The following is a 144,179-nucleotide window of genomic DNA, read 5'->3' on the forward strand; positions in this document are numbered from 1 at the left end:
ATGTGAGGTATTCTGCATATCAGAGATTTGTGTTATAGTAGCAAAATTATGGCTATGAAAGAGCAACAAAAGTAAATTTTTTGGTTGAAGGTCACCACAAGTGTCTGTAGCCTTAGGAAGGTTGAGAATCACTGCTCTAATCCATCCCATTTACCCTTTGCTTTCTCTCTCAAATTTATGGATTCTTTTTCTATGCTGTTATCGATGACAGACAGAGTCAGACAGACAGACAGACACATGGACAAATAAATAGATAGATAGATTTCTAAATATATAAATATAATCTGCTCAGCATAACATTATTTGTATGTATATGATTTCAGAGCTCACCCCTTGTACTTGATAACCAATATATGGACTTCCTGGGGAAGAATATTTTCTCTCACTTCCAGCATTCCTTCATTGCCTGTAATTCTTTATCTAGGGTTGAGACCATGAGATATTCCCCTCCTATGTCAATATGTCTCATTGGTATCTAAAAAGTTCATGCAGTATATTTTAACCATAAACATTACCTAACACTTAAACATAATCCACTAACTCTTCTCAGATCCAACCTCTGCCTTCCAGTCCCACCCAATTTTGTGTACTTTTGATTTTCTTCCCATTAAAGCCAATAGATGCTGTCTAAATGTTCTTGCATGGCTTGCTAATACAGTATTATCAACTTATCAGGGACTACACTCTTAGAGCAACCTACCCCTTCGTCTGATAGCCAGTGCAGGAACTATTGCCAATAACCCCTAAATTAGAGGTGGACCTTCATGCCCATCTCTGCTTTTTATTCTGGAATTTGGTCTAGCTTAGACTTGCACAGATACTGTCTATGCCATCACAACCTCTGTGAATTCACATGTGCAACTGCTCTGCTGTGTCCAGAGACTCAGTTCCTTATAGTCATTCATCAATTCTAGCTTTTTCAGTCCCTACTTTTATGTGATTGCCGAGCCTTGGGAGGAGTGGGTAGATTTCTGCAGAGTTTTACTTTTTGTACCTTGGCCAGTTATGGTTCTCAGAAGCATCTCTGATAACGACTGAGGGAAGGATGAATGTGAGTATAATGCTAAATAATCAGGAGTTGGTTTAATACTGTGTCTATTTAGCAGTGTAATTGTAGTAGGTTCTCCCCTGGAACATATAACTTGTCTACACATTTGTTCCTGATCCAATATTGGTGACAGGTATCCACAAATCCTCTACATAACAAGATTGCATCAAATAGACAAAGATACAAATGGCCCTTCTATATGAGATATTAGACCTGTAAAATCCTTAATGTTCATAGCTTTTTAATACCAATAAATCCCACCTAGGTCCAGCTGGTCCTTGGGAAGCTCCATGTTGCCTCGACCTCTAACCTCGATCCTCTAACCTTCTTCCAACCACTCAGGCCTCTCTAATTCCCTACCCCCCAGTCACTGGCTTTTCTTTATTTTACTAATAAAAATAGGAGGGTTCAGTTGAAGTCACATGACTAGCCAGCCCTTTTGGGGAAAGTGGAATTAACATTAAAATACAAACACCTTCAGGACAATCTAGAGTCTTTATTTTTTTTCCTCTCTTACAACTTTATTTTTTTTTTAAAAAAAGAGGGATACATATACAGACTTTTAAAGGCATTTTGGCATAACACTATATGAATATATTTTTTGTCAGTACTTAATTCTTTTAGAGGTTTGATAGCATGCATTGAAATCCCACTAGTTACCATAAGCATAAAGTACATGTAGAACAGAATATAACATGGAAACACTTTTCTTGGTGAGTATAGATTAAGCATAATGATCTATGAATATCAAAAATTACCACAAGGTTATATTCTTAGCTCTTGGATTATTAATGATTTAAGGTCCAGGTGTACCACACTCTGAGAGGGTGCTATACATTAATTTTTTTTCCAAAGAAGGACTGAGGCTTTCATTTTTTTGGCCTTTGTTTTTCTTGAGCTTCATATGGCCTCTGAGTTGTTTCTGCAGTTTTCAGAGCTTCTGGGGTTAGTATCCAATATCAGTGACTGCATATTATGTCTGTTCTTTTGTGACTGGGTTACCTCACTCAGGATGATATTCTCTAGATGCATCCATTTCTTAGGAATTTCATAAAGTCATTGTTTCTAATAGCTGAGTAGTACTTCATTGTGTAAATATACCACAATTTTTGTATCCATTTATCTACTGAAGGACATCTGGGTTCTTTCCAGCTTCTGGCTATTATAAATAGAGCTGCTATGAACATTATGGTGCATGTGCCCTTATTGTATGTTGGAGCATCTCTGGGGTATATGTCCAGAAGTGGAATAACTGGGTCTTCAGGTAGGACTATGTCCAATTTTCTAAGGAAGTGCCAGACTGATTTCCAGAGTGGCTGTACCAGTTTATAAACCCACCAACAATGGAGAAGTGTTCCTCTTTCTCTACCTCCTCAGCAGTATCTGCTGTCATCTGAGTTTTTGATTTTAGCCATTTTGACTGGTGTGAGGTGGAATCTCAGGTTTGTTTTGATTTGCATTTCCCTGATGACTAGGGATGTCGAGCAATTCCTTAGATGCTTCTCAGCCTTTCGATATTCCTCAAATGAGAATTTTTTGTTTAGCTCTGTACCCCATTTTATAATAGGGTTGTTCGATTCTCTGGTATCTAACTTCTTGAGTTATTTGTATACCTTGTATATTAGGCCTATATCAGATGTGGGGTTGGTAAATATCTTTTCCCAATCTGTTGGCTGCCATTTTGTTTGCTTGACAGTGCCCTTAGCCTTACAGAAACTTTACAATCTCATTAAGTCCCATTTCTTGATCTTTGATCTTAGAGCACAAGTGTTCTGTTCAGGAAAATTTCTCCTGTGCCTATGTGTTCTAAGGTTTTCCCTACTTTGTCTTCTAATAGTTTCAGTGTACCTAGTTTATTGTGGAGATCTTTGATCCAATTGTACTTGAGCTTTGTACAAGGAGATAAGAAAAGGTCTAATTTCATTCTTTTGCATACTGAGTGCCGGTTGAACCAACACCATTTTTTGAAGAGTTTCCATTGAATGTTTACAGCTCCTTTGTCAAAAATCAAGTGACTATATGTGTGAGGGCTCATTTCTGGATCTTCTATTCTATTCCATTGATCCACGTGCCTATCTCTGTACCAGTACCATGTGGTTTTTAGCACAATTGCCTTGTAATATAGCTTGAGGTCAGGGATAGTGATTCCCGCTGATGATTTCTTGTTGTTGAGGATGGATTTCGCTAATCTAGGTATTCTGTTATTCCAGATGAAATTGCACATTGCTCTTTCACACTCTATGAAGAACTGTGTTGGAATTTTGATGGGGATTGCATTGAATCTGTAGATTGCTTTTGGTAAGGTGGCCATTTTTACAATGTGGATCCTTCCAATCCATGAGCATGGGAGATCTTTCCATTTTCTGAGATCTTCCTCAATTTCCTTCTTTAGAGATTTGAAGTTCTTGTCATACAGGTCCTTCACTTGCATAGTTAGAGTCACACCAAGGTATTTCATATTGTTTGTGACTATTGTGAAGGGTATCTTCTCCCTAATTTCTTTCTCCACATGTTTGTCCTTTGAGTAGAGGAAGGCTACTGATTTGTTTCAGTTAATCTTATATCCAGCTTCTTTGCTGAACTTGTTTATCAGCTGTAGAATTTCTCTGGTGGCATATTTTAGGTGACTTATGTACACTATCATGTCATCTTCAAACAGTGATGTTTTTACTTCTTCCTTTCCAATTTGTATCCCTTTGATTTCCTTTTGCTGTCTAATTGCTCCAGCCAGAACTTCCAATACTATGTTGAATAGGTTGGGAGAGAGTGGGCAGCCTTGTTGAGTCCCTGATTTTAGTGGGATTGCTTCAAGTTTCTCACCGTTAATTTTGATGTTGGCTCTTGGTTTGCTGTATATTGCTTTTATTATGTTTAGGTTTGGGTCTTGGATTCCTGGTCTTTCCAAAACTTTTAACATGAAGGGGTATTGAATCTTGTCCAATGCTTTTTCAGCCTTTAATAAGATGATTATGTTGTTTTTTTTTCTTTGAATTTATTTATATAGTGGACTATGTTGATGGATTTCTGTATACTGAACCATCTCTGCACCTGCTGATAATGCTTGTTTCTATGACTCCTGATCTCTCTCCTAGGTTTTCTTTCTCCGGTTTTTTCTTCTTTTGTGATATCTTTTTGTTTCTATTTCACTTTTTAGAACTCAGATGGTTTTGTTCAATTCCTTCACCTGTTTGGTTGTGTTTTCCTGTAGTGCTTTAAGTGATTTTTTTGTTTATTCTTTAAGGGCATCTTCTTGTTTACCTGTGTTCTCCTGGTTTTCCTGTATTTCTTTAAGGGAGTTATTCAGATTCTTTTTGAAGCTTTTCATCATCAACATAAGGTGTGATTTTAAGTCCAAATTTTGTTTTTCTGGTGTGTTGCAATATTCACTACTTGCTGTGTTGGGAAAACTGGGTTCTGATGTTGCCAGGTTGTATTGGTTTCTGTTGATTAGGTTTTTGCACTTGCGTCTTGCCATCTTGTTATCTGTGATGCTAGTTGACCTTGTTGTCTCTGACTGGAGCTTGTTTCTCCTATGAGCCTGTGGGCCTGTTGGCTCAGGAGAGATATTGCTCCTGGGTGTTCATCTCTCTGTGAGCAGACTGTGAGTTTCAATGGCAGTAGGCCTGCTGTGGCTCTGGGCACAGATGGAGGCCTGAACAATCTGTTACCAATCAGCACTGTGATATCTGTACTCAGAGACTTCCCAGAGGTCTCTTCCTGGATAGTACATAGAAAGAATTTGGGGACTCACCCTTGGGCTAAGGAGGGAGAATGCTCCTGAGGCTCCTGGGTACTCAGCAATCTGGGGGCAGGCTGTGAGTCCTGATTTCAGGCTTTTAATGCAATGATTTGCATTTATGGACAAGTAAAGAGCACTTCCATCACTTAGAACATTATTCTTATGAGGAAGGAATTACATTTAAAATTTTATGTTGATTTAATATGGAAAACATAATGGGCTCACCCATTCAATGTTGCCAACATTAACTTTTATATTCAAGTATAGAAAATGAAGCTATTGTAGTCACATGTACAACTTTGAAATGAGTGATCATATCCTCTCAATTACTTTATCTCAACCCTAGGACATGTCCTAGGGATAGAAAATGTGAAGCAGAAGCAGCAATGATCCATTTACACACTGCTTTATTTAAGTTTCACCCAAATTGTACCCTTCCCTAGAATCCTGTAGTAGCTCTCATATTTTTCCTTTGATAAAGCACCCTGTGATTCTTCCAGTGTCTGACTCTCATTACAATTGGTTAGTAAACCTAATATCTTGAGACTTCACCATTTTTATGCATAGTTTGAGACTAAAACACCATTCATCAATGTTTTCCATTGGTGAAGGGAACAGAATGTTCTTCAACCTCCAAGGACACAAAGTGCATGGTTTCTTAGATAAAAGGTCACAATAGTTTTCTATTATATTCTAAATTACTGGAGGTCAACTTTAGCTCAGTCATACTGTGGCAATGCTGTTCACAGTAGTTAAATAAGAGATACTCATAAAAATGTCAGAGATCTTGTGCAACCTAAACAATTTAATCAGAGTTAAATGGCAGTGTGTTGGCAGAAAATGCCAATACTTCAGTGACAACAATTTGGGAACTGAAATTAGGAGGAGTCATGAGAAAAAAAATTACTTTTGCATTCTAAAACTTCAGCATGAAACCAACTTGATATAATGATTGTCTAACCCCAATTTCCAGTCTCAAAACTTCATCCTTCTGCTAATATTCAAAATTTTCTCAAACCTCTTCATCCATAGTACTTGTGCCAAATGCATTTAAATCACCAATGTGGTGTTCAGAAATTCTCCTTAGAGTATAGAAACTGAAAATCTATCTTCAAAGATCAGGAAATACACATGGATCAAATAAGACAAAAGATGAGCTAGTATGTAATTATGCACAGAATTCTTTGTACTAAATACACTCTTCAATTTTTTTTTTTGTTTTTTGCTTTTTGTAGAATAAAGATTTGGATCAGAGGGAAGTGAGTATAGCCTGAAGGAAGTGACTGAGCTGAGAAAGAACATTGATAAGATGTGAGTGGTAGATGGACTTGACTTTTTTTACTTTAAATTTTTTCAGCAGGAAATTTCTTAAGCAGCCTTTGTTCCCCTAGTAAACTAAAGTAAATAATTACATTTACTTGTAGGCTCCAGTGGCCATGTTCCTCTTACTCCTAACAATTTCATTAAGTCATATGGTAATATAACACAAGAGATATATCTTCATTTATTCATTTATCTTGATTTTATTCATATTTGTGTGTGCATTTATGCAGCTGTACACAGTATCGCACGTAGAGGTGGCAGAACAACTTAGCAAACTCAGTTATTTTCCTCTGCTATGTGGGTCCTAGGGATCCATCTCAGATCATATGGCTTGTTGGTAAGTGCCTTTAACAGCTCTGAAGAGATCATATTTTCACAAACCCATTTCATCTGACTCAGTATAACACTGTGAAATACATAAAGATTATTATGATTGCCATTACCATTTTACAAATGGTGTGTCTTGGTATCAAATTGTCAAGTAATTCTACCAATGCTTTAGGATTAGGAACTGGAAAACTAAGGCTGACTGGGTCATGTGTTCATAAAACTAGTATTCCTTGGTAGATTGTGTAGCTGTTTGGAATTTTGTTAGTTTGTTTCTTTTTGTTTCTAAATTTTTCACATCTTTGGTTTACTGATTGAAGTTTCATTATAGTCACTTCTTCAAAGTCCATTTTTATGAAAGGAATTTATTCATTCATTCTACAATAAGATAGTATTCAAAACTTGGGAGCAAGATAAACATGCCCTTTTTTTTTTTTCATTGCCATTCAATAGCAAAGACCACTCAATGGTCACATACAAACTTAAAACTTGTTCAACTTCCTTTTTGGTTTTCTTATTGATCAGAACCTCCAGACTTAGTAAAGCTAAAAACAAAAGTATAGATAGTTGTGTAATGAAACACAGATTGGTTTTGCTTTTGGAATGGCTGGTACTAAAGATTACACTTCGTGGTTTTTGTCAAATCTTACCAATTTCAACCATCCTTTGAAAATGTCTCAAAGTAGCTCCTTAAACAAATAGTGTTTCAGCATCTTAGGTGAAACTGTTTGGGCATCTTACTGAAGACAAAGGGGTTTTGTCTTATAGCTAGGTGTATGCTGAATGAGTCTTACCTTTATGTGATATCTTAATACTTGTGTCTGGCAGATCTTTAGCAGTTACCTTTCTTTAGAAGTTGTTGCTGCTCAGCTTATTTTTCTTCTGCATAGTCACATATTTCACATTGAGCAAAGCACCACATCTGTATCTATTATTTCTGATTCTTCTGCTTTCTTCAGCTTCAATAATATTACTCTAATACAGATAAATCATGTTCATCGTTAACCTCCAGTATACTGACATCCTCTTAACTGCTTTCATTGTCTGTCAGTTCTTTTTCTCATTTTTTTTAATTATTCTAAAACACGCATCACTGTTTTTTTTTTAATAACCTTGAACCATTGTTTAGGAGATAAAGTTCAAATTCAATACTCAATGTTCTACGACACCTGGCCTCTGCCTATTATCCAGCCTCATCTTTCTGCCATATGTTTTTCATACCTTAGCTGTCATAATACTAAAGGAACACTAAGGTATGTTTCTTAGGTTGTGATGATCAGAGTTGATCCCTGCCAGCCCCAAGCTAGGCCCCATCAACCTACTCAAGAGACCACTTAAAGAAACAAGTAAAAGGAGAAATCAGAGCAAGAGGATATATTCAATATGGCCACATTAGATAAACAATCACACTAACAAACAAATAAATCAAAATGTCCAGAGATCTCTACCCCCTAGTCTGTCTTTTGGATCTTGATATGGCATTTAGATTTAAATAGAAGGCAAAAAGTATGCATGACTAAGTATTCTAGGCCAAGGTATGGTCTCATTTTCTAGGTTCCAGTCTCTGATGCAAGGTGGTCTGACAAGTTATCAAAACTGTGTAAAATCTCATTTCTTTTGGTTGGTACCAGGTTTCAGTCTTTTCCTTCTTCCACCATGAAACTCCTAAGTTCTGATTTCTTGGAATCTATTGTTTCAATACTTTAATAGTAAAAGGGAGACATACAAGGTTCTCTTAAAATATCCTCATTTCTGTCAGAACAGTCACAGTTATTTCAAGTATCCAAAGATGTTCTCTCAGAGATACCTTTATACTTACTCTTCCCCTATTTATAACATATTTATTTCTAAGTTTAAAGAACTTCTTATTACCTTTAGCAAAAGCTATAAATATTTTGTCTTCTTCACAAAGTATGCACGCCTTGAAGACTGCTTATGTCTTTTTATATAAGAGCACTGAAACCTCTAGACATTGAATAAATGTGAGAAAGCATATAAAATGATATTATTGCATCTAATGCATAGAAAAAGTAAAATGATTGTGCAAGCATCTCAAAACTACTAATTCTAATGCCAACTTATGCATGTATTAGTGTGGTATATATAAATCCTGGCATACTGCTGCTTTATTATCAACTATGGAGAGTTAATTTTATCTTTAAATGCTAAAAATACTATGTATATGAAGATTTGAATCTTATCAATAGTGGAAAAATAGCAAAATTCTAGCAAATGTTCTTCTTAAGAATTCTGTAGCTAACTAGATTTTTTATGTCACTAAGTGAAATTTCTATAGCCAAGAATGGGCTATATCTAATTGAGTTGTTGGGCAATGGGTTGCCATGGAGACCCATAAAAGCTATTAGTTTTTCTCCATAAACTGATGGCAAGGTCCTATTACTGAAGAAAACTTCACAACTCTTTGAACATGGAGTTGTTTGAAAGTTGAGCTGTTATCTACCTATATAGAGTTTCAATCCCCTACTGACTAGTGTTTATTGCACTGGGAGGTATTCTGCATCATTCTAAAGGAAAAAGGTAAGCACCAACTCATCTAAACTCTTTGATTTCCAGCAGCGATATGGAATTGTGGCTTGTGGGAGTAACTCACTGCTCTCTAAGTGTTTATGGCCAATTGCATGGGAACACATGAAGGCATACAGCAATGACATCCGGAAATACTCAGATCTTGCTCGGCTATCATCACAGAAGCTTTCTCTTGTGACATATAGAAACCAATACAGAGAACCACAGGTTATTAAATAGGATGTCACCATTAGGTCCCTCCCCCCAGGGCTCAAGGAACTCTTTGAAAGATGAAGCAGAAAGATTGTATGAGCCAGTGAGAATGAAGATAGCAAAGAAACACTGTCTTCCTGACACAACAGGACAAATACACATATGAACTCACAAAGACTGTGGTAGCATGCACAGGAACTGGACAGGTTCAAGCCAGATGGGGTCCTAGCAGTGAGTGGGTTAAGTGAACACAAGTCTCATTCTCAATTAAGCTATCTCCAATTGATACCCACTCTCACAAACTACACTTAACAGCAAACCCCATTCCAGTAGTAAATGGCCAACGAAAAACTAACTCAATGGTATTTTTGGAGATTATTTTTGTCTCATATTGCTTTGTTTAAACTTTTTAATGTTTTTGGTCTTTTGATTATATAGTATGGCTTCTGAATTTTTGTTTTTAATATGCTTTGCTTTTGTGTTTTGATTTTTTTCCTTTTTAGTTTTTCTCTTTCTGTTTTCTAAAGAAAAAAAGATATGAAGTTGAACAGTTGGGGAGGTGGAAAGAATCTGGGAGGAGATGAAGGGGGAAATCATGATCAGAATATGTTTTATACATTTTCAATTAAAAAATGAATTCCAGAACATTTCAATTTATTTCTTCTAATTGTAAGATTTTACCCTTATGATCTTTTTGTCAGGTCACAAAATTAAACTAATGAATCTTCCAATAATAATTATAGCTTTGGATAAAAAGAAATTGAGAAGAAGCATATTTGAAAGGAAAATAAAACATGGTGGACAAGGCCCTTATACTTTGCCTTTCCATCTGTTTCTACTGCTGCCACCTAGTGTTTTGTTTATTTGGGGATTAACTTCAATTACAAGTCTGAATGCCACTATAGGAAGGAAATTGGAGATTCTTATTTGTACTGTTCAGTGCTCTTCCTTTTTGATCACGTTGAAGATCTTTGTAGTTTGTTAACACTTTCTGCCCATCTGCCACTCCTGAAGATCTTTACTGACAGCAAGGATCCTGTGACGAAAATTCTCTAAGTTAAATAATCACAGAATATGAGTACCAGAAAGGTTACTAAAATACACAGAACAAACCACAGCAGGTAAATGGATGGATATGGAAAGAATCATTTTGACTGAGGTAATCCAGGACAAGAAACATGAGTTCTCTGGTTTATAACTGTTAGCTTTGAATTTTCAGATAAATGTGCTTCATTCGGACTATCCATAGAGGTCAGATTAGTAAAAAGATCAGTAAGGAAGGATGGAAGTGACCTTCAAGAAGGGAAAAGAGACGATGAACGTATAAGCCTTTAAAAGGGGACAGTGAATTGGGAAGGGTTGAATGGGAAGATAGTGTAGACTAGGGAACATCTGAGCGATAATAACACTAAAGACCTATAAAATATCTCATGTGGAAACCTACTACTGTAGAAGCTTTCTAAAATATATACACATATAAAAATAATCTCTATTGAATTAGCCTCTAACCTCAACTGATTTTCCATGTAATAGGGCAACAATGTCTCTATTATAGGCTATCCAGAAAAGAAAGACAGACAGATAGACAGAAAGAAAAAAAGAAAGAAAGAAAGAAAGAAAGATAGAGAGAAAGAAAGAAAGGAAAAAGAAAGAAAGAAAGGCCCAGAGTTCAAAATGGGTTATCTCTTTTAGAAAACTGGTTACCTCTTTTAAAGTCGTTATCTAAGGAGATCTTACCGACCTCCCCAAATATTATAGGCTATTTGTCAATGTATTTGTTTACCCTCTAGAACTTGATGGTAAGACCATTTTTGCCAAAGGCATCACATATTTAAGTCAAAGAACATGAAGAAATAAAGCTGGGACAAACCTTAAAGCTTCTCCCATACTGGCCAGCTTTCAGACTGCTGGAAGTTGTTAATGAATGCTACCAGCAAAAAAAGGTAATCTTCACTTTTACCAAATGTGAACTCTATAAGCTGCAGTAATGAGCGTCCTTGTAAGATATGGTCACTTGAGCAAAAATGGCACTAATGTTATAGGAGTGGCCAATCACTTTCTATTTGAATTTAATGCCTGTTCCACAAAAAGGAATTCATGGCTGGCACTATTAGGGGAGCCAAGAACCTGAATCTAGGTAGGAAATAGGCTCTATTTAACATAGTGTTAAAGCAACTCCTAAATATTTAATATTACATCCACAGGTAAATATATATCTCAGCATGATCTGAGAAACATTCTTATACAGTAGATGGTGACTAAGGAAGAGAACAATGACCAGTTCATTGTTCAGAAAATAAGAGACTACAGAATGCTCAGCTACAAAAGGGACATCTATATCATATACTCTTTCCCATGTCTTGTGGAACATTGTGGAAAAGGGGGACACAAAGAATCTAAGAGCCTGAGGTATTGGATGACCAAAAAAACATTGATTTTTTGATGCATTAAAACAGCTGCACATAAGAACTCAGAATTGTGACATTATGCGCAATACCTGTAAAAGCCCAAGCCAGACATAATTTTAGTAAAGAAAGGGATAGTGTACATAAGTTCCCTCTCCTAGTGGTGGAACTATGAGGGTAAGGGGAGGAAGGAGGGAGAAAGGGAGAGGAGGGAGGGAGGGAGAGGAGGGAGGGAGGGAGGGAAAGAAGGATGGAGGGAGAGAGGGAGGGAGGGAGAGAAGGAGGGAGGGAAGTATGGAGGGAGGAAGAGGATGGAAGGAAGGATAGAGGGAGGGAGAGAAGGAGGAAGGGAAGGATAGAGGGAGGGAGAGAAGGAGGGAGGGAAGGATGGAGGGAGGGAGAGAAGGAGGGAGGGAAGGATAGAGGGAGGGAGAGAAGGAGGGAGGGATGTATGGAGGGAGGGAGAAAAGGAGGGATGGAGGGAAAGAGAATTTTCTGGCTCACAGTAAGTTGATCACATTTCAGTGGAATGCCACACATCCAAGGGTATGTTGACAGTACAAATAGGACTGATTTTTCTTTTTAAAGAGGACAAAAAATATTGGGTCCCCAGAGGAGCATTAGCTGCTAGTTTGTTAGTTTGTTTGTTTCCGGAAGTCTCGTGACTACCGCTGAAATGGCAGGACGAAAGCCTTCTCCACACATGTGCACTTCCTCTGCTTCCCTTTTTTGGTGTTCTTTGTGCAGAGCTCTCTGTGAGTCTTGCAAAAAGACTGGGTTCTGTAGCTACTCAAGCTCATGGGGAACAAGGAAAAATTACCAAGAGTGCTGGCTGTGGGGCTGTTGGTGGGGTTCAGTTGTAGAAGATCTTGATGGTGCTAGCTTGTGTTGCTCAGCCATGCTTAGTTCCAACGGGTAATAAGAATATATTCTAGGCTTCTGTGCATAATTCTGGAGCCAGATCTATGGTTCTAACAGGTTGCCATCAAGCACTGTGACAGTAGCCTTTCCATCTGCCATACCTGGGCAATGAAAAGATTCTGTGCAGAATAGACAGTCTATATTTCCAGTAAAGTAAACAATCTCTATTCCCTATATATATGTTCTTTCAAGGGAAAGATGTACATGGAATACTCTGGGAGAATAATACCCACACATATGCTGACTTCTAAAAACATTTTTATCTACACTGTCTTATCATGTATGTCTTCTGTGAACTGTTGATCACACTTTAAAGTTTTCCAGAATCCTGTTAGTACAGCATTTGTGTTTTTAAAATTAATTTTCCCCTAAGAACAACAGAGTAGAATTAATCTTGGCACATTTGCCTTTTAGTGAACCCAAAGGTCAACATGCTACTTTATGAACCAAATTCACATGCTTAGTCATCTGGATCCACAAAATCCTCTCCTAAGTCATAAAGATGGCACCCAAACTTGGGTTTCAGCAATGCAACTAAAGCCCAACACCAGTACTGAGGCTTGTACTAAAACAGAACTGTACATAACCCAGGCTGTTTATGATCCCATCCTCACCTGCATCAAGAATTACATGATCTTTAGTCCATCAGCCATGTGGAAACATACCCATATTGCATGGCAGCCCCCATTTATCATATGCCCATACCATGAGGACACTGGCCATGAGAGTTTCTTGAATGACACTACATTTAAATGACTGGGCATGCATATTTTATCATTCAGCACAGGAAGCATTAAAAACACCCCTCCATGTTATGTCTGCAATAACAGTTGGTGAAGAAACAAAACTCTCCAATCAGCTGAGTTGCTGGCAATATCTGAAAGGAGGAGTAGTTAGACTCCATTATGAATGATGACTCAGGAAACTAATTCTGACCTGTAAGAGGTTAGAGTGTCTCTAGGGACAATCTTGATGTCTTTCCCCAGGTGGTAGAAAATGGTATGCCTCCCTGTTGTAGTGACAGCTGATGTTCCCTGTGATGAATTATAAAAGCATGCAACCACTCCTCCCTTTGCTTCTCTTGGTCCCTGTTTAGGTAGTAAACTTTCTGTGTGACTTTTTCTCAGAGAGATGTGAGCAAATGTGGATTCACCCAAGATAGTGCACCATCAGACTAAAGAAGGAATGCCATCCAAGTCTAGCTCAGTCTTCAGTGTTTTATTGAGGTTACTTACCAGAAGCATAGGTGACTCAAACACAGATGCACGACTGAAAAGCCCAGCCCAAGCATAAGTGATGGCTAATGAAAGCTGCAGCCACAGAGCTCCTTGCACAACTTGCAGGCAGCTCACCTGATTGGAGAGTCGTGTATCCTGACCAATTGTTATTGCTGTCATAACCTTTTCGACCTGTGCTGTTAATCAAGAGTCAGAAGCAACTTGAGCTTTATTTCACTTACTTCCTGATTCTAATAAACATCCTTCCTCTCTCCAGGAAGGTTTCAATTAAGAGGAAAGACCTACACAACAAAGAACACACCAGTTGCATAGAGAGTCTTTTCTTTCCACATTGCATATATTTCCCTTTTTTGTCAAGTTAATTTTCCATAGTAAAGTCTCTGGAACAATGTTTAATAGAGACAGTGAAATCCTAATTAGGGATTCTCCGCTTATAAGAGTAAAACATCCAACTGTTCACAAATACGTATGATGTTAGTTATGTTTTTTTTTTTTTTTTTTTTTCAAGTTATCAGCTTCTAACAGTTGTTTGCTGCAAGCTTTTATTGTACACAACAATGCATTCGGGCAAATGCTTTTCTTGAATCTAATGACACAAACATGGCATAAACGTGTCGTTTTCATTTCATTGTATTAATATTATTGATTTTGAGATTTATGCCACCTGCTTTGATGAAAACAGAGGAAATTTGTCAGGCCGATAGATCTCCATAACCAGCAGGTCTGCGTCTTGTCTTTGACAAGCGGTTCTAATCTGGACAGAATTGTCATTGGTCCTGTGTGCAGTTGTTTCCTGGCCATTAGCCAGAAGTACATCTGCTAGATGCACTTTTCCCCTTCCTTAGCATAACAACCTAATGAGCACAGCAGCCTGAAAGCTATGTGTGAACAAATACTTCATTGGTTCTCAAACTTGTGTATCAGAACACTATATTCACTAGGATGGAGAGGTTAGTGGATACAATGTGGAGATCTGTGTTTGGACCAACTGGACTAGCCACCTTACCTCTCCTTGTTTCAGCTAAGTTATTTGAAATACCAATTTACTTTCTTAGTAAAAAGCCTTCTGATTCCCCAGACAAAGCCACTCAGAGAAAACTCTCTCTTGGGAAACCTCTCACACAGTAGCTTGCTTGCTTTCTCTCTGCAATTAATCCTTCTTTTAAAAGCCTCTACTCTATGGTAACACTCCTTTTAAAACTGCTGTCAAAAATTAATTTCTCAAGTTCACAAGACAAAGGATTTTGAGTTATTCACTCAGAGGCAGTTTTGATGAGCATGGACATCTGGCACTTTAGCCAGGGTTTCAGACACCGGAGATGAGAAAGTCTCTATTGTTCTCAAAGACAGCCCCCATCAAACTGAGGACAAGTCTTACTTGTGCTTTTTATATTACTAGATTTGGTTTGGGTTTGTCAGTACTTTGGTTGATTTTTTTAAAAATATCTGTATTTATAAAGAATATTATTTTGTGGTTTTCTTATATTTTATCAGACTCAGTTGTCACTGTAATACAAGCTTCACAGAATTTGTTGGATCTTTAAAAATTTCTGCAACAACTTACCAAAGATTAGTATTCATTTTTCTTTAAATATTCGTTGACTTACCAGTGATAACATATTAAATTGAGATTTTGTTTTTGAGGAAAAACTAAAGTGCTAATTTAATCATTTTACTTGTATAGTTGTATCTAGTATCTCTATTTTTAGTTTTGACAGCTTGTGACTTCCTATGAACATGTCTTTCACGAGTGTTATCTAATCTAACTCCATGCCGATCATTTTAGACATTTTTCTCTCCCCTACATTCAATGTCTAGCATCTATTCACTCAGATATATTAGGAAGCAAAGCTGAAGTGATATCAAAAGGGTAAGTGACTGGTATTGGTGTCCTTATAAGAGACATCAGTCTTGGTGTCTGTTTCTCTCCAACTACACATACACACACACCCCCAAGACAAGATTTAGAAGAAAGCAATCTAGTCAACATTTTGATCTTTGACATGTAGTCTGTGGACAGTGAGAAATCTGATTTCAATTGTTCAGGCTACTTAGTCTGTTCATAGTGTTTAACAATTTTGATTTCTTGTGAGGTAGGTTATGGTATTTATTTTATATTCTTGATTTTAATGACTTCATTTTTCTCATTTTCCACAATGATGTAGTGTACATTTGCCTGATATTGCTGATATTTCCAGAAACTTTATTTCAATGTATTCGTAACAGTTTTCTAAGTTCATTTCATTTTAGCTGTCTCATTACTGTCCCTTTCCTTGTCTTGCTTTAAGCTCTCTGTCCTCCTCTTCTTTTCCTTTTTCTCCTTCCATATTTACAGTTTTAGAGATCTTAACGCCTACTTTGGCTTATTTCACTGTACCCCTATCATCTTTGTTTGCCGTCTGCACCTCTTGTCATCTCTTTCTTTGAATTAAAAACTATCCCATATATACTGCATAGAACTGGATTTTTAAATATTTAGGCTTTATTATATAAACAATTTGTTTGCAGGTGTGTGTTAGTCCCATCTCTGCCTCGTGCCCTTGGATGTCAGAGTGGAAATCAGATCCCAGAAGTAGGGACTGGATCCCAGAACTGGAATTACAAATGGCTGCCATCCCATCATGTGGGGTCTGGGAACCAAATGTGTCACCTCTGGAAGAGTAACAAGTGTTTTTAACTGCCCTTGTTTTTCAAAGAATTTATTAAAATTTGTTTTTGGTCCATTCACATTTGATGTTATTATTTATATGAATTGGTTTCCCTTTGCCATATTTGTTTTCAGTTTTATAACTTGTATTTATTTTGTTGGGAGGAGACTGACTTTTTAAATAATTAGCATCCCTGGGCAGTGACACCCCCTTCCAAACCCAGAGGTTAGACATTTGATACTGTTAGTTGCTTGTTTACGTATTTTGTAACTAGCTAGATAACTTTATGGAAAAAAATTCTTTCCTGATTGTTAAGATACTCAGTTTCCTCTTGAATGGAGTTCAGTCTGTGGTATGTCCACAGTCACTACAGCAAATCAGTCCTCTGGCAGAGGTCTCTTCTACCTCTAGTTATACTTTAAGATTGATTCATTACAGTAATAAATCACACAGGAATTGAATAAAAATTTCCCTCTTCCCTGACCTTCCTTGTCCCTGCTTACAAATATATTCATCATTTTCCATAATCTCTTTTTTTAAAACATTGTATATAGATCAGTCCTTGACCACGCTGCCTAACTACTGTCATAGACACAAGGTTCCACTGTCCTTAAGATGGCTTTTAGACTTGATGGCAATACTTAATGCCTCTAGTATTGCCTTTTTTTGAAAGGTTTTTTTTTTTTTTTTTTTTTTTTTTTTTTTTTTTTTAACTCAAAGTTTCTCTCTGGTTTCTCCTCAACCCTAGGCAAAATCTGTGAGTCAAGGCTCTGGAATGTCAAACTTCTGGGTAAAAGACTCCCCCACCCCCACTTTGTGGGAGCTGAGCATTTAGTCTGGGTAAAGCAGTAGCTGAGGTTTCCATCATGGTGTGTAAATATTTCATGAGCTGGGGCAAAGGTTATCTGGGCTGGCATCTGAGGCAGCAGCAGGAAGACAGAATTTCAGTTTATGCATTGAGCAGTGTCCAAGGCCCAGGGTTATTGATATATTCTCCAACTAGGAAGAAAATGTGTGTGTTGGAGGGGAGCTTAAATAACAGGTTTCCACTTATCTTAATGAATTTTCATAGTTTTCTCATAGTTTTTGTTTATTACTGTTTGCCCTTTGGACTGTTTCCAGCATTTCTTCGTGATTTCAAAAGTATTTTCCACAAGAAGAAAGTCATTGGAGTTCTTGTTGCAATGCCATTAATTTCCAATTACTTTTATATTACTGCTTTTGATAAACTTTCCCTTACAAACATTCCTCACAAACACTACAGTAGGGAGGATTTGCCTTCACATACATTACTTTAACCTAGATATTGTGCTTACCAAGCTTCTGAGAATGAGGAGCCTTCAGTAGTAGTTTACTTTACAGATTAAGATACAAAAAGAACAAGCAAGACAGTCCAAATAATAGAACAAGGAGCCCCATAGAAGTTAGTGTTCAATTTCAACTTTGTACAGATAGCAACAACCAGAACCAATGAAAACAAGAAAGAGACTTGGCCAAAGAGACCTAGATAATGACTAAACAAGATCACAGCCTTTGTTAAGATCCAAGCAGAAATCTTAATGTTTATTTCCAATGAAAATTTTAACAATTTCACTTTTCTATGCATATTCATCTGTAAATGGAGCTAGTGATAATGACTTCCTAATAAAGACTGACACGTCAGGAAGCTTATAAGTAATAGAATGATTCTGACATTAAAATGCTTACCACAAATTCATGTAAATACCCAATTCCCATCCATTTCACAGCAAAAATAGAAAAATACACCTCAGGAGCTTCTCTGTTATCTCCAGGTATTTGGATCTGAAGCTGTTCTCTGGGAAGAAACTACATGCAAACACTGAAAATTTTTCACACTTTGGTATCCCTCCAAACCTGTTGGCCTCTTTTCTGTGATGAATCTTAGACCTTACAGTATTTTTTTCTTCCTGTCTTCCTGCTTACCTCTCCTAAGGTCAGGGGCACTAAGGATTAGAATTTCTCCAAGAAATTCCATGCAGGGGATGAGGAAAGGCCACCAAAGGGAGCCTAGGTAACAGGAGGAAAATTTGTTACCCAGGCAAATATACACATTCAAATATACTAGCTTCCACTTGCCTATATCACTAGGGGCAAGGCAGAGGATTTCTTTTTGCCAAGTTCTGGTAAAAACCATCTGTTTCCACCAATTTTTATCTCCTAATTATTGAGAGAAATGTGAACAACAATCTTTGAAGTTGGCAGACAACGTGGGCATTTCCATCTAAAGACATACTATGAAGCATACAGGGCCTACAGGATTCAGAATGTTTTCTAACTACAGCACTAAGGACAGAAGATAGAAGTTGTATTCTATCAATGCAGGCATTGATAGGTTTAAAAGAGAAACTGGCACTATGAAATAAGATATAACCAAACACAACTCAAGCAGTCCTGGAGATTTAAAAAAAAACCATTGCAAATCTGGCCTGGTGGTGCATATCTTTAATACCATCATTATGAAAGTAGAGGCTGGAAGATCTCTATCACTTTCAGGCCAGCCTGGTCTACACAGATAGTTCTAGGACAACAGGGGATATGTAGAGAAACTCATCTCTAAACAACAACAACAAATACATAACCATTGCAAAACCTCATTACTTGAGTCCTTGGCATAAATATCTGAAAATTTACCAGTCATTCATATGTATTCAGAACTGTTGTGTGACTCATGGGTTCAGGTTACTTTATCTTCAGATCTAATCAAACTCCTACCAGTTGCCACCAGTGGCCACTCTTAAGTAGAAAATAAAGTCATTACAGTGATTCCAGAATATAATATATAAAAAGCAAACTAGGGTTGATCATAGTAGCAAAAAACTTTAATCACAGTATTTAGGAGGCAAAGGCAGGCAGAGAGTTCAAGGTCAGCCTGGTCTACCCACACCTGGGCACAAAGAAACCTTGTTTCAAAAACCAAACAAAAAATCTTATTTGTCTTGGACAGTTTGGATTCTGGGACAAATTTTTAAATGAGGTTATGAAGAGAGAGGAGGGAAATAAACATAAGACAAATTGGGAGTAGCTCAAGGAGAAAAATGTTAAGCCCAGGAAGTAGATGAGTAAGTCATAAAACCTTTTTTGTGGGTGGGTATGTTTTAAGAACTTTTATCTGAAAATCACATGACCTATTAGATGAAAAAGAAGTTTCAAGTTTGTACTGGAAAAAAGTGCATACAGTATGGAAGGTAACAAGAACTGTTATTTAGTCTAACATACTGTAAAGCACACTTGAACATATGACTAATTTCTCTACAAGTTCTTAAACTAACTTACGCATTGAGTTCTGCACATATTTGTATTATTACAGACTAAAACTTCATTGATTTTTATTTTTTAACTTCATTGACTTTTACACACTAAACTTAGTATCCTTAAAATAAATGGATTAGTTAAATTGTAAATGTTTTTCATGATCATTACTTCCTTAGTGGTAAATTCCTCATGGTAGAGAATTAAAAAATTAAAAAAAATATTAGGACGGTTAAGAACCACTGCTCTAAGGAGTTTTATGGTTGCGAAATATCACGACTGGAGGATCTAACAGTATTAAAGGTTCACAGCATTGGGAAGGTTGAGAACCACTGCTCTAAAGAAAAAAGGTTTATTTACAAAGATTAATTCAGCTGTTATTTGGCTGACATTATCATAGCTTGACAACTCATTCATTAATTTTTTAAGCTATATTGTTTTCTCACTTTTTCTTCCAGAACTGACTCTTTACTAAAATATGAGTGTGCACTACTACTGATTACAACTTATCTTTGAGAATCCAAAGCCTTATCACATTTCCTTTACTGTTCTTCCTCTTACTGAGTACATGCTATTGGCCACAACTTATTTGAAGTTAGTATCCATACACACCGTGGCTTCAAAATAAGTCAGTCTTATGTACCCAGCTTTTCTCATTTTACATGGAACAGAACCGTTATCCTGAACCTGAGTTGATTATCTCTCCTTTTCTCTTAGCCCTGTCAGATATTTTGTAGCATAATAAAGTGACACTGTGCCAGGGACACTCCCTCTAGTTACCAAGGGAAGGAGAAGAGACCACCACACAGTAGTATGTCATGACTGAAGATCACTTCAGGCACATTAGGTCTCATCAACTCCATGAACACTGTGGATACAACAGCATCAGAAATGATCAGTAACAATCCAATGACTCACTTTACAGATGACATTAGACCTATAACCACAATGTCTTTAAAGTAGACAGAAGCCCAAAGACCCAGCTCAGTGAACACTCAAAATATGATCCATATGTTCACTTTGGCAGCACATGTACTAAAACTGGGACTAAAAGCAAACAAAATTTTCTCCTTAGGTGATACATATATGCATGAATTAGGATCCTTTGTTTCATAGCAGTTAGAAAGGAAGCCAACAGGACCAAAGAACACTAGAAGTATAAGTATCCTGGATGAATCAAGCTTTTTTGTTGTTTTTGTTTTTTGTGTTTTGTGTGTGGTTTTTTTTTTTTTTTTTTTTTGTTTTTCTTTTCTTTTCTTTTTTTTTTTTTTTTTTTTTTTTTGGTGTAGACGGGGCTTTTCTGTGCATCTCTGACCCTGCCTCACCTGGGGATCCATCCCATATGCAGCCACTAAACCCATGCACTATTGCTGATGCCAAGTAGTGCTTACTAGCAGGAATATGATATGGATGCCTCCTCAGTAGTTCTGCCAGAGCCTTACTGATACAGATAAGGATGCTTGCAGCTAACCATCAGACTGAACATGGAGACCCCAGTGAAGGAGCTAGAGAAAGGACTAAAGAAGCTGACACGGCCTATAACCCCATGGGAAGAACAAAATGATCGACTATCCAAACCCAACACAGCTTCCAGGGACTAAAACACCAATGAATGACTTGGCATGGAGAGATCCATGGCCCCAGGTGCATATGCAGCAGAGAATAGCATTGTCTGACATCAGTGGGAGGAGAAGCCATTGGTCCAGTGAAGGTGAGTTTTCACAGTGTAGGGTAAGGCCAAGGTACTGTGGTGGGAGAGGAAGCACCTTCATGGAAGCAAGGGCAGGGGAAGTGGGGGGAGGGGTTGTCAGAAAGAGGATAACATCTAAAATGTAAATGCAGAGAATATCCAATTTAAAAAAAAAACACTCTGTAGATCATACTGGCCTCGAACTCAGAGATACTCCTGCCTCTGCTGCCTCACCAGTGCTGGGTTTAAAGGCTTGTGTGAATCAAAGGCCTGCTTGCCCTGATGAATCAAGGCTTTTTGATTTACTTACTAGCTACATGTCTCTAGGCAAATTACTTGATTTTACTGAAACTAATTTTTCTCATTTGGAAAAAAAAATGAGTCAACAAATAGTCTTTGTGGTGATTAAGACTATAGTTGAGAAATAACTTTCATAGCTCTAAAGCTCTTTTAAAAGTTACAGTGCTTAAAACACAGAAGGTACAGATAAACAATCCTAGGGAGGTACATTCCAATACAAGCTACAAACTCCAGCTGGTAATATATAGGAAGAACATCATCACACAGCCTTAGAGCAAGAATGTGATTCAGTCCCTGACAATTTTGAGTTGAACAAATAGAAATATGTGATAAAATATTTAGTAACTAGAACTGTCAAGGATAAGATATATTATGAGGTCAGAGTAGAACAAATAAGTTATCCTTTTTGTATACAAGGGTGGCTCTTGTTTATAAATTAAAACTTAACATATGGAAACAACCCAGAACTATCAGCACTTCATTATTGAGATTTTAAACGAACAATACCCAAGGGTAACAAAATCTCCTGTTAAAATGTCTAACACGCAATTTGGGAGGCATATTTTACTGAAACTGACATTTTGTAAAACAAAACAAAACAAGCTAGAAACACCTTATGACAAGTTTTCTCTCCACAAAGTACTTGACAGAGTACACAGAATTCCTAGTACAAATAACCTGCTACCATACACATTTTAGTAAGAATTTAAACAGGACAAAAATGAGCCACAAAACACCACTAAGAATGAACAAAATACTTACTAATATTAGTAGTTTTGTTGAATGATTTGAAATGTTTTTATTTCTTAAAATATTTGTGAGAAAATTTATGAAATTGGAAATTCTAAGGGCACTGAGTAGGTATTAATTAGAATTTTACACATTAACGGAAGCATAATAGCATGACAGGTTTGAAGGTCCTTAATATATGTTGAAAGATTAGTATGCTAACACTTTAGCTAAAATTAGCTACTAGATGTTTATATTCTGCAGGTGAAAAGTAACTTTATTAGGTCAAGTACTACAGATGGCAAAGGAAAGGTAACTAAATTTACAAAAGTCACTCCAAAATTTTGGGGAAAAAATAACACCATAAGATACTTATTTTATTTAATGTTATATTTGGTCTACCAGCATTATGCACCATAAAAATGCTTTCAGTACTTATATAAAAATCTTGAGACAGGAAATGAGTTTCAATATAGCACCAAAAATCCCATTGAAAAATTAACTCACAAGCTCAGTGTATTAGTTTCAATTTATTTTGTCCATTTTTTGGAAAGTAGCTTTAAGGAGTAAGTGGTAAATAATATATAGAGACAGAAAAGGGCATTCTTCCCCTTAACCTTCTCAGTGAAGCAAACAATCTTCTGAATACTTCAATAAAGTTTTGTCATAAAAATTCTTTAATTTTTCTGTTTAAGAAATCTAATGGGTAAAAACAATACAGAAGCCTTCTAACAAAGAATTTTTAATGTAACATTCACATAGTAAAAGAGGTTTATTTTAAAGCAGTCAAACAGCTAAACAAAAATAACACAAATATACCCTGACCTCAATCTGGGTATTGTGAAAATTGGGTTGTCAGTCAATTGATCCAATGCCAGAAGAGAGGTGAACTATTCTAAGAATCTTCTCAATTCTAACAACACAAAACAGACAAGCTGCATATAAAAGATGAAGACCAGTCTTTTGGAAGCATATTTATCTTAAACTCAGTAGAATTCTTGACATTGGGAGAAAACTTGTGGGTATAGATTTAATGCCAAGGATGAGTGTTCCTGGTAAAACATTCAGACCCCAGCTCACTTCATTTCTCTTCCTACTAGATTTACATCAAGTTAAAGCACCATTTATAATAAATTCATAGTCAACAGGCAATTTAACCTCAAATTAAACACTGGGTACCCATAGCTCAGCTGTTAAAATTTAACAGTGAGTGTATTAGAAATCTAACCACCTCTAGAAGCTCTGCAGAATAAAGAGCTCATGAGTGCTTGGGGCTGCTATTTAAGGCACCAAGCAGCCCACATTTTAAAGTGTTACCACCATAATGATTACCTAAAGGTGGTCTAAAGAATATCAGAAAGAATAGGAAACATCTTTTCTTCTTTCATAGGAAGCAACTCAGTTTTTATGAACTAAAAATAATAATAAAATATCTTATGACAACAAGACCCACGGATTACACGATACAATCTCTAAACCTGGATAGTTAGGTTAACTTCGTAGTTCTTATAATTCTTTTGTCTTGTTAATTTATCTCTAGTATGAATTAAGGCATAAACAGCGAGAGTGCAACTGATTCCAAACAACTTGGAATTTTATTGTAAACATCCCATAAAGAATGGCAACAAATTTAGTCCAGTATTTTTTGTCTTTGAAAGTAATTACTTATAATGACCAACAACTGCCAAACAAAACATCTTTTATAAACCAAGCCAGTTTTGTTTACTTCCCCACTGAATTTTAGTTTAATGGACAGTCTGCCTATACACAACAGTACATCAACTATTAACTGAATTTTTTTCATTTTAAAATTTATGGACACTAAGAACAAACATAAAGTACAGTTTTGTTAATACTGTGTAAAGGATTACAAAAAACATGGATGATAAGTTACAGAACATAGAAATAAATTACTGATTGCCATCACCACGGTATTGTCTAAAAATTAACATTTGTAGTACTGTTTAATATATAGTTGGTGACATATGCAAAGACACATTTTTCCAGCTGGGTTTCTAGATAAGTCAATATGGGAATTTTAAAAGTAAGATAAGTTATGAATGGTGACCTCAATATGTATCAATAATTTTATTTTTTTTAGAAAATAGTTACCATGCTTTTATATGTCTAAGTTCCAAATTCTAGATTTAATTAAGATAGGTATAAGAATAAGAAATGGGCATACATATAAATAAACACACCTTAACTCTAAACTGTAGGGCATCTCTATTTTTTCTCTCAGAAATGAATGTGAAATTTCCAGTCTGACTGAAGTATACTATGTTAAGCACAGTCTTCATTGTGAAAGAGAAGTAGATAGATATAAGAGCAAGCCCGGAAGACAACTAAAGAAATACTCAAGGATCATACCACCATAGTAAGGAATAAATATCAAGAAACCTGAGTGCTCTCTATGTTCCATAAAATACAGCACCATAAAAACGTTTCACTTTAATTGGATTTCAACCCAAACTTTGTAAATGTGGTAAATTAACACTTGGGTGTTAAGAGATGTTAAGGGAAAAAAAAAAACAGAATGCAAATATTTCACCATGAATTTTAAAAACAAGCCTTAAAAATGATATTAGAATATATTCAGTAACATTCATAAAGCTTTGCATTCCACCAAGGTGTTGGTGAATGTGGTTAGCATTTAAAAGAAAGGACTTTAAATATCAAAAGTCCTATTCCCTTCCCCAGAACTATTAATTTCAGATTTTCAAATGTTATTGTAATTGCTTAAAAGGCTAAACATCAAAATGTAGTGAAAATCACATTTTAAGAATCCTTTTTTAAGGGCATGGAAATGCAGCTTTAAAGAAGTAGGAGTTGGCAAATGTGCATAACATGATTCCATATATACTAAGGTGTGTATCATTACCACGAACTTACACATTTTGAAAACTGCTCCATAAAGTTTTATTAAAAAGTTAGAAGTGACATTCACATCTTTCTTTTAATCACTGTATTGTCTGATGACAATCTACATGATTAAAATAAAAACAAAAGATAAATCATCCTAATTTATAATATCTGAAAGCCAATTTAGGTATAGGACTAAAGTGTGTAGAAGCAAAGTTAGGAATTTTACTCGGTTCCTTTGTCTCTGCGTGGAACAAAGCACCGTAGGGATAATTTCTAGAATAAACCTGATTTCTGGGGAGGGAAAGAGAAAAATACAAACAAATGAAAGACCAAATTAAATTAAAAGAGGGGCACAATTACATGACAAAACCAGAATTGTCATCTAGAAGACATAAATTTGGATGATTTAGGCATTAATAAATTGTTAATAAATGCACAGGCTGAGCTGTAAAGAGGCAAATAATTGGTAGACAGTGTCCTCCATAGAAAATAGTCTCTCTTTTTAATGTCTGGGATAAGGTAAGTCAAACTGGAAAAAAGCTACATACATACAAGTACACAAAGACTTTTACAAAAGCAAATTTAGTCATTAGGCTAGTGGGTATTTTCATGTTGTGGAGAGCATCCTATTGCTAGATTAGATACATACAGCAAGCCAGAGAAAAAACACACCATTCAATTTCATAAACATATACACATGCTAAGGTCATAAAGCTTAGAATCTGAACATTAGCATTCATGAGAATTATTATAGCTTACTGACTATTCAAATATAGCATAGGATTAAACTTATACATGTGTATGCTCTCATGGGCCTAAATAGAACAGTGGTTGTCATTTGCAGAAATCTTAACTCATTCCCTACTTTCTTGGTTATGGCTGCACCCAGATCTTATTTAGGTTTAAAAGATATCTAGAAAACTGAAATAATAGAGTATTCAATATGATACAAATTATGACACATTTGTAGGAAGTGGTATTAAAAAACCTAAAATATAAATTGGGGAAAGGAGAAGTCCAGATTATAAAAGTAAAAATATTATTTCCCAGACTTTTATTCTCACACTTATGAAAATAATTTGCATGCAAACAGAAAAGTATCTGTTTGATTTATAATAAATGATAACTATGCTCACCTAACATACCCTGGTGACTAACTCTTTAAATTCTAATTACTGAAATCAACATTACAGCAAAATGCTGTTCACTAGTATTTCACAGTATTTCACTACATATAAAATATGCTTAAAAATGTCTTTAGCCTTATTCTAATCATGTAAGCCTAGAAAATCTTGACATTTGGGGAATAAATGTGAATTTTTTTAATTTTCAAAATAAATTATAAATAAAGCTCCAGACTGCTAATATCACACAAATGACAATTCTTCTACATTTCAAGAGGTCAGCTCTTTGTAGAAGAATGTCAACAAAAAGTTCACACTAAAATGGTACACATGATACACATTTGGGTATATTCAGGAATTTAAGCAACTATAGTATGTTGATTGTTGTAGGACAAAATGTTACTGACTCCAGGAAAACACAGGCACAATTTAGTCTAAACGCCCAAGAGATGAATAACTGAAATATATTTTAGTAAAAAAAAAAAAAATCAAATGTGGACTCTCAAATGGGAATAATGTTTTGAATTTATACTATGGCTAAAATGGCAGTTGAGTTTATAACCAGAAAGAGTTTTGGTATAGTGAAGAAAAACAACAAAAATATCAGCTTGGTCTGCTTTCTAGCAACAGACATTAGTGCCATTAACAGTTCATTATATTTTCTTAAAGCCTGAACATCATTTCTACTGCAAGTGAAAATTGCTTAAGGGTATTAGTTTAAGAATAAAATCCCCAACCCCACCAAAAGCAAAGTTATGTGTGTACTCCTTCCTCTGCACTTAACAGATTTTCAGATGCATGAAATGATTAAAAAGCATGAGACAAACACATCAGCTTAAGAAATATCCTGGAATACCAGGCATACATTAACAAAAAGTTTTATCACACAAGTCTGATCTAAGTGTAACAAAATTGCTGTTACAAAAGCAGAGCTCAATTATTATCCCCACCCCCCCTTCAAGAATTTATGTAACAAAGTAGCACATCTGCTATCTCAAATTTGAGGAATAAAATTGATCTTGGAACTGAAGCTCGCTTGTGGAACCACGTGCACTCTATTGCTGTAAACAAGACCATACATGATTTTAAAGTTTTTTTTTCAACTATAAAATAACAATTCAAAATATCTGTTTGCAGTGCAATGAGGCTCTTTTCTGGAAGTCTAGAACAGAAGAACCCTTTGGAATGAGAACAGAAGAACCTATTAAAGTTGCTTCCAAGTATTAGCTAGCCAAAATATTCCAGCTCAAGTTAAGTACTTTGATACTATTTAAGATTCAAATGAAAACCAGTAACTCACAGCTGTTAAATAGTAAGTGGAAGCAGAGATATATATGCAGTAGAACAAGTCTACATACACAAATATGTTGTATAAAAGCCTAGAGCATATGACACTTAGGAAATCTTGTTAATTACAACTATTAATTTGAGAGCCAATATAATTATTGAAATTTCTCATCTTATAACTTAGGAGTATCTTTCCCTACCACACTTGTTCTATTTCTCCTTAGTAATGAGTAACAGCATCTATTTTCCTTAGCATTTCCAGTAGTTGTAGTTAATAGAGGTAGCTGAGCTACTGTTCAAAGAAGTTATTCTTTGTGGATGAGGATTTTTTTTTTTCAAATGTTTAAGTTACGTTTAAGCTACACAAGTTCTATTAATGCAATAAAATATAACAGGAAAAGAAAAATGGATGCAAGAAACTTTTGCATTTGGCACCTTGTCTAGATTGATACCTCAAGTATTGTCTTTTAATAAAGTTAATGCACACATCAGGACACACCACAATGATTTGCTACATATTTACAAGGCACCAACCCTTTCTCACCTTAAATGTGAATTAAGCAAATCAATGAAAAGCATATCAAGATACCCCCCACCCCACCCCAAAACTGCAGTATAAATATATACTTCAGTTCAGTACAGTTCGTGAAAGTTTGGCCTGGGAAGAGGAAAATAATCCAGATCGTTCTTACAATATAGAAACTGTAAACATTTAATAGCTGCCTTTAGGATTGGTGTATTGTGCAAAAGTTATTATTACTGGGTATAGGAATCAAAATGGCAAAAACAAACTATATAAAACTCTGTAAGAAGGTGCTATACTTCTGTGATACAAAAGCAAAGAGGGATATCTTATTGAGATAAAAATGTCATGCTACTCTTAAGAAGCAGATGCTTCTTTAATGTAGTAAATCTGTAGTGTGTCTGTGGTGTGTATATGTGTGTATGTGTGTGTGTATGTATATATATATATATATATATATATATATATATGTATGTGCGAGCGCATGTTCATGCATGTGTATGTGCACACACGTATATGTGTGGGCAGAATTTGTTTTAATTTAAGGCCTAATGAGTAAGGCTTGTTTGAACAAATGAAGTGTGGAGATTAAAGTCTTGAAACAAATGTGTACTGGCATAATGGAGAAGCACCAATGTGAAAGGAAGCAGAAGTCCCCACACAACTTGCTTTGTAGATTTTCTAATAAATTCCCTGCAGTAGAAGGCCATTGATTTTATTTTCAAAAATTATTTTAAAATCTTTAACTGTTAATAATTCCATCCCATGAGATGGCTAACCCTGGCTTTTTCGGTCATTTTGCGTACTCTGCCTGATCTAGATGTACCAAGATTCAGAGGATCTTCAGTGGACACAAAGTTGTCATTATCTGAATCATCATTATATAAAACAGTTCTCCTGCCTTGGTTTCTTGTTTTAATCCGTGGAAGTCTACTGAAACGTCCTGAAAACATCGTATCAAATTCATCATCAGCAACTCGTGCTCGTTTGGCTCGGCTGGCTCCTCTAGAGGCACCTCTTCCTCCTCTCCCTCTTCCTCTCCCTCTACCCCCACCTCCACCTCTTCCTCGACCCCCTCGTCCCCTGCCACCTCTTCCTCTGCCCCCTCTACTCCATCTACCCCATCTTCCCCATCTGCCTCTTCCTCCTGTGCCTCTCGTCTTCCAGTTTCTTTTTCCATTGGCATGCTGTTTTCTGAGTTTTCTTTTAGGTCTGGTTTGTATAAATTTGCTATAGTCATGGTCTCCGTCTACATAATCTTGATCTGTTCTGGAAGTGGACTCAGAGTCAGAGTCAGAGCCAGAGGTACTTTCTGAACTCAAACTGGATCCTAACTCTCCACTCTCAGAGGAGGATGAATGTGCTTTTTCTTCTGTTTCTTTCATTTCTTTTTCTTCTCCTCCCATGCTTTCATCTTCTTCTGAAGCACTGAGTTTTCTTTTGGCTCCTGTCCGGGGCTCTCTGCCATCAACACTTGTAAGAGGCCCATCAAGGGAGTGATCTAAAGCAAAATGAATGATTTTTAAAAATTAGGTCTTGACATTGTAAGGCAGTCCTTGAGATTATAAAATCAAAATCATTGGGCAGATTCATTGAAGGTATTAGAAACGACACTTAGATCAACTTAAAATGAAAGATTTTAAAGTTTGATTCCTCTTTCACTGCTTCTTTTGGAGTTAAACAAACAAACAAAAAAGATACAAAAGGATTGTGGGGTTATCTGGGCAGAAATTTTTGCACTAAACTTAAGAATTACAAGGAAACATAAATTACATGTTTCATTCATTAATCCCTTTAACAAGTACTTGCCAATAGCTAGTATGTAGCAGGTATTAGAAGGAGGCTGGATCATGATGATGAATGAGAAAGTACATGCTGTCATAATTCAAGCTACTGAGGACAAAGTCACTAAACAAATGCAACTTTAAGTAGAGATGAGTGTTAATGAGGGCTGTGTCTAGGGGGTGCTATTTAGATAGGTTGAAGCATTTAAAGAAGGAACTAATGAAGTGACTAGAGAAACACAACACCTGATTTACATTTAAAAAATGTTCCAGCTGTTAGAGAAAACAGATTGTAGAAAGTAGTTAAATAGAAATGGAGGTCAGCTAAAAGAACTCTGAGGTTAGTAGTCTACCAGGCATGATGAAGTGCCAAGGAGTGATGTCTATAGGAGTGATGTGTATAATCTATTTGAACATCTCATCCCAGAAGGTGAACCAGAACAAACCTTTTATTTCAAATGCAGACACAATGGGACCTATTAAAATGGTTGACATCAAATGCTAAGAACGTGTATGTCCTAGATTTTATAGACTAGAAAACTCTGTAATGGGTAGAAGTATTTGCTAAGTTGGGAAACACTGAAGATTCAACACTTTGGGTAGTGCACTGAGAAAAAGTCAAGTTTTCTAGTTTTAGGTACCAGTAGAAATCTAAAACAAACAAACATTAAAGAAATCACCAGTTAAGAGGGGAGTCAGGAAACATTTATCTATGCACTGTTTAAGCTTAATAAAAATTATCAATATACTTTGCAGGTGGAGAAACACTGCATAACACACACACACATACACACACACACATACACACACACACACACACACACACACACTGTATCACCCCAAAGTGGTAGGGCCAGAGACAGAGAAATATAAAGTTAGACATATGGCCTTAAGGGACACAACTTAAATGTGGTATTCTGTAAGCCTGGGGAAAATAAAGGTCTTTTTAGAGGGTAATCTCTGTTTACTTTAATTCCCTAGACATGGGGACTCCAGAACTGTGGGAAACTGAAGTCTTGTTTAAACTGCTCACTCTGGCAATGGCTGCCAAAAGTGACTAATACACTCTACCTGGCTACAGACTAAGTCGGTATCACAAAAGGATAAGATAGCAGGCGATAAGGTATTTCAGCAGAGTTATAGAGGGACTACAGAGATGGTCAAGAGAGCCTGCTGCTTTTGCGGAGCTCAGTTCCCAACACCCACATGGGTAGCTCAAAAATGCCTATATGTCCAGCTCCAGGGAATCTGATGCTGTCTTATGGACTGTGTAGGCACCTCATTAGCATACACAAACTCACAAACAGACACAAAGACTTATGTATATAATCAAAAGTAAAAAAAAAAATTAAAAATCATAGAATTAACAAGACTTTACAACTCTGTGTATGTGAGAGATAAACGGAGAGTTAAAAATTCCTGAGTGCTAACTTACAAGGTGGTATACTGCCTCCAACTTCAGTATTCTAGACATTAAGTCAAGAAGATAAAAAAAATCTGAGGTAAGCTCAGACTACACTGTGACATCATAACTTTAAAAATTAGAGATAGATGTTGATTGAAAATGATGAGTTTGAGACACAAAGATAATGAAGATAGATGAAATGTACTTTTAAGAACCATCTGGAAATGGAGGAATGAAGATGCTTGGATTGATCCATCAGGAAGAATGCTTTAAGGTGGGAATGATAGCCTACACTTAACTCCAGCACCCAGGAGGCAGAGGCAGTTAGGTCTCTGAGTTTGTGGCTAACCAGGTCTACAGAATGAGTTCTAGACTAAGATCTACAAAGTGAGACTCTCTGCCTTATAAAATATGATGACTGGCTTAGTCAACAGATTATCATTAGAGTTCTTTATTTGCAGGAGCCAAAAATATTAAGCGAGCTAAACAGTAGAAAACTCTGAAAATAAAGCATGGAACAAGCAAATCAAGGCAAAAGAACTCTATGTAGATATCAGTAGAGGCTACAAACCAGTAAATAGATTATAGGAGGCAGTAAACAGTGTCCAGTATCTTAAATATTAAAAAAGGAACACTGGTTGGGAAGTCTATATTACTGGTGATATGGGTTGAAGAGCTTTTTGAAGTATGGCTGGGGCAAGAATCCTGTATAAAAGAGGCAGAAAATATAGGCTACTCTTCTGTAAAATTCTCCTATAAAGTATCTATGGCATAAGTATATACAATGCAATAGAGTCAGAAAAAAAACAAAATTAACAAATGGGAAACATAAAAGCACATTTTAATGTGCTAAGTTTTAATTGTCAGTCTTTGAAAAGCTCACATCAACTATAACATGCTTAAATATTTTTCACATAACCAGCAATATATTTATAAAGTCTATTATTTGGTGGCTATAAAACATTGCATATTAAAATTACTGTATATATGTGTGTGTGTGTGTGTGTGTGTGTTGTGTGTGTGTGTGTCAGTCAAAATAAAAATCTAGTAAAGTACTTGTAAAAGCAAATTAAGTATTATTATAAACTTCAAATAGTTGAACATAGAACTTCCTTTGAACATGCTCAGGGTTCATCCAGGACACTGGATAATAGCTTCTGGATAATATTAAACTTCATATGATAATAAATTAAGTCAATGTTTTTTGTAAGCACTAATTTTTTTCTTCAAATAAAAAGATACTGGAATAGCTAACAAGAATAAGACCTTTAAAAATATAACTTTTAAAGTCTTCTTCATCTTTTATTGAGTTGTTTTAATATAAGAAAAATCTTAGATGTGTTGAAAGTCTTATTCTTATGCACTTGGAAGACAAATTCTTCATTTTTTTATCCTATTCATTCTATTTTACATTTTCTTTAAAGTAGTTATTAGACATCTGTTCCTAATTGTAGATCTAAACCTCCATTTGACTTAACTTCGACCATACTGCAATTCTTACCAAGTGCTAGGACACACTAATTGTACTACTCTAAAATACCAGCTTGTGACTCATTATCCATTGTAAAAAAATAGAGAATATATTACCTCTCTCAATCAATTTCCTACCTTGTTTAGCTGGTAAAACTCTATTACGAATTGATTTGGCTTTCCCTGGGTCATGGCTATTTCCACTTCTACTATATCCACTGAAACTTGATGGAGAAAAAGGCCCATCCCCTTCATCATCAAGTAGATACACTGAAACACCTTCAGCAGCATCTGAAACTTACATTTTAAGAGATTGTAGAGTTAAGAAAATTTTAATTGTTTTTCAGGAAAGTTAATAGGGCTGCTGTATTATAAAATTCAAAATTGCTTTCAACTGGCAGGACACCTATACTCGAAAGTTTTGGAAACTATGATAGGAGGACAGTGAGCTTAATATCTATCTACCTTGGCTATTTAGTGAGACGTTTACACTCCCAAAGTAAAATTGAATATTTGAAGACAAAAGAACAAATAGTTTATCATCACTAAGCTTTCAAAAACAAACTGTCGAAATCAAAACAAGGAAATACTTCTATTACCTGTTTAACCTTCAAGTCTTATGTTGACAACAATATTGTACAGTTCATCTGAGTTCTTATAAATACAGTTACAGACTTTCAAAGGGACATCTAAATTCATCTAGTCAGGGGTTAGAGATGTCTCAGCATTTAAGAACATTGGCTGCTTTTCTAGAGATTCCAACTTGGATTCCCAACACCAAGATGGCATATTTCAATTATCTGTAATTCTGGTTCTAGGGCACTTGACACCGCTTCTGGACTCTGCTGGTACCATGCGCACTCATGGTATACAAAATACAAGTAGGCAAAGCACTCATAAACACAAAATAAATATTTAGAAATGATTTTCCAAATCACCTAGTCAAACAAAGAAACCATATCACTTGACATAATGTCTTACTGAAAGGCCATATAAATAGTAAGTCAAACACGATTTAAAATGCATTTTTAATCCAAATTGATTGCTCTCTGCACTCCCTATGATCGTAGCATGTCTATATCCTTGAATTAGCATCAAACTATAGAAGACAAAAATAAAGATATATTTACCAGGAGAAGAAAAAGGAGAGCTAGTCCTGGCATAAGTCACTGAGGTATTCTGGTCATTTTTAGGCTGTAACTTCATTTGCTTCTGTTTCCCTTTTGGACTGAAAAAAAAAAAGAGACCATATTTTTGTTAGTAATTCAGTATAATATATAATTACACAAAATTCTTAAGGTGACCAAGAAAATGAAACTATCTAAAATCAAGTCTAAAAATGTCTAAAATTGGTGATCTGGCAAACTAAAAGGATAAAATGATGAAACTAAAATGATAAAATAATGATAACTAAAATGATGAAAAAATAAACATTTAAAGGCATAGGAGAACCCACATAAACAATAGCTTAGGTTAGAAACTCCGTGTTTATAGAAGAACAAGAGTTCTTGAATCCCTTGAAACTTCCAGAACTTTCACAACTACAGTGACAGGCACAGCAGGCTTTACCTTGGCGCTCTGCTGCTAGATGAGCTGCTGCTGCTTCTCAGACGCTTTCTGTACCGGGCTTTTCTCCTCTTCTGACTCTGGACTGCAGACTTATATTCAGAGATGATATTTTTAATGTGATTTTCAAATAAGGCAGACAACCTCAGCGTCATGCTATAGATCTGGAAACATAGAAAGTATAGCCTTGCTTTAGCAATTACTTTAGTTTTAAGAAGAGTTATGAGCTTATCTGGACCCATATGAACATCAAGTATCTATTTAACATTCTTAAGGAATTAAGATGTCATTTTCATTAAAAAATAATAAAAGCTGTAAAAGATATTTAGTTCTGTGAAAGACATGAACAGATCCTCACAAAATGTTCTGTAAAACAATTTATAATATATACCATACAGCTTTAAAGATACAGCTATCCCATGGTTAATAATTTTACTACTAGCCATCTGTTATAAGGAACTGTCAAAGGACTGACTATACACACATTTAAAAAATGCTCAAGGATATTAAAGACATTACCAACAGTCATTATTTGTATAGAGTGAAAAAATTATTTTTTTAAAACTCTAATTTTCTAGCATCAGGATACTAGAAAAAAGAGAAAACAAAACCCCAATAAACTATGAAATAATCAAATAATGTAAAAGATCAAATATCTTAGTTTAAACAATCATAATATGGACCAGAGTATCTACCAACACTCAGCTGAGAAACTTTTTCCTGAAGTAAATAAATAGCACACTTAATGTTGAGACACCCAATAGATCAATATGCAGAAAGAAAAGAGCATAAAGGTGCTCAGCCATAATAAGATTTCCAAGGCTCACGAATTTCCAAGAAGAGAGGGTAGAAAGATTTTAAGAGTCAGAGTTGGTGGATGACTTCAAAAAAATAGTGTTTTGTTGACAGCAGGACAGATGCTCATAGGGTCTCAGAAAATGTGAAAGCATGTCCAAGACCTACACAAATTCCACATAGACAAAATCCCAGCATAGAGACAGGAAGGTTGATATGCAATTCTACTAGTTGCTGAGGAGCTACAGCATGTAATGGCTTATAAGAGTGGGAAAGCCAGATTTTTTCCTTTGGTTTTGTTTGGAATGATGTTCTTGTAGGCTGACTGCATAAAAGAACAGGCCCCCATCAAAAGACTATCTGGGCAATAAATTGACTTGATGAGGAATGATTTGTTTTTAAAAGATATCTCAAAGTTGGGTGGGAAGGAATGGGAAGTTTGACAGGATACTATGTAAACATGTTCAAAATATGGTGTATGAAACTTCCAAATAACTAGTAAAATTTACTTTAAGTCATAACACATATACAACAAGCCTTGAAATTCAAAACCTGATATTGTAAAAGTCAACAAACATTAGGTATTAGTAAAGATAGTCCTATAATTAAGGACATTAAATATTAACTATAAATAAAAATGTGATAGTTTGAGATTTTTAAAAAATCTGTATTTTTAAAGTTTCTACAAAACTACCTTAATCTAAAAACTATGATGAAAGGAGAAAAAGCAAATAAATACTACAATGAAAGGAAGAAAACCAAAAATCATGCCTAGAGAAATTAGTGAAAATTTACTATATATAAAGAACTTGAAGCAGATAAATATACACCTACCATATAACTTTAATTTGACAGCTAAGTGGATACTAGTGAATCCAAAAGAAAATATTACTATAGATATTTCTTCTCAGGATATTTTCAGTTTTGATAATACATAGGGAAATATTTTATGTAAGTATGGAAAAGAATGAACTTCCCAATAGGGTTCACTAGTTGTGATTGTAATGGGAATACCCGCGTTGAGAGCTAATTGAAAGAATTTATATAAATTGTTAACTACCTTCCTTTTTATCAATTCTTTTACAGGGGAATTGAGTATTTAAATCATTAACTTTTTTTGTCTTTTCTCTGAAAAAATGTAATTATCATTAAAAACCAAAGGAGAGTTTGATGAGAAAGAAAAAGGTGCTTAATTTCAGAATGAGTACTCTAATAGCATATTTACATACTCCTTGAATAAAATCCAGAATTCAGAAAAGATTCTGAAAATCAAATTCAGTAACTGTCAAATAGCAGAAGATACTTGTTTACAAATCTTAAAATCTGTAGAAGGAAAACTGCCTGATAATACATAACTGCCAATTTAATATTAGTTTCATACCCTTGACTTCTTATTAGAAGTATACGCTTTGGAGTTGCTGAATATTTGGCGAACGTCTTTATAAAATTCCAGAGGACTATCATAATTTCCTGATTCCAAAGTTTCCTTCACAGTGCTGAAGTCCATAGGTGTGTCTATAACATCTTGATAATCCTACAAATGATAATGCGTTACATTTAAATACTCGGATTGCAAAACAAGTCTAAATAAAATAGCACAGAAAATGACGCTACCCACTGATGTAAGTTATTCTGACACAAATGCTGCCTTTATTTCAGCCAATCGATTCTCACTCCCAAACCTATTCCTTTGTATGCTTCTGAAAATGAGTTTAAAGAGTTAGAACAGACAAACTCATTGGCTTGAAGTGACTGATGATATCCTGCCACTTATCTAATGACTGATAATTAGATTACTTAGGTATACATAACTCCACTCCACAGATTGATTATAGATTTCTGAGATTCTGAGTTATGACATTTCACATATGCTGATATTAGTTGAAGTCAGAGCTAATTGGTCATACTTGTGCCCCATACCCTCTTCTTGATCTCTATATGCAGCAGAAGCTGGATTTAAATGTATGGTTCTTCCACCTTAGCCTCCCAAATACTAGGGTTATACTTATGCACTATTACATTTGGCTTCTTTTTAAATTATTATTATTATTATTATTACTATATCTAAAGTCTTCAGTCTCACTGATTCAGAATGTAGTTTGATTTTAATTAGGAGAAAAAAAATCAATTTTACCTTAAATCCCTCAAGTCTAGAGCTATTATATAGGATACTATCTAAAGCAGACATTACCACTCCAATTGCATGATTTGGAATAAAATACACAGTACATATTCAGTCACTCATGCCATTTAGAATTATTTAGAAGTAAAACCATCCTATTTTCTCTGGGAAGAAAGCGAAGTGCCAAAAGTGGCAGAGAAAAGTTATAATGAAGAGAAAAAGTTTTCCCAAGTATAAAAAAAAACCCACAATTTTTAAAAATAGATTTCCATAAGTTTTAAAAACACCAAAATATATTTCAATAGGTTTTCATAGGGAATAATGTTGGAACGTAAGTAATAAAACAAAAAAAATTCAAAAAATTCAGGTGACTATTTAAGGACATCCCAGTGAGAATTATCATCTGTGATGCAAAAATAGCAGAGCACACTGCATGTTCTCTGCTTTGACTCTGGGTTTGTAGCTATATCTACAAGTAGCAACTATGACTTCATGAAGAACAATAGTGAAAACATGTTGATTCAAAAAATAAACAAACAAAAGAATAAAAATAACCAAAAACTTTAAAGAGGCCTGAGCAAACTGAACAATTTAGAAAATTTTAAATGTAATATCACAAAAAAAAAAAAACCAATCTAAGCCTACCTCAGAAAGAGATGGATCTTGTCTATCTGGAAGAACTGATTCTGAGGATTCTCCTTCTTGTTGTTGAGCCTATGAGGGTAAATAACACAGACTCTTTCAATATCACCATGACACAAAACAATACTTATAATGAAACTATGACTCAAGACACAAATAACAACAAATGAAAATTATATTTTACTTAAAAGATTTCTATATTCATCATATTCTGATTTGAAAAACCCAACAAATCAAATTTCACCGAATGTAACATTGTTATTCCTTTTCCTTTCCAAAGCATACACATATATATTACCAAGTATCTAGAGTATTTGGAGATGTCACATATGGGGCTGAGCAGCGCATGCTTTTAATCCTAGCATTTGAAAAGACAGGCAGGACATGACTACAAGGTTAGCTTAGGTATACAATAAGTCTCATACCCGCCTTGTATACAGTGAGGAGACCCTTACTTAAAAGTAAAATGTTGTTCTATATTCTAAATTGTTATTAATATTATCTTTGTTAAAAAGTAATATTGGTATATGGATTAATCTAAGTAGCCATACTGATGATAAATGCACTATGAATAAAACAGGTTTTGTGTATGTGTGTGTGTGTGTGTGTACACACACACGTATTTTCTAAGTATCTATAGTATATAATGGTGTATAGTAGAATATACTAAACAAATAAAGCATGAAGAAACAGAAACGGGTTTTTTGTTTGTTCTGTTTCAGACAGGGTCTCACTAGGCCGTTCTGGCTGGCCTGGATTTCTGTGATGATCAGACTACCCTCTAACTCCCAGTTATCTGCCTGCCTCTGGGATTAAAGGCATGTGTCGCCACATCTAGATGACTTGATTTTCTTTTAGAAACTATATAATTTTCATGCTAAGTCCATGATAACTACTTTTTTTATTATGACTAGAAAAGTGATGTTCATGAACAGATACTAATGGATATCAATGGGAAATTGTCCTATGGGCAAGTATCGAAACAACGGTATGCTTACTGGGTACGAATGAGGATCCGCTGGCTGTCGAAAGGGTTCTGAGTCTTCCCGTTCATAAAGGAGGCTCAGTAGCTTCTTGCATTGCTGCTTCCAAGAGTCAGGGTTACACTTGAAAGCCTGTCGTCTGCCTCGACATTTGGCCTACAGATTTAAGATAATTACATCTTTCCTTAAGTATTCTTTGATCTTCTCATAAAAGCCTAATGTTATCAAAGTTAAGCTGCAATAAGCTGAGCGAGCATATCTGCCATTCTAATGGCAATCACTTGTATAAAACAGAACAACCACCACTTTTATGTTTATTTCTTAGTTTCAGTCATCATTCTGTCTGGCCAAAAATAAATCAAAGCTAATGCGAACAATTCTGCTACTCTAAAATTTCATTTTAAGAAAACCTAAACTGCAAATAAATTACAGACATGCAACTGCTTCCCCACTCCCCTCTCACATAATCAGAACTTGACGTAAAATGTTGTTGGCCTGTGGCCTATATCTGGGAGCCTTATCAGGTTCTTGAATTGTAAAGACTGTTTATTTAAAGAGTATAAACAACATAGTCTGTGCTGCCTGCTTTCCTTGTGGGAATCTGGAACCAAGGTATGGGTCAGTCAGAAGGCACCTACATAACCAGTCTTTACTAAAAGTCTTGGTTATTTAGTCACAATGACATACATGTTTTCTCTTTTCATTGCTGGGGAAGCAGTGTGCTGTATGACCCCTCATCGGAGAGAGAAACTTAGGGTTTCATCCAGACTCTCCCTGTCCTTTCTCCTGTGACTCGGCTGTATACTGTACTGCTGTAATAAACCTAAATCACTTTAGGATCTCTGACTCAGGACACCTAGAAATGTTTCGTTTTCATCCAGTCACATTTACTCACCCTCCTTCCAGATGAAGTGCCAGGACCATCGGAATCTAAGTCAACTATTTCTGTGTCCTAAATTAAAGCAGGAAAACAAGAGATGCTATGTTACACTGGAAGTGTTACAAAGTAGATGCATGCACACGAGGAACTGGCAAAGATAATGACAGCTAACTTTTCATCACCAGATCCAGCTGTTGGCAATATGCTGTGCACAGGTTAGAAAATACACTGGAAGAAGAACTGAAAAGGCTTTCTTCTTATACTAAAATTAGTTCCCTGCAGGAAATACAAATTTGTACTAATTCTGTTAAGCTTGGCTCTGAGAAGTAGGCATGATAACACAGCATAGAGACCCTGGAACTAATGAAGGGTAAAACAACTATACAATGGAGAGGGGAAATCAAGTTGTTAAAATTTTGCCTTAACTTTTTGTTCCAAGCAAAACAGTAGTACTAGTTTGTAGAGAAATTCTTACCACATCAAACCCTAAATTAAAATACATTTAAGGTAAAGGTTATAAAAGTAGAAGGAAAAACAAAAAAAAAAAGTTTGGGTTTTTAAAAGGTTAATATTTAACTCATACCACATTGTCATTATTTATATAAATGACATTTAGGTTATTAAAATAGATTATTTTCTAGTCAGATGAGTTTTCACCATGAAAAAATAACCAAAAAAATAAAATAAAATGCTGGGTGCTTTTTATTTAAAGGGCTAAAAATTACTGTTGATTTTTGATCACTTAAATGCACTGAGTCTCAAAGGATGAGGCTACTTGTCTCACACTATACCCTATAGATAGCACCACTACACTTTGGTGTATAACATTGGAATCCAGGTCAAATGAACTTAATATAAAAGATTCCAGTGTTCAGCCCCTTTCCAAAAGCTTTCACTATTTATAACCAATTACAGTTTTTACACTAACACTATGCCTCAAAGACCAGGAAAGAAAAACAATCATAATTATCAAACTTTGATTCTTACCTCCTCCGGATCGCTGCTGCTGTTTGGATCTTCTGCTTTGATTTTATTATAAGTATCCAAAATATCAGTACAGCTTTGATCCCTAAGAAACAAGATAAGTAAGGCAAATTACACCCCATGACTTAAGAAATAGGATGTTAGTCTCTATAGAAGATGGCATTCCTTCTTACCCAATAAACCGGAGTAGGACATCAGTCACAATCTTGGCTGCTTTAACTATAGGACTATCTGGCTCATTGAAAGTCCTAGCATTATGCTCAATATAGCGTACCTCCCACATTAATGCTGATATTCTCCTGTGAAATAAAAAAAAAATTGTTAGCATTGGCTGATATATTTGAATTGTATTCTAAGAATATGAATTATTAGACTATATGGTACTTTATCATGGTTTATCTAAGGTATTTCAATATATTTATATGACACACATATATTATGTGACTTATGGAGGCTTAGAACATCAGCATGGCTCAGTGGATAACCTGAGGACCAAGCTGGATGCTCAGGATCACATAGTAGAAGGAGAGAAGCAACACCTGACAGTTTTCCTTTGGCCTCTGCATGTGTGCAATGCTACAAATATGGCTCTTCTGCTGATTCCCCTCCAACATTCACACACACAAATAAATAAAACAAAAACAATACAAAGTGCATTGATAAATCAAAATCGCATTTAGCTTATGGAAAGGGAGCAGAGAAAATAAGAAAAAACTATATTGTGAAAAATAACACATTTTCATCTAGCTATGTTTAAAATATATTATCAAATGAAATTAATACCTATTTTACCAAATATGTGCATTTCTCAAGTACCAGAGGCAGATTAACTAACTCACGCAATACTGCAGTTACTATAAAGTGAACATGGCTTAACAAAGAACAAAGAACTCCTAAGCTAAAATAAAGAACAACATAACTTGGTCTATTTATATATCTAGCAATTAATCCTAATTATGTATTACTAATTCCCCAAGGACGATTTTAAGGATTCAGCATATTCACTGGAACATCTTGATCATGAGGCTAACATACTCCTGATCTGCCGTTAGTAAACTCAATTTCATGTAGTTTTGCCTTCACACAATTATGCTATGTATACTTTTCACTCTTTTTTCCATATAGTTTTGGTTTGCACATGTGACAATAGAAGGGACTTTAGAGTGATGTTTTTGCATGACTAGATCAGACATCAAAAAGCAGATCTTAAAAGACACAAGAACCACAAAACTATGATTTCTGCAATGAATTATATACATAAAAAACAAACCTGTAAAAGCGATTTTCAAGTCTTTGTTTGATGGTATTGAGGTCAGTTGGATAAGCAACTACAGTACAGTACAAGGGGTAGGCACTGAGATCCACTGGAACAGCAAAAGGGCTGGCAAAATCTACAAAAGTCACCAAAATTTTAAAAACCTAGTTAATAAAGAGACCAACATTTCCTGTTAATATTCATATATAAACAAGACAGAAGGGCATATGCCTATTTTTTTAAGAAAATAATGCTTCCAATAATAAATATGTCACATTTTCTTTGTATATAGTATCTTTGAAGCACATATGAAGGACTGGTTCAAATTTGGTACAACAAACAAATTAAGCAAGATTCTCGCCAAATTTCAGTTTTCTGTGTCTTTCCTCAATAAATGCCAATCTTCTCTGGTGATATATTTCAGAAAATAAAACTATTTATATGGGTAAAATACATTACTCACCCACTGTCTAACCAAGAAACCCCTCCAAAGTCAGGGTCAGAAAATAGCTAGAGAGCCAAAATGACTCAAAAATGAAAAGACACTTAGTGCTTGCCTTCAATATTACCACTACCCCAGAGCGATGAAAAAGTTTACTAGTGACTACCTTATCCAAGCATATAAAAATGTGAACATTAAGCTTAAATCATTGTGCCTGTTGAGTTAAATGTAAAGGACACTGTGATCAACTATAGCTGCTGGCCTTTCAATCTCCCCACGCCTGTCCTAATCATTTTTCATAATCACCATACCCAGGGAAAGAAGGTTGTTGATGCCCTGAATAACTCGTTCACACTCCTCATCTCTGGAATGAGCACCCCATTCTCCTTCCTGGGGTTTGTACAGCAGTGCCGTTAGTTCTTCCTGGGACACAGGAACACCAGCACCAACTTCATCTGGAAAAGCAGCTGGGTACAGAATTAAAAAAAAAAAAAGTCCAAAATATTAAGTTTCCAACATCAAACTCTTGCAATTTTGCTTTTCTAAGAATGATAATTTATCTTTAAAGGCATATTTACTTCCATCTGGAATTGGCTCCATATCCCAGGGGCTCATCTTTTCTCTTTCATTATTGTCCCAGCTATCAAGAAAGAAGAAGAAGCCAATCAGATTCCCAAGCATTTCCATTCATATAGTAACATAATTTGCATGATTTCTTGAGGGTGAAATTCAGAAAAAAGGGCAATCTAATATTCATGAGACTACAACTCTTCTTTTATAAAGATAGTAGTACACGACAGATAGAGAAAACATGCTGCAGCCATGTAAAAGTTAAGAGGACAGAAGCCTACTCTTCACAATAGTTTCGTTTTTTTGCTGATAATATATCTGAAATTAATCCACAAGAAAGGATACAAAGATGCATTAGATAAACAAATATTTGATAAAGAAATTGATATAACGAAATGAACTAAACTTACTGAACACTGTAACACTGGAAAGAGCTATCGGGATATTCTGGCTGAAAAGGCTGCTGACTTTCCACAGTTCCAAACCACCAGGCATCATCTATTATACTGCGGAATCTATCACCTATAATGAATTAAACAAGCAAACAAAGAGAATGAGCTCTGTTCCCATTCAAATTATGATGTATTTTTAAAATAAAGAAATAGACTGTATTCATCATCATCATACATAACTCATAAATCTTATGAATCTGGCTTAGTAAGAGATTGGAAATAATATAAAACATTTAACATATATTATAAAATACTACAAGTTTGTGATATGGTCTCTCTTAAAGCATCCCACTGAACTACTATATTCTCCCTTCTTTCTGTGATGATGTGAGCGGGTACAGTGAGTTGAAGTGAGGTGAATAATGTAGGCCTTGTCACACTATTGGGCGACGACATAGCAGGTGCCAGATTATAAGTGCAACAATATGCAGAGCATTTAGAAGACACGGGTGAAAATATTAAATAAGGGAGGGAAGTTAAACATATTCACTGAAAAAGTTGACATCCCAGGCAAGAAGGAATGAATGTGATGGTGTGAGAATTCATTATATTACCAAGAATGAGGAACAACCTAAAAATCTTGATATTTCCCATTTTGTACCTTCATTCTACAAGTGGTCATAGGCAAGTAAAACCATACAAGGTAAATGAGGGACAAGGGTGAAGTACTTGTAAATACCACACAATGTGTGTAATGTTACTTAACATTATGCTTATTTTTTGTTTGCCTTATATATTTGACTTCTGGGGAATGGAGGAGGAGCTATGTAAGAGAAGGGATGGAAGGAGAAAGGTGCTGTTCTTGGGATACAAAGTGATTCAATGAATGAATGGGGAAAAGAACAGGGTTAATACTGTACTTCAAGGTAATTAATTGTAAGTGACAATTCTATACTTACCAATCTGCCAGTTCCTTTCTTTGGCTTCATTATAAAACTGATGTAACACAAGGAAATCAATGACATCTGGCATGTCATGATACCTACACCAAAAAAATAAGGCTTATTAACATCTAATACTATAATATAATAATACCACATGTAACATTTCCAAGGGTAAATACTTGACATTGCAAAAATTTGAAAACCCCATAATCTCAGAATGCCTTTTCTTAAATAACAAAGACATTAATGAAGGCTTTAAAAAATTTAGTATGATGATCTTAATCAAAATTTTAAAAAATGGTTTGCCAGTCCTGGTGGCACACACCATTAACCTTGGCACTTAGGAAGCAGAGGCAGATGGATCTTCTTCCAAGGCTAGCTAAGGGCACAAAGTGAGATCCTGACTGAAAAAAAAATATGGATTGATATTTTTTCATTCTCTTCAATTGTAAATTTATTTCCATAGTCATTTACTTATTTGTATTATTAACAAAAAATAATGTCTACTACTTTGTTTCCTAAGAAAATATCAGCATTTAAGCCTGTCCATTTTCCATGAACAGATTAAGTAACTTGCTTTGCTCATGTATCAGTTCACCCACACGTGCATTTACTCATCTCCTCTTGCATATCATACAGTATACAGAGCAATATGAACTAAACTCATCTCATATCTTTATAATTGTAAACCAGTATTTTCCTCTTCCAATGTTTTTGAGGCACTAACTGAATATTAAATACATTAGTAATGATGCACATTAAAATTCATACAAATAAACACAAAATCAGAAACAGCTACTTACTTAATGGAAAAAGACTCTCCAGTCATTTTGCCTGAAATTGGATCCAAAAATGCAAGTTTCAAGCAGCATAGCGTGGGTGGTCCAATCTCATATTTGATTCCTACAATCTTAACAAATTCTTGCTCCTATACATAGAAACACCAATGTTATTTTCCTCTATATATCTTTCATAAATACACTTTATTACCCAAATAACTTAAGCATTATCTGAATACTAAACTGTTATTGAATAGTGTCTAAAATAACAGTAGTAGTAATAAAAGCTTTTATTTTCATTTAAAGATATTTTACTTCTTCTATTTGGGCACGGGTAGTTACCAGACATGTTTTTTCTGTGTAGACTTGGCTATTCTGCAATGCACTCTGTAAACCAGACTGGTCTCTAATTCACAGAGGTCCGCCTGCCTCTGCCTCCCAGGATTGAAGGCATGCATTACACAGGCTGGTTATGTTTTCTTATTTTTAACTAAAATTTAATTATACCACCTCCCTGCTTCCTCCTCCTACCCCCAGCCCCTCCCATTTCCCTCCACTTTCAAACTACTTGGTTTTCTTTTCTTTATTAAATCCGAGCATGTACACACACACACACACACACACACATACACACACACACACACAAATATAACTTGCTAAATGAAAAAAGTCATCTAAATATCCACCAAATGATAGGAACTACACCAAATTGAAGGCAGTCTCTTCAAGCTTACTCTTTAACAGTAAAGCCAGTAAGATGACTTAGTGGGTGACAGTGATGACTGTATAACCCTGACAACTTCAGTTCATCCCTAGAACCAACAGTGTGTGAAAAGAAACAACTTTTCTTATGGCATACCAGGTGAATATGCAAACACACATGCACATGCACATGAATGCTGATTCAAATAAGAATTACAAAAAGAATACTAAACAAGTTGACATTTAAGGCAGGGTTATAAACAAGACTAACCAACAAAAATCTTTAAGGAAGTATTCCAGAATTTATTATCTTAAGTATCACCCATAATTTATAGGTCTTGAGTACACATCAGCCAAATAGTCTTAAGAAGAAAACTTCTGACATTTCCAGAAGACACAAACTCACAGCAAACTCTCTGTTCCTCTGGCTCTTAGAGTCTTTCTGCCTGCCTCTTCCTCAGCAATTCCTGACCTTTGGTGTGAGAACTGTGTTGTACCTGTGTCAGTGGGTAGTATGCTCTACAACTCTGCATGTTAGAAAGCAACAGATATGCTAACATGAAAGGGTAAAGCTCACTAGGCCTCAACCCTGAGCTTTATAGCAATTCTTAATGCCAAATGTGGGAGAAAGTCTTCTCCAGGGAAAAGAATTCTGATTGTATGCATGCATAATTCTAATTCCAGATGGTCAGCCATGAAATCCTACACATGAGCAACATACAGACTGAATAGACATTTACATACATACATATATGCATGCATACATACATACAAACACATATACATACATATACACACCATAGCTATTAAAAAATAAATCATGATTTTGAAAGAAAGCAAGGAGTCACATAGAAGGATTTGGCAGGATGAGAAGGGCGAAATGATGTGATTATATTATAATCTCAAAAATAAGAAAAAAAATATCTAAAAAATTAAACTTCTCAGGGGAATAACAAGACCCTCTAGTTAAAAAAAACCCACACTATTAATAAAAACAATATATAACCATTCAGACTTATATACCTATGTTTGAAATGACAAACGTTTCAACCATATAGTACTTTAACATTACAATCTTACAGTTTATGGATCATATTTAAGAAATAAAGAGCTAATCTTCCTGGATAGAGAGATTTTATTAAAATTATACATAAACATATAGAAGAGGGACAATTGAAATTCAGGTATTATTATGCCAAAGCCCATGCTTTTATATCTTACACATACTCCCCTCCTATATTCTCCTAGAACCACAGATCTATGAACAGAAATAAGACAGAAATCTTATCCATTCCCTTGGTTCTAGGAAAGTATTCAATTGAATCGACAAGCAGGGAGTAGAAATAATTCCTATAAAGATGATTTATAAGGTATTTTAACATTTAAAAACATTAATATTTTATCTGCAAATGTCTAAGCTAAATATCTAGTTGAATTTCCAGACTTTTCTCTTATCCTTCAAGACAAACAGTAATTCATTTTCCATACAAAAACCATACTAAAATTGCCCTTTGTCTTTTTCTAAGTTAGGGGAAAAAACACAAATAAAACTCAAATAAGAAAGATGCACACCTATGCCTTTACATCTTTTTATATCTGACAGAGAATAACTTCAGAGTAACTGACATAAAATTCCTCAACATAAAATACCTATCTTCCTTGATGTTATGAAGCAATATAGGTATTATATCAAAAAGGATGATTCCATAGAATACAAGCCTCTATGTTTCTTGTGCTTTCTGATATTAACCTAACCATGAGAGCCATGAGGCTGTCTGCAGTTCACAGGCTTACTCTGGAATGTACAAAACTGTTGATAGTGTCAAATTCTTGAAACGAGGAAATATCTGCTTTTCTGAAGTTGAGGAATGATAAAAATAAGAGGACCCACAGCTTACAGAAAAACAGGGCAAGTAAGAGAACACACAGACTAAAAATTTTTAAAACATTTATTTTATGTGTATGTCTACTTGGCCTGCATGTACCTCTGTGCACTGTGTGAATGCCTGATAACTGGTAGAGGCCAGACAAGGACATCAGATCCCTTGGAACTGGAGTTACTGATTGCTGTGAGCCTTCACGTGAGTACTGGGAACTAAATCCAAGTTCTCGGTAAGTGTTCTTAACCATGGAGCATTCTCTCTAGGCCCATAACTTATTTTTTAAAAATAATGCTCTGTTTTGTATTATGTGATATTGAGTTGCACAGGAGGTTCAGTTGGTTTTCAATTCACTCTGTAGTCTAGGCTGACTTCACTCCCCAGCAAGTCTGCTTCAGTTTCCCAAGAATTAAGTTTACAGGTATGAAGCACTATACCCTAGCATACAAATTTTAAGAAATATATATTATCCATTCTATAAAACAGCATGCAGCAATTAATTTTGGATATATAATGACCAAAATATCCATGAAACTTGAGACAAAAAAAAGGCTTAAAGTAAGATTAATCCCCAAACTCTTTCAATTGAATTCATGCCTATTGGGCAAACTTACCCTGAGATCCATTCTGTTCCATGGCTGTTTTTGTAAATTAACACTATATATTTTTGATTTCCTTACAGCTCGCACATAAGCTTCATGTCCTTGTCTAAAGTAAATGAGCTGAAACAGAAAATGATGTATCAGTCATATTCTATTTTAACTCTACACATGAAATAATCACTACTAATTTTTTTTCTGATCAAATGATGTTCATTCAACACTCATGTCTATTCCTTCCCCCGTGCTGTTTTTACACTGCATTAGTAATACGCGCAGTCTTTTTTTCCCAGGCAGGTGCAAAAGTCAACTGAAGAAAAGAGAAACCCATGAGAGAGAGAGAAAAAAAAAACAGATCTCAAGGAGCGGGGGAGGGCAATAAGACAGCTGTGACATTAAAGTAGAAAGATGAATGCTAAGAGTGGAAGAGTTCAAGGGGAGAATTGGGGTAGGAAGATATGAGAGATGAGAATGGGGGTAGGGAGAGAGTCAACCAAAACAAAACAACCATCAAAGTGCCATGGGGAAAACTATTATGTTTCATACTTTAAAATGTAGACATTCAGAATACTACTTAAAAACTTAAACCATTTATTGAAATGCAGCCACTTTTGTAAACATCCATCATGGTGTTTTTTCTTTAGTGTGAAGCTGCTAGGAAAATGACTGCATAGAGTATTTAAATGAAGTAATTTTAATGATAAATTGAAAGTGTTCTGTTGTAAGTGTTAACATCAGCACTAGCTGACCACCACGGAAGAAAATGAATTCTTCTCTGAACCCCTTATGGTTTTACAGCCACAGTGATAGCCCTTGAGGCAAGTTCCCTTCTCCTTGTCCTCAATGAAATTCTCCTGAGTTGTCAGTTCTCCATTCTCAAATGCAGGGGTTGGTTGTTGCATGGAATACACACAGCGACTCACTAACACCCTCCAGCTCCAAACCCCTTCCACAAGCACACAGAGAATCTGGGACCTTACTTGGGAAATATTATCATTGCTGGTACAATCAATCAATGAAGAGTACTTGAGCTCATAGCAGATGCAGATGATCCCTAAACTAGTGAATATCCAGATAAGAAGGGAAGTTGGATATAGAGAGAACCGGAAGGCAGACTGCCATAAGAAGGTGGGGGAGAAACTGAAGTAATGTTGCCGCAGGTTGAAGAACACCAAGGATTCTGAGAACCACCAAAAGCTAGGATAGTGTTAGATTTGAGAGAGAACACAATTTTACCAATGTCATAGTTTAATATGTTTACCTTTCAAAATGGTGATAGAATAAGTTTCTATTATATAAAGCCAAAAATACATGAACATACTCTATCAATCAAAAGGTGAAATAATTTAAATATTAATAAAATAAAAAACATAGAAGTTCCCTCATGTATATGGTCACCTGATTTTTGACAAAGGAGCAGTAAACATTCAATGGAAAAAGGACAGCCTATTCAACAAATGGTGCTGGTCCAACTGGCACTCAACATGCAAAAGAATGAAAATAGACCCGTTCTTATCTCCTTGTACAAAGCTCAAGTGTAAGTGGATTAAAGATCTCCACATTAAACCAGATACACTGAAACTATTAGATGAGAAAATAGGGAAAACCTTAGAACACATAGGCACAGGAGAAAATTTCCTGAACAAAACACCAATGACTCAAGCTCTATGGTCAAAGATTAACAAATGGGACTTAATGAGATTGCAAAGTTTCTGTAAGGCTAAGGACATCGTCAAGAAAACAAAACGGCAACCAACAGAATGAGAAAAGATCTTTACCAACACCACATCAGATAGAGGCCTAATATCCAAGGTGTACAAGGAACTCAAAAAGCTAGACACCAGAGAATCAAATAACCCTATTAAAAAATGGGGTACAGAGCTAAACAAATCATTTTCAGTTGAGGAACACCGAATGGCCGAGAAACATCTAAGGAAGTGCTAGACATCCTTAGCCATCAGGGAAATGCAAATCAAAACAACCCTAAGATTCCACCTCACACCAATCAGATTGGCCAAGATCCAAAACTCAGATGACAGCAGATGCTGGCAAGGCTGCGGAGAAAGAGGAACACTTCTTCACTGTTGGTGGGGTTGCAAGCTAATACAACCACTCTGGAAATCGGTCTGGCGATACCTCAGAAAATTGGATATAGTACTACCTGAAGACCCAGCTATTCCACTTCTGGGCATATACCCCAGAGACACTTTAATACACAACAAAGATATATGCACCACAATGTTCATAGCGGCTCTATTTATAATAGCCAGAAGTTGGAAGGAACCCAGATGTCCTTCAGAAGACGAATGGATACAAAAATTGTGGTACATATACACAATGGAATACTACTCAGCCACCAGAAACAATGACTTAACCAAATTCTTAAGAAAATGGCTGCATCTAGAGAAGATCATCCTGAGTGAGATAACCCAGTCACAAAAGAACAGACATAATATGCAGTCACTGATAGTGGGATGCTAACCCCAGAGGCTTGCACTCCCCCAGAAACAACTCACAGACTGTATGAAGTCCAAGAAATTAAGAAAACAAAAAATATACATATATTCACAAAACAAGAAGACTTTGACTATTTCCATGTTGCGTTTTGTTTTGCATGTATTTTACGCTTATTACAACTAGTAGGTTTTCAATGCATACTGTCAAGCCCTTGAAAAAAATCAAGTACTGACTAAAAAATATATTCACATGGTTTTATGTAAAATTTATTTTAATGTCTGAAAAAACAGTACTGACAAAAATGTATAATTTTAAGCAAAAAAAGTTTAAAATCTTTACATTTATCTTTGTTTTGCAAAATAAAGTCGTTTAAAAAAACATAGAAGTTAAAATCTAAACTAAACATATTATTATATATTCATTCTCATAATATTGACAAAACATGTAAACACAAGTTACTAGATAAAATTGTAAGGTATTAAAATACAGTATTTCCCTTTAACGGAAAGTAGTAAAATACACGCACACACGCACGCACACAATGTAGGTGTAAACGTTCATATAGAAAGCCATATGGGCAATTTCAAAGTTTGATTGGACATTCAAGAAGGAGCATTCTAAAGAACAATATTTTTTATCAGAATGGTTATTCTAGGCAAAATAAGAAGGCCTTAATAGTTAGACAAAGTAGTCAGCAGTACTGTAATTAAAAACTTTATAAGCTCGGGAACTAAAAGTTCTTACTGAGTAATATTGAAATTTATTACATTACAAATTGGGGAATTATTAAAGTTTTCTTGGCCTGATTATAATTGTGTATCTACAATTATTAAGGCTCAGTAATTATCATTTTACAGAGATATCCATCTTTTTTGACTCTGGGATGTAAAATCACAAATGGGTTGGATCACGCTGATAGGTATTCTGACATGCTTGCTTTAGCATATTTTCTACCAGGCTGAATTTTTTAAACAGTGGTGGTTCTTGAATGAGGACTCAAAGTACCACTCAATTCTATAAATTCACAGCAAAAATAAAATCAACTGTTTTAAGAACTTTAGAAATCAATCATGAATACATTCAATTCCACCTTCATCTACCATCTACTATGTTGACTACATTGCACAAAATAAACGAAGAATGCAAAAAGTAATTATGTTGAGTCACATTCTTCACAAAATACACACCAGAACAAAGAAACAAAAATAGAACATATATAACAGAATTATAATATGAATTTCCTGGAGCAGGCAAGATGGCTCAGTTGGCAAAGGTACTTGAAGCTGTGTGATCTGAGTTTAATCCCTAGAGTCCATGTAAAAGGTGGAGAAAGAGTGACTCCACAGTGCTGTCCTCTGACCTCCATATGTTCTCCATAACACGGTGTGTTCTATTATGCACATGCACTCAATAATAAGATTAAAAATAAAAACAATATAAGAACTCAACCAAGATTGAATGATATTGTTCTTTTTTTTTAAATCAAGTTTTCTTTAATTGTTGGTTTACTTTATTTTATTTATGTGCCTGCATGAATGTATCTATGCACCATATGCATGCTTGGTGCCACAGAGGCCAGAAGAAGGCCAGATCATATGGGACTGGAGTTAGAGATAGTCGTAAGCTTCCATGTAGGTGCTGGGAAATAAACCTAGGTCCTCCAGAAAAACAGTTAAGTGCTTTTAACTGCTGAGCTATCTTTCAAGCCCAATGGTAGTGTTCTTAAAGTTCCAAAACAAAGGTTTTTTCATTGGACAGCAATTACCTCATCTCCCATCTGTGGGACGAAAGGAGAACGGCGTGGTATGGTATCCAAGATCCACTGAGGGGCAAGCCATTCTTCATTGGGTTCGCCTGCCATAGAAACAAGTCCCCCTTTCTAAAACAGAACAAACAAACAATCAAATTACAGTACTTATAATACTTATAAAAGCAAATTCGTGAATAGTAGTATCAAAAAGGCAGGAAGAAAATGAAAAAGTATGTAAAGAGCTAGTGTATATATAGTTCAGTAGTAGTGTGTCAAGCAGTAGGCTCAACCCCTAGTACCTAGATTTATTAAAACAGTAGATTATTCTATTAGCATACTAAGAAGTTTTAAATTGTATAAGAATATAGACAGCTCATTTGTTAATGGTATCAGCCATTTTCAATTTAGATATTGGCATTTAGAGAACCATGATTCTTTTATAGTAGAAAGTATAGAAACAGCACATCCTTGTTATACCATTAACATATAATCAAATTCAAAGAACTTGTAAATTAAAGAATTATGGCCCTTACATTAAATGATATTGCAGAAAGAAAGGATAGTGGAGTCAGATAAAACAAATGTTGGTTGAACTCTACCATTCTATAAGTAAAATGCATAAAGGAATACAAATTTCTAATAGGGCAATAATAAAAATAACCACTTTATATTATGGCTTATTCTCATAAAACGTAGCTATATACTAATAAGTAGTTGTCAGTGTTCTAGTTTAATAACATAAACTTGACATTTAACTGCTTGCTACCTTTGATAACAAGAAATTAAATTTATTAAAATCAACTTATATTTAATTGCCATCTAAGACAAAGAGAAATGCCAAATGTCATTATTAAAAATTCAAATACTCCAGGCAAAAAAATTAAACAATTCTGTATTACAAACCTTCTTTCTGGTCTGTTTTGGCTTCTTCTGTCTATCTTCTAATGACTTTACATTTTCATCTTCAGAGCTGCTATATATTTTCTGTGTTGCCTGTCTTGTTTGCCTTTTGGGAGGCTGCAAATTTATCCCAGCATCTGCTGTCCAATCAGAATATTCACTTGATGAATCACTGTAAATAAATCAAAATCATAAATATTTAAGTATAGAAAAGGAGTAGTTTTACCTCATAACAGAAATGGGATCTTTTAATCAATGAACAATGACAAGGATTGAGAAAGAAAGAAAGAAAATAATACAGAATTTTGATCACTATTTGATTTTCATGAATTGCTTCTTTTTTTATGAATTGCTTCTTGAATAAAACTCAATACTCAATTTTCTTGAACAAAATTTTAAGTCCTTGTTCAAAGGACAAAACCTATTTAAAATAAATATGAATCTTCTTGTTGAAATGCTGACAAGAGATAGCCTTAATACTGAAATAAAAGCCAGGTGAGGTAGCACAGGCCTCTAATTCCAGAGGCAGAGAGGATCTCTGTGAGTATGAAGCCAGCCCTGTGTACACAGCAAGTTCCAGGATAGCCAGAGTTACATAGTGAGACCGTGTCTCAAAAACATAAAATATGAAATAATTATATAAAATTGCAAAGATGCAGAATCATAAATACAAAAAGCTTCCTTTCCAGGGAGAGGGAACAGAAACTCTACAATGATATCCACAGACTGTACTGGGAGCCATGAAAAAGCATAGGCCATGTGGGCTTCAATTATAGAACTCTTTCTACTATGTGATATTATTTTATCTATGCTTTTGCCACACTCTTACAAAGTCTTAATTTTGTATTAAATGTTGAATAATTTGGGGCCCTTCAAATCCATGAAAACTACCTGGAAGAACTTTCACTTTGCCACTCAACAACAGGGTCTTCTACAGAAGCGTCACTTGTGCCAACAGTGTCATCTTCCTACAGTAAAGAGACAGCAATTCAAACACATGTTAAGTATCAGGGTAACATAAAAAAATCTACTTGATTTATAATACTTTATTACTTCCTCAGACGTTCTACTTAAAATGCACATAATTTTTCTGTAAACATATCTCAAATGTTCAAACAAGCATACTAGCTATTTTAAAAGATCTGGTATTATACTGCTTATTAATATAAACAAATTTTTTGGAAAAACGGTTTAATCTTCAAAATACTTATAACCTTAAATGCTAAAAAATAGCTTTAAAAATATTGCATGAGTATTCTTTTAAGGTCAAGGTATTATTAATGGAGAAAAAGGAAAATATTACTTTAAGAACCATGAACCAATCACAAAGAAAGTACTACATGTTATCATCAATGTAAATACATCTCTCACTATACACCTAACAGAGTTGTTAAAAGAAAAATAGGACAGGAGAATGAGGAACAAGAGGAAAAGAACTGCTACACTCTTTGTTCACAAGAAACATAGGTCTGAGAGAATTCAACACTCAATGATCTATGGAAAGGTAGTCAGTACAAAAAGAAAATGCATATGTAAGTCAATTACAGAGTGAATAAATTCTGAAACTGTTTACCTTATTTTATTATTCATATTACATTTCATTCCATTTCTAGGAAGATTTCCTTTAACTATTGTGTCACTGTCACATGGATATGTCACTGTCATATGCTACACAATCGCCAAGATTGTATCTTAGGTAGAAATCAGAAAAGACAACCGAAAGGGCTAAATGGGATAACCAAATCTATGTTAGTGCCTTATTAATGACTAAACCTCTTTGAAAATTTCTGCTCAAGAACTTTCAAAAATTAAACCAGAATGAATGGCACAAAATAAAAACCAACAAAAAAGTTACACTGAATAAATAAACAGTAGATCTAACCTCTGAGGAACTGTCCGAATCTTCCTGGACACCTGAATTTTGAGAGGATTCTTGTGAATTATGCTCTATGTTCGACCTTGTTAGGTAAGTATGCTGTCGCTTGCGCTGTGTCCTCCGTAAAGACCTTCCAGAGATAGGCTGATAATCAATCTGCAAAAGGGAAGAAAATATAATTTTAAAAGAATACAGAACACAAAACTGAGGGGGGGAGAGAGAGAGAGAGAGAGAGAGAGAGAGAGAGAACAGAAACATGCATCCAGATACATTAGCAAGAATGTATACTCTGCTTAACTGCTTATATTTACTCCTGCTGTTTGTAAGTATTAGCAGGTAATTCGCTTGATATCATAACTAGAGTTTTCAGAATATCAATTCAACATAAAAGATATTGAATTCAGGGCCAGGCTCAATAGCACATGTCTTTGATCCCAATACCCATGGGCAGAGACAAAAAAAGTTGATCTGTGTTGTATAGCAAGCTCCAGGCTCTCCATGGTTAGATCATGAGAACATTAATAAAAGTTACTTAGTTTTAACAAATAAAATTTTATGTAATATCTACATTTGTACACTATCTAATATCTATAAGTAGAAAACATTGTTGTTCATAGTACCAAACAGTAAAATTTAGCCTTAATATGTCATTATGAGCAAGTAACTTTAAAGGTCTTCTAAACTAGTCTTGAAGGACCAGTTTCTTTTCCTTATTTGTAAATATTACTATATTGTCCAGACTGTCCTCAACTCTCATTATCTTCCTACCCCAGGCCCCAAAATGTTGGGGTTACAGATATGTACCATTGTATCCTTTTCACCATCAACATATATAAATATGTCTAAATCTTAGCCTAAATACCAAAAAATGCTTATATACCTAGCCTAAAGCAGATAAACCACATACCCAGCATTCCCAGATAAACCTGGCAATTCAATAAACCAGAAAGAAAAATTCTCATAGAGATCAAATAGGATAAAAAAACCCACAATATAAAAATTTAAAGCAGATTTCAAAATTATATGTAAATATTTTAAGATATTTATGATAATTACCACTATTTTGTGCAGTGATATTTTGAAAAATAGTTAAAATTTTAGTATATATTGCTTAGCTCTTATTGAAACACTGAAAAATCATTGCAGATTCTTTAATTATCCACATCCTACAGAGGTGTTTTGATTGGGAAAAAACATTTACATTCTGTGTGTGTGTGTGTGTGTGTGTGTGTGTGTGTGTGTGTGTGTGTGTGTGTTCATAGTAGCTTTATTTATAATAACCAGAAACTGGAAACAACCCCTCAATTGAAGAATGGATACAGAAAATGTGGCATATCTACACAATGGAATACTACTCAGCCTTAAAAACAAGGACATCATGAATTTTGTAGATAATGTGATTTTCCTTTGAGATATGCATTTGTTTTCTTTCCATGAAGGTGAAAAATTACATCATTTGATTTTTTTTTAAATCACATTCTCATTTGTTTTAGACAGGGTCTTATTGTGTAACACTGGCTGACTTAGGATTTGCTGCCTTCAACTTACTTATCTGCTTGCTTTTACCTTCCAAGTACTGGAGTAAAGGGATAGGGGTGCATGCCTTTCTCATTCTGATCAATTGGAAGCTTACATACAATTCAGAGGAATCAAATGTATTTACAATGTTACTAGAGTTGTTGGAGTCAAAGCCTAGGCCCAGGAAGCCCTAAGCAGTTATGTTCAGGCGTATCCCTAACAGACCAAGGAAAGAGACGGTAATTGAAGAAAAGCTGAGAAGTGAGATTTGTCCAGAGGAGTCAAACATGGAAGAGAACCAGATCAAGAAGTCTGAGAGGCCCCTCCCATGGGTCCATCTTCAGTGGTTCTGTCATGAGGCTGAGGTTGAAGTATAGGGCAGGAGACGTGTGTAACTAAACAGGTCTGCTCAAGATGTGGCTCTGCCCATCGACTGACTTGTAACTGTCTTGGTTCCAGCCTCTCCCCAAAGATAATCTATTTTTCACTATTAACTTTATCAATAGCTGACGAGGGATCAGTTGGGAAGAGCCACCCTTCATGGAAGGCTGCTTCAGGGATCCTTTATACAGGACATGATTTGGAGGTTTGTGGTCTACACAATAAAACCCTGTCTTTAAAAAAGAAATGTAAAAATATTGACCATGTGAGAGTTTGATAAAAATCAAATAATGCAATTTGCCACCTTTGCAGAATACAAAAACCAAACCAAATGAAAACAAACACAACCCTGCCCCCAATTACCCCAAAAGGTATATACACAAAGAAACACCATCTCAAAAAGAAAAATTAAAATTAAAGTGTCAGTGTCTGATACTCATTCTGAGACTTGTAACAGTGGTCTCAATCTTGTTTACATTTGGGTAAAAATGCAGAGACCTGGCCTGCTGTAAGCTATAAGCAATTCTTATCTGTACTATCATTCAGGAACCTCTGAGTTTGAAAAGGACCTGGGTCCCTGTATTCCTTACACTGGTCCTGGGAGGGGAGTGTGCTGTGCTGGCCTTGTTCATTGATTCCCTGGGTCTTGCTTTTAGGGTGCCTTCCTGGCTTAGAAACATTTACATTCTAAGGCCTTTTAAATGGCGAATGAGAAGTATTAATAAATAAGCTCATTACACATAATACACTGCAACCCTATCCACTGCTTAACAGGTTCTACTGGGAAATGAATCCAGTAGTTCCCGATGTATAGATTAGGTTTTGCTTACATTATTAAGTAGGTTAGGCCTGGGTCTGCAGTAGATAAAGGTCAGCAAAGTTTATCTGTGATGGGCCAGAATGTAAGCATATCTGGCTTTCTAGGTCAGATACTGAACTGTCTTTATAAATAACATAAAAACAACTAAAGGCAAGCTAATTGAATAACATTTAATTAACTGAAAAGAATAGGATTTCATCTATGAGTTTGTCAACTTCTTGTTTAATGGATCTACCATTTGTTTTACATTGGGATTAATGATCAATAAAGTTACAGATGCATTTAACCGTATTAAAGATATTTCAAAACACATACCATAAAAGACAATCTTTTATATTTTATTTAATTTCTTTTTTATAAGTAACACTATAATTAGGTTCCATATAAGTAGACACCAACTTAATCAGCCTCTTGATAAATAACTGTTGCCTTTAAAATAACTTGTATTTGCAAACATTAGATTCCAACTTACTCTTTGGATAGGAAAAGATGGCTTTTTCTTCTTTTCAACAGTATAAAGACTAACTTCTAGGTCACCTTTTGCATTTCGACATTCTTCTTGAACCCTAATAAAATATTGCAAGATAAAATAGTAAAAATAAACCAGTATTTTAATCATCAAATCTCAAAACCTACTAACTTCAAAATATAAAGTAGATCATTTTCATTGCATATGTCAATAGCAGTACATCTGCAAACCCCTACCCCGCTCACACTGGGATTTCCCCACTCCCAAGACCTCTAAGCACTTCCAGCTCATTTTCCTATTCCTCTAGGGTCTTTGAACCTCCCATCTCTGTTAGTATGTCCAGGAGTTTGTCTGCTTTAAGTACTTTATGTTACGTGGGGTTACACAACATCTGTTCTTTTGTAGATATCTTCTTTCACCTGGTAAGACAGTTTCAATTTTTGTTCATGGTACAACAGTTTCCAGAATATGACCTAAGAAACACCAATGTATGATTCTATCATACTCATTTACAAACTGAGATTTGATTTTTTTTTTCTACCACTTACTCACATTGAGTAAGCTTACAGTAAAAATCAGTGTGTGCATATCTAAGACCCTGCTTTCCATTCTACTTTCAAGAAATAAATTGTCTCAACTGTAGTCTAGCCTTGGCACTCATAAAATTAGCTTTTTTTTGCATTCCTACTCACAAAAGAAAGCAGAGAGGAAAAATAAACGACGAACACATACTGCTACTTTTGAGATATGTGTTGAAAATACTTGGTTAAAGGTATTTTATATGTTCTAACAGTTTAAATATATACATGTTACTAGTTTACATACAATCTATTATGAGTTCTTTTTCAGTATTATATTTCTTACTCTAGCCTAAGTGATAACTTCACACAATGATATTAGTGCATCACACTTTCAGTATTCCCAAGGCATTTATCACAAAGATGAGCACATTTAAAATGATGTTTGTTACATAATGAAGTAATTAGTATTAGTTAATATGAAACTAATACACAATTCAACTTGGCTAGAATATCTCAGTTACCAACTATCTCACTTGTAAATATAGGGCTTTGAATTTTTTAAAATAATTTTTATTGGATATTTATATTTCCAATGTTATCCTCTTCCCCCACCCAACCTGTCACCGTTTCCCCATGCTTCCATGAAGATGTTCCCACTCCCAACCATCCTCTCCCACTTCAGCACACTGGCATTCCCCTATACTGAAAAAACTAGCCATCATTAGACCAAAGGCCTCTCCTCCCATTGATACCAGACAATGCCATCCTCTGATACATATGCAACTGGAACTATGGGTCTCCCCATGTGTGCTCATTGGTTGGTGCTTTGGTCCCTGGGAATTCTGGGCGGGTTGGCTGATTGATATTCTTCTTCTTCCCATGAGGCTGCAAACAGGGACAGTGTCAACTCACCTACTAACACCACTATTTAGTTCATTCACCACCACTCTTCTGCTCCAAGCCATGAGGTCTCTTTCAGTGGCCATCTGGCTCCTAGGAGCATTGTTATGCATCTGCCGAACACCTTCAATTTGACCACTACGCCGAAGGCCAATATTTGGGGAAGAAGGTATGTCCATATTTGGACTACTCAGAGCTGAAGTGAAGGCAAAGAAAAATATAATTTTTTGAGCAAAGATACTAGTACTGTAGATTACAGCTCTCTGTAAACAAAACAAAAGTTTGAAATATAGGATTTGGGGGCTGGTAATGTAACACAGTGTTAGATTGCTGGCCTGGGATGTGCAAGGCCCTAGATCTGATCCTGGGCACCTCAAATAAGAGAGGACAGGAGGGCAAAGAGGAAGAGAGGACTGCTACAAATATGAAAGTGGCTTGTTATTCCTGGTGACATATTTTCTGTGCATCTTCATGTTTCGGCACTGTTATAAATAAAACAAGTACTCAGTAAACGTTGAAATTTTGTGTAATTCTTTTAGTTCTGTCAAAGCACTGTACATCAGCATTCACTATATGCACATACAAAACTGTGCCCAAAGATGATCGGAAGCATTCACTATATGTATAATAATAGTTCAAGATGCATCTTTTTAAAATCTAAATTTCATCTTTGCTTAGTCCATGAGGACGTTTCAGGGTAAACTAGGTGTGGAGAATTGCACACATGTAATTCTAACTCTTGGGAGCCTGAGGTTGTGAGCTGTAGACTACAGTAGGCTGCAGAGAGCAATCCTTTCTAAAAAACAATGTTTTGGAGTAAAACGTTTTACAAAACCTTCAAAACAAACAAAAACTGTAAAAGTCCAAGTGGAGGCTGGGGAGACAGCTCAGTCAGGAAGCAATCTTATGCAGGCACGAGGACCTGAGTTGGAATCTGTAGCACAGACTTCCAGTGTCATGTGCCTATGACTCCAGCACCTGAGGAGCAGCGTCAGACTGACCACGGAGATTGTTGACTAGCCAGTTTAGGTGAATTGGTGAGCAAGAGCAAGAAAAAAGTCACAAAAAATAAGGCAAGCAAACGAAGACACTTATCATTTATCTGTGGCTTCCCTATGCATGTGAACACTCATGTTCGTGTGAGCACACACATAGCAAACAAACAAACAAACAAACAAAAACAACAACAAAAAACTCACTCTCACTCTGTAACCCATGCTGTTTGAAAATTTACCACATCTGATACATTCAACCCACTGTGATCCTGGGGCATTAGCTAGACCCAGGACAGAAGTTAAAGCATGAGTCACCATTTCTAGCTAACAAAACATTTTAACATCAAAATTCACTTTCAAGATTAATAAGCAATAGAAGAATGCGGTGACATAACTTTTTTATTACTCTAGAAAGCTTTGTTAATTTTTTATATTTGCAAATCAAACACAAATATAAACTGCAATTTTCAACTACAAAAATAAACACTTGAAAACAAATGACCATAGGAAACAAGTCGGTGAAGTTCCACTGGCTAATGGCATTTCCAATCTACAGCAACTTAATGGTAGAGGGAGAAATAAATGTTGATTCCACTAATGAAGATCTAAATTAGGGATCTAAGAAACTCTGCCACACAGGAAAACTGAAATGGGTTAGACACTCCAAGAGACCCCAATGAAGAACACTTTTATTATAATTTGGTGAAATAACTAAAATATTTTGTGTATTGCCTATAATCCCAGGTCCATTTGGGGGTAAACATGATGACTGCTACTTGATGGATACCACAGTCAACTCAGCAGGACCTAATCACAAATAAAATATACAGAGCTTGGGATGTGGTTAAGTTGAGGAGACTTTGCTACATAAAACACTGAGCTCAAACCCTAGCACTAAGAAAAAAAATCTTGTAATTGCTTTTTATATTAAAAACATATTTCTTGGCAAACTTGAATAAAACAACTCAATATATACATATCAATCTTAGGTACATAGGCATATTTCACAGTAAATAAAAGAAGGTATACAATAGATAAGGATATTTATATTGTGGTTAGCAAGATGGCTAAAGGTAAAGCTGCTTGTTCTTCAGCTTGGTGACCTGATTTCTATCCCATGGACCAACATCTACATACATATATACATACTTACATGCAAAGTAAGATAGGGGAATTTCTTAAAAGAATAATTATTACTAAATAAAGTAAACAATCATATATTAACTTCTACTGTTTTCCGATCAAGCTGTTGTGCAAGTCCTATCCTAAGAGGAGGCCAGGCTTTTATGTACTGGCCTATTTTCATTCCTTCAGGAGAGAGGGATGATAAGCTGCTTTCAACAATGAAGGGCCAATTATTAGAACAGTACTTTCTAAACCTAAGGTGGCTTAAGTTTAAAAATTTCATAGATTGAGTTCCCCAACAAAAAAGCTAAACTTCTTCCAGGACTTCATTTCTAGAAATAAATGTAAATATTTTAAATATACTCAGTCAGGGGGTATATCGTATTTGAATACACTAACTACATTTTTTAGTCAGAACTAAATACAAGGTCATGGTACACTGGAATAGCTGATACTGTAAGTATAAATTAATAAAAAATGTTTGCATTGGTGTAAATAAAATAACTGAAATATGTTTTTTATACTTTCCACAAATGTACATCTACTTACCAACAGAAAATCTATGAAGTGGATACTGTGGATCAAATCCTTCATCAATCAGTCTTAGATCTTGTTCTCTCTGTAACTCCCTGATTATCCCATCAAGAATGCTTTCTTCTTGGTCATTGGTTTGCTGCCCAATTACCTGTTCTACTACCTCACCGTCACCTTAATGAGACAAAGACACAAAGTCGGATAAATTGATTACAGTTTAGTATACCTTAATATGGTAAAAAGAAGTAAAGTAAGCTTAACTTATACATTGTGAGAGAAGTAATTAGAAATAACAACATAAAAATAAAGTATGCATGAAACAACATTTTATGGGAATTTAAATAAATAATATATATATATATATATTTATAATTCACCATTTATATGTGATTTAATCAATAATACTAAATGAGGCATTATTATCAAGGCATTTTAAGGAATAACTGTAATGTTAAAGTTAAATAAGGCATTTTAAATATAATTTTCTATGTTACTTTCTAAGGGCAAAATAGGCAATTGGAGATTTGAGTGTTGGGTTTTCCTCTGCAACCCAGCTTGGCCTGGAACTCATTATACAGTCCTCCGTGGCCTGGAGCTTATGGGAACCCTGCCTCAGCTTTCTGAGTGCTGTGATGAGAGGTGTGAGCCAACATGTCTGGCTTGAGTAAAGAATAAATAAGCTTAGTCACAGTTACCTAAAATATTCTGTGTCTTTTGTTTATGAAAATTTTGTTCTAAAAGAAGTTAAATTTAACATATTTAAATAACATGGTCTTTTAAGTAAATAAATATTTTCTTTTAAAATAATACTAGAGTTTAAATAAGTAGAAAATTATTTTTATGATAAACTCAAATTCAACAGTTACCTTTGAGTGAAAACTTTAAACTTTGATCTATCTTAAATGCATCATGTCCTTTTTTCATCTTATCTTGTAATTAGACCAAACACTATTTGGTAGAGTAATGAAGTAATCAGCTCTTGTAAGAAATTAAGTATGCTAGATTAAGGTTTTCTTTAGATATTTTCAGTTTGATATTCTATTTATTATTCACATTCTCTTTTTGGTTAATAAATATTAAATTATCAAAGGAATCAATGTCACCTCATTTCGTTATAAATTTCTATTCCAATTTATTCTATACAGTTCACTTCAAGCCTTAATTCCCTAGCAAAGAAAGAACATTCAGAAGCCAGGTGTGATGGCACATAGCTATAATCCCCATTCTAAAAAGGCTAAGTAAGACCGGAGATAAGTGAATTCCTAGCTGCCCCAGGGCACATAGTGAGATCCTGTCTCAAAAAGACTTTAAGGAAAAAAGAAAATTCTACTTGCAAATCTGTAACTTACTCTTCTATAATGAAATGGAAGTTTTGAAGAACAAACCAATACAAAGATATTCCGTGGGAGAGGAAGCAGAAAAGACAGTACAGACAGCCGAAACATCTATTTAAACAGACCGGTCTTCTTCTCTTGGGTTCATTAAATGGAGGCTTTCAAAATGAACTATCAATGCTATAATCAATATAATTTAACCAATTATAAAAGCTTAATATAGCAGAGTTAGTAAGTTTAATCATTACCAGAAGTCACCATGCAGAAAAAGGTCATACATATGGTAGTGGTTTTTCACTGTGGTAGGTCAACAAATTACCTCTTGGGAATGTTATTGTTTGTCCTAAACCTCTTATTTGTGCACAGCAGAGCTAAACAATAAAAAACTACTGTGAGAAACTGAAATATGCACGTAAAGATTAATAGAAATAGTATACAATGAGCAATATAACATATTTGAAAACTCAGTGAGGAGCAAACATCTGAGAAGCTTTCAATTTGTGTTAGGAGGTAGCATACCATTAGCCACATATCCCAACTGTGGAATAAGCTGTTCATCTTTACAGTTTTCCCGTCCTGGTACCAGTCGTTGAAATTTTGTAGGATGAGGATTCCCATCGACATCCACCAAGAATGGGGGAGGCATGAGGTGAGGAGCTTGTTGAGTTTGTTCATCTAATACATAGTTATTGGCATCTCTGATGAGTGGCCGATAATCAGTATGGAAGAACATCTGATCTGGAATCTTTGGGACAGATGTTTTATTAGTGCTTAATGGAACAGAGAATGCACAATATGTGGCCTTATTTGCATTCCTATAGCATATATATTTTCTGAATCAGATAACTTTTATATTATCTCATACTTATGTATTGCTATATGTTCCCTCTAGGCAGAAACAAAAGACCTTTAAATTCCATGACTTCCTTTTTTTTTTCTTTTGAGATTGCACCTTATATATCTCTACCCTGGACAAGAAGTAAGGCATCCATCAGAACTTGTATATTTTAATTTGACTTAAAAGAAACACACAAACCTATATTGTGAGTTCTTATTTTTATTCAAGAGTAAATGAAGTATAATATGCATAACAAGAGAGATAAATATCAACTATATGAATTATATTTAAAGTATTGAGCTGACCTCAGTGATGGTAAGGTATCTTCCCACTATAACATTCCACAATCTACCCCAGCCACATAGCTAATAAAATACAAAGAAACAGTTAGGTGTGGTAAGACATGCCTATAATCATACCACTTGGGAAATAGGGTGGCAGGAAGGTTGATACCACCAGTTATTTAGGAAAAACCTTAAAGATGTGGATGGAGGCCTACATGTGTGACCTAACAAAATTAAATCAAAGCAATCTAAACAATTTTATAGCAAGCAACATGACTGAAACAATAACCATCAGGGAAAAAAAAAAAAAAAAACCTCTCAACTAAGAAAGCAAACAAACTTCTGAATTCTACAAGACCATTAAAGGATTAACAACAATGCCTCTCAGGCAATTACGCAAAATATAAAAAGGAATGCTACCAAAAATTTATCTATAAAGCCATCACTACCCTGATACAGACAGTATAAAAATAGATATTATAGACCAATATCGCCAATGAATATAGACCCACAAACCAAATTCATAGCCACATCAAAAACATCACTCAACATGATTAAATTGGCTTCAAATCCGAAGTGATGATTCAACATACATAAATAAGTAGGTCTAATACATCACTCAAAAAACAGACTCAAGGACAGATCACATGATAATCTCATTTAATTCAGAAAGACTTTTGACAAATCCTATTATGACAGAAGCCCCAAAGAAACAGAATAGAAGCAGCACATCTTGCTGGGTGGAAAGATGCCACAGGAGTTAAAGTCCATTTCCCAGAGCACAAACAGATCACACTTACTGACAACTTCAGCTCTATGGAGCTCCATCATACTCTCCACAGGCAGTGCAGTCATGTGAATGCATGTCACACACACAGACACACACACACACACACACACACACACACACACACACACACTAATATGCACATAAAAATAAAATCTTTTTTTTTAAAAATGTATGAGCTGGAGAGTCGATTCAGAAGGTAAACGCACTGATTGCTCTTCCAGAGGACTGGGGTTCAGTTCCCAGTACTCATATGGTGGCTCACAACCCTTGTATTTCCAGATCCAGGAAGATCTGACACCTTTTTTGGTCTCCACTGGCACCAGACATGCTTGTGATGTACAGACAAAATACTCATACACATAAAATTTATGAGTTAAAAATTCAAAACACATCTCAACATAATAAAGGCTAACTATATGAAAAATCTAGAGCCAGCAACAAACTCAGATAGATTTCCAAGTACTGTCATAAAAAGCAGGCCTATTTCCTTCATTTGTATTCAATACTGTGCCTGCAGTTTTACAAGACTAAGAAGAGACAGATATGGACATGATGCAAACAGGAAGTGAAAAAAATCGAATTATTTTCAGACAATATGACTTATACATACAAGGGTCTAAAGACGTTACATGGGGCTGGGAGAGATGGCTCAGCAGTTAAGAGCATTTATTGCCTTTGCAGAGGACCTGGGGTCAATTCCCAGCACCACAATAGGCTCACAATAATTTGTAAGTCGAGTTCTAAGGGACCCCTTTATGACTTGCAAGGGTACCAGGCATGCATATGATAAAAGGAAAATAAATACCCATAAACAAAAAATAAATAAATCTAATTTTCAAAAAATGGTTTCTGCAGAAAACATGTAGAGCTGATATTTCAGTAAGGTGGCAGGATATAAAATTAATATAAAACAATCAGCCTCTGTTTATAATACAAATGACAAAGACACTATTTACGAAATCAAAAAAAAAAAAACAAAAAAAATAAAACAATCTCACTCACAACAGTCTCAAGAACAAACTAAAATACCTTGTGATAAACCTAACCAAGGACTTTAAAAAATTGTGCACTGAAATCTTTAAATTACTCTAGAAGAAAAGAATCATGCTTTCTCTAATATACGGGCCCTAGGTGTCTCTCTCTCTCTCTCTCTCTCTCTCTCTCTCTCTCTCTTTCACACACACACACACACACACACACACATAGACACACGACATGAATGAAGAAGTGTCTGGGCTAACTTGAGGAGAGAAAAAGGGAAGGGAAGGGCATATGCTCAATATATATATATATATATATATATATATATATATATACTATGCTCAATAAAGTGCATAAAAATCTATGCAACACAATATACCATGTTTCAAGAATACATATAATGAAAAAGATTTATTTCTAAATGGTACTATCACAAATTATCTACAACAAAAAATTGTATACATATACTAACCTTTTCGTAGTATTTACTACATCCAAAGCCAAATAGCAACAAATGCCCATGAGAATCTGTGCAAGCAAAATGGTTTCCATCTGGTGAAAATTTACAATCAAACACTGCCCCGTGACCTTGGCCTTCAATCTGAAATTTAAAGGAGTGTTTTAAGTCACCTTAAGAGTCTTTTGCAAATATTAAGTAAGCAATAGTTTCTCCTGGTTATTCCCTTGGATTCTGTGATGAACCAACATTTCAATGTACTTTCTGGCGTCTGTAGCCAGAACCCAAGTGTAAATGGCAAAATTCTGACATATACTTAATGGAGAATAACATTGTGGCAGAAACAGTAAACAACTGCACCTAACATAAAAACCTATGAAATAATAAATGGATGCATCAGGACAGTTAAGAGGATCTATATGTACCCAACTTGACAAAGGTGCTATTCAGCAAAGTGAAGATATGTTTCTATCTTAATCTATAGGACAAATAAGCCTTTAAATAACTACCTTAAAATTAAACAATACAAATAAATTACTTAACAAAGGACATGGTATTATTACTGATCTGAATCTATATAAAATCTGTAGGAGTGAGCTCAAAGACTGATCTACAGTTTAGCATTGTTTAGTCTTAATAATTCTTAAGAAAAGGCCCCTAAACATGCATGATATGAGTATGGTCATCATAAAGGAATGGTGTTTTACTGAGAGAAATGATGTGTTTTACATAATTTGTGTGAGATTTATAACACGAGCATCTACACCAATATGCAAGACCCTGTAGGAAAAGCAAAAAGAAACCACAATCGGGTATGGCAGTACAGATGTAAACCAAGCACTTAAGGGGTATACACAAGTGCTGGGGAGATGTCTCAGCAGTTAAGAACAATGACTATTCTTCCAGAGGTCCTGAGTTCAATACACAGCAACCACATGGTGGCTCACAACCATCTGTAAAGGGATCTGATAGCCTCTTCTGGTGTGTTTGAAGACAGTTACAGTGTACTCATATAGATAAAATATACAAATCTTTAAAAGAGTTTAGAGGTAGTGCAGAAGGATCAGGAGTTAAAAGTCATCATTGCCTATAAGGAGAGTTTGATATATACTTGGACTAAATGAGACACCATTTCCTCCTCCTTCTCCAACAAGAAAAGAACATGTATATATACAAATTTATATTTTTCAATAAGTTTGGCTATGAAACTCATATAGCTGAAGTATATAGCAGAGACAGATACATGTATTGCAATAATTTTAATAATTATAAGTTAAAATTATGTTAATTATATTTGATTAGTAATAGTTACAAAATAGATCTTTTGGTATGTCAGTTTACACTTTAAATTCAATTTGATTGAAAAGTTTAGATGTAGACACCAAAATTTGAAAAATGCTAACAACCATGATAAATGGCTATGCGGAAAGGTCTAACTCTAAGCCCCTGGGTCATTCTCTGAATCATTTCACTGACTTAAACATAAGATGACAAAATGTTTCTTTGTCCTAGGCTACTGGATTATCAAAAACCAAAGTAAGATTTAATATGAAAATATGAACTTTATATACAGTTTTCTTACCATATTAAAGTAATTTCGTATTTTGGTCCCTCGGTCAAGGTCCCAAATAAAAATGTTCCCATCATGACCTGCTGAAAGTATAATCCTTTGATCAAATGGATGTGCTTCTAGAACAAATACTTCATCATCATGCCCCTGTAATGAAAATCAATATTAGAAATAAAGGTGCAACTCCAGATATCTAACTTATTTTTCCAAAAGTCTTTGAGTTCTAGAAGTCTGGTTGAGATGAATTAATGCATATCAACTGAATAGAATTCACTTGTGGATACTTCATAAATAACTATTATAGTTAGAGGTCCTTAAATGTACAACTACTGATTTTATATACCTGATGTCATGGACAAAAGACAGAGAAAGATGATTAATGCTCTCTAACCATTGAAATATAATTTGGAGATATAATATTTCACTAATTTGTTAAAAGCCACAGAAAGTACTGCAAGCAGGGTATGACGGCATATGTACTTCCAGCAATCAAGGCCACTAATTTTTTAAAAGCCACAGAAAATACAACAAACACAGTATGAGAGTTTATGTATTTCTGGCAGTCAAAGCATGGATGCAGGACAGTCAGAGGCCATCCTTGACTATATAGTAAGTTTGAACCCAGTTGGGAATATGCAATATAGGTTTTTAAAGTAAAGTAGAAGTTGCAGGACAGAGAAAGGAAAACAGGCCCTTCACTACAACATCTATCTACTCCATCTATCTAATCTTACTACCATAATAAAATATCTTATTGGTTTCCATCCAGTGTTTTCTATCACTTGTATCTGTGGTCTCAGAACTCATGAGGCTGTGGTAGGAAGATAAAAGGTCTGAAAGTATATAGTAAAACCTTACCTCAAAATACTATCTTAAGACTATCCTAAGACTAAATAATCAACCAAAGAATACCCATGGCTCCAGCAGGTGGGGGAGCACCTTTGGAGAGGCAGGAGCAGGGGAAATGGGCTGGGAAATTACAGAGGAAACTTGGAAGGGTGATAACATTTGAAATTCAAATAAACAAAATAACCAATAAAAAAAGAAAAAAAAAGAACAAGAAAAAAGAAAAAAAAGACTACCCTAAAATGTACAGTGCTAAGATGAATTACAAAATATACCATCAATAACTTGAAGAGAACCAAAATTCTTCCCTATGACTACTAAAAACATTCTTTCTCTGCTGAAACTACAACCTTTGTTTCAGAATCATCTAAACAGCCACTATTTCTTAGTTTCCTAAAAGTATATTCAATAAATCATATATTGATATTGATAATTCAAATGATAATGGCATATCTATTTTAGAGTACATTAGGGCAAAGTCTCTCCCACATCAGATCTGATCATTGCTAGAAATATACATTGGTGCCTCTTGGACTTTTTATAATCAGCTCTCACTTGGTTAAAAGGTTTTCTCTTTTAATAAGCCACAGGAGAAAATACTGGTTAATTTTCCATTGATTTCTAATACCTAATCCAAAACTGTTCACCCAGTAGAAGCCCAGGAATCACTGTTTGAATAGAAGAGCTTTATGTCCCACAAAGACCATGACATAAATTTTTACAATGGAATTATATACAATATGAAATGAAGGGCTTGGAATTTAGACGAACTGGTAGGGTTCTCCCATAGAACCATATGCCCTGCAGAAAACCATATTGTGGCACATACAATCCTAGCATTGGAAGATGGAGCCAGGGAAAACAGAAAATTCAAGGTCACTATTGGCTAAATTGAAAGTTTAAGGCTGGCCTGGGGTATATAAAACTCATCTCAATTTTCAAAAAACAAACAAGTAAATGAATAGATAAAATAAAGACGGAAAAAGAAAACTAAGTAACTCTGTTACAAACACTAATTTTGTCAGTAAAATTCAGTGAAAATAAATCTATGAGTCAGCCATAAGAGTGTCACTAAATGAGACTAAAGTAACTTTGAAGAGGGAATTTTACACTGATCTATTAAATTAATAGCTACAACTCTTAAAGCTATAGAGATATGGATGTGCCACATCTAACTCAGTAGACACTAGCTATCTGTGGCTATTAAGCATTTAAAATATGGGTAGTACAAATTCAGATGTTTTGTATGAAGACTTTGCTTGAAAAGTGAATGTTTCATTAGTAAGTCTATTTTGAAATGATGCTTGGATATATTAAGTATGTTAATGAAATTAGATTGCTAATTGTGGTTGCTAAAAAACTGGTATTAGGTTATATACATAGCTTATTTGTTGTTTGGAGTATTGATCAAAAGCAACATTACCAATTAAAGAACCAAAGAACGAATATATATTATTATAATTATTTCTGTTTATTAACTAGTTAACTGGTATTGAGACATGAGTTTCCTGTGTAGCCCAGGCTAGCCTGGTATTCAATATGTAGCTGAGCTAGACTCCAACCTGTAGCAATCCTCCCCTTCAGCATCCTATGTGCTGTTATTACAGAGGTGAAGATTACCACAGTTAGCTGGATAGATAAGAAGGCAAGATAAAGAAGGAAGAAAGTACGTTGAGATTCTAATCTAAACCCTGCCACTTAATACTGCATTGAAAACGTATGACTATCACTTGAATTTGCCTCAGTAAAATGCTTAGACATTGATAAATGAAGCCGAGAAGAGGAAAGAGCAGTCAACCCATAACATGATGTGCTGACCAACAACCCCACCCACATGTATTCTGCTATTAATCCTACAGATAGGGCATTCTTTTACTATAAGAAATATACATAAAATCAAAAAAAAACACTATCATTTGAATGATTTCTTCCTCTTTTTTCTATTCCTTACATAAACTGATCACTGAAGATAGAAAATGTAAGATATCTGTGCAAAAAATCCTAACCCTCAGTACAAATTACTGTATACTTGAAGAAACATTAACATTAAGAAATACATAAATATAACCTTTAAAAACTTAGTCATACTTTCAGTGCTGTATCATGCATTAGTCTTATCAAGTAAATGTAACAAAGGATCCTCAAAATATTCTCCAAAGGCCAACAAATCATAACAAGAAAAGCACAATTTATTTGTCTTTCTCCTAGAACTTTGAGACAGTGTCTCACTATATTGCCCAGACTGGTCTCTAACTCCTAAGTCAAGTAATCTTCATACCTCACTGTAAGCATCAAACATTATGATACACTACTGCACTAGGCTTAAATAGTTTCTTTTCCTATTAAAAAGTAGAATACTTACAGATAAAGTATGAAGAAGCTGCCCAGTGACAGAATTCCAAACTTTCAAAAGGAAATTGTTTACTGCAGTAATAACAGTGGTGTCATACCGATCCCAAGCCACCATAGTCACCTTCAGTTTAGTGACTTTGTCTTCCGTAGATGTCAAATTATTCCTGAAACAATCATTTCAAATAGTCGTATCTTGGGCATTTTAACAAAGGGAAACACAAAACAGCAAACATGACCAAAAAATTTAGGAAGATGTAAATGATTAGATGTAAATAGTTGTGCTGGAAAGTCTTTTGTCAAATGGACATAACCTAGAGTCATGTGAGAAGAAGGAATCTCAATAGGGAAAATGTCTCCATTAGCTTGGTTTTTAGGTAAGACTGTCTAACCATTGATGTAGGAAGGCCCAGCCCACTATGAGCAGTACCATCTCTGGGCAGGCAGTCCTGGGTAAGAAAGTGGCTTGAGCAAGCAATAGAGAACAAGCCTAAGAAAGCAGTGTTCCTTAGGGCTTCTGCTTCACTTCCTGCCTCCAGGTTCTTGCCTTGAGTACTTCAGTGAAGGATTATAAGCTAGGAGCTATAAGATGAAAGATGTCCTTTCCTCTTCAAGTTGTTTTTGGCTATGATATTTAATCACAGCAATAAAATCAAATTAATACAATAGTGACTTGGAAGTACACAAAAAGTGAGATTAGAAATAACTCTATATCTTAAAAATTGAAATCCACAGAATGATCATTTTGGCTGCCAGACAATACAAAACACGTGCAAGTGGTTATATTATCCCCATAAGTATTACTACTTTGAAAACAAACTAATAGCCTTTTAAATAAGTATCAGAATATTTATTGACATACCTGAGTATGACATTAATTATACCTGTCTATTACTATAAAGTCAGTTTATTTAATAAGGTAGTCAATTTAAAGGTCAAACACTGAGAAATTAAATTATCTCAAAGACACTGATATATCATCTCATCAGCAGTAAGCTGCTGAAAGCAGATAGCAATTAATTGCATGTATAATGATGAATATAAATGCAAACAATATGAAATATAAAGGAGTCCTTCCTAATTAGAGTAGAAGGCAAATTTATTATACTATTTAATAAGAATAATTTTTAAAATAGAAGTACAAAGTGATATAAAAAAATGACAGATGAAAACTAAGCCAGAAAATAACTCCATGGGAGTTGATAAAACTCAGACATCCAAGCATCACAATAGACCAGAATCTGAGACATAAGCAATGTTCTAGTCAGACAACATCAAAGTAACAGTTGCCACAAGACTAAAGGGGTAAATTCCATCCCTAATAATTAATTCCAAAGTATTTAATAACATAAAAGTATATGTACTATTAAATATGGCACAATGCAAAAGATGATATGCTATGGGAAATCCCCTGAGATACCTACTACCCCTGCTTACCCACTCATCTTAGTAGCCATATCTAGCACTATGCTCTTCCACTCTTGCTGTTGATACTGCCATATTCTTGCTGTTCCGTCTCTACTTCCGCTAACAAACCGTAGGCTGGAATGTAAATTGGCCTTGTTATTTTTTTTTTCAAAACTACATCAAATTTTCTTAATTATGAAATAACCTTCAGATACCACCAGAATATGTAAAAGAGTGCATTAATTTTAGAAAACAGTTCGGCAGTTCTTAAAACGATAAACTAAGTTACCTTTTGACCCAGCAATCATACTCTTCAGGTACATAGCCACCGAAAGAAATAAAAACGTTAGAATGTGAAGATGCATGGAACACTCAATAATCCCCGAAGAAGAAACAAATGAAATGTTTGCCAATGGATAAATAAAACATGGGATTCATACAACAGAATGTTGGGTGCAAGTAAGGTCTAATGACAGAGATGAACAGTTACCCAGTGCTTGAGAAAGTGATGATAGGTTTAATGATTCGTAACTAAAGGGAATGAGCATTCTATAAGGTAGAAGAACAGGTTTGTTCTAAGAATAACTACACTGAAGGTTGCCCAATCCTATAAATATACCAACACTTTTATCATGAGCTACCCTTAATAATACATTTGTTATTATAAATCACAAGTTTGATATTGTATTTTTTTCTAATCTTTCAGATAAGTATTTAAACCAGGTATGCCTGCAAGCTTATGATTCAAGTGATCAAAACGATAAGCCAGGAAGATCGCAAGTTCAAGGCCTGCATAAACTATATACTAAGAGACTGGATGAAAAAACCTAAAACCCACTGAAACATGTATAATGACCCATTTTCTATTTAGAAAACAGAATCCCACCATATACAATTCTGTCCACAACCGTATTTTATAGATCTATGAGTACAAAACTAAATCAATTTCAATAAGTATTCATCTATATAGATATACCAAAATGTACCTAATGAAATGCATAATGATCAATAATTACAGTTTTAAACACAATCCTATAATATCTGTCTTTCTACAATGCTATATATTGTCCTGATTTAGAGTAGGTACATTTTTATTTTCTTGACAGTGTCCTTAGCCTTACAGAAACTTTGCAATCTCATTAAGTCCCATTTATTAACCTTTGACCTTAGAGCTTGAGCCATTGGTGTTTTGTTCAGAAAATTTTCTCCTGTGCCTATGTGTTCTAAGGTTTTCCCTACTTTCTCATCTAATAGTTTCAGTGTATCTGGTTTAATGTGGAGAAGATTTTGATATGTATTGCCAAATTGTTTCCTATGTTTGGGGAAAAAAATCTTTTGAAAAGTTGTAAGAATAGTTCCATTTATAATACTCAATATGTTGAGTCTTATAATTTTTTATTATATTTTAATTTTAAAAATTTTTAGTTGTTTAAATTTATATTATAATATTAGTAAAATTGGCTGCTCTAATTAGGAAGTGTTTGTTTCTATACTAATTTTTAAAAAGTACAAAGAATTTCAGGTATGAGCAAAGTTTCACCTATGATCTTTCCTTAAACAAAATTTCCGTATTTTGATTTTTCACATATATGTATCCATTCATATTTAATATGCTTTGTATATTTTTAAATTCATATAAGATTTTTTATGTATTGACTGCATTTATTTTTGAAGGAGTCCTAACAATGTTTTTTAAATACACTTTTACAAATAGATAAGAAATTAAAATCACAGGTTCTTTCAGTAGAAAATAGTAATATGGGTGTTGGATCAGTAAGAGCACATGCTGCTCTTGCAGAGGATCAGATTTCTGTTCCCAGCACCCATGTCAGAATAAATATGAAATCTGGACATCTCAGGACAAGCTCCAAGTAGAACATGAATGAACCTTAAAACCCATATGAGACATAGATAAGATAGAATCAGGAGAGAAAGGGAGGCAGAGACAAAAGAAAAGGAGAGAAAATGACAGGAGACAGGACAGAAGGGAAAAGAAAATAAGGTGGAAGGTGGGCAATGACGGTGCTGGACAGGAAGAATGTGAGGAAAGTATAAGGAAGTAATGGATGAGATAATGTGAAAATATGGAAAAGAAATCCATAAAGGAACGAGGAGAAACACACAGATTATTATGAGAAAAGGATGTAGTTGTCAAAGTCAAGTTGTCCAGAGTCTGGAAATGCCAGTTTAAAATTTAAAATTCATTTCAGAACAACAGAAGAAAAATGATAAGAACATTTCTGAATAGAGCAATTGTTTGCTTGTCAGAGTTATACTAATTTAAGTCAGGTTGTCAAAGAAAACAGAAAAGGCAAAGTATATAACAGAGAACAGAAAAGAAAGTATATAACAGTAGAGAAACTCAGGAAGCTGAAGAGCAGACAGACCATGGTCACTACAGAGTTAACTACTTTAAAGAGATACAGATAGCAAAGAAGACAGACACAGACTCTGAATCTACACAAAATAGCTCGTTTCTACCTCATTCATTGTCTTTACAGTGAGGAAGAACTCTGAGCTACTTTGTCTATGTTATCTCTCAGTGATAGCACACAGCATCAGCACAGTCAGCTTCAGCAGCCAAAGACTATAAAAAACAATCTCTGTCTACACAAATGCATCTTTTAGGTTTTATCTTTAAAAGTAGCCCAGCAATTCAAGTAACCAAGATCATCTTAAAACAAAACAAAACAAAACAAAGGACTTTTGGCAGTTAGTGAAATTAGGGTACAATGAGAGATATCCAGAACCACAGGAGGTGGGGTCAAGGTACGAACTCTTCTAGGTCTGACTTCAGTGAGTGTAAATTGAGTTGAAGGAGGTTAACTGTGGGAAAGGTGAGGTGAACAGATGCTTAGCCTACAAAAGGATTGTGAGTTTATTAAATTATCAATGTCTGGATATCAACTGTATTAGTTTGAAGGGAATAATAAAAATGTGTCCAATATTTCTTCATACAAGTATGTACTCCATAATTACCTGTCTCCATTGTTACAGAACTGAACAGCAACAACTTTGTCCTAAAACATAGAACAACAGACTTTTGATTAAATGAACTTATGTAAAAAATAATGTCCTTCTCCTAAATTTACACGAAAAAGCTTTACAAGGTAGATTTCATTTTAATATGATTTTCATTTTAAAAACTCATTTTGCTTTAAAAAAGACAAATCACTGAAGCCTCAACCAATGTACAAAATAAGTTTGTGGTATTCTAAAACAAGCTAAACATAAACAAATCTGCTTATAAATCCTATCAAAGGGATGCTTAGTTTTGAAAAGGTACTAGGGTACTACATCCTCCTTGAGATAACAAAATATTGAAGGACCTACCTTAAAACAACTGAGTTCATTGAAAGTTCCCAATAGTTGATATAACTTTAGAGAACTATTTACTTGTTTTCCACATGTCCTTTTAAATATTACAAAGGATTCATCTAACATTCTGTAAGTTCTACAGTTTTTATGCAATGATTTATGTTTTTGTAGACAAAGATGACATTAAAACCAAAGCTGAAATTCACAGTTCTTCTTGCTTTCTTTGCTAAGGAAGCTAAAATACACCCTCATACTCTTCGCTCTTTTCACAATACCCACTCATCAAACTGCACTTGAACTGAACTTTTAATAAAAATAAACAGCAAAACTTTTATACTTCATACTTTTTATTTTTAAACATCATCACATATTCATATATGTCTGACTTAAATAGTTTTGTGATTTCAATACAGTACTTACTGATAAATTCTGAATTCTCACTGACATGAACAATAACTAATTTTACTTATCTTGAAGAATAACTTTAACAACTAACACAAGTGGGAGACCATTCCTTTGAACAGGGGATTTTAACTTGTTAAAACTTCTGTGCTTACCTTGGACCTTGCAAATAAAACTGCAAATTGTATGTTCTTCATTCCCCTGTTAATTCTTTCCTACTCATGTATTCTCTCTTCTCTCAGTGCTCTATGAACTAGACTGTGCTTATACACACAGAGCAAGGGGATTGCCTTATCATGCTTAGCTCAAACGGATTACATTTAGTGGTCTCAGAATGAGATTTCAGAGTATTTCTAAGTGTTTCTCTTGCACAATTTAAATAAGTGTCCAATATTTAGTATCTAGAATATGAAGCATCAAGATGAGAGCAAGCTGAATTTGATATGTCTAAAACTGGACAGTTCTCAAAAGAAAAATGCAAATGGTCATAAATATTTAAAAAGGTTTTCCACATTCCTATCCATCAGGGGAATGCAAATTGAAATGACATACATTAAGATTCTATCTCACCTCAGAACAGTCAGAATGGCTATGACAGAGACAACAAATAAAATATGATGGCCAGAATATGAAGAAAGAACATCCCCTACCCTACACTGCTGAAGGAAATATAAAGTGTTAGAGGCACTATGAAATCCAGTATAGAAGTTTCTTGAAAATTCAAAAATAACCCTTCCATATTACCCATGGATATGACTCATGGAGTCACACAAATGACTCTAAATCAACCTAACACAGATATCCTTGTACATTCATGTTTATTGTTGCATTACTCCCAATAACTGGTAAGTGGAAAAATTCTACATGCTCATTAGCAGATGAATGGATAAACAAAATGTGGTGCATGAATACAATGGATTATATTTTGTCAATGCATAAAGCAGAATGATATCATAACATTTGCAGGAAATTGAATGGAATTAGAGATCACTGTTTTTCTAAATAAGCCAAGCACAGAATGTCAAATGTATTTTCTCTCATACATGAAGTATGTAAGTATATATATATATATATATATATATGCATAATATATATATACACATATGTTTATGAATGTATATGTATGATATGAAAGTAGAAAGACTATGAGAGAGGAGAGGGGGATTTAAGTATATGAAAGGAATAAGATAAGGTAATGGGATCTATGTAAACTAAATCAAAGGAGAGAAAGTCGTCAGAAAAAGGAAAGGAAGTGGAAGAATGGGTTATTAATAAGAACAAAGCATAATATTTATGTAAGAAGATGACATACTGAATCATTAATGTGTATGCTAAATAAAACACTAATAATAAAAATAAGTGAAGACTGCTATTGCTAAGGAAGATTAGATTCTATTGAACCTTTGATACTGTGAAAAACATACAAAGATCAAAAAGCTCAATTCATGAAAGTATTTTCCCCTGAATATTATTGAACTGCCTTTTAAGTATTCAAAACCTTTCATATCATACATACACATTCATAAATAGGGCTTGATTTATATAGTACAACCATAATCATTCCAGAATTTCACATTTGCCTTCATTACTAAAGAATTATCTTGAATTAAAGGTTTTCTTATTCATCTATATTAAAGAATGGTTCAGCCCAGAACAGACAAGCAGGGGTGATTTAAAAATACAAGGCAATAAATACAAGTGTCTTATTTTGCTCTTACCGTATGTGATTCTAATTCAGCAATTTTCTCCGGTATCTCAGAACCCAAATAGTATATCCTAATAACATGATCCGTGCTCCCTGTTGTAATGAACATACCACCTGGAAGATTAAAACAAAATAAAACCCATAGTACCAAGGCACTTCTTTAGTAGTATTTAATTTTTTACCTTATATTAATAAGAAGCCTTTCAAAAACACAGTTGTCTTACTTACAAATAATAATGCCATATGAATATTTCAAAGAAAAATAAAATTTATGACAAACAATACAGTTGTGCCAATTAACAAAACTATAATTCTAGCTGCGGAGAGGTTATGGCAGAAAGATTACAAATTTTAAGTTGTCCAGGGCTTCAAAGTGACTTCAAGGTCAGCCTGGGCAATTGAGATCTTGCCTCAAAATAAGAAAGTAAGGGCTAATGAGACAGATTAGTGCATAAAGGGGCTTGTCAACAAGCCCAGTGATCTCACTTCAATCCTCAAATCTCACATGGTGGAGGGAGAAAACTGACTCTGTTGTACTCTGACATACCCAAATGTGGGCACATGCATACATATACAATAAATACATATTAAAAATGAAAGCCCTCCCAGTTTAGAAAGTTACATTTAATAATTAAACAGTGAAAATGAAGTTAGGAGATTGTGGAGATAGTTCAGTGAGTCAATGTTTGCCTAGCAGTTCAAGGCTCTAGGTCCAATTATCAGTGTTACAAAGACAGAGAAGTATTTAAGAAAATATATCCTTTACCTTAAAAAAATGTACCAATTATACATTAAACATTGAGTTAGTGATTAAAAACTACGCAAGTCAAAGCTTTTAAGAATGCTAAATTTTATATAAAATGCTATGTCAAAACTCTAAATCTTATATATGAAGCCACAACTACGTATACTTTCTGTTAAGTTAAGCTAGGGATTTTGTATTCAAATGGGAAGAGTTGGCTACTATACATTTTAGTTAATGGGTATTTGACTTGGGAACTGTTTATTCTTTGCCAAATAAAACCAGAATTATATAAAATGTATTCAATTAAATTTAAAAAAATTACTAGGTGCTAATTAGTCAAAAAGATTCATGTAGCATAACACATGGCTTACATCTTTGGTAGGATTAATTTCAATCACACACACTTTTTCTTCATAACAATTTAAATTGGTCTTTTATAGATGGATCATTTTAAGTGCTAGAAGCATTCAATTTTGGTACATACCAGAACTGAAAGATGAACAGGATATCTGAACTCCAGGTCTGGATCTCTCAGTAAATTTTACTGGCCGGTCTCTAAAGAATAAAGTAAACATTTTTAATTCTATTAGGCTCATATAATGGACAAAAATTTTAGCACACTGATGAATACTGATCTCCTCAGCATCAATATTAGTTTTAAAGAGCTAAAAAAAATAAAGAATCCTGTAAGAGCTATTATTATATTTTTAGTTAAAAGTTTTTAAACCTTATAAATATAATTTATGACACTAAAATTTTGACAATAGTTTTGCAAATATATTGTCCTGTTCTTTACTGATATTATTATAAAATGTTCAAACATATCTTACCCTACTCTTCCCTATAAATTTCAGAGTCTCAACACAGATTTTATAAGAATATTTATCCTAAAATTGTTAAACACTAAAATAGGTATGGATATAAATACCCACAAAGGGAATCTTTACTTTAAAACTTGAACTCCTTTAACACCAAGGTAATGAAGCTATGTAAACTTCATTTTTCACAAAACTTCCAAAATTTAAACTTACCTAAACTTCATGGTTTTTACATGCCATTGCCAGAAACAAATTGTTCCATCAGCACCAGTAGAAGTGAGGTATCTAGTTGTGCCTTTAGTTGATGGACAAAACTTAAAAAGAAGTAAAATAAGATATGAAGTTTTCCTGTTTTAACGATTTTTTGTACAAATACAGCACATAAATCATCTAAGAATTTCTGTATCAGTCCAGTGAGATGGCTTAGTGGGTAATGTGTTTGCCAAAATGTCCAAGGTCCTGAGTTTAGTTCACTGAATCCAGACAATAAGTGGAAAAAAAAAAACACCTAATGTAAGTTCCCTTGACCTTCACATATGTGTTGTATGTAGCACATGCATGCCTGAAGTCCACATACATGTGTGAATACCACATATACACAAGGAGGAAACAATTTCAATGTCAGGGTTTTGTTGCTTAAGTCCCATAAATGCATAAATACTTAACAAAAATAAATAAATGCCAAAGCCTCCAGAAAATAGTAAGTGAGGGGCTGGAGAGATGAAAGCTTGTAGCTCTTCCAGAGGACCTAGTTTTGGTTCCCAGAACCCACAATGAGTGGTTCACTGCTCCAGGGGCTCCTATGCTGTCTTTTTGCTTCCACAGGCACTACCCCCCCCACACATACATATCACCCCTGCACACATATACACATCATATACTAAAAATAAAATCTTAAAATGAAAATATTTGAAGCTGAAATAAAATATTTCACTGCTAACTACTGTTTTAAATAATTTAGCATAATACTTTTAGAATATTTTAATGAAGAATAAATTCACAAATTTACTACTAAGTTAAATCACAACAAATGCAGAAAATATTTGTTCATAACAAAAAATATCTGTGGATTTTTTTTTATTTTGTTGAGATGAGGTTTTGCTTTGTAATCCTAGCTGGTCCTGTACTCGCTGCAATCTTACCCCTGCTTCCAGAATGCTGGGATTCACCGCACCCACTTGATTTTTTTGTCTTTTAAAATTTAAACCATTTTCAATTGCTAACTTAATAAAATTATATTTACCAAATCTTTATTAATATCATTGCAGTAAGAACAGATTAAGAAAAAAATACCCTTATGTGAGTTGCCAATTTAAAGAATCACTGTTTTCCTAAACGGACCACAGTGCACTTCTCTAGTCTGATCCTGGGCATTTTATATCCCTCAGAAAAGAATTATAAAGAAGGGAGGAGCCATCTGTCTGTATTATGGCTAATCCATAGAAAAAAAGTTTAAAATCAGACCAAATTTTCTGGTATGGCTATGAATTTTAAAACCATAAATGAGAGGCTACAAGTACAACTTGGTGGTAGAATACTTGCCTAACATGCCCTGGCCCTGAGTATAATCCTTAATACCAGAAAAAAAAATCCAAGTGGAAATAATAATTTCCATTGAGATAATAACTAAGGATTAATATATGAGACTGATAAATATTGAGCTCAAATCAAAATAAATCACTATACATATTAAGGTTAATGTAATTACTTCAGTGTAAACTCTTATGCTTGAAATAAACATTGCCCATTAATACTATCTATTAGTACCTAATAGATTTTTAAAAACTAACTTCTACATAGTATGCCTTTTAATAGTTTCATTGCTTGGCTTTTTTTTTAAGGTTTGATAGTGTGCATTAAGGTCTTACTAGTTATAATGAGCATAAAGTACATGTAAAACAGGATGTAACTTGGAAATATTCAAGGTTTTCTTGGTGTGTAAGGATTCAGCATAATGGTTTTTTCTTTTTTTCTTTTCTTAAACTTCACACATTCTGTGAGTTGTTTCTGGGCTGTTCAGAGCTTTCTGGGGTAAGTATCCAATTATCAATGACTAGTTTCAATCCTCAGATAAAGAAAACTGTATTACAAAGGCCTACCCACAATCTATGTCAGTAGTCAACAAATTATGGCCCACATCCAGCTTGCTGACGCTTTGTATAAATAACATTTAATGGAACACAGTTATACTGTCTATGGGTATTTTCCCACTTGTAAAAATAAAGTTGAGCGATTTGACAAAGATTGTATGCTCTGGGAAATCTAAAATATTCACTAACTTGTCTGCAAGTTTGCTGCTAATTACTGATCCATAGGTATGAGAACATGAACAATAGAAATGTCACTGTCTCAAGAGATTCTGAAATCTAAATTTATATATTTAAATTGTTCTATCATATGTTGACATGCTCCTATATATTGGTTATATTATTTCATTTGACAATAATGTTATTGGTTGTTGAAAGAAAGCAAATATATTTCTTTTTTTTCTTTTTGAGACAGGGTCTCTCTAGTCTTGACTGTCCTGGAATTTGCAATATAAAACAAGCTGGCCTTAAACTCAGAGATCCTCTTGCCTTGTAAGATTAAAGGCATGTGCCATGATGCCTAGCATGAAAGAAATGCCATGTATTTCTAACATACAAATTCATATATAGAGAGAAAATTGAGCAAAACTAAACTGCATAAAAAGAAACTGACAGTGGCAACCACTACAAATATATTTCATTGAAATCCTATTTATAAAAGAAAGGAAATAAACTGGAGGGATAATATACTGTGAATGAAAAGATAGCTAATAAGTTATAGTAAATACTATAGACTGCCAATGAATAATTATTACTGTGAACAAAATACCATGCCAATGTGGGTGGCTAAAACTTCACAAGGCCTCACCCCTGGATGAAGAGCTATATGCAATCAATGGCTATTGAGGAAGGGAGAATACATTTCTCTAGAGGAACACTAAGCATCCTCAGCAGAATGTAATAAAAGAAGAGGTTACAAATTTGACCAGGTGGCACAGGAGAGGTTGGAAAGGAAGGGGCAGAAATAATGAAAATGCAATACTCCTGTATACATTTTTTTTAAAGTTTTTTTTTTTTAAGTAAGAAGATACAGACTGTTAAGCTAAATAAAGTGATAAAATCAGAGAGATGATCTTGAGAAGATAATATTTTCACAGAGTACTTACAAAGTGAATGGGTGATTATGTAAGTATCTAGGGACCACTCCAGAGAAAGAAAATAGGAGAAAACTCAGAAATTTCAGCCTAGCATAAGACTTAAGGCTAAGATAGAAAGAAGAGGAGGAAGAGAAGAAGATGGGAGGAGGAGAAGGAAAAAGAAAGGGAGAAAGAGAAAAGGAATGATAGGAATTAATCAGCAGCTAAAACAGGAAAAAGGAAAAGTATATGCAACCAAGGAAAGATTAAAGTTTGAAAATACCTATAGTCTTGTTAAACACTGTAACGACTAGCTGCCTCTAACCTGTAGAATAGAAGCTAGTAAGAGCTCTGAGAACTAGTGATATGACTTAACTTCCATTTTATAATCATGTGTATACTATTAGAATCTTGACTAGGACAGGAGATAGTTCAGAGCAGAAAAATCAATGAGAATTATAGCTCGGGCTTCTAGTATCAAATATTAGTGGCTCTAAACAGCATAGTACAGATGTAATTCGCAAGAAGGTTCAAGATTCTCAGAGTAGAATAAATGCAATATGGGAACAGATTAGACTAAAGAAATAAGGAAAGTATAAACATTAATTACAATCATGAAATCATCATATGTTTAGATGTTACTATAGTTAGGATGCTGTGTGTCTCCACAAAGGTCCACATATTAAAGGTTTGGCCTACAACTTAGGTTATTAAAGATGATGAAACCTTTCTGAGGGTCACTGGCGGAAGTCTAGAGATTATTGAGGGTATGCCTTCAAGGAATTGTACCTACCTCCAATGTGTTTATGTGACTTCCTACAGGGTGATTTTAGATTGTACACACACATTCCTCAGCCATGATTCATGTTTTTTATGCTAACATACTTCTGCCTTTATTATTTACAGCATGAAGTCATACAGACAAGGTGTAGTGACAGAGCTTGCATTATGGATTCCTACTTTATATCTATAAGTGTGAGCTCTTTACTTCATAAGTAGTATCGTTCAGGCATTTTGAAACCAAAAAAAAAAGTGTCTTCCACAGATGGCATAATCTCTGGTGGGATTAAATTTGAATAGCAAAATGAATTAAGATTTGAGACATCTAGTATACAGTCAGGCAGTGTTGACTAAGTGGATATATGGCTATAATAAGACTGGCCCAAGATGAAGCTATTTGAATTATCAGGGTAATCAACCTACAGGTGAAATTCAAAAACACAATGCCAAACGATGTAAATAAGTACAAGGGTGAGATTTTCAAAATCCAAGACTAAGAGAAAGATCAGGTCTCCAAACAATCTACATAATAACATTAACCAATCAAACTTTTAATTAAAGGTTTTAATTCAATGCAGAATAAGCACCCTTTTTGCTAGATCCCTATAAATAAGTGTTATGTTATTAAAATAGAACATGATAAATATGAGTAATGGCTGCTTTGAAAAGTATTCTCTCTTTACAATGTTACTCTAAAAATGGAAAAATAAATTCTTTAAAGTTGAAAAAATGTTTTCTTTTATCTACATGTAAAAGTTTAATAAGAACTTTTAGTTTCCTCTTGAGAAAAACAGAATAGTAAAAGAAAACTTCAGCTTAGTTTTGCTAAGAGTTTTTAAGGTTTTTAAGACAGCAAGGCCTTTTACTACCAAGATCTGGTCAAAGTATTATATGGACAACCTATTTTATATCAAGCAACAAGTTGAAACAAAAAAAAAAATCACTGAAATTAAAAATGTAAAGTCTTCATAATATTAGAACTACATGCACACACATATTAAACCTAGCATACATCTTGAATAAAGTATTATCAGAGTATGCCAATATTCATGTTAGAACCTCTTTATATCCTGAGTAACAGGTATTAAGTAGTGTGCAGGCAGACATTTGCAAGTTTCATCCCTTCTTCACATATACACATAAGATAAATACAGTATCTCATTCTGGATTTGAAGAACCTTCATCGTTTTTTTTTAAAGGCACAGGTTTATATAAAACGAAAAAAAATAAAAATATTTGTCTACAGAAGAGAAACAAAGCTCTACAGGAGCATTCTTTCTTTGAGCTTTTGTCCACATAATATATATTTGTGTAAAACATCATCTCTCCATAATAAAAATAGGAAAATTAGCTTTACTACCATGTCAGAGATCTTATCATCGTTCTCACCTGTATGGACGTAATAGAAGCTGAATGTCCCTGAAGGACAGCAACTGGTGCACAAGTTCGAAGACACCATACTCTCACAACTTTATCACAGCTGCCTGCAGCAATGAGAGTATTTTCATAGTTAACAGCCATGTCGGAGATTTCAGCAGAATGCCCTCGCAGGGTGGCAAGGAGGCGCCCGTCATCTGTAGCCCAGATTTTCACCAAACAGTCATCTGAACCCTACAAAGATACAAAAGACAGACTTATAATGGAACAGAAATGGACCATTTATACAAGGAAGGAAAAAAATACAAAGGAGTAATTTTATTAAGAAAAAAACCTGACACAGACTCATTAGCAAATATACGTATCTTGTAAATGACACAACTGACTTAGTGTTGCCCAAGGTCACAGCAGCAAAGTCTTCAAAACTAATGATTCTAAAAACATTTTAAATATTTTATGCTTATTTTTAAGTGATGAGCCATTAATCTTTTCCACCATTGCTCCTTTCTATATCCTGGCAGGTTTGGCTTAATTATCTTAATAGTTTTTTTTTTTTTTTTTAATTTACTCTATAGTGCACATTGATCTCTCTGGAAACCCGAGGCCATTAATAATCCTAGGTGAAAACCTTGGTTGCTCTTCCCTTTAAGAATTCCAAGTGAGCTTCAAATATAAAAGAATGAATTATATTCTCATATGGTAAAATTATCTATTTATTAAAAGATGGCATGTACAATTGTCAAGCCATCATGGCTATAGATGGAAATCATCAGCTGAAAGCCTATAATACAATCTGAGTTACAAATTCTCAAACTCTAATGCACTTCCTTTGTTATAGGACATAAATAGAAAATTGAAAATTGCTACTTCTCTCACCTCTGTGTTAACAGCAATGAAGCAATCACATTCATATTTTTAGACATATTAATATACTATAGATTTTTCACAAAAGAAACTTAAAATAGGGAAATTTTAAAAATAACCAGCCCTAAAATCAAAGAAATATGTATAAGTTTAATCTTCAGCAATACACAGTTTAGTTCAACCATTCTATCCTGAAGGTGATTTAATCACTAAAGACAAATGTGAAGCAAATATAAATGGAAAATGAAAATGTCTTCTAATAAATTCTGTTGAGTGGAATAAAACAGTATATTTGTTTCATTTAAACTAACCATCTTGAGTTTATATAGACTTCAAAGGACATAACTTTTTAAATTTCCTGAAAGATAGTGGCTACCATAGAACAGCCTCCATTTATATAAAATGAAACATTATTTTCAATTTCAACTCAACTTTTCTATATCAATAAGTCCAAACAGAGTAAATAACTTATAACATATAATATACTGGATGGCATGGAGTCTTGCTTCAGTTGTAAATGTATAATGTTACATATCATAAATTTTTAACTCACTGTAAAAATTCGCCTCCCAGTTCGATCAAAGGCTACACAGTAGACAGAAGATAAGTGTCCCAGAATTCTCTTATGCATCTTAATGTGCTGATAAGCAGATGAGGGGAAAACATGGCTGAAGCGACTACATCCGGTTAATTGCCTGGCTGATGTGATATTCACTGAAAAATAAAGTGAAATCGGAGAATATATCTTAAAATTAGAAAGTGAAACTTACTGTATGCAATTTTGACTATTAAAATAAGACAAACCAGGATATAGCCAACATACCAATTCTACATAATAAGAAGTCTAAATTTCTTTATACATTTAATTATTGTGTACTAACAATACTGTTCTGGTGATGATACTGCTTAGCTTCCTATAATTTAATAAGCACATTCCCTTCTTCTCTTTCTATGATACTACATAGGTGTTAAGCAACAAAGAGTAAAGAAGAGAAAACGAAAAAATCTTCTGAGGTTTGTTTATCAGTTCTCATCTTTTAGATTCTACCTATAGAGTTTGCCACAAGTCTTTATGACTGAACTTTTGAGATTTTATTTCCATCCTATGTGATCATTTTAAATCCCACCCTACACAGGAATAAATAAATAAATAAATAAATACATACATACATACATACATACATACATACATACATACATACATACATACATACATAAATAATTTTTTAATTACCAAGAATGTAACATAAGCTGAAAAAAATCAACCTATTCCACTTATATTCTGTTCTTCTAAACTAGAGACCTTGGTTCTAATGTAAGAATTCTCAGTCGTGTGTGTATAAGTCCTTCCAATCTTCTCTTACACAGTAAAAATACTGAACCCACATGGTTATTCTAATCATAACAAAGAATCTCTGTATATTGAAATTTACCCTAAGGTGAAAGAACATTTTACCACCCTGAAAACACTGTATGGACCAAACAGTAACACATCTATGTTCAAGCACAGCAAAATGAAAGCAAGAGTGCAGTTCTAGCGAGATCAGTCTAATTAGAACCATGCCACAATAAAAATATGAAACCCTCATTGCCTTCACTATATTAGCAGCTCTGAAGTCTTCCTTTCAGGAAAGTTACAACTATTGGCCACTTTAAACTTAGTAAAATTACAAAAACATAGCCAGAAAACTTTGAAAGCAAACCCTTGGAGTATATTAGAGATGAGCACTTAAATATTGTAAGACAATGAATAAATGAATAAAGGTTAAAAATAACAATAAGACTTAGTAAAAAAAAAATCTAGGTAAGAATTACTTTTTGGTAGCCATTCCCTATCCCACCAAACAGAAATTTCTCTAAGACAAGACTGAGTAGGCATGCTGCTTTCCCCAAGTAACCATTTCCTAATGCTTTGAGTTTTTGAATCTGCTTTACTTTGTGGTTTTTATTTTGGGGTCTTTTTTTTTTTTTTTTTTTTCAGCGACACAGAGAAAAGGGTATGTTGTTTAAGTGTATGGTTTTCAATGGAGGAACAACTGACACTTTGGGCTAGATATTTCTATGTTACAGGGATGGGTCTGTTCACTGTAGGGTGTCAGCAGCAACCTTAGCCTCTGCCCACTAGACACTAATAGCATTACCAGCACTGAGTATGACAAGCAAAAATAGCTCCCCACACTGCTAAATATGGCTTGGGGGTCAGAGAAACACCTCCGTTGAAAATATCCTCTGCTTGCAGAACAAAATCAAGTAATAGAAAATTAGCAGCAAGAAGAAATTTGAACAAACAAAGATTTGAGGACCTGGTGAAGATAGAAAAAAATGCCAGTCAATGAACCCAGATATCTTTCAATCTATTTATATAGTCTTTGGTTTATATCATCAGTTTATAACATCATGTTTCAGTTTCAGTCAAAGAGAACTTTCATTTTCTTAGTTTATTGTTATATATACTATTGTTTGATATTGTAAATATATTATTTTCATTGTTTCATAATTTCTCTTTAGTCTATGATTAGGGTATAAAAAACACCAGAGGTTTTCATGTATTGCTTTTGTAACCTGAAAACATGACTGAAATTGTATTATCAGTTTCAAATGTTTTTCAATGCAGTTTTTTGAGGGGAGGGGGTGAGTCAACTACTATATCATCTTCTCTTCATATATAGTGTGTTATGTTTTACTTTTCCAATCAATTTAACAAGAATATTCAATATTCAGACAGACAGAAGTAGATAGAGAAAACATCCTTGTTTTGTTCCTAATCTTAAATGAAAAACTATAGTTTTCACTGTTTCACTGATGAGTATATTAGCTATGTGTTTGAAATATATGGCATTTGCTGCACTGATATATATATATAAATACTTTTATCACCAATAGAGGGGAGCTATCAAAAAGCTTTTCTGTATTGTTAAAGAAGAGCATGCACCACATTTTCCCCTTAATTTTAACAATTGCTGTCTCACGGTCATTAATTTGCCTGTGTTGATAAATTCTTGCATCATAGAAACAAACTACACTTGGTTATATTTTGTAATGTTTCAATGTGCTGTGGAGTGAGTCCTGCTAACATTTTGTTTAATTTTTGCTATCTATGTCCATGAAGGATAATGTCAGTGTCTTTGATTTTATTATCAAGGTACTGGTGGACTCTTAAGGTGGCTAGAAGTATAATCTCCTTCAATTTTTGCAAGTTTTAAAAGTAACTGAATTTTGCTCTTTAACAGTTTGTTGGAATTCAATAATCAAGCTACTAGGAGACTTTTAGTTAATAATGAAATTTCTTTTTAAAATTCTATTCAGATTTTTCTGCTTCTTCCTGATTGACTTTTGAGCAGGTTTTATTTTTTTGAGGAATCTTTCTTTCTTCTATGCTATCTAAGCTTTGCTATACAGTTGTTCACTGTAGTGCAGACTATCCAATTTGTAGAGCTGTAACTTATGAATTTTGCATTTCTCTACCATGAGTTGTAATATCTCTCATCTCTATTTTGAATCTTTCTTCCTTTTAACTGCTTTTTTATTAACTTTCAAGCATTCACTTTTAACCTGTCAAAAGCTTGGCCTATTAACATTCTCTCATGGATGGAAAGGGACTCACGAGAGTCATTCCTCCCTGAGGAGCTATTGGCAGTTAAAGGTTACAAGGGGAAAGGGGGTCATTTTCTTCAATGGTCTAGGCATGGCACATTTTTCATGCTCCTTTAAATAATCCCTCCCCTATGCTTGCGAAAACAGTAATTAAACTCAACATGTCAAGAATAAGACAAAGCCAAACAGAAGTCCAGACACTGCTCAAAACATGAAAATACCAATTGTTGGGGAGGTAGAACTGACAAACATACATTATTTTATAAAATAAACATGGATGAAATCATCAAAGAATAGGAAACTTATAGGCACAAACAACCACCATTAACTTGATCTTTTGTGCTGTTTTGTAGTCATTTTTTTATCTCTGTTCTTTATCATTTCCTCAATTAAAAAAAAAAAGTGGCTTTACTCTTATCTTTTTCAGTTCCCTGAGGTTTAATAGGTTGTGTAATGGGTGTTAATAGGTTTTGCTATAATATTCTCTCCAAACTACATTAGCAGTATAAGTTAAGTATGGTATGATTATTCCCCTTACAAATGGACTAATTTTATACAAAAATGCATGGATTATTTACATATAAATTATGAGATATCATGGGGATAAGACTCAGGTCTAACGACAAAATCAAGTTGTTTTCAATACACCATACACAAATATGCTGAATATTTTATACATTGTTTTTAGTATAAATCCCTTTTTTTTTCTCTTCCTAGAATTTTTCATTTAAAGTCTATTTTATCTAACATACAGTTACCCCTATTCGGTTTAGGTTTTTCTTTTCATGGAATATATTTTTGACTATAAGTCTCATTAGAGGTACAGTGAATCTGTAAGCAGTACATAGTTAAATCTTTTTTTTTCATGTAGTCACCTACTTGGTAATAAAAGTAATCATAAAATTTGAGTACAATAAATCACTATAGAAATTCCAACGACATTTTTCAGAGAAGTAGAATATAATCCTTAATCCAAGTGGAACTATAAAATTTCCAAACACTCCATGGATTTTAAAGCAGAAAGAACAAAGCATAAAGCGTGATATTCCCCTAATTAAATACAAATACAAATATAAAGTTATTGTGAACGACATGGCTCTTGCATAAAAACAATACAATGAACAATATAAAAGAATAGTATTTCCAATAATAAAGATTTAAAGTAAATTGACACTTCATAAATGTTCAAAGATCACACAATGGAGAAAAAATAAATATATCATTAAGTGCTATTGACAAAACAGAATAGCCACATAAAAAAGAGTATCATACATACTAAATACAAAATAAACTTAACATGGGTCAAAGAGTTACGTATAAGCCCCCATACTGTAAAGTCCCTAAAATGTAGTTTTATATCACTCTAAAAACATATGTAACAGAAAATTAAGAACAAATGAGATTTCATCAAAACAACAAAAACAACACCGTCGCACAGTAAACAAGGGAATGAAGAGTTCACCACAGATTAAGAGAAAGTCTATACAAATCACAGATCCTATGAGGCTAGTATCCAAAACACACAAGGATTACAAGGAATTCAAAGAACTTAACAATAACAAACTTCAAATGTGTAATAAACTTTAAAAGACATTTCTCAAATGAAGATGTAAAAAATATCAACAAGAAAAGAAAAGTTCATGTCTGTAGGATAAAAGGTGCTTACTGCAAAGCTTGAAGATTTGAGTTCAACCACAAGAATCCATTAAAAAGAAAGCACTGATGTCTGAAAATTGTCCTTTGACTGATATGTCATGAACATAAATATACACATGCATGCAAGCATGCAGTAAATAACTGTTAAAAATAGGCATTAAGAGCAAAAATGTACATTATATTATCATTTTCCTGTTTAAGTATAGAGGTCCCTCAAAATACTTTAAAAAAAAAATGAAGTACTACAAAATCCAACAATCCTATTTCTAGAAATTTGTGTGAAAGAAATGATATTGATATGATCAGGATATATCTAAACTACCACATAGTCTCTTTTAGTAAGTATAAGAAAGTTTCTAATGTAGAATGTCTCAAGTATATGGTTAAATATCTATAATATATAAAGCAACTTACTTTAATAAAATGCCTAATAACATGAAAACAATCTTCTATGGCAAGAAAAAAATCACAAAATTGTATGAAGCCACAACTCCAAATGATCAACCCAAGAAAAAAAAATGTGGTTTCAAAATATATTCCAAAGCTACAATAGTTAAAACACAACATTGGCATAAATACAGGCACTCAGAATATAAGAGAATTGCAGTGGGCACAAATTGTTTTTTAACCTCTAAAATCATAGGAATCAAGAATAAACGCAAACCAAATTATTATCTCAAACCTAAGAGTTTCTGCACAGCAACAACAAAAAAAATGGCAGAGAAAAACCACTTACAGACTGGGAATACATACTGAGAAGTTATTCATATGACACAGGGTTGATACAGACAGCATATAAGAACATCCCCCAAACTCAACAGAACACAAATGAACACACACACACACACAAAAAAAAAAAATAAAAAAAAAATAAAAACAGACCTTTCTGTAATGTTGACGAACACATGGTGAAAATATATATAATACAAAACTCAAAGTCTCACAAAGTATCACTGGAGTGCAAATCAAATAACCACCTCACCCCAGTTAGAATGTCTGTTATTGGGGCTAAGGGGATGACCCAGTAAATATAGTGCTTCCTATGCAGCCTAAAGTCCTGAGTTCAATGCCTAAACCCATCTAAAAAATCCAAATGTGATGTGGCAGTGCACATGTGTAATCCCAGCACTCCTTCTGTGAGTCCTCAGAACCCAAGAAACACCAGACCTCACAGCTGTAATCCCAGCACTCCTGAGGCAAGATAGAAGCTGCAGACAGGAAGCCTGGAAAGGTGCCAAACCAGCTATCCTGGAGTCCACAAAGCAACAGAATCAAAGAGATTCTTTCTCAATCCCCAGAACCCACACATAGTGGATGGAGAACTGACTCCTACAACTCATCCTCTTACCCCTACATGTACATCACAGCTTGTGAGTATGAATACACACTAAACAAATATTTAAAAATGGGAGAAATGGTGTAACCTAGGGATAAGGTATTTATCTAGCATGTGAGAGGCCCTGAGTTTAATGACAGCCATAAAACCAAAACTGCATCTGTATCAAATGCACATAGGTGGTTTCCCTGTCACCATTCCTTAACCAACTAAAATAACTATACAGTATTTAAATGGCTGTAAGTATTATTAATAATCTAAAGGCAACTTTAAATATGTAAAACAGTAGTTTAAGCTATATCCCAATACTGTTTATTGGTTTGTTTTACTTTTTGCAGTGCTGGCCATTAAATCCAAGGCCTTTCACACACTAGTAAAAAAATAAAAAAAGGGCTTGGAGCACCCATTAATTTATGCATCACCAGTGAAGCATCCTGGAATCGATACTTCATGATACTAAGTGACCACGTCTGTGTAAGATTAGTAATTGACCTGGCTCAAGGTTAGAGTTACGTAGAAGTGGTCCTATTATAGAAAGGCAACATAAAGAGCCCTTGTAGAGATGAAAATTCTCCATCAATAGTAAACATAGACACACAAGTGGTAAGCAGTGTAGAACTTCAGTTTGCTTACACATACATATACACAAACAAGTACAAAGGAAGTCATTTGACATTGTCATAGGCAATCTGTTCAGTTTTCAACTAAACTTCTCCCAGTTTACTATACTGATTTCCATTTACCCTAGCTATTCCTTTACCTTCTGCAATTTCAGCTCATCAATATCACACTTAACACTGAAGACAGTCTGAAATCACTGGCCTTTTTATAAAATCTCACTTCAAGGAGATACAGGAGATAGAGAAAAAGGAAAGGAGCTGTTGGTAGCAGCACATGCCCTTAATAGCATTCAGGAGGCAGGAGGAACTCTGTGAGTTCCAGGCCAGCCTGATCTACAAAGTGAGTCCCTGAACAGCCAAGGCTACCCAGAGAAACCCTAACTAAAAGAAAAAGTTTCATGATTTCACTTTCCACTTTTAAAAAGCTGCCTATTTAATAACATTACTGAATATATAACTACTGTGGACCTAAAAAGAAATAAAAATTTTAAGCACAAAATGTCTACATCTTATCTCCATCTGCCAGACAACACAATTACCAAAGATCTGGCTTCTGCTATTGGCTTCTAGGGGGAAGAGAACCAAAGACTATTTCACAAAGACCACTAACTATTGTATTCGGGTTTTTGCTTTGTTTTGTTTTTAGTTTATATTAAGACTTTTTGCTACCGTTGTGGAACCCTGAAGTGTCAACTACAAAATGTTTCTAGCCCACCCCTCAAAAGACTTAACTCAGCAGATCAAGAACAGCCAAAAAAAAGTCTTCAAAATAACATTAATGAAAAATTGTGGCCCACATTTATTGAAAAGATGTACAAGACTCCATTTTAAAATAGTCAAAAGCTATCCAGGACTGAAAGAGTCAGTCAGCAAGAACTGAAAAATAAAACAAAGGCCCTAAAATCAATCAAACTTGGGAGGACAGACACAGATAAAGCCAGCTGCAAAGTTACCAGGAACATTGCTTTTCCCAGGGTTCTACAGCAGTTCTAAAATATCATTAACTACTCCCCACACCTTGACCATTATTGATTTCTCACCAATCATGCACCCAGACCTGTTTGCTCTATCCATTTCCTCCAGGAGAGAAATATCTAACTTCTAAACTGTTTTTGCTTAATAACACCCAGTCCCCTGCATATTTCTGAATTTGCCTCAGAAAACAGCCACTAATTTAGAACCAGTAAACCCTATGAATTCTTTAGTTTAAGCCAAATGTTATTAACCTGGCCCATCTCTCAGAGGCCTTCCATGCATGCAAAAGTTTACTCCCCCACTCTGTGAAAACAGTAAATCTTATTTGGTTAGATTACAGGGTTAACATGGTGGTCTTTTCTTAGAACACTTTAAATAGTAAACTTAATTGAATTACCCTATAATGTTCAGTTGTTTAGATTGATAAAGCTCCTAATCCAAATAAAACTTCTGGGCCTAAAACTGTAAGAAAGATAACTCACTGAATTCTGATATGTATTATTTGAGGAAAATATTGTCTCTCCTAGCACAAAGTTTATTATCAAACTAGCCTTAAAACAAAACAAAAAACCCACACAAAAACAGAAGTTTACAATGTGGCCATTGAGTCAAGTAACTCAGCAATTTCTTCTGCCCGTGACAGGATGATAACAGATGCTTGAAATCCTTCTGTAGTTTTCTAATTTTTAAATTTCAAATGCCTTTAAATTTTACAAAAATAGAACACTTCTATTTTTCTTCAACAACATTGAAAAACAAACCCCTCTTTGCTCTTTTGAAAAAATGTCACTTGGCTAGTTTCTTTTTTTTTTTTTTTTTTTTTTTTTGTTTGTTTTTTAATCAGCAGAGTACGTATTTACAACCTTCTGAGTATTAAAATGCAGTAAGCACAACAGTTCCCATAAATACAAAGGACCATAACTGACTAAAAGAAACTGCCCTACAAAAAACCCTGGAAAGGCTGGTGGTGAGACATTAAAGCAAGTAAAGGTACTTGCCCCTAGGCCTGACTCACAAACTGAGTCCAATGCCAGGGACTCATATGGTGTAAGTTATTCTGTATTTCTCCACATGTCCCATGGTGTGTATGTGTGTAGATATTCCTGGGTGAGTGTGCACACACATACACACTTACCATCATCATCATCAACTCTTCTGGCTATACTGAGCTACAAAATATTTCTTTAAAAGCTTAAAAGACAAAGAAAACCAGCTAACAACAAAAACCCACCCTGAAACAGTAAGCTACTTCTGAAGTTCAGTAGTAGGAAAAGTCTGAAATGTAAGTAAGGCTCCAAGTCCCATCTGGAGTATCAGAAAAACAAAAACAATAAACAAGCAAACACCACCACCACCACCACCAACGACAACAAAGGGAAAAAAAACAGAAAAAAACCACACATATAAAATTCAACATCAACTTTACAGTTGCAAAGGAGAGTATGAAGCTTGAATAAATGTTTTTGAGAAAGGTTTCAGAAAGATTAATTAAAATTCACTAAATTTGAATGGTACTAAGATAGGAATAAAAATAAACTTGAATAAAATCCAAAAGGTATAACAAATACATAAAACTACAGATTTTTTTCCCATGAATTTAATGTTACAGTGGCTCAAATTATGCCTGTAAAACATTAATTCAAACTAAGTTTATAGTTTTCAAAGCTGATTGCAATTCCATCCCACAGTTCTCATCTGTAGGATAAATTAGATAACACCAGTTAGTACAATAGGCTTATTAATAGCCTATTAATAGGCTAGTTAATGGCCATACATTCTATTATTCTTTGGATAATATACAAAATTCCTGAAAAAACTAACTAACTAACTAACTAACTAAGTAACTAACCCTAATCACCATTCCAGTTCTGCTTTTTAGTCAGATGCTGCAAGTTCTTTAATGTAATGTAAGTGGGAAGTTTTGTAATACTTTTCTCCAATTAAAAAAATTGACTCTTGTTTTACAGCTTCCTTCATTAAATTATAAAGCTCTATTTCTAGAAGACATTTAATCAAATGTATAGTATAAAGCTTCCTTTGTTAAACTTTAAAGTTCTATTTCTATAAGACACTTAATTAAATGTACCAAAAATAAAAGGACTAAAATACGTTCTACATGTATATAAGAAAAATGTTCAGAATAGAATTAAAGAAATTATTTTTATTATATTTTATATCATGAAGATAAGCATATAAATATAATTTATTTTTCAAAGCTACTAAAAGTTGTAGGTTGTAATCAGGAATATAAACACATAGTAACAATTAATGAAAAAAAGCGGGCATGGCTGAAAAGACAGGACGGAGGGGTATATGGAAGGGTCGATGATGAAAAGAGAAGCAGGAAATGGTATAACAATTCAATTTCAAAACAAAAAATTTAAAAAGGTACTCAAGTTACCTAATATTCCTGTAATACTGAGCGTAGAAGTGCATGTAAAGGCTAGAAACTCAGCTGTCTAAACAAAAATGGGTGTTTAAGTCTCCTTGTGGCAGTAATTATAGTACTCCCATACATTTAATATTTAGCGCATACGAAAGACAGACTTTATATTCCAGTTATGATTACTTGCAGGTGTGGCCAGTATCTCTTCCTCTTCTCCAGATACATAAAAGTTAAGACTAGAGAAGTACCTTACTACATCTACACCTATCTCAGGACAAAGCACAGAAGAAGTAAATGTAGAGAGGCGTCCAACACAGAATAAAGTCTAGCAGAAAATGATCCAAGGACAAGAGATAGAAACTCCAGAAAATTAGGGAAGAAGGATAAATATTTCTGGCAGAAACTCAGTCACCTCCTGATGATAAAAACAGTTTAGTCCTCTCTTCAAATCTGTATTTATATATTTAAAAGAGGCAGATTTCCCATCTCCAAGTGAGTTCTGGCATAAACTATGACACATGCAATGGCCAGTAAGTCAAGAGACAATCAATGCTAAATGGAAGCCTATGTCAACTTGTAAATAATAATTTGGCTTTAGAATGAATGCAAGACTCCTAATGTGTACACAATGTAAATTAAAGACATGCCACGTAAATTATAGCATCTAACTGGAAGTTAATAGGACTGGAGATAAAAGTAGTGACAAATATTTAAGATACATTCTTAATGCATCATGCCTTTGACTCACACTGGAAATCCAAAAGCATGCTTATGTCTTCCTGAGGAATAGTGTCAGTATGTAATGAGTTAGCTCACACCCCTGTTCTTCTAAGTAGAACTACATGATAACTCTTGTGATAGGAAAATATGAGAATTTCTAAACTTTTGCCATGGTGAATAGTAATGGCTAACACTTGAAAGTTGAACTTTTCATAGTACTTCTCTAAAGACAAACTAGCTCAGCCTTTGTTTCCATGAAAAATTTGTTAAGGCTTAACTACCAGTTCCCATAGCATACATTAATCTTTAAAAGGATAAAGAAATAACAGTGGTAAAAGGGTAAGACTACAAGCAATACCACAAATGTTGCATATGCCCCAGTATTTATTTAAGTCATACTTAGTATTAATAGTGTTTGAGATTGGTTCAAATTTCTTCCTGACTTAGTCTTGGCATAATGAAAATCCAATTAGATTAGACATGCATCCACCTAAGGAGACAGTACTACCGAAGTGTAAACGAAAATATAAATCTTATAGTGATCTCTTTTTTTAAGATTTCTTTTTATTTGCATGTGTGTATTTCCTATGTATGTCTGTGCAACATGTGTATGTACACCTGGTGCCTCTGGAGGCCAGCAAAGAGTGTTATATCCTCTGCAACTAGAATTATAATGGTGGTGAGCTACCACTGGGTGCTGGGAACCAAACCCAGGTTTTCTGCTAAGGCAGCAGGTACTCTTAACCTCTGAACCATCTCTCCAGTTATATGTCATACAGCATATTATATTTTGCTCTTTCTCTGGAGAAATTTATAAATTCACCCTAGATTAAAGTGATCAAACATATAATTAAACTGTTATATTAAGTAGTATAGAGAATGTAATTGGGGTATTAACTTCCAAATTCCTTCAACAAGCTCCCTCACTGCCATCTCATTAAATTACTAAGCATCATTACTAACTGCCCAAAGGAGGGGAACATCACAATAAACTGTGTATCATGTTTTAGAGTACAAGTAAGGTCAGAATTTTTATGTCTTTCTACTTATTTATGTGTACGGGTCTTTTTTCTGCTGTGCACCATATGCATGTCCTTGTATCCACAAAGTCCTGAAGATGATGTCAGATCACCCTGAACTGAAGCTGTCATGTGGGTACTAGGAAATGAGCCTGGACTCTTTCAGAAGAACAAGTACCCTTAAGCACTCCAACAACCTGGTATGCCTATGATCTCAGCACTTGAGAGGGGGCAGTAAGAGGATTAAGGTTTCATGGTTGCCCTACTCCATTTGTAAGTTCTTTTTAGTTTTTATGCAAACTATATTTCATAGTTTGAATTCTAAAGATAATATCATACTAATTCTTTTTTATTTTTCATTGACAATTTCAGAGTATATTCACATTCTTCTGTTTTAAATAAAGTGTTACAGCAGTATTATACCAAATCAATGCCACTCTGACCTTCAGGACAAATAGAGAAATATCTCAATGGTCATAACTGTACTGTTTTGGCAAAAACAATTCTGTAAACTTTCAGTTTATAAAAGTAAACTCCATAGTACTACCAGAGGACCCAGCTATACCACTCCTGGACATACACCCAAAAGAGGCTCCAACATATAACAAGGACACATGCTCCACCATGTTCATAACAGCCTTATTTATAATAGCCAGAAGCTGGAAAGAACCCAGATGTCCTTCAACAGAGGAATGGATATAGAAATTGTGGTACAATTGCACAATGTAGTACTATTCAGCTATTAGAAACAATGACTTCATGAAATTCTTAGGTAAATAGATGAAACTATAAAATATCCTGAATGAGTTAACCCTGTCACAAAAGAAAACACATGGTATTCACTCACTGATAGTCCAAAAGCTTGGAATACCCAAGAAACAAGCCACAGACCGCATGAAGCTCAAGAAGAAGGTAGACCAAAATACTGATGCTTAGGTCATTCTTAGAAAGGAGAACAAAATACTCACATGAGGAAATACTCAGACAATGTGTGGAGCAGTGACTGAGCAAAGGCCATCTAGAGACTGCACTACCTGGGAATCCATCCCATATACATACACCAAACCCAGACAATATTGCTAATTCCAAGAAGTGCATACTGAAAGGAGCCTCACAGACCTATCTTCTGAGAAGCTCTGCCAGATCCTGACAAATACAGAGGCATATGTTTGCAGCCAACCATCATACTGAGAATGGATCCCCAATGGAGGAGGTAGAGAAAGGACTGAAAGAGCTGAAGGGGTTTGCAATCTCAAAGGAAGAACAGCAATATCAACCAACCAGACCTCCCTAAAACTCCCAGGGACTAAACCACCAACCAAAGAGTACACATGGAGAAACCCATGGCTCCAGCTGCATATGTAGCAGAGGATGGCCTTGTCTGGCATCAATGGGAGAAGAGACCCTTGGGCCTGTGAAGGCTTGATGCCCCAGTGTAGGGGAGTGCCAGGGCAGGGAGGCTGGAGGTAATGGGGAGGGTGGGTGGGGGAGCATCCTCATAGAGGCATGTGGAGGTAGTATGGGATAGGGGGATTCCAGAAGGGAAACAGGAAAAGAGGATAACATTTGAAATATAAATTCAAAAAAATCAAAAGAAAAGAACTAAAAAAAAAAAAAAAAAAAAATAGAATTAGCAAGCACCAAGTCCCGGATTCAATCTGAAATACCACATAAAGCCAGTCATAGTGAGATTAGCTGTAATCCTATACATAGGTAAGAGCTAGAAGAATCATCTTGTAAGAAGCAGAAGTCATCATCTGCTACAGTGTGTACATGCCTACTCTAGATTACATGAGCCCCAAATAAAAAAATGAGCCCTAATGGTTGGGAATATAGCTCAGTGATAAAGTACTTGCTTAAATATGTGTGCTTAAAATATGTGTAGGTAAATTACTGAAGAAATTCTGAACATAAAATAAAATTAATAACCATTCATGATTTTTTAAATAGGAAATTTTACAAAACATTTATGATTTTTTTAAAAAGTAGGGATAGAAGGAAATGTCTTCAAATTGATTAAATAAGAACATTTATATAACCTAGCACAAAAGAACAGATATAATATTTAGTCACTGATAACTGGACACTAACCCCAAAAAGCTCTGAACACCCCAGAAACAACTCATAGACTGTGTGAAGTTCAAGGAAAATAAGAAAGAAAAAAACAATAAAAGAATATATTTTAATTAAAATAGAACTGTATCACATCCCCCTTTCCTTCCTACACCCCCTCCTAGTTTTTCTCGTATCCCCTCAAATTAATAGCCTCTTTTACTATATCATTGTTACATATATACATATGTATATGTATATGTATGCACAAATACTTAATTACAACCTTAAAAAAATCTAAGTAAAACATAAGTAAAGATGTCATAATGGTCAAAGTCTGCGAAATAGTATCAAATGAGCTCTTTTCTTAACTCAGCTGTCTCTAATTTGATATGAGGCTTAACTACTCCATTTGTTTTCTCATCTGTAATAAATTTTTTCTAATGCTTCTTCCAGGCACAAAAAAAAGAACATTTATGATGCTACTTGGTGATGAAAACTGTCTAGTTTTAATCTTAAAACAAGGAACAAAGCAAGGATGTCCATTCTTACTACTTCAACTCCTGCATTATGCAAGATAGGAGTATGCAATGGAAAGATGAAAGCAGAAACCTATCATTATGTTTTGATGTTATCATCCACATAAACAATCTCAAAGTGTCTTCTTAAAGGTCACAAAATTTAGTAACTGAATATCGCAAGATTAATATAAAAATAACTTTTAAGTGTAGTATCTATTTTCTAGGGATAAGTAACAAAAATATTCCCCAAATTAGGCCATGGATTCAATGGTATTTGAAGGAAAGCCTTTGGAAGGCTTCTTTGTAGTAAAGTTTATTCAAGGGTTAAAGATAAGAAACACTGAAACAATTCTGAAAAAGTGAGAACTAAATTGGAATAGTCAAACAACATAATCCAGAGTCATACATGCACAATTAAGAGAAAAAGTGGCCTGAAACAATTACAGTTTAGTGTGCAAAAAGTATGAACCCAAATTAAATTGCATATCCATTATAACACTAATGAAAAATGAAAAAAAATGAACAAAATTTAAGACAAAATTCCAAAATTAAATAAAAAATAGAAACAAGCTTGGGACCTTATGTTAGAGTACAATTTCTTAGATATGAGATCCACCCAGCAAAAACTAAACTTTAAAACAAACTGGTGAGCAGGGATTCAACAAAAGCTACTTAGTGTCTTTTGAATGACTGTTAAAAAAAAGCAAAGATAATCACAACTTGGTCCAAAATATGAAAAAAAAATCATAGCCAAAATATATTAAGAGAGAAAGGCTCATCATTTTAAAAATGAACACAGGATAGATTATAAAGACGATAAACTGGTGAGTATGCACATAAAAAGATGAAGATATAAGACAACTGCACAGGACTACTATACTACCTTTTCTAAATATGTTCCACAGGTTCTTGTAAGTTTGCACTAAGGATTCAAGTCACTAATTCTACTTCATATTTGCCTCCTAAAATGAAACCATGTGCATCAATATTTCCATATGAAAACCTTTAAAATGGCTTTATTCCTAATAGCCAAAATTTGGAAATAATCCAAATGTCTACTAACAGATGGACCTAAACAAACAGAATGTAATGTATCAGTACAATACAATACTACTGGGTAATAAAAAGGAATGCTGCTCATATGAAATGACTGAAGTCTCATAAAACATTCATTTAAAAGGAATCTGATAAACCCCAGTAGTTGAGAGCTAGTCAGGAGGATCACTGAACTTCAAGGCCAGCCTGGTCTCCACAGAAATTTCTAGGTGAGTCTGAGCTACATAGCAAGACCCTGCCTTAAATAACAGATCTGTAGGCTCAGTGTGGCAGTGCACACCATTAGCGCCAGCAATTGACAGACAAAGGCAGGCTAATTTTTATGAACTCAAGGTCAAGCCCAATGTAGGGGAATAAAAAACAAGACAAACTTGGTATACATAGTAAATTCTACCTGGACAGGCAGACCTACATTGTGAGACCTTGTCTCAAAAAAAGAAGAAAAGAAGAAAGAAAGAAAGAAAGGAAGGAAGGAAGGAAGGAAGGAAGGAAGGAAGGAAGGAAGGAAGGAAGAAAGAAAGAAAGAAAGGAAGAAAGAAAGAAGAGAAATGAAACAAGACATAAAGAAGGAAAAAATAGACACATACAAAAAGCTGAATGTGGTGTGCTCTAATTCAAATGACATTCTAAAAAAATCAAAGATATAATTACAGAAAAGATGATGATTAGTCATTTTCAGGGTCTGTGAGACATATTTAGAAAGTGATGGAAATATTATATACTTTATTATTCTGGAAGTAACACTAATGTACACATTTGTCAAAATAACAGTATACTAGTCAGCTTAAAAGGGAGAATTTTATCATGCTTCATTGTACCTTAACATGTTTGACTATAAAAATAGCCAGGCCTTTTACAAAATCTAGGCTCTGATACCACCTACATGGAAGGCTAGGCAGGAGAAGGCAGCAAACTAATAGGCCAGCGCAGCCTGGAACAAAGCAGTGTCTTAGAATCAAATTATTAAAAGATAGATTCTGACATAGCTCAATGGCAGCGAGTTTACGTAATATGTGCGAGGCCCTAGCTTCATTCCCTCATTACAAAATAAACAGAAGATAGATGGCAGACTGATACACACATTCTAAAAAGGAATATAGCTGACCATATGGCACACATCTTTAATCTCAGCACTTGGGAAGCAGAGGCCAGCCTGGTCCACATACAGTTCCAGGACTGACAGGGCTACACAGAGAAACCCTGTCTCAAAAAAAGCAATATAACTATCTCTTTTGCAGCTCAATAAGTGTATTTAAAATAATAACAGTAGTAGTAACAACAACAACAACAATGCTAATAATAATAATTCTTGACCACAAACATGGTATGGTAATAAAAACAAGAAAAGGAAGAAAAGCAAACTTTGGCCAATTATGACTTTCCTGTATTTTGTTCAGGTTTCTATGCTGCAAACAGAGAAGCTATCTATAACCCAGTTTCTCAAATATATTGCAAAGAAATGTTTGGAATCTTCCCTCTTTTTTCTTTTTGAGACAGTCTCTTATAGAGCCCTGGCTAACCTACAGCTACTTTAAATCTCCTAAACTTGAATAGTATGTTCTTTGTGAAAACAGACTCAATTGTGTCTAAACTCTTCTCCAAATACAGAGAAGATTTTCAGATTTTAAAAAGCATACCAACAATTCTGTCATTACTAAGCAATTATTAAAAGATTAACAAACTCCCTGTAATCCTGAAAGAATCTACCCAGTTCACATACACATTTGAAATGTAACATTGTAAACTCAACACTCAAGCAGAAAAAGGACAAAAGAGTTTAAGGCCAACCTGGGCCAGAAAGTGATGTTATTTCTTAAAAACTAAAGCAACAATAACAAAGCAAAAAGAAGTGTTGCTCAGGTGTGAAACAGTTACCTAGAATACAAGAAGCATTAAGTTCCATTAAGACCACAAAAAGAAACAAAGAGCCAACCAATTAAGATACATGCCAGTAATCTCCCCCACACTAGGAATGCAGAAGAGGGCTGTAAATTGAGGGCTGCCCTGGGCTACACAATAAGATCTTGTCTCATTAAATTAAGAAAGGAAGGAAATAAGGAAGGAAGGAAGGAAGGAAGGAAAGGGGGAGAAGAAGGAGGAGGGAGGGACAGAGAGATGACCAGATGATCGTAATGACCTAGACTTAGTGGCACCTGCCTTTAATCCCAGCATCTGAGAAGCAGAGGCAGGTGGGATCTCTGTCTACATAGGGAGTTTCAAGCCACTCATTAGAGCTATATAGTGAGAACCTGTCTTTAAATAAGGAAATAAAATGAAAAGGGAAAATTACTTTTGAAAAGGAGGCTACCAGCAAGAGTAGGGGAATGTGAAAGAAGAAAGAACAATGAAGGAGAATTAGAACAAAGTATAATGATGTCATGGAAGTCATGACTTCGCTAACTTAAACTCTATTTGGATTTTCAAGACAGAACTCTTGTGTATCCCTGGCTGTCCTGGAACATGCTCTGTAAACCAGGCTAGCCTCAAACTCAAGAGATCCCTCTGCCTCTGCCTCCTAACTACTGGGATTAAAGGCATGCACCACCACCACCGGCTAAACTTAATTGAAGAAGCAATTTAAATCCTGGCAGTGTCACACACCTTCAAGCCTGGCAGTGTCACACACCTTCCAGCCTGGCAGTATCATACACCTTCAAGCCTAGAACTCTGAATGGAGAGGTAGGAGGATTTCTGTGAACTACATATACTTTTGAAAGTAAGTAAATTCATGAGGGGAAACCTTCCTGGAGTCAATAAGTTATAAATAAAAATTGTGACAAAGTGGGAAAAAAAAGTATTAGCAAATCCAGTAAGACCTAATCAAGTAACATGAAGGCTTTAAAAGAGTACTGTTAGTAATGTACTTCTAAGTATACACTTTCTCTTACTAAGCTTTATGCTTACTCCTTTAAAATAATCTATCTCTACCCTCAATTTACTTAACCTCTTAAGGTTAAGAAATTCTATTAACATATTGTATATACTAGTATTCATTTTGAGATTTTCTTTCATAAACCAGGCACAGTATAGCATATGTCTGTAGCCCCAACATTTGGGAGGTGGAAACAAAAGATTACCATGAGGCTATCCTGAACATGAGACCTTGACTGAAAAAGCCAACAAGCCATCAAACAAGCTGGTGAACACTTTTAATCCCAATACTTGTAAGGGAGAGGCAGGCCAATACTTGGAAAGGTAGGAGACCAGTCAGGGATACATAGTGAGACCTAGTCTCAAAAAATGTTTAAGAAGAGCCAAAAACTGTGTTCTTTTGATTCGAAATTTATCCATTCAAAATTGAGGGTGCAGTGTGCAAGCACTAGAAACCATAGAAAAAATATGTAATTTTTTTTCTTATTGAAGCAGAATGACATTCCAGCGCCTGGATTTTTATAAGGACTTAGCTTTAATCAAAAATCAGGCTATCATCTTGGTAGCCACTAGTAACTGGTAATTCTGCAAAATTATTTGGCCAGAGAATAACTAGAGACATGTGAATTTCAGTAAAGTAGAACTAGGAATGATAATATTTTGTTTTTAAAAAATAGATCAAGGTATAGGATTCCATGCCTGTAATTCCAAGACTCAAGCAGCAAGCTAGAAGACTGGATAAACACTGAATTCCAATCCAGTATGGGAAACATGAAGACTGTGTCACAAAACAACAAAAATAAATAGAAAGATGACTGACATAAAATACATACCATAATCATAAACTTGGCAATGAAATATAAGCAGAACATATATCTCTTTCCTTCTGAAGGCTAACTTTAAGCAGTTCCCTATAAAGTTTTGCAGAAACTCAATACAAAAACATGGAAATAGAAAACCATATGGCTAAAACTCCTTGTACTCTCTGTTCAGAAATGTTCCTGAGGCAGGGTGTGGTAGTAAAGCAGTAGAATCCCAGTATTTGTGAAGTGGGAACAGACGTCATCAGGAACTCAGGATCATCCCCTACAACAGTGGATTGGAAGCCAGCAAAAACTACACGAGATCCTGGCTCAAAAAGGACCCCAGTTTCTGCTAAGGAAGAAATGAAACAGACCAAATAGATCATCTGTTACAAACTGGGGATTAAATTTGCTTTAAGGAGAAAATGACTTTAAAAATGTAGCCCTGAGGCCCATGTGATTGCTCAGTGTGGAATGACACCTGAAGCCAAACCAGCTGACCTGAGTGTGATTCCTGAGATCCAGATAGTAAAAGAAAAGTCTGCATGCTGACCTCCAAACTTGCACATATACAGACATGTACACACACGTACACACACCACTAAATAGATAAATTAATAATTGTCATTTTAAAAGTATATTGTCCCATTAAGAACTAGACTACAGGGGCTAGAGAATTAACTCAGTGGTTAAAGAATGCTCATTTTTCGAGAGAACCGGAAATCAGTTCCCAACACCCATTTTGAGTGGCTCCCAAATGCTTGTAGCTCCTTCTTGGCAGAATCTCACTCTCTTTGGGCCTGCCTATGGCCCTTATAGGTATGCAATATATACAATATACACATGCACAAAGAGATACATATACATACACACATACATTAAAATCCATCTTCAAAAAATTTACTCTAAGAATGCAAACAGTGCATTTATACTTCAAATTCAATTTCAGTGCCTACTTTTGGCTATCAAATGAGTCCAAGAATTAATCAAAAATATGCTTATAACTTGAACGGTATTACTTACCCACATTTGGAGGTTTCACATAATTTACAGGTAGTTCGGGAGGTCTGCCTCTGTGTAGAGCTGCAAAAGCAGACCCATTCCATAGTGTACTCTTACAGTCTATATAAAAAGAGTATAAGTTAGTCAAGAAAAAAAAAATCAGGTTTTCTAGTACTTGACAAAAAAGAACTTCATTTTACATCTTTAGAAATGTACTTTGACACTTAGAAAGCTATAAGAATCAGCAAGTTAATAAAACTAAAACAAAATAAGGCATGTAAATATTCATTTAAAACTACATTCATCTCTGAATTTTCTTTTGTAATAGTGTTACATATCTGAAAAAAAAAAAAAATCTTACCTTTAGCATCCCGTAACAGAGACTGCCGACCGACACCTAGTAATGTCTGTACCCCAGGAACACTCTGAGGGATCTCCTTATCTAATAAAGGGCCAATCCTCTCACAGATTTTAAGGAGGTAGTCTGGAGGAATGTGTGCATTGGCTGCCACCTAAATAGAATAAACAGAATACAGAAAAAGATCTATTTAGCCTTAATGTATCAACTTATCTCCTCACAAACCAAAGTATTTTACAATATGAAATCGAGAAAATTAAAATTAAATAAATTGCCTGGAAGTACTAGGATATGTTTCTAATCCCATACTTAGCAGGCAGAGGCAGATGGATTTCTGTGAGTTCAAGGCCAGCCTGATCTATAAAGTTCCAAGACAGTCAAGGCTACACTGAGAGACCCTGTCTCAAAAACCTTAAAAAAAGGAAAAGAAAAAAAAAAGAAAGACAAAAAAATAAATTTTACATATTTAATTAATACTTAAATCAATTTTAATAAATACAACATGGTTGGAACAATAGCTGAGCACATAATATATTTGCAGAGGGCCTAAATTTAGTTCCCCTATCATGTATTTTACAACTGCCTGTAATACCAGAAAACCTATCACCTCCTCTTTCAGGCACACACATATACAGATAGTTAAAAATAATAAAAATAAGTGTTAAAAAAGAAACGGACTCAAAGTAAGCATAACATATTTAAATCTTGTCATAGCATTTACACAGCACAAGCCTCTATCCTACAAACCTCTAGTAAATCATATCGCTGAATTTTATATAAAATGTGGTATATAACAGACAACTTGATCATGCCAATAATGAGAAACCTAAGTGATAAGTAAACTAAGTACTGAGAATTAACTGGTTAAAAAAAATCTGAGGTAGAGGCAGGCAGATGTCTGTTCTTTTGAGTCCAGACCAGCTAAGGATACACAGTGAGATCCTGTCTCAAAGAATCTGAGCTACCAGAACACAGGAAGGTGTCACATGCCTAAAATTCCAGGACTTAGCGCCTGAAGCTAGAGAATTATCACTAGTTTAAAACCAACAAGCACCACATACCAGACTGTGTTGTTGCAGGCCAACTTGAGCTTCAGGCTAGCCTGAGCTACAAAGTAAGGCTCTATCTCAAAAGAAAAACAAACTCAAAGGGATTCTCTCAAGGATCCCTATACATATACAGTAGAGGATTGCTGAGCCTGGACTCAGTTAGAGAAGATACACCTAACCCTCAAAAGACTTGAGGCCCCAGGGAGTGAGAAAGTCTGGTGGTGTGGGGGACATCCTCTTGGAGATGAGAGCGGGGTAAGGGGGGAGGAGGTATGGGATGTGAAACAATCAGAGGGTGGACTGGGAGGGGGATAAAGTCTGGACTGCAAAAGAGATTAAAGAATTTTAAAAAAGATCTAGATTCTATACAGAATAAGAGTTACTTATACCAGCTAACTACTCACCGTGGTGTCCCCTTAGTACTAACAATACACATATATGTGTACAGTAAAGCAGAATTGTTTTCACTATACTGTGTTAGTTTCTTTAAAAGGGATAATCTAATTCATGTTCTTATGCAAACCATATTATAGATAGCCAAGTCCTAAAGTCAAACATCCTGGTAACTTAGTCTCTTGTCTTTTCTTTTCTGTTTGGTTTTCTTTTTGTTTTTCAAGGATTTCTCTGTGTAGCATTGGCCATTCCTGAAATCACTATGTTGAGCAGGCTGCCCTTGATCTCCCTCATTCTGAGATTAAAGACATAACACCACCAGAAGCAGAAGAAATGGCTATGTTGGAGAGATGCTCAGCAGTTAAAAGTACTGCCTGCTATTCCGGAAGACCTGGGCTCAATTCCTAGTACCTACATGGTGGCTCACAAAATCATCTGAAACTCCAGCCCCTCTTTTAGGTGCTCTTAAAGGTACTCTTTGGGGCCTTCTCAGGTACCAGGCACACATGTGCTGCACAGACAAGCATGCAAAGAAAACACTCATATACATAAAATGCTTCCTATAGTTTGTTTGCTGCCCGATTCCTAACACTCAGAAAGGTGCCCAGTATGAACTATGGCCGGATGAATACTGACTAAATCAGCCAATGAATAAATGAGTAAGGATATTTGTAAAGTCTAACTAAAATCAATATAAGTGCTCTTAGAAGATCTCATATTCTCAGAGTGATTTCTGTTTGATTAGTATAACAAAATCAAAGAATTAAAATATCTTTATTCAAAATTCTAGGAAGAGAAGAAATTCTATTATTGAAGTTACTGCCTGGCAATAAATTTTTTCTCCTCTTTGGTTGAGGAGAAAAACACTAAAAAAGATACTAAAAAAAAAGCAAAAATAAAGTATTTTTCCCTAGAGGTTAAAAACTGTGTCTCATAAATAAGTGTTTTCTATTTAATCTTTTATATTTACTTAAAAGTCAGGACTGAATCAAAAACTCAACCTCAAATCTTTCGGCAACTCTATAGAAACAAAAGTGTCTGGTCTTCAGACAATTAAGCAAGATATATTATTGAATAGAAAAGGAGGGAAAGCGTTAGTTGTACCGAAAAGGAAAGAGCAGCAGGTCCTTCTTTAGTCAGAACACTTTTTGTTTGTTTTTCCAGACAGGGCTTTTCTATGTAACAACCCTGGCTGTCCTGGAACTTGCTTTGTAGAACAGATCCACCTGTCTCTGCCCCCCTAAGTGCTGGGATTAAAAGTGCCGCCACCATGTCTGGCTACACAAGGCAGAGTGGACTGCAAGAAGTCTGGACTCCCTACAGCCCTGCTTTCTGAAAGTTAATCAGTATTAATCCCCTTTCCTTTTCTTTCTACTGGTTTAAAGATGTCCCCAGGAAAAAGAAACCTCAAACAACCCTTCCAGGTTCAAGATTTCTCTAGGTTGCACTACTTCAAGAGTGGAGTGCTTAAAGTGGCTGAACATGTGGCTGCCCTACCCTTTAATCCCAGCACTCCAAATGCAGAGGCAGGAAGATCTTGGTGAGTTCCGGGCCAGTGTGGTGTGGTTGGCAGGGCATGTTCCAGCACAGCCAGAGCTACAATGAAACACTGCCTAAAACCAACAAAGAAAAAAGGAGGGAAAAGGAGAGAGGGAGGAAGACTGCTAAAAGAGCCAGATTAAAAAAAAATCAAGAAAAGCTCAGAGGATACATCTGTCTTCTAGAAGCTTCTCAACAGAGAAGATACACTGAAGGGAGCAAACAGCATCAGCTGACAGATCAAATAATCTATGTGTGTGTATCCACAAATGTAGAAGAGATGATACATTGCCTTTAAATTGCTATTTGTTGCCAAAAAGGTTCTTAAGAAATCAGTAAACAATTACTGTGAAAAGAAAACAAACACACAAATTATTTTCTACACCTCATATGAAAAACATGAGAAAGATGATTTCAGGCAGGCTGGGAAATGGGTCAGTGGGTAATAATCTTGCCGCACAACCATGAGAACTTCGGTTGGGATCATCAATAGCCATGTGTAAGGCAATGTGGATTTATAACCCTAGCCTTAAGGAATGAATGCAGGAGGATCCCTGAGGTTTACTGACCTCCTAGTGTGCTGACTAAAATAGCAGACATTGAGGTAATGTCTCAAAAACTGCTATTACCATGACACCGTTTTTTCATGTATGAAATTATCAAAATATATAAAAGAAATTCTATTTAAAATAATAAAGAACGCTAAGAGTGGGAGAAATCATTTTCCCCAGAGAAGAGCACACCAATTGGTTATTCAATACTAAATGACCAGCCCTGAAAACATACATACAATAAATTTTACTGTGGTGCTTACTAAAATTAAAAAAAAAAAAAGCGCAAAGCTACTGAGGAAAATATTCAACTCCTGGCCTCCACATGTATAGAAAACACACATGAATTCATATGCTCAATGGCATATTCACACACATTCCCCACACCCCACACTCTTCATAAATTCATATTTATGGGAGAGGATGATTTCAACGCAAAATTTTGTAAGTGGGATTCATGAAACCTAAACTCCTACCTCCCAGTCATCTTACTCTTAACATACAGTACCAGCTCACTTGGGCTGCAATGCCAGTTTTATTTTGTTTTCTTTTTTTTTTCAGAATTCTCAAAGAAATCACCAGAACAGTCTTAATCACTGAATTATGTTTCTTACAACCAAATCTAGGTAAGTGCTAACTTGTTTCTGGTAGCAACAATGTGTATGTGGCTCTAGTAAAGCCAACAGTAACTGTAGTTTCCAGAGACTGCCTCCTTTGCTATACTACCTTCAGTGTTATGACACCACACCGAATTGAGTTTGAGGAACACATGTTTTAGGTTTCACATGCTTCCTTCACGTCTTCCGAACTATGACTGTGGGTCACAGCACGGTTTTTAATTCACACACATGTAAATTGTGCCCACACTTCCACATGCAATACCTATGCTACCAGCATTCAAAAAGGCATCTGCTATTCAAGTAGCTAATTTAAGCTACTGTTAGCAATTAGACAAAAGCTAGGTAAGAAAATAATATAGGTATGTATGGAATGCTAGTATATTGTTTTAAAGTAGTTGTTATGAATCAAATGACAATATGAAAACACTCTTAAAACGGCTAGGTCTGTGGCTCTGTCATAGTGCCTGCCTTGGCTGTATGACGCACGTGGTTCAATCTGTAGTACTGCTGCCAAAAACCTTCTAAAGCCTTAATACTTTGTACAAAGACTGTTAGAATGAAAAAAAAAGCATCTTCATAAATGCATGTACTCTTTCTAAAGACAATAATGATCACATATTCTCTTTTGAACATATTAACTTTGATAAATTTATCTTAATATTGCCTCATATATTTTGCTTATTAAACAAGGGTAATACATCCCATGCTACTCTAATACAATTGCTAACTAGTGCTTTCAATTCCATGGGTGAAAACTGTCAACAAGGGAGACACAGGAAAAAAAGTCTACAATATAAAAAGTTAAGTGAAAAAGCAAGGGTACACAATTTATCATGTATTATATACAGTCAAACATAATAAAAAGTCCTCTGCATATAAAACCTTGAAATATGTAAGAATGTAATTTATACACAAAATCTTCAGTTCCATGGTGTGTGTTTGTGTGTGTGTGTGTGTGAATGTGTGCATGGGTATGTGAAAAAATGTGGCCAAGCACATGGTAGCACATGCCTGCTAGGAAAGCTGAGGAATAAGTAACATTGAGTTTGAAGCTACCAGACTATCACAAATTCTACACAGAAAATTACAAAATCAAATTGGCTAAAGTATAAAACCTTGTATAATAATACCAATCCAATACATAAACAAATAAATAAATACCCATAAGGCGGGTCATACCTATAATCCCAGCATTTCTCAGGCTGAAGCAGGAGGTTGCTTCGAGCCTGAGGCAAGCCTGGACTACATAATAAGCTCCAGGTCAGCCTATACAATAGTATATGACTCTGTCTCAAAAACAGTAACAAAACAGAAAATATATGAGAGTAAAATCAAATCCATATAAACAGATAATTAACAATAATTAAAAATAACTGTTAAGGATTAAGTAAGCCTTACTACTAATAAAAAAGTCTATTTACATCTACTCCAGACTATCATTTCATATTAACACTATTTTAAATTATTTTAAAACTATAAACCCTCATACTGTCAGTAGATGTTGGCATTAGACATTAGTACAAACTTCTGGAGTGTGATCTTTAATATGTGACAAAGGCTAGAAAAGTGACAAACTACTTTGATCTTCTTCAAAAATCCGTAAGTCCAGGGGACTCTTGGAGAAGAAGGCAGCAGAAAAAGATCAGCTAATTATGCAAAAATTTAGTGAAAAGGTAAAAGTAACTCAAAGACCAGCTGGAATTGAAGACAAATCATAATACCTAAAACACAACTAATTGTTTTTCTTACCATTATCATGATGCTATTCAAAGAACACCAGTCATGCAAAAGTATTGTCCGAAAAATATAAAGCAAGACATGGACACTGATTATAATTGTGTAAAGATTTGCCTTTACTGTCTAAGAAAATGACTAATAAACCACCTTTTAAACTGTGTTGTGAGGAGACAATTTTTAATTACTCAAGTTCCTATCAACTTCATATTTCATATATAGTTAAGTTTCCTTTTGCTATTTGCTTAAAAATGTTCTACCTGTACACACATATATAAACTGGAAAAGGAAAAAAGTAAACAAAAACATTGCCCATACACCTGGATATTAAAACTATTTTTAAACATACCAGTAGTGCTATGCTAAAACATTAGAAGTGAATGGTTCAAATTTGCCTTCTGTGGTACAAGTAGGATTTATATCTAACAACAGAAAGAAGAACAACAAAACTTTGGGCTGAAAATTAAAGGTAGTAATGGGTAGTTCAAAAGTAATTTGTACCCATCTGAGAAACTATTACCATTAACAATACTGGTGGTAGCATTCACTCTTATTACAATTAAACCATTTTCCGATTTACAGGACCTTAGAAAAAAGTCAGTAGCTTCTGTAATAATTGATGTGGCTTCACTCTTATAATGTACACAAAGTTTTCAAAATGAATATTACAGCAGTTTAACTGTTTTCTATTTACAAGCAAACTTCCAATAATTTTCTTTTTATTTAGTCTACCTTATTCTACTACTCTTTCAACTTTTTTCCCACTTTGTTTGGTTTTCCTCATTTGAATCTTATTCGGAAGAAAAGGAGCTGAATTTGGGTTTTATTATCACCCCTTTCATTATCATACAATTACGTATCTGTAGCTAACAGTAGAATCCTTTTTCCACATATGAAAGATAATCTTTTTGTCTCAGTGCAGAGCAGAAAGTGCACTTACATTATGAATTATATTTACAGGAGAAACAAGAGTCAGTTCAGAGCTTTGGTCCTTAATTAAAGTATATTCTATTCTTTTAAATGCCCATTGTTGTCTCCTAAACCCAAAATTCTGGTCACCTATTCCCAAAATATCATAATACATAATTCTTACTTAGTGAAAACGTATTTATAAAAATGCAATTTACTGATTAATTAACTGGCTATTTTCTAAGATTGGAAATATATAACAATGCTTTTATTCAGTAAACTATGATTTAAAGATGGTAAATCTTGGAATTCACTCAGTAGTCCTTAGTATTTTTATTTGTGTAGTTTTCCTTCTTCAGTTCCCCTTCTGGGTCCCTTCTCCCCTTCCCTCGGAAAAAAGAAAAGAAAAAGTGAGTGAGAGAGAGAGAGAGAGAGAGAGAGAGAGAGAGAGAGAGAGAGAGAGAGAGAGAGGGAGGGAGGGAGGGAGAGAGAGGGGGAGGGAGAGAGGGAGAGAGGGAGAGAGGGAGAGAGGGAGAGAGGGAGGAGAGAGCTGGGGAAAGAAAAAAAAAAAAAAAAAAAAAAAACACCCAAGCCTGGCCTCAGTTCCCGTATTTCAAGCCAGGACCAACCAGAAACCAGTTTTCTTCCACTAATCCGGAACTCCGGGCTGTTACCAACGCTGTCATTGGCCAGCGTCAGTCCTTGGTACGTGCCCCAAGATAACCCCCTGGTTTCTTTCCCTTATCCCCCTACAATGGGCCTTCTCCTATGTTTGTAACACAGTCATAATGCACAACACAGCACCTCTGAAAACCAACTCACAATCTTCAAAGTTTTGGGGTAAAAATAAGCAAGGCTAGAGGAGGGCAAGGTACCCTTTCCGACACGCTGGGAGGGGGAAGGGGCAGTCCTTCGAACACCGAACAGCAGGCTCAGGGAGCTCTAAGGGCTGAAGGGCCAGGGGCGGGTTGGGGGCACAAGGTGGGGAGGGAGTGGAGAAAGAGTTGGGCTAAGTTGAAACGAAAAGTTTACTAACCAGATCCTCGAAGCTTCTTCGGTGCTCTTTCCCTTCCCAGTCTAAGCGGCGCGGAATCAGCTGGGGGCCGGAGAAAAAGAAAGGGGGGGGGTGAAGGAAAAGCCTCTGCTCCCCATCAGCAGCACCCAGCCTCGAGCCTAGTCCTAGACCCTTTAGCATTATTTCTCCAGTCCCACCAGCTCTTGCCGCCGTACCGGGGGTGGGGGGCGGGGGGCAGGCCAAAGGGAAGGAAATCCAGATAAAAACACCTCCCGCAGGAATAAAAGGCAGCGAGTTTAGACCGCTGCGTTGTCCGCCCCTTCTAAGCAAAGAACCCGGTTCACCCCAAGTGACAACAGCCCCAAGTGTCCAGCTCGAAGGCTCCCTCCGGGCCCCTGCCCTCGGCCCCTGACCTACCTTACCCTTCCTCCAGGTTCTCCCCAGCCCTCCCCACCTCTTTCCAAAGGGGGTCCATACCTGATGCTCTTCCAGCTCTTGCACTAGCACCTGGGGAAGAGGGACACACGGATGTGAGGAGCAGATTGGGGCGCCAACCCATTCCTCCCTCCCCACTTCCAACACAGCCGCTGACTGTAGGAGTAATCGCGGCCGGCCTTTTCCTCACCCTCCAACTGCACTGCTCACTGGTGCCTCAATTTCCCCAACGGGACCATTCCCAAACACTCCCAGATATCCTTTCCCCTCTCACCTGAGCGGATTTGTTACAGGGTCCGGACTGCAAGAACCTTGCGATCAGGTAATACAGCTCTAAAGAAGGGGTGGGGGGTGGGGGGGAGACGTTGAGAGAGAGGCAAGGAAGAGAGATACAAGCTTTTAAAAAAAATTCTGACAGCAGTCGCGCAAATCCCCCATCCCTTTAGCCCCTGGCTCAGCTACCCACCGGCTTCGATCTGGGTAGGTGCCGCCGCCATCCTTTTCCCGAGGGGGTTTGGGGGCTTCGCTCCGGAGTGCTGGCGGGGGCGGGTGGGGGCGCTGCCTCTATTGTGGTGAAGCCCCCATGCTTGGGAGTCCCGCCGCTTCCGCCGCACTCTTCGTCCCAGTTTCGGTCTCTCTCGGATTCATCGCATCACGTTTCGACCCATAGATATTCTAGCCTAAGAGCTGAGGAGGCGGAGGAGGAAGGAGAGCAAGAGAGAAGGAGAGGGAGGAGTTGAAGTCGCCGAGGGGTGGGCGGGGGGGGAAGGGGTGGAGTCTTAGGAAGGGGGGGGAGGGGAGGGAGCCGCTTGCAGAGCTCCAGGCTGGCCGGCAGAGGCACTAAAGCGGCCGCCTGGTTTCAGCCGCTTAAGCCAGCCTGGGGTTGCCTAGTTACTGCCCAGAGAACAAGGAAGAGGTTTTTAACGCAGGCAGACGCTCTGGCAACCTTTGTCAAACTCTGTGGTAGCGTTGGCGTCCCAGAGCTCCAGAGTTGCTTACCCTTCCTGTAAGGGCAATCGGACCCTTTCCGGTGAGGGAACCTTTTCTCCAGGCTTGATCGAGAGAAAACTTGCTAGAGACTGACTTGACCTAGCTTACCTTGGGTCACCGAAAGGATTTGGTTTGTTTGTTCTTTCTCTACCCCAAGAAAAAGTCACTAGCTACTAAAAGGTTTTGTTTCCAAAGGAGGGACAGTATACTAAAGCAAAGTGCTGTGCTTACCTGATGGCTGGAGCAAGGGAATAATATTCTTATAGAAAACTACTTAAAGTATCCCCTTGATTCTGATAAATATTGAACGAGAACTTTACACTTTAACCATGAGGCTGTTTTCCCCTTCTAAAATGGTCAACAAGCTATATTTTCTCTATTGCTGTAAGATAAGTTGGAACTCTGCTTTGAAATTCTGCCAAAACATTTTTTTTAAGTTTTTAACTATTGATTGAAATTTGGATAGAAATAGTAGTTTGGTTGGTATTGTCTCTAAAGTGCTATTCTCTGACATGCTTTTACTATCTATCCATCCAAGGCTCCTTGGAATCCCTGTGTCAATCATCCTGCCTTAGCTTCCCTGATACTCACTTGGCAGGCTTTAGTCACCATCCCAGTTTACTGAATCTTTTTCCACTGCTTTGAGACTACAATTGTTTAATGTATAACTTTAACTCTTAGCACAGCGCAGACTTGCTGTGTTGGGTAGGTAAATCTTCAGTGATCAAAGGATTTGTATAATAATTGACAATTTGAGTAAACTGGTTCACATCCCCAATTTCTCTTAATATCCTGTTCTCAGGATGTTACTTTGAACAGAATCTATAGAAGCAAAACAAATACAATGGGAAAACAAATACTATTTGAATTGTGTATATTATTTTTGTTGAAATACTTAAATTTGCAAGTTTGCCTAACTGTGTGGCTGTGGTGGGAGTTTGATTTTCTGACTCAGGAACTCAGCCATTACCACATTGGTCATAGAATTCAATTAAGTAAACATAAACTTAGCATATCCTTTGTAACTCTTTTGCCCATTTATTTAATTTAGTAATTAATAACAATAAAAGATAAGTGTAAACTGTATAATCAGTATCTGAAAGAAGTAGGTAAAAGAAATATAAAACCTCAGCAAGTCATCGTAAAATGCTGACTAAAATAGTAATTTTTTATAGTTCAATATAATATAATTAACAGCTCAACTTTAGCAAGCTATCGATACATATTTTACCTGCTGTAACTCGGTTTAATGCTTACAGTGACCTAGAAGATAGTCTATATTTTTCTTTATCATACGAATATTAAAAAATGACTACTACATGACTTCAGTGAACTTACATTCTATTGCCTTTTTACGTGTAAATGATAAGACTAAATAATATTCACCATGTTTACTAACACACATTTTGTAGAAATCATGTGAGAACGTATCTGTGTTGTGTTCAAAAGGCATGTGGCATAATTACCCTATCAATCACTACACTGTAAATTTGGATGCAATTAAAGGAGAAAACTCCACACATTTACAGAAATTTAAGGCAAGAAATTGCTTTGTACAGCATTATTATAAATTATTCATTCATTCATTTATTTATTTATTTATTATACAAAGGGTCAGAATCACCTGGCCTCAAAGTAAATAATTGTGTTAACTAAAATTTTGAGTGGTGGGGATTTAGAAGTAAAGGAAATACAGATTAGTCTCCTGTGGTGTGATATATATATACCTATAATCTCAACACTAGGGAGGCTGAGGCAGGAGTATCCTCAGTTCAGAACTAGAGTGGGATACACAGCTAATTCAAAGCTGGCCTGAGAAACAGTGAGACCCTGCTTAGAGAGATAAGGGGAATTGGAAGGAGCACTCCTTTAGTTTCAGGCACAAACTCCCCAATGCATACTATAGAAATTTCAGGAAGCAAAATGCCCTGCATTGATTCTAGTATCCTCTATTGACAAAGCAAACTGATGAAAAGAAAAATTTTTGAAGCCCAAATCCACATCCTCAAAGCCAATCAGAAGGGGTAAATTGTGGAGATGATAATTAAGGAACTAATGAACTAGCATGGATTTTCTGTACTAAGTGTGTAAGAAGGAATGTATTTAAATGTCTGTGTTCCCACAAAAAGTATTCATTCTTTAGAACTAATGCTAATTAATCAACCGTTTTGAAGTAATTTAGAACACAGAATCACCAATCTTAAACTCTGCCCATTTCTGTGTGTGTGTGTCTGTCACTGTCTCTCTCTGTCACTGTCTCTCTCCGTCTCTTTGTCTCTCTCTCTCTGTCTCTCTCTCTCTCTCTCTCTCTCTCTCTCTCTCTCTCTCTCTCTCTCTCTCTCTCTGTGTGTGTGTGTGTGTGTGTGTGTGTGGACATCAGAAGATAGCATTTGGGAGATGCTTTTTTCCCTCCATTATATGGGCTCCAGGATTGAATCTGGACTGTCAGACTTGGCAGCAAGTGCCTTTACCCACTGAGCCATGTTATTGTCTTTCTTTGATTTTTTTTCAAAGTTTTGATTAGGAAAAGGAAACAAGTTTTCATCTGTTACAGGAAAAAGTTAGACTTAAGAAGAAAAAATAATAAATGTTGCAGGGCATTGTGGTGTGGTTTTATAATCCTAGCACTTGAAAATTTGAGGCAGGAGGATTAAGAGTTCAGCACCATCAATGTTTTTGAGACCAACCTGCCTAAATGAAAATATAATAAAAGAAAGAAGGAAAAGAAAGATGAGACAGTTTTCAAGTGGCTTAGTAGGTAAAGGCACTTGCCACCAAGCCTGACAACTTAAGGTCAGTTCCCAGAACCTACCTGGTGAAGGAAAGAAGTGAGTCCCTCAAGTTGCACTCTGACCTCCACACTCTTGCCCTGGCATGCACTTCCCACCCACACACAGACACACTACAGAAATGTGAAAAATGTTAATAAAAATGTTTACTTGGTAACTGCATTAGCTTCCTGGGGCTACCATAACAACTTCTAATCCAGAGGGCTTAAGAAAGCAGTGGGTTGGTTTTTTTTTTTTTTTACACATGAAAGCTAGAAATGTAAAAATCAGTCTCTGGCAGGGTTTGGGCTCCCTCTTACTGCTTTGAAAAGGAATCGTTTTTTATCATTTCTAGCTTTGATGGATCCTTATTGTTCTTCTGGTTGTTGGCATCATAATTCCATTATCCTCCATGTTCAGATAACCTTTGTACATGTGGGGCCCTGTGTCAAATCTTATCATATTGTGTATATACATGATTCTTGGGACCCACCCAGGGTCTCCCACATTTTGGGCAAGCACTCTACCACTTAATGTGTTTTGTTATGAGGACAGGAGTCATTAAATTTCAGGTCCACCCTACATCTAGAATGATCTCATCTTAATGCCATAATTATATCTACAAAGACTCTATTTCCAAGTAAAGTGATATTCACTGGTACTGTGGTTAGAATATGAACATATTTCTGACAGGATACAATTCACTGAACTACACATTATTTTATCATCTTTATTTTTAAATAAATCTTATTTTCCATTATTGTATGCATGTATGGATGTTTGTGTGCATGATATGTGTACACATGACTGTCAGAGGAAAATTTTATGACATTCCACTTTTATGTGGGCTCCAGGGATTGAATATATTGTCCTTTTAAAAATCACATTTCAGGATGATTGAGAGTATCTATAGCAAAAGTTGACAGCCTGAGTTAGATCCTCAGATCCACAGAGTAGGAGAGAACTGACTCTGTAAGTTGGCCTCTGACTTTAACACATGTGCCATTGTATGTGCTGGTAGGAGTACACATACAAAGAAAATAAACTCTAAACAGATTTAAAATCACATTTCATGAGCCAAAGATATGGCTCAGTTGGTAGACTTTTTGGTTAGAATGGAAGATAATTTCTCAAATTTAAAAGTCATCTAAAGGAACAATCATAAGTTTGAACAAGGAAAGTAATTATTGATCTAAAGCAGTAATTCCCAACCGGTGGGTTGTGACCCATTTGGAGAGAATCACATATCAGATATCCAGCATATAAGTTATTTACATTATGATCTGTAACAGTAGCAAAGTTACAGCTATGCAGTAGCAACAAAATAATGTGGTTGGGGGTCACCATAACATCAAGCACTGTATTAAATGGCTACAGCATTAGGAAGGTTGACAGCTAATAGAGATCATGAACTCAGAAAAAACAAACAAAAGCAATAGTGAAAACAAAAAAGAAAAAAATGGAAGAGGACTTTCAGAAGAAAAGTAGGCGGCATTATATTCACCAGCATGCATGTATATATATAATGAAAATGTTAGAAAAATGAGTAAGAGAAAATAGTTTGAAGATAGATTGTAACAATGTGGAAAGCCTTTGTTTCAAAGCAAACATACACACAGGAAGCTCAGTGAACTGCAAATATAAACATTTAGTAGTGTCTATTAACATTGATAAAAGAAAATTAAGATATGATTTCTTATTTAAAACAATGGAGGCCACAGGCAATCAGATAGCATAGTCATTGTAACCCAAGAAGGAAGGCACCACACAAGAATCCTATGTTTAGTAAAGCTAACTGAAAACAGAGGTGAAATACAGATGTTTCCCCAATAAAAATCAAATGGAACAATTTGTTGTTAGCATAACCACAATACAAGAAATTCTAAAGGAAGTTATTTTTCCAGCTGGAAACCAAAAGAATTTAGAGACCATAATAGTTCTGTCCCTTATTCATGAGGAGTAAATTCCAGCACCTTCAGTGGATGCCTAAGTACAATTCCAATATAGGCTTTGGTCATCTTATCCAGGGATACATAGTTTTGGCTTTTTTGGCTTTTGATTTCTATTTTGAAACAAAGTCTCTTGTGTAGGCCGGCTCATTCAGTCACTCTGCTATCACCTTCTGAGTACTAGAATTACAGGCATGTTTCACTTTGAGATACAAATTTAGTGTCCTGTAGTAACACACATCATAGCAGTATTTTTCTCAGTCCAAAGTATGATAGCAAAAGAAACGGAGTTCTTGAAAAAGAATACATTTTGTTCTCTTTCTCCTACTTCCTTCTGTTTCAGAACCATGAGTTAAATCTAAATGCAAGCTCCTCCAAATACTAGGCAAGTGTTCCAGTATTGTTCTACATCTCTCTCTCTCTCTCTCTCTCTCTCTCTCTCTCTCTCTCTCTCTCTCTCTCTCCCTCCCTCTCTCTCTCTCTCTCTCTCTCTCCCTCTCTCTCTCTCTCTCTCTCTCTCTCTCTCTCTCTGTTTTGGTTATTTTGTTGTTTGATACAAGCTCTCAGTAAATTGTTCAGGCAGGCTTGAATTGTTAGGGATTTTTTTTTTATTTGTTTGTTTCAGAAAGGGTCTCAAATATCCCAGGCTGGCCTTGAACCCACTATATACCTGAATATGACCTTGAACTTCTATTTTTTTGCCTCTATTTGCTAAGTGCTGAGAAGACAGACAGGTGTGTGTCACCACATCTGAGAGAGCTTTGGAATTTCAGTCTTCTGCCTCTGTAGAAGCTGAGAATAGAAGCTTGCACCAACAGGCCCAGCTACAGGATTAATTCCTTATGCATTGCATTTCTTTATTTGTACTTATTAAAATGTACAGGCCAGAGAACAGTTTTACAGTGTAAATTCTCTCCCTCCACCTTGTAGATTCCAAGAATTACACTCAGCCAAACAGTGGTGGTGCAAATTTAATCTGAGCACTCAGGAAGCAGAGACAGGTGGATCTCTGAGTTTGAGCCCAAAACCTAGACTACATGGTGAGTTCCAGGACAGCAAGGGCTACCCTGAGAAGCCCGGTCTCAAAAAAAAAAAAAAAAAAAAAAAAAAAAAAAAACTGGCTGAAGAGATGACAACCATCTGCGGTCGACATCTGATGCCCTCTTCTGGTGTGTCTGAAGACAGCTACAGTGTATTAATATAAATAAAATGAATAAGTCTTTTTTTAAAAAAAAAAAAAAACAAATTCAGGTGAGGCTTGTATAGTGAGGGTTTTACTCACAGAGCCGCCTCCTCAGCCATAGAAAACTGATTTAAGAGTTCTGCTTAACAATGGAGTATTTCCCTCAAAGAAGAAAAAAATTGCATTCCTGTTAAGGAAACAAATGTAAATAGAGAGAGAAAGCATCCTGTTAAGCAAAATGTGCCAGACATGGAAAGACAAATATCCTGCTCCTTCTTGTGAAGACTCTAGATTTCACACATACACATGTATGTAAATATATGTGTGTACCTGAGGCAAGAAAGAAAAGGTGGAGTTTGTGAACAAGACAATAAGAAAGCAAAGAATACAAGTAAACTACTTGATATTCATGCATGAAAAACTTGTAATGAAAGCTACTGTTTTCTGCAGCGACTATGCACAAATACAAAAACAAACATAAATAAAAGGCAGGGCCTTGTAGAAGGCCAAAGAGAGCATGATGCTGAGGAAGGTATCAGCACTCCTTTCCACGATGTTTACTTCCTAGTCATGTCGAGGTGAACAAGTTTTCTTTGTCTTGCACTCTAACCTTCATTTCAGTGCTACCAGGTGCTCATACACATGGAATTAAGTCACAATGCACTAAAACCTCTCAAAGCCTGAGCCAAAATAAATCCATCTTTGAATTGTTTTGTCCCATATGTTTTTTAATAGAAAAAAAACACATCAACACAAAACAATCTGCCAAATCCACCACCATTTCTAATAAATATTTTCAACAAACTAGTTTACAAAGGGAACTTCATCAAGCTAATAACAAGTGTCTATGTTAAACCTGTAGCTGATATCGTTAATTGTGAAAAAATGAAGGCTACCCTCTTATAATCAGGAGATCTGATTTAAGGTAGAATTTCTGCTTGCTCTTTCAGACAGGGTCTCATGGAGGTCAGACTGGCTTCATATTCCATGTGCAGCCAAGAGTGACTTAGGCCTTTCCATCCTCCTGCCTCCACTTCCCAAGGGCTGGGATTAGTAGCATGTACCACCACACCTGGTTTATTTGGTGCCTGGGCGGTGGGGTGGGTGTTAAAAGCAAGAGTCTTGTGAAAACATAGGCAAGCACTCAACAAGCTGAACTACATCTGCACCCCTTCTCTTAACATTTCTGTTCATCTTCCCTGAGTTCTTACATATTAAAATAATAAAAAGAAAAGAAAAGAGAAACCTAATCTGGTGTGGAGAGGGATAAGCATCTCTTTCTCTAAAATATATAAACTTATTTAGCAAAAATTTTAAAGAATGCATGAAAAACTTATTAGAGTGAATGAATGAATGAGCAGAACAATGTATGAAACGTGACCAAGAGAGTACTTACATTTCTGTACCCAAGCAGTAAAGATGTTGAAATGAAAACTATTTTAATTTGCAATATCATCAAAAAGAATAAAATACTTAGAAATACATTTAACAAAATAAATGTATTAATGCACTGAAAACTGTAAAGCAGCTGACTGGTAGTGCACGCCTTTAATCCCAGCAAGGCAGAAGCAGGAGTTCTGAGTTCAAGGCCAGCCTGGTCTACAGAGTGAGTTCCAGGACAGCCAGGGCTACCAAGAGAAACCCTGTCTCAAAAAAAAAAAAAATAAATAATTGAAAAGAGAAAGAAAACTTTAAATTAGTATTAAATGAAATTAAAGAACACCTAAAGAAATGAAAAGCCATTTCATGCCCATGATTTGGAAGATAATAGTAAATTCTGATCTACATTGCCTAAAATATGTAGCCAAATCCCAGCAGGAATTTTGGCAGAAACTCCATGATTCATACAAAGAGCCCAGAATAGCCAGACCATCTTGGAAAGAAAGATAAATTAGGAAGGTTCACACTTCTCATGCTGAAGCCTTACTAACTAAAAGCAATTATCAGGAGGAGTCTGTGCTACTGACATAAAAATAGTCATACACATCAATGGAATAGAACTGAGAAATAAGCCTGCAGCTCCATTATCCATTGTTGATACCCGTTCCGAGACAATACAAAAGAAGAAAGAAAATATCCTTTCAACAAGTACGGGGACAAATGGATATTCATATGAAGAAAATCAGGTTAGACTATAATGCAATAATAATACATAGAGAAATTAACTCAAAAAATTTCCAAGCCCTAAAGGTTAAAAGGATACAATTTTTGAAGAAAACCTAAATGCCAGTGTTTGTTACCATATATTAGACAAATGTTTCTTTGTAATGATACCTACATCACAAGCTAACAAAAGTAGATAAATTAAGCTTTGTCAGAGTGAAACATTTATGTATATCAAACAACATTAAGAAAATTGTGCCTATTAGCCCAGCAACTTTATACTGCTCATCAGAAAGAACACTCTAAAATCATGAGGCAAATTAAATCCTTCCACCCTTTGGGGGGAAAAGAAGAAAAAAAAGGAGGGTGGGGTGGGGAGATGCTTTTAATCCCACCACTCTAGAGGCCAAGACAGGCAAATCTCTGTAAATTTGAGTTCAGCCTGATCTACAGATCAAGTCCAGTCTGATGTGGCTATATAGCAAGACCCTACATAAAGGAGGAAGGAAGGAAGGCAGGCAGGAAGGAAGGAAGGCAGGCAGGCAGGCAGGCAGGAAGGCAGGCAGGCAGGAAGGAAGGAAGGAAGGAAGGAAGGAAGGAAGGAAGGAAGGAAGGAAGGAAGGACGGAAGGAAAAGATAACCCAGCTAGGCCGTAGTGGCTCAAGCTTTTAATCCTAGCACTTGGGAGGCAGAAGCAGGCAAATCTCTTCAGTTTGAGGCAACCCTTGTCTACCGAGCAACTTCCATGACCACCAGGGCTACACAGAGAAATTCTATCTGAAAAACAACAAAGAAGATATCCCAAGGAAAGGAAGAAATTAGTTATATGCAATAAGAATCTACTTACCAGAATATACACAGAGAACATAGCCTTATCAGTGCTCATTACGAAAATGCAAGTTGAAAGCATAAGGTGACAGTACCTTCATTCTACTAGCAATCTTTCACAGATCTTGTCAAAACACTTTGGTAGTTCCTCAAAAACTTAAACTGTCACTGTATATCCAAAAGAATGGAAAAATCTGTACAATAAATATTGTCACCAAAGCTCATAGCATCCAAAACAAACAATCACAGAAGCTGTTGTGCAGTGGCATATGCTACCAATCATTTCTAGGCTAGCTTCAACTACACAGAGACTTCAAGGCCCGCTTGGGTTTCCTGAGATCTTGTCTCAAAAAACAGCTCACAGCTGTGTTATTTCTAATACTTCCTCAACAGAAACAATGTATTAATGAATAAACAAGATACTGTGTATCAATAGAATTGAGTATACCAATGTAAGAGGAAACAAAGTAATGACACATGCTCTATATATCCTGGATGGATGTTGAAAACAAAAAAAAAAATCATCAAGGTAAGAAACAGATTATTGATTCCATTGGTCTAAGTGTAAGGAAAAGATGACGGGGCACCAATGAAAGGAAAAGTCACTGAAAGGAAAAGTCACAGGGCACCAATGTTGTGAAAGGATGACGATCCGAGTCACGGCACCAATGTTAGGGGAAGGATGAAGAGAGTGGGGGGCATATGGCCCATGGAGGTGCGGCTAGGCCTGGGGGCAAGGGAGATGCCTCTGGGGGGTCCATGTTGGGAATCCCTTCCCTGAGGGACCAGCCACACAACAGTATAGTACAGAATAGAGTTTATTCAGGTCATGGGAGAGTTAAGAGGGTGGTAGAGGCAGAGAGAGAGAGAGAGAGAGGAGTAGAGGAGTAGAGGCCGGCCATGAGCACGTGGGGAGAGAGGGGGAAGGGAAAGGGAAGTGGAGGGGTAGGAGTGGGAGAGCAAGGCAGAAAGAGCACAAGAGCAAGAGAGGCCAAGAGAGAGAGAGAGGAGGGGTCAAGCAGCTCCTTTTATCGTGTCAGGTCACTGGGGCGGAGCATACCTGGCCACTGCTGGGTAATTGAGGGGTGGGGTATACCTGGCTGTTGCTAAGTAACTGAGGGGTGGGGTTTACAGAATCCCAACACTAAACACCTCCAGCAAGGGAAGGTGCAAAAAATTATTTTTGGTGGGGCAGGTGTTTCTAATGTGTTCTACAAATACATTCGGGTAATGCTTGCACAAGTTTGTAAATATATACAAAACTGTCTAAGGGACCAAGTTTGCCTTAGTGCATGGGGGTGTCTGTGTATGGGCACAGATGCTGCGATCCATCTGTGGAGGTCACAGGGTAGCTTTTTGAGTTTAGTGGAGTCAGTTCTTTCCTTTTACTTTTACATGCATTCCAGAGATCAAAGTCAGTTCACCTGGTTTGCATGAGAAAACTTTTTTACTTAAGTATTCAACCACTTTGCTGACCCCAAACTCACATTTTAAAACAGTGAACTGGAAAAAAAAGAAAAAAAAAAAAAACAGTGAACTGGAGCTGGAGGCAGAGGTTCATGCTTAAAATACTTCTCTACCTTGCAAAAGGCCATGGATTCATTACCCAAACAGTGAACTTTATGGCATGTAAATTATGTCTCAAGTGGGGTCTTAAAAGTATGTGGTGCTTTGAATAAAGATAAACTAATAAAATCAGATTTTCTTGAAAATTAATTAGAATGGTGTTTGGTTAATAAATTTAATTATGATTGTAGTATGTTCTTAACATTTTTCCTCAATGAGCTGTAATTGAATATTTCAAAACCAAATAATATTCTGATTATTTTTTTTAATATTGGCTTACACTTGCTCCTTCATTCCCTCATGCATTTTTGAATTGCTACTCACAAAGGAAACAGTAAGAAGTTGGAATATATATCAATGGTTAGGGCTTGATTATCATGTGCTCGGCCCTGCATTTGGTCATCACACATATAAAACATTAAACATCTTAATAGTTATGGAAATGTCACCTTTTGTACATATTATAATTCTTTTGACTTAATAGTCTTAATTTGGCTTTGCTCCTCTTTCTTTTCATCAATTTGGCTGTCCTGGAACTCACTGCGTATAGCAGGGTGGCCTAAATCTCGGAGAACTGCTTGCCTCTACTGCCCGAATGCTGGGATCAAAGGTGTGTGCCACCACTGGGCAGCCAGATTGAACATTTTTAAGGGCTCCACCACTGGGCAGCCAGATTGAACATTTTTAAGGGCATTTCAAAATTGGTGCCAAATTTCTTTTCAGAAATATACTAGTACATATTTTCCTTAGTTTTCCCTGCAACTTATTTTTCAAAATTCTACTAATTTTAATTTCTTTTAGTAATGTATAAAAATTTATATCATGTATATCTATCTATCTATCTATCTCTATGTATCTGTCATCTACTATTTTTAGTTTAACTATTGGATGCCTGAAAATGTACTTAGTACCTACTCATTAGCCATTGATTTCATCTGTGAAAGGTCAGAATTTCCTATTGCCGTCTTAATAATTTGTATGATACATATGATCATAAACACCTTTATGCGTGTTTCTGCTGATGTATTTCCAATTTTATTATTTCTTTATTTGCTTGTTGTTAATTATTCTACTTATTTTTGATACTTAAATATATATATATATATATATATATATATATATATATATATATATATATATATATATATATATCTGTGTCAGTATGCCTGTATGCCTGGTATAGGTGGTCTGGAATATTGAACTCAGAGCTTTATGAATGCTAGGCAAAAAGTCAACCAACTAAACTACATTGCCAGCATTCCATACCTTTAAAACAGTAACAAGAGGGGCTAGAGAAATGGTTCAATGGCTGAAGTACTTGCCATATAGCATGAAGACCTGAGTTCAGATCCCCAGCATTTGTATAAAATTTAAAGCACACTCATAGCCCTAAAATAGCGACTCTGTGTGTGTGTGTTCCAGGTGATTGCTGGTTTAATGATAGACCATATATCAAATAACGATGACGACGACAACAACAACAACAACAACAATAATAATAATGATAATGATAATAATAATAATGTGAAGAGTAATAACTCAACGTTAGCTTCTGGACTCTACATGCATTAATGAAAGCATGCACTCTCACTACAAACATACAGGAACATATGGAAATAGAAGATGAACTGCTCAGGGAAAAGGATAATGAAAAGCCTTGTCTTTGTCAGTCAGTGTTCTGTTGTTGTGAAGCCCACCAAACCATTGCAGCTTTTATAAAAGAAAGTACTTAGTTGGAGCTGACTTATAGTTTAGTCCATTATCCTCATGCCAGGGAGTGTGGCAGCATGCAAGCAGACATTGCAGCAGAGAATTCTACATCTGGGTCCAAAGGCAGCAGGAATAACTGAGAGTTTTACATTACACAGGCATCAGGAAGAACAGAGCCACTGGGCCTGGCTTGGGCTTTTGAACACCTCAAAGCCCACCTCCGGTCACACAATACCTACAACTAGGCCATACCTCCTAGTCCTTTCAAATGCTGCCACTCCCTAACCATTTAAACTTAGGAGCCTATGGAACCCATTCTTATGTAAATCACCACAAGTAGTAATAGAAATGTGACAAGAATGGGTAACAGGGTGTGGATACAATCCAAGGACAATAAGTGCATATATGAAAGTGTCATAATTGGGGCTAGAAAGATGACTCGGAGGTGCCCAATCAAGAGAACCAGATCTCAACAGCCGTGTATCAAACACCTACAAGTTCCAGTCTGATGGATCTAACATCCACTCCATTCTCTGCCTGTGTGCACACTCTCACTACCTGCTCCCAACACACATGTACTCTCATGACGATAGGAACATATAAAAAGATAAAAGACATTTCTTTATTGTGTGAGTGTGTGGTTGCATGTAGGTAGTGCCGCTGTGCATGTGTAGAGATCAGAGGACAACTTGTCTGAGTCAGACCTCCCTATTCTCAAGTGAGTTCTAGGAATCAGACACATTACCAGGCTTGGCAGCAAGTCCATTTACCTAATGAGTTATATCTCACCAGCCCTAAAATCTGATTTTGAAAGGTATTATATTTATTTATCCTCTATCTCTATATGTGTGTATCTGTGTCTGTTTCTTTGTCTCTGTTTTCTTCCTCCCTCCCTTTCCTCCTTCTCTCCCCTCTCAGTCTCTGTATGTGTTCATACCAGTGAGCGTGTACCTCATGTGCCTATGTGGAGATCAGACAACAGCTTGGAATAAGTTTGCTCCTTTTACCTTAAGTTCTGGGGATCAAATTTAGATCATCAGGCTTCGCTAAAAGTATCTTTATCTATTTACCAGTCTCACAGACCTAAATTAAAATTAAAAAAAAAAAGAGAGAGAGAAACTGGTGCCAAAGAGGTGAACTGCTAAGTTTGATCCCTAGAAGCCATGTAAAAGGTGGAAGAAAGAGAACTTACAGCACAAACTTCCTCTGAAATCCACATGTGCCATAGCGTCCATGTACCTATAGTCTCAAACCATACACATACAATAATACTGAACTAATTAATTAAAAAGTTTTTATACAAAAATGAAAACCATTCTTGTGTGTAATTAAGATATGCTTTATAAACAAAAAACCCCAAAAGTTTAATATTTTTGTGTATGACTACTTATTTTCCAGTTGAATTTGCATATAATGATTGTTTGAAAAGTAGCTAGCCACTTTTCTCTGGCAATATTTATTAAATGTTTCCTTTTTCTCAATTGCTACGTTATACAGTTGCTGTCATTCATTAATGTGTTAGACTAAGGTCTGTTTCTTTCTGTGTGTTTTTTTCTATTGATCTATGTCCTAGTTTTCTTTCTGGTTTCTATGACAAAATGCCTTGTCAAATGCAACATAGGAGAGAAAGGGTTTATTGTAGTTCACAACTCCAGGTTACACTTCGTCACGGGATGCCCCTTAAGGCTTTTGGAACTTGAAGCAGCTAGTAATAATCTGCAGTTATGCATGCCTGTGCTCAACTCACTTTCTGCCTACTCTTAAGCTGAGTCTTCTCACATCAATTAATGTAATCAAGACAAAGCCCTACAGAAATGCTCCGAGGTCAATATAACCTAGGCAATTCCTCACTGAGCCTTCCTGCATTCTTAGGCGATTCGAGTTTGTGGCCAGTTGATAATTAAAACCAAACAACACTATCTGGTCCCCACCCCATGTTGATTTCCTTAATTTAGATTACATTTTGTCATCTGAGAAGACTCAATTTCACACACACCAGTGTTTCTGCTTTTCTTTGGCTGTTATCTCCTTATTATGACTTGTAGAAGTCTTCTAAAGTAAAGGCTTGGTTCTCCAGTATTTAGAGTAATTAGGACATGACTAGGTCAAAAGGGCACTGATTTCATAATTTGTGTGAATTCATAGGAAATGTGCTTGCTGTAGGAGGTGAGGCCTCATGGGAGGAAGTAAGTCACTGGGGTATACCTTTCAAAGGCATATCTTCTCACTGGACCCTTTTGGCTCCTGTTTCAAGACTGGGTGACATATGCAGCTAAATTCTATATTACCCTTCTACTGCAATGTTTCTACCTTGTCAAAGAGCTAAAAGTAGTAGAGTCAGCTGACTGTGGACTTACACGTATTTACGAAGTGCTGGGGATCAAATAGATTCGTGTGTGTGTGTGTGTGTGTGTGTGTGTGTGTGTGTGTGTGTGTAAGAGAGAGAGAGAGAGAGAGAGAGAGAGAGAGAGAGAGAGAGAGAGAAGCACTCTAGAATCTGAACTACATCCCCAGCCCCACAGTGATAGGTCTTAGTATTCTTTTATTAAAATTCTATAAATCCTTTGTTGACTATAATTCATTTCATCATTTAAGCATCTTTATAGAGTACAGATCAATAGTACCTACTAGATGCTAGGGCCTAAGCTACTTATTTGCATGGATTATTGATGATAGTCAAATAGTATCACACACATTTATTATCCCCACTCTAGAAATCAGAAAATCAAATATAATCAGCCCTTTTCCTATGTGGCCCACTATTTCTCTTTTTGTCTGTCTATGTCTCAATCTCCCTCTCTCCCACCCTTGTTTGAGCCCAGACTTAAACTTGTTTAAACTCACTATATAGCTGGTGTGAAGACTAAACATCTGATACTCCACCCTCTCCCTCCCAAGTGCTGAAATTAAAGGTATGTACCACTATGGTTCTCTTTCTTATTTAAAAGAGATGGTTTTCCCTTCCATAACCTTTTCACTTGTCTAATTTAGTGCTATTTATTGTTTATTGGTTTACTTGGACTTTCAAAATGCTATATATATGATAAACTTCAAGCAGCTGCTTACCTTGTCTGCCTCTCAACTCACTGAGCCAAAACTGTTACATTGCTCCTGAAAGGTTTGGGAGAAAGCTCTAGAATATTGAAGTGATTGTGACAGAATAATGAGAGCTGAGGGACAAGCACCATGTACTTAGGGTTGGAAAAAAAAACCCTATTGGTTGATAAAAGGTTTTCAATTAGACTGTTGTGAGCCTCCATGTAGATGCTGGGAAGGAACCTAGGTTCTCTTGAATAGCAACCAGTGATCTAAACTACTGGCCAGGTAGTTCAAACTAAGAAATAGAAACTAGGGCTGGAGAGATGGCTCAGTGGTTAAGAGCACTGACTGCCCTTCCAGAGGTCCTGAGTTCAATTCTCAGCAACTACACACTCACAACCATCTGTAGTGAGAATTGATGTCTCTTCTGGTGTGACTGAAGACTGTGACAGTGTACTCACATACATGAAATAAATAAATCTTAAGAAAAAGAAATAGGAACTACACAATAATCTGAGGGTAAATATAAGAAAAGGAATGTTTTGAGCTGGGGATACAGCTCAGTGGTACAGTCTTTGCTAACATGTAAGCCTCTGCATCTAATACCCAGTACAAAAGAGAATTTTATGTTTGAGAAAATGGGACTAAGAAAGGCTGGGCAAGAAATAAGTAAAAAAACATTCCAAGAAAAAAAAAATGTGGAAAGGCACCCAAGGAAGATAATCCCCTTTTAAGTACAATTAAGGATTGAGATTAAGATTGTGCTGAACTGCAAGATGGTAATATCTTATCCTAGAACCACCCTCTGGGTGGTGTCAGGTGTCTGAGGATAGTTCAGATGGAATGGGAGTTATCTCAATTGACTCTGCAGGAAAAGAGTGGGGGTGAGATCAAAGAAGATGCAAGAGGTAAGCACTGCTTAAGGTTGCAAAGCCTAGCTATCTGGGAGGCCATGGGTGACTTCTCCAGGAGCACTGGAGAGCTGTCAATATCTCAGAAGCTAAACCATGAGGAATTTGGGTGGTTGTGAATTCAGGTGGACTTAAAAATAATGTGTCTGGTGAGAAACTGCTGAGATACAGGTGTCTGCATGTGGGAGCAAGAGTGCTAAGTGAAAAACAGATTTCAAGATAAAGTTTATTGTGTCCTTAAAGAACCAGAGTCTCCACAGAACAACCTAAAAAGGAGAAAAAAGACAGTATCTGACAGTATCTAGAAGAACTGAGAACCAAAAGGGAGGGAATGTGTTAGATGAATATTTGCATCTTAAAGAAAATAAGAAACATAATACTTGCATCTTTGCTGAATAGGTATTGAGAACTGAAATTGAAAAAATAATGATGTAGAAGTAAAAATATTATAGTCATGAAATTTTCACATGTAGGGCAAGTCTATCCATTGTATAAATTTTTTATAAAAACCTTAAATAACTGTGTGATTTCCCCCCTATAGTCACAGTCAATGAATGAACCGAGATTAGAACAATGTTTTTATCTGACTCACATTATTATTCTACCATGCTGAGAAAGAGCAAGAGTCATTTTGAGAGGAGTAGAACTAGTGGTGAGCTCATCAGAATTTCAAAGAACAGCTGTAAAAATGCACTTTGATGTTAGTTCAAGTGGAAAGCAGGCTTAGTCAGGTAAGAAATGCACATCAGACATTCTTAGGGCAATTTTAGTATGTAATACATTTTTTTTAAAAGAAGAGTAGGTATTTAGGAAACAAGTAAGTTCACTTCTATTATAGTGTTTAAAAGTACAAAACAAGTTGGGTTTGATGGTTTTACACCTCTAATCCTAGCACTGGGAAAGCTAAGACAGGAGAATTGCTGTAAGTTTAAGGCCTAACTGATGCAGATCAGTCCGAGATGAGATATAAGATAAGACCATGCCTCAAACTAAATTAAACTTAATGAGTAATGTAGATTTTGATGAATTTTAAAGTTAACTAAGGTACAGTATTGTTAATCAGAGAAACAGATGGGTAGAGGCATGTATTGAATGACTAACCAGAATTCCTTAGAATACACTGAGATTTTTTTCACAAATTAGTATATACAAAATACTTAATTCCACTGAATACTGAATTCCATAATATTTTGAACGTTAAAATTCTACCTGTGTTTTGTGAGATTTCAATTCAATTTATTGATATAAAACATATACAGAGATTGAATATATGTCTGTGATTAGATATATAGTGACCCTAGCAATTTCCCTAACACTTAACAAAAACGTCTACTTTTAATTTTTGGGCTAAACGCATAATAATGTAAAATCAACTAAATAAAATTAAAATTGACAGTTCTTTAAATCTGAATATGATGTTGCCAGGACTGATTTTGTTTCTAACTGTAGTTAACAAGGGGAGATACTCAGTAGCTAAAATGCTTGCTCAAGCATGAAAACCTTTGACACTCAGTACCCATAGAGAAAACCAGGTGTGGTGGTGCTCATCAGGGAGAGATGTGGGTAGTAACAGGCAGATCCCAGCTATCCTGTCTGTCCTGCCAAATTTGTGAGATAAAGATTTTATAAGAGAACTTATTTACAAAAAAAAATACTAAGTGGTACTTCGGAAATCATGTACATATATATAATATATATAATATGTAATATATTATATATGTAATATATAATATATAATCTCTTAATTTATATGCATACAATTAATTAAGAAACTAAAACCAATGAAGAGTAAGAAGACACTTGATGTCATCCTCAGTTCTCCACATGTATTCACATACACTTTCACACACATATGCACACGCAGATACCACACACAGTCTCTCACACACACACACAGAGAGAGAGAGAGACAGAGAGAGAGAGAGATAGAGAGAGAGAGAGAGAGAGAGAGAGAGAGAGAGAGAGAGAGAGAGAGAGAGAGAGAGTCCATTGGTTAATTGGTCATAGTTTTAAATTTAATATTAATGCATAAATCCTTAAACTATGACTATTGAGTTTTTTAACAATACTATATAATTTGTACCCAAGAAAAGGGGAAAACAATTTTCTATCACTCAGCATATAAAGGCAGGAGGACTAGAAGTCAAAGATCATCTTTGGCTAATAGTTCAGGTCCAGACTGGCATACATGAGACACTGTCTTTAAAATATTTTTATTCAATAGTATCTTAAAATAATCTATAAGAAGTTTGGCACAAAAATAGGATTGACTTAAAACAAAAATATTGCTTTTTTGTAAAAAGCATATTACCTGGGCATGCTGGTACATACTTATAATCACTGGGTAGCTAGAAGCAAGAAGATGAAAAGTTCTAAGGCAGTTTCAGCTGTGAAGTAAGTTGGAAGACAGTTTGAGTTATATGAGACCTTGTTTCAAAAATATGTGTGCCAATTGGAAACATAACATCTATAATATTCACACAGTGTGCTCTAGAATAATTTTAATGTGGCTTAAATACATGTAGGTAAGCTTGGTTGTATAATTCCAGAACTACAAAGAATGAGGCAGGATGGCTCTGGGTGGGTTGAGGCTGACTAAAGCTCCAGTAAGACATTGTCTCACAAAACAAAAACAAAACACACACAACAGAGTTGGTAAGAGAAATGAAAGAGCAAGCAGATGAAACTTTCAAAACATTAAGTTTTGTCATCAAGGCTAAGTGTGTAGCTGAGTTACACACAAACACACATAGTCTGTACGAGGCTGCAGGTTTGATGCTCATCAACAAAACACACAGAAACACAAAAAATATTTTCAACGGGTTATTTTAATAGATAATACTCATGTAACCCAAAGGCTTCCTACCCATGTAGCTAATGATGACCCTACACTCTTGATTGTTTTAACTCTAACTCCCAAGTTTTGAGATTACATACATCTGTCACCACACCCAACTAAATATTTGATTTATTTAAAAAAAAAACACTAATTTCTTTCTCTTTCCATAGCATGATATTTTAAAACATTCATTTATTTATTATGTGTATGTGTCACCCACATACATGTCTATGTCATGGCCAGCACACATAGGTCAGGGGTACACCTTATACGTGTCAGTCCTCTCCTTCTACCATGTGGGTTCGAGGGATCAAACTGGGGTCTCTGGGCTTGGTGGTAAGTACCCTTAACCCACTGAGCAATCTTGCTAGCACAGAAGCCATTTCTGATTTTGAAATGTTCTTACACTATTAGACTATGTGTATTTTTAATCACAACAAAGATGGATCTTTTAAAAAATTAATCATTGTTTTGTACGTGTGTTTCCCTGTATATGTATATGAGAGAGAGAGAATGTAGAACCTACAGAGGTCAGATATTGGTATTGAGTCAATTTATAGTGATTTAAACTCCATTCTACCCTAATATCCAATTAGTACATTACTTCACTGATTAGAAATTTCAAACTATGCTTAGTAAGAATCTATGTAACAATTGTGATGTTTTATGACTTTAAAATTTTCAATATTTTAAAATAAGTATGGTAGCACATGACCATAATTCCAGTACTTGGAAGGTAGAGAGGCCAGGGGTACTAGGATTGTAAGGATATTTGTGTCTGTATGATGAGTTTGAAGCTAACCTGTGAGGCATAAAACCTGCTTTGGACTTACTTGCATTATTATTTTTATTTTGTGTATATTTTTGTGCCTGCATATATGTATGTGCACATGTGCATAGTCTCCCAGAGAGCAGAGATGCTGAATGCCACTAAAGCTGGAGTTCGAGGAAGCTGTGACCTGCCAGATGTAGGTACTGGGAACCACACTCTGGTCCTATGCAGGTGCAGTAGCCACTCTTTACTCCTGACTCATCTATCCAGCCTCAATCATTTTTTTTTAAATTTTTATTTCAACAGATATTGAAACTGTACTATACGCCAGGCAGGATGATAATGTAAATTAAAACATGATCAAAGTGCATATGTTGTATAGAACAAAATATTGGTAAGTTGAATAAAATAAAGTACACATGGAGGGATCCATGGCTCCAGCTGCATATGTAGCAGAGGATGGCCTTGTCTAGTATCAATGGGAGGGGAGGCCCTTGGAACTGTGAAGGCTTGATGCCCCAGAGGCAGGGAATGCTAGGAAGGTGGGTGGAGGAGCACCCTGATAAAAGCAGGGGGGGAGCAGAGATGGAATAGGGGGTTTTCAGAGGGGGAACACAGAAAAGGGGATAACATTTGAAATGCAAATAAATAAAATAACCAATAAAAAGATTATAAATTTACACCAAAAAAACCCCTGGACAATGTGTTAAGTGCTGTAATTGAAGTAAATTGAATTATAAGAGCATGAAAAAAGGCTGGAGAGATGGCTTAGCAATTAAGAGAACTGACTGCTCTTCCAGAGGTCCTGAGTTCAATTCCCAGCAACCACATGGTGGCTCACAACCATCTGTAATGGGATCTGATGCTCTTTTCTGGTGTGTCTGAAGACAGCTACAGTGTACGCATATACATTAAACAAATTAAAAAAAAACATGAAAACTATTAAATTTTTCAGAAGGACAGGAAGTGCTTCCAAAAGAATGTAAAATCTAAGTATAAACTTGTAATCTTGATAGATGAGGAGGAGTTTACCACCTGAAGGAAAATGGAATGGGCACACAAACTTGAAAAGACAGTTCCAGACAAAAGGGGTCGACAGGTACAAAGGCCTACCTACAGGTCACAGAAAACATGATATTTTGAGGAAACTACACTTAGTTCAGATCCTAAAGTTCCAGATATTCTAGTCAGAGTTAAGGTAAAAGTGATTAAATCAAAGTGGAAGCATCATGTCCAAAGGTTTTAGTTTATAGTCCTTTTAAAAGTTAATATATTCTAATCATGGTTTTTCCTTTCTGAGCTTCTCATAGATCCCCCCTTTTTCCCTATCCACTCAGGGTCTCATTCTTTCTCTCTTAAAAAAACAAGTAAGCAAACTCAAACAGAGCCCTTGTCTTCCCTCCACCCCACATCCCCAGTTAGGTTTGCTTATCTTCCGTAAACTCAGGATGAGTGAGTTGCTTATTACAGTCTTCTACAGACTTCGATTACCAGACAATTTCTCCACTTTTGCATACATCCACTAGAATCTTTCATTTTATTTCATGACATGGAAGGAAAAATGACTAAAGTACCCCGTGTCTTCCCTGAAATAAATCACCATATCATGTCTAGTAGTTCTTTGCCATTTAATTTTATTCTTTTTGTTTTACTGTTTTTATTCTAGGAACTATTATTTTAATATCCACATTTAGTTACAAAATACAAAGAGTTATACATAAAAAAACACAAACACAAAACAAAACTAAAACAAAAAAAATCCACTCACGCACAAAAATACAAAATCAGGAACGAAAATATACCAGTGAAATACAATCAGGGAAAAGAAAATTGCACAAATCTATGTGAGACAAAATATCTACGAAAATTCCATTGAGTTCATTTCGTGTTGGCCAGCAATTCTTGGGCATGGAGCCTACCCTAAAGTAGGTTAACATACCTAGTGAAACTTCAATAGAGGGCTGGAGAGGTGGCTCAGTGGTTAAGAGCACTGACTGTTCCTCCAGAGGTCCTGAGTTCAAATCCCAGCAACCACATGGTGGCTCACAACCATCTTCGATCGGCATCTAATGCCCTATTCTGGTGTGTCTGAAAACAGTGACATTATACCCACACATGAAGTAAATAAATCTGAAGAACCAAAAGAAGAGGCTGGTCCTTTTTAAAAACAAAGGGGGGGGGGCTCAATTAAAAAGACACATAAAAATCAAAATCAAACAAACAAAAAAGAAACTTCCATGGAAAAAATGAATTTTTTCTTTCCAAGTGAGCACCAGATGCAGATAGCTTTTTGACTAGGGGTTGAAGCTCATCTTCACTCTCACCTCATAGCTGGGACCCTGTATGATTCGAACCTGTACCAGACCAATACATGCTGCTGTAGTCTAAGGATTCACATGTGCATTGGTCCTGTTATGCCTGGAGAAGAGTTTCCTTGTAGTCATCCATCTATTCTGGCTCTTCCAAGCTTTCCATCTCTTCTTACACATAGCACCTTGAGCCCCAATGGGAAGGTATTAGTGAAAACATCCCATTTAGTATTGAGTGCTCCAAAGAATTCCACTATCTGCAAATTGTACAGCCATGGGTCTCCGTGTTACTTCCCACCTACTTCAGGAAGTTTCTCTAGTGATTGCTGAATGAGGCACTGTTCTGTGAGTATAGCAGAATGTCATTTGGAGTCATTTTATTGCTATGTTTCTTTAGCACAAGTTTTTTTTTTCAATTTTCTTTCAACCTCAAATTTATGATTTATGAGTTAGTAAAAAGTGAGTAAAACACATAGTCTACATGGTGCTAACATATATCAAACAAAATAAAACAGCTCTACCATCACACACACTTGAATATTATTCTTTTCTTTACAATTCTCAACTTGTAATATTTTGCTTTTCTGTACCACTATATGACTGATATGGTTTTCTAATTTATTTATCATTAAATTTTATTTTTAATTATATGTATCATGTGTGGATATATGCATATAAGTGTGAGTTCCCATGGAGGACAGAATATCCCCTGGAGCTAGAAATGCAAGCAGTTTTAACTATCAAAATGGGTTCTGGGATTTGAAATCAGGTCTTTCTATGAAAATAGTGTGGTGGTTTGAATGACAATGTTCCCCATAGGTCCATTGGGAGTGGCCTTGTTGGAAGAGGTATGGCCTTGTGGGAGGAAGTGTGTCAGTGGGCTGGGCTTTGAGGTTTCAAATGCTCAAGAACACCAACCCTAGTGGTCTCTCTCCCATTTTGCTGTGTAAGGATTTGGATATTGAATCCTCAGCTCCTTTTCCAGGACCACATCCGCCTGCATCCTGCTGTTCCACATTTCCTTCCATGATGATTCTGGACTGAACTTCTGAACCTGTAAGCCAGCCCCACTTAAATGTTTTGTATTATAAGTGTTGCTATGATCATAGCGTCTCTTCACAGCAGTAGAAACCATAAGACAAATAGTATATGTTCTTTACCACCTAGTCATTTCTCAGCCGCATGAGTCACATATTTTTATGTTTACTTTTATTTTCCTAATGTCACTATCATTGTCAGTCCTTTATCATTGTCTGTGTTGTACCTATACTGAAACAACAAACCTTATCCTCTTTGTATCTGATTTTATGTCTTCCATTTAAGGAAACTTTCCTGACCTCTTTTCAGTACTAAAACCATACAAATTTTAATCATGTACGTGTGTGTGTGTGTGTGTGTGTGTGTGTGTTTATGTGTACACAAGAGAGCTTGGGTTATAGAATGAGTACCAGCTAGATCAATATAGCAAGAACCTGTCTCAATAAAACAAATCAAACAAACTAGAAATAGAAAAGATTGTTTTCTCATACCTGCTAATAAGCCAGTGGCGTTGTGACCATATAGTTAAGAACTAAGGTTTTAGTGACCTTGCTGATCTTTTTGTAGTCAAAATAAGGTTTGTTATTGTCATATAACTACAAGACCATGTACTAAAATAACCCCAATTCTGAGAATCTCAAGAGTCCAGAAATTTAATTCCTGATTTTATCATTAATATCTTGACACTGGCTGGATTCGATCTGTGCCCAGAGCTAGAGCTGGCTCACCATCATCGGATCTCAGAAACTGCCCATAGAGGGCTGAGCACCCAGGACCAAACTCCCTCTTGAGCCTAAAGACCCACAGGAGAGACAAGCTCTGGTCAGAGACAACAAGATCAACTAGCATTACAGATAAGAAGATGGCAAGAGGCAAGTGCAAAAACCTAAGCAACAGAAACCAATACAACCTGGCAACATCAGAACCCAGTTTTCCCAACACAGCAAGTAGTAGATATCGCAACACTCCAGAAAAACAAAATTTGTACTTAAAATCACACCTTATGTTGATAATGAAGGGCTTCAAGAAGAATCTGAATAACTCCCTTAAAGAAATACAGGAGAACACAGGTAAACAAGTAGAAGCCCTTAGTGGAACACAAGAAAATACAATCAAACAGGTAAAGGATTGAACAAAGACACCCAGGATATAAAAACAGAAATAGGAACAATAAAGAAAAAGCTGGAGATAGAAAACTTAGAAAAAAAAAATCAGGAGTCATAGATGCAAGCACCACCGACAGACTACCAGAGATGGAAGAGATAATCTCAGGGGTAGAAGATAACATAGAAAACATTGACACAACAGTCAGAGAAAATGCAAAATTCAAAAAGGTCTTAACCCAAAATATCCAGGATATCCACGACACAATGAGAAGACCAAACCTAAGGATAATAGGTGTAGAAGAGAGCAAAGATTCTCAAATAAAAGGACCAGTACATAACTTCAACAAAACCATAAAAGACCATGAATATACAAGAAGCCTACAGAACTCCAAATAAACTGGACCAGAAAAGATACTCCTCCCAACACATAATAGTCAAACACCGAATGTTCAAAGCAAAAAAAAAAAAAAAAAAAAAAAATCAGTGAGGGAAAAAGGATAAGTGACATATAAAGGCAGACCAATCAGAATTACACCAGACTTCTTAACAGAAACTATAAAAGCTAGAAGATCCTGGACAGATATCATACAGACCCTAAGAGAACACAAATGCCACACCAGGTTACTAGATCCGGCAAAACTTCCAGTTACAATAGATGGAGAGAACAAGATATTGCAGGAAAAAATCAACTTTACACAACATCTGTCCATAAATACAGCCCTACAAAGGATATAGATGGAAAGCTCCAGCACAAGGAGGGAAAAGCAAGTAAATAAATATTCAAGAAAACCAAAAGAGGAAAATCATACAAAACTAATTCTACCTCTAACAAAAAGTAACAGGAAACAACAATCACTATACCTTAATATCTCTTATTATAAATGGACTCAATTCCACAATAAAAAGACATAGACTATCAGACTGGATACATAAACAGGTTTCAGCATTTTGCTTCATACAGGAAACTCATCTCAGAGACAAAGACAGACATTACCTCAGAGTAAAAGGTTGGGAAAAAACTTTCCAAGCAAACGGTTTCAGGAAACAAGCTGGAGTAGCCATTTTAATATTGAATAAAATAGATTTTCAACCAAAAGTTATTTAAAAAATAAAGAAAGATACTTTTTACTCATCACAAGAAAAATCTATCAAGAAAAACTCTCAATCCTGAACATCTATGCTCCAAATGTTAGGGCACCCACATTTATAAAAGAAACCTTACTAAAGTTCAAAGCATATATTGTATCACACACAATATTAGTGGGAGAATTCAACACTAGACTCTCATCAACAGACAGATCATGGAAGCAGAAACTGAACGGATACACAGCAAAACTAGCAGAGGTTATGAACCAATTGGATTTAAAAGACAGCTACAGAACATTTCATTCTAAAACAAAAGAATACACCTTCATCTCAGCACCTCACAGTACTTTCTTCAATATTAACAATATAGTTGGTCACAAAACAGGCCTCAACAGATATAAGAAGACTGAAATACTCCCATGCATTCTATCAGAGCATCATGGACGAGAGCTGGTCTTTAATAACAACAAAACAACAAAAATCCACATACATATGGAAACTGAACAACATTCTACTCAATGATAACATGGTCATGGAAGACATAAATAAAGAAATTAAGGATTTTTTAGAATTTAAGGAAAATGAAGGTGCAACATGCCCAAATTTATGAGATGCAATGAAAGCAATACTAAGAGGAATACTCATAGCTCTGAATGCCTCCAAACAGACACTGGAGAGAGCATAAACTAGCAGCTTGGCCGCACACCTGAAAGTTCTAGAACAAAAAGAAGCAGATACACCCAAGAGGAGTAGACAGTAGCTAATAATCAAACTCAGAGCAGAAATCAACCAACTAGAAAGAAAAAGAACTATACAAAGAATCAACAAAACCAAAAGCTGGTTCTTTGAGAAAATCAACAAGATAAATAAAATCTTAGCCATATTAAGTAGAGGGCGCAAAGAGAGTATCCAAAATAACAAAATCAGAAATGAAAGGAGAGACATTAAAATAGAAACTCAGGACATTCAAGAAATCATCAGATCCTACTAAAGAAGCCTATACTCAACAACATTGGAAAATCTAGAGAAAATTGACAACTTTCTAGACAGATACCAGGTACCAAAGTTAAGTCAGTGTCAGATAAATCATCTAAACAGTCCTATGACACCTAAAGAAATAGAAGCAGTCATCAAAGATGTCAAAAGAAAGCCCAGCACAAGATGGGTTCAGTGCAGAATCCTATCAGACTTTCATAGAAGACCTAATACCAATACCCTCCAAGCATTTCCACAAACTAGAAACAGAGGGAATACTACCCAACTCATTCTTCAAAGCCACAATTACACTCATTCCTAAACCACACAAAGACTCTACAAAGAAAGAGAACTTCAAAGTAATTTCCATCATGAACATCAATGCAAAAAATAAAATTCTTGCAAACCAAATCCAAGAGTACATCAAAATGATTATTCATCATTATCAAGTAGGCTTCATCTCAGGGATGGAGGAATGGTTCAATATATGGAAATCTATCAGCATAACCCACTATATATCAAACTCAAAGGGAAAAAAAACCACATGATAAAATCACTAAATGATGAGAAATTATTTGATGAAATTCAATATCCCTTCATGTTAAAAATCTTGGAAAGATAAGAAATTCAAGGCCCATACCTAAACATAGTAAAAGCAATGTATACAGGAAACTGGTAGCCAACATCTAAGTAAATGGTGAGAAACTTGAAGCAATCACACCCAAATCAGGGACTAGACAAGACTGTCCACTCTCCACCTACCTACTCAATATAGTACTGGAAATCTTGGCCAGAACAATTAGACAATAAAAGAAAGTCAAAGGGATACAAATCAGAAAAGAAGAAGACAAAATATCACTATTTGCAGATGACATGCTGGTATAGTTAAGTGACCCCAAAAATTCCACCAGAGAACTTCTACAACTGATACACAACTTCAGCAGCTTCAGGAGCCTTCCTCTACTCAAAGGATAATTATCCTGAGAAAGAAATTAGGGAAACAACACCCATAACAATAGTCACAAACAATATGAAATACCTTGGTGTGACCATAACTAAACCAGTGAAAGATATGTATTACAAGAACTTCAAATCTCTGAAGAAGGAAATTGAAGATCTCAGAAGATGGAAATATCTCCCATGCTCATG

The 144,179-nt window shown here is 35.5% G+C and overlaps 1 protein-coding gene across 1 annotated transcript; it reads right to left on the minus strand.

Moving 5' to 3' along the window:
- Window positions 1–28,925: 28,925 nt before the first annotated feature.
- BRWD3 (bromodomain and WD repeat domain containing 3) lies at window positions 28,926–116,496 on the minus strand (the record flags this gene model as incomplete). Its single annotated transcript, XM_080909813.1, has 41 exons — window positions 116,325–116,496; window positions 116,133–116,191; window positions 115,901–115,930; window positions 115,445–115,504; window positions 107,617–107,767; window positions 107,277–107,375; window positions 87,198–87,358; window positions 85,793–86,014; window positions 80,674–80,774; window positions 80,127–80,197; window positions 78,911–79,011; window positions 76,452–76,492; window positions 73,503–73,607; window positions 72,079–72,232; window positions 68,883–69,017; window positions 67,316–67,444; window positions 64,470–64,695; window positions 62,632–62,790; window positions 59,975–60,158; window positions 58,545–58,638; window positions 55,360–55,509; window positions 54,369–54,445; window positions 53,481–53,649; window positions 52,593–52,706; window positions 48,386–48,493; window positions 45,214–45,338; window positions 44,426–44,508; window positions 43,485–43,596; window positions 43,083–43,144; window positions 42,816–42,971; window positions 42,078–42,198; window positions 40,981–41,106; window positions 40,811–40,892; window positions 39,839–39,895; window positions 38,959–39,099; window positions 37,964–38,032; window positions 36,578–36,730; window positions 34,405–34,565; window positions 33,966–34,063; window positions 32,974–33,132; window positions 28,926–29,677 (listed from the first exon to the last, which is right to left on the minus strand). The coding sequence occupies exons 1-41, from the start codon at window positions 116,353–116,355 to the stop codon at window positions 28,926–28,928; spliced, it is 5,388 nt and encodes a 1,795-aa protein (XP_080765939.1). The 5' UTR covers window positions 116,356–116,496.
- Window positions 116,497–144,179: the final 27,683 nt, after the last annotated feature.

This window comes from Micromys minutus (genome assembly GCF_963924665.1).
Source record: "Micromys minutus genome assembly, chromosome: X".
In the NCBI taxonomy this organism is placed as follows: domain Eukaryota; kingdom Metazoa; phylum Chordata; class Mammalia; order Rodentia; family Muridae; genus Micromys; species Micromys minutus.